At 43.2% G+C, this 138048-nt stretch overlaps 5 protein-coding genes and 1 long non-coding RNA gene across 7 annotated transcripts in view; 2 read left to right on the top strand and 4 right to left on the bottom strand.

The window, feature by feature from the left end:
- CCDC177 (coiled-coil domain containing 177) overlaps window positions 1–2411 on the top strand; it is an 8987-nt gene extending 6576 nt beyond the window's left edge. Inside the window, exon 2 of the mRNA XM_039875356.1 lies at window positions 1–2411. This exon is cut by the window's left edge and continues 5415 nt beyond it. The gene's annotated coding sequence lies outside the window, so the exon portion shown is untranslated.
- A 19491-nt stretch (window positions 2412–21902) lies between these two features.
- On the bottom strand, window positions 21903–47247 carry PLEKHD1 (pleckstrin homology and coiled-coil domain containing D1). Of its 2 annotated transcripts, none has more exons than XM_039875351.1 (13): window positions 46622–47247; window positions 37793–37886; window positions 37355–37444; window positions 37045–37121; window positions 36077–36168; window positions 35046–35098; window positions 29264–29358; window positions 27729–27822; window positions 26094–26272; window positions 25394–25526; window positions 24918–25062; window positions 24392–24541; window positions 21903–24092 (listed from the first exon to the last, which is right to left on the bottom strand). In XM_039875351.1, exons 1-13 carry the CDS (start codon window positions 46768–46770, stop codon window positions 23914–23916), a joined length of 1530 nt encoding a protein of 509 aa, XP_039731285.1. In that variant the 5' UTR covers window positions 46771–47247; the 3' UTR covers window positions 21903–23913. The 2 variants fall into 2 exon arrangements, with proteins under 2 accessions (XP_039731285.1, XP_039731286.1); XM_039875352.1 differs by having other exon boundaries at window positions 21903–24083.
- An 8799-nt stretch (window positions 47248–56046) lies between these two features.
- SLC39A9 (solute carrier family 39 member 9) lies at window positions 56047–92962 on the bottom strand. The gene is made up of 7 exons (XM_039875354.1): window positions 92119–92962; window positions 76081–76189; window positions 68107–68304; window positions 63675–63743; window positions 62534–62619; window positions 61897–62031; window positions 56047–60047 (listed from the first exon to the last, which is right to left on the bottom strand). The coding sequence occupies exons 1-7, from the start codon at window positions 92227–92229 to the stop codon at window positions 59817–59819; spliced, it is 939 nt and encodes a 312-aa protein (XP_039731288.1). The 5' UTR covers window positions 92230–92962; the 3' UTR covers window positions 56047–59816.
- Window positions 69942–75773, bottom strand: LOC120612793 (uncharacterized). The gene is made up of 2 exons (XR_005655537.1): window positions 75431–75773; window positions 69942–70034 (listed from the first exon to the last, which is right to left on the bottom strand). It is a non-coding gene; the product is annotated as an uncharacterized LOC120612793 (long non-coding RNA).
- Window positions 92963–93144: 182 nt separating the features above from the next.
- Window positions 93145–105518, top strand: ERH (ERH mRNA splicing and mitosis factor). Its single transcript, XM_039875355.1, has 4 exons — window positions 93145–93383; window positions 95300–95387; window positions 100044–100164; window positions 105014–105518. Exons 1-4 carry the CDS (start codon window positions 93381–93383, stop codon window positions 105114–105116), a joined length of 315 nt encoding a protein of 104 aa, XP_039731289.1. The 5' UTR covers window positions 93145–93380; the 3' UTR covers window positions 105117–105518.
- Window positions 105519–125176: 19658 nt separating this feature from the next.
- Window positions 125177–138048, bottom strand: part of GALNT16 (polypeptide N-acetylgalactosaminyltransferase 16) — a 73086-nt gene continuing 60214 nt past the window's right edge. Inside the window, exons 11-15 of the mRNA XM_039875350.1 lie at window positions 137739–137831; window positions 136193–136276; window positions 131284–131425; window positions 130493–130615; window positions 125177–127385 (exon numbers count right to left, since the gene is read on the bottom strand). Of these exons, the coding sequence (XP_039731284.1) occupies window positions 127248–127385; window positions 130493–130615; window positions 131284–131425; window positions 136193–136276; window positions 137739–137831 (580 nt within the window). The 3' untranslated portion in view covers window positions 125177–127247. The remainder of the gene's footprint in view (window positions 127386–130492; window positions 130616–131283; window positions 131426–136192; window positions 136277–137738; window positions 137832–138048) is intronic.

Here is a 138048-nt window from a genome sequence, read left to right as displayed (position 1 = left end):
TTCCCCCTCCTTTAAAAAGTCCATTGGATGACTGACTCTACATAGGGGCTGTATCTTGTTTACCACTAATTCCTCTGTAGCCCATGGTTTAGCACCTCACATAGGTTAAGCACATAAATACTGAGTGGAGAGAGGGATAGTCCATGGATGGATGACGGACAAATGAATGGTGACTAGGAGAACTCTGCATAAAATGGATTGCATGGGCAGGCCTCCATTCATTCAACAAATTTGTATTGAGCAACTGCTATGTGCCAGGCATTACTCTTGATGCTGAAGAGACAGAGTCTCTGATCATTGACCCTGGGGACCATTTATGGTACAATATCATGAGTAGACCCCTGTATTTCCCCATTGGGCTTAAATATCTTCCCACCCTGATATCCATCTACAGGAATATGGTCCTTCAAGCACTAATTTCAAGCCCCCCTTTCCTGGGGACATGCCGTCCAGCAACCAACCATCGTCTAGTCACAGTTCTCTTTCCCTCAGAGGAGCCTTGATTAATCAGGTTAAATTCATAAGGTCATTTCCTTAATCAATTGTAAATTACAGTAAAAGAGAAATCAATGACCTTCAAGGGCATTGATCTGTGTTGCCTTTAGCAGAGGCTGCATAAATAATGATCTTGGACCAAGAGAACTGAGCCTCAGGCCATGCAGAGTCCTAGATGACTGAAACAGAACCAGCTCCTTCTTTTGACTGTTCTTGCTGAGACAAGAAACAGCATTTCAGAAGCATTTCCAGTTGTAATGTCCCAACAAAAAGAGGCTTCTGATCAATACTGAATCAATGAGAAAGTTTAATGAACCAGACTATCCCACTGCTTAAGACTTCCAGGTGATTGAGGTGACAACAGGTTGTCATGTAGACTTGTCTTTTTTCTACCAATGACGGCATCTCTACCCTGCATGTCCCAGGGGAACATTTGGCAGAAGAACATAAGGAATTTGGCACTTCTTGACCCAGGCACTTCCAGAAGATAACTCCCAGTTCTAGAAATGTTATTTAGGCCTTATATGTGACACGTGGTTTTGGGAGTCTGATGCAGCACCTGAGGTATTACGCCTGATCTATCACATGATTTGGTTATGTGACTCTTTACAGAAAAACCTGTTGTCTGCTCACATATGTGCTTTGTCCCATGGAACTCTGATATGCTCTCCATATGCACCTCCTCTAAGCCCCAGGCATCCCCCACACGCCCCCAGCCCTTCATATTGTCCCTGGTGCTGCTTGGGCTTCACATAGGTGAGTGCTGGGACAGAGGGTGGAGTTAGTAGCAGACGTGGGTTATAGAGGAGGAGAGTGGTTTCATTCTGAAGAACACTGGTAATCATTACAATATTGCTGATTCCCAATTCATCAAATACGGCCATGTCCCACATGAGCATAAAAAACTAGTCCGAAGTGATTTTTAAATTAGCTGCCATTTTGGAATGTTCATGCCCTTCTTCCTCTCCTCTAGTACAGTATTGATGGCATGTTTTTGTGTCAAACACTTGCACAATTCACAGGGCTGTCAGAAAGGTGACCTATATCTATTGTGTTTGAGTGTGCACATGCATGTGCGCACACACATGCGCATACATACACTCCTACAGATCCCAGCATCAGTGTTCTGGCAGAGGCAGGGAGCCTGTAGCCATCTTATTCTTACAGGGAAAGGTAAGTTCTGGGAAAATTTAGCTGCCCCTTGGTGGTGGTCCACTGATTCCACCTACCACCAGCTCCAAGATCACTTCAGGCTCTGGCCTGTGAGCATGGTGTCCATATTTCCCGAATCTGTCATTGAGCCACGTGGGTGACAAGGCTTTTCATGCTGCCACTACGCTTCTCCTTCCTTCTGCTTACTGTGAGAGACCGACTGGGAAATGGAAGATAGGTACCAAAATGTTGACATTCAGAATATCTCAGTGTGACAGAATGATATCTATAAAGTTCTGAAAACGTATGGTTACCATACGTTTAAGGCAAAGTATTTGGCAAAGGAGCAAGTGTCTTGACTTATTCAAACTAACTACTATTCCACAGGCCCCTCTTGTCATCTGTAAAATGGGAACAATAAATCCTACTTGGTAGGGAGTTGTTAAATGAGCGAATGCTTGGAAAGCACAGTCACTGGCAAATAGCACTCAATTTGTGGGTGCTGTTATTCTGAACTTGGGAAGGTAAAGAAGGAATAGGGTAGGTTGAACTATAGCCAGATGGTCCTGGTGAATGCCAGGCTAGGATGGCAGCCCTTTGCAGTTGTCTGTATCCTTTGCTATGTGGCAATCCCCTCCCATTCCAAAAGAAGGGGCTTGGAATAGTGGGTCCCCAGGAATGTGCAGTAGTCTACAGCTCGGGGAAGGAGAAGGGAGTACCTTGTTTACCAAATGTTTGGCAATAAAATTGATATCCGAAGATAATTTTTGAAATCTTATTTTAAGACTTCCTAAATGGTGCCAAATGACAGAATGTTTTTAAAATTTATATATCTTTCTTGGGGAAAAGAGGATGAGTTTCTATCCCGGTGAGACCCAAGTTCTCTGGTAGCATCTTTAGCAGAACCAAGTAGGAGAGGTTCAGGAGAACCACTGTTCTGGGGGGTTCTGGTACTGCAGGATGTGGCACCTGGCAAGGATTCTGGGACGTGCACCATCTCTGCTGTGGCCACATGGGAATGAGAAAGAGGTTCTGGGACAAACCCAACCTGGGAGAGAACTGTGAGGGGCTCACTCTAGGAACAGACATTGGAGCAGGGAAGAGAGACGTAGGTGTGCAGTAGCATTGCTTCATCTTCAATAAATGACTTTCTCTGGGAAGGCTCAGAAAAAGCCCCAGCCTCCTTTCCTGCCTCTCCTGGTTCTGAAGATAGCTGCATGGAGGTTAGCTGCAGGACTGAGTTTATAGAAGTTCATTCCCCACTCTGGACATGTATTAATGTACAGAGGTGCTGAACAGGCCACCTGGCTTTTGCTATCTCTCACCATGCATCTGGAAGTGAGGACAAAGAGTGGATGGAGCAAGCTGCCGGGAGCTCTCCTGCTTTGTCACCTTTCAACTGCCCTTGGGTACCCTACAGGGAGGCCCCAGCAGACCTTGGAGGCCTCCTGAGCCCTCAGCAAAAGAGTAGGCAGACTGTGCCTTCCAGGAACACCTACCTGCTTATTTGAAGAGAACCAGCAGGGTGAGTAAAAGATATAGCCAAAGGGAACAATTTACTAAGGCTGGGATTGCAGGGCTAATGGTAGCTAATGCGTGCTAAGCCCTTACCCTGTGCAGCTGTCTTAAGCATTGAATCCTCACAAGATCTCTATGAGACAGGTACATTATTATTCCTGTTTTACAGATGAGAAGATTGAGGCGCCAAGTTTAAGTAACTTGCCCAAGGTCACACAGCTAGTGTTGGGCGGAAGTGAGCTTAGAATCACATTAGTCTGGCTGAACGGCAAATCCTTACAACCAGTATGTTTGGCCCAGCCAAAAGCTTCGGTCTGACGTTTTATAGTCTGCTTCTGTTGCCATAGGTAGATTGAGAATTCTGCCTAGGCTCCCACTTCCTGCAGCTACTAAAAGAAGTGAAAACAAATGACAGGGAGGGAGGGTAGTGAATTTCCCTGGGAAAGGAAAGGACTGATTTATGGAGGCTTATTAAAATAAGTAAAAGCATCGTTATGTTCAAAAAAGGAGAAAATGCAGTGAGCGCATAGAAATAAAAGAAGATTATAAAAAGAGAGAGGCTGGGGAATACTAGAGTGAAACTATAGACAGAAAAATTCAGGCAGGATATATATCTTGTGAGTCCATTTGAGCATGGCTAAATAAATCAATGCCTCAGCAGAGAAGTGAGAGGCCCCTCACTGCAGCCATCTAAGGCAGCTGAAGCAAGATCCAGGGAGGACAAAGGAGAGAGCAGGTGCCTTAGAAACTGATAGCTGCTATTTAGGTCCCTACTCAAAATATGTTCACAGTCTGTAGGTGTCAGATCTATATACATAAGGGTTGGCAAAGCAACTCTAAGGGGCTTTCCAAAAGTCACCAAAACTTCTAGCAAAAAGAAGGCACAAGTAACAAAAACGTAGTTTCTTGTGCTTATGGTTAAACCAGTTCATGAATTCTTGAAATTCATTAGAAGGTACTTTTGAGATATCTCTTCTTTCCGTGGGCACTAGAACAGATCTAGTTGCTACCTCAAATAGCAGAAGTGTACAAAGCTCAGGGAAAGGCTGTTCTGTAACTTTGAGGGCAATTGGTAAGCAGGTATGTCATTTAGAAGGTTAAAGTCAAAATGTACACAGAGTGGTTTAGAATGATTTAGATTGTATTTATCGGGAAAGAGAAAATCTGTTACTGATTTTTTTTTTTTAATGTTCTTATCATCTAATCCTGAAGTAAGATGCCAGATTGCCCTGAAGCTTCCAATTAGGATGAACGATATGAAATCGTTGATGTTCAACTGTTTTTTGACCTAGAAAGCAGCAGACGATGGGGTAATTGGTGCCCTAAATGAGCTATCTGAAGCCCTTGCAGGAACTGAGGGTAGAGGTAAGAAGGAGATGCCCAGATGGCTGGGGCATCCAAGTCTCATGTGGAAAGAGATGTCCCTTAAGGAGCTGGCACAGACAGGTCAAGGGCAGCCTGATGGAGTGCACAGACAAAGGGCAGCTTTTCTGCCTGCATGAAGCATAAATTTATGTCAGTGCATCTAAGTGGGAGCTCACTCGGTCTACCCTCACAGAGTGGGCTACATGGCAGTTCATTTTCTTAGAATCTGCTAACTTTCTGCAAAGGCTGTGGCCTTCTGTCTGATGCACGCTTCGAGGAGTCCTGCAGGAAGCAAGCTGATCAGCATACTGCTGCCTGCCTGTCCAGAATACCAAACAGCAGTGCAGGCTCCTGTCTCTCTGCCCCAGCCTGCTACCCCGACGCCAGACTCCGCCCTTCAAGAGCCCTTTCTCTCCCTCCATTGTGGCTTCTCTACAAACCCACTTGTTTTGTAGGTAGAAATATGCCCACGATCTAACAATATGTTTCTAAAACCTTCTCCATGACAACGCAGGGCCATAAGCAAGCTGCCAGCTCAGAGCCCGTTAGAGAATGGCCCTGGGGGCAGACAGCATAGAGACAGCACAGGCAGCTGGGTATGTCAAAATTCTGCCTTAGCAGTAAGGCAGTCCTGGGGTTAACACACTCCAAATTCTGGGGAAGCAGTGAGCACATGTCTACAGATGCCCAACAATGATCATTCATATACTTTGACTTTAGCATGGAAGCCAAAGAGTCCAGGGCAGCTTGGACTTTCTTTCTTCCTGAAAGATCCTTTGCATCTGAACATGAGGAGAGAAAGCATGAGAATCCAGCAAATAAAGACCTGGTTTGTTTTTTTTTTAATGGTCTGCTCATGCTTTGTGATGGATAATTTCTTTGTAAATCTCAAGTGTCATCCCGTTAATGTGTCTCACAGATGTCGTCTCCCCGCATTGGCCTGTGTCACTCCCAGCTCCAGCTGGTCTCACGGTGGCCAGTGCCTAAGAACAGGATCTCTGCTCCACCCCACCCCACTCCCATCCCTTGCTAATATTTAATGACAACATTAACCTTGGGTCAGAATGTTGGGCACAACAGAGATGGCTGCTCGAGACCCAGCATCCACGGAGAAGATTCCTAGGAGACAGCTTGTTGTTGAGATAGGGGCGTGGGGGGGGGTCAGATTGGGGCAGGGAGGGGCGTTCATCAAGAAAAATTATAAACAAGTGAGAAAACCGAAGGAGTAAGGTAGGGACATGTCTGTGAGTTGGAAACAGGAGTGAAGACAGGAGCCAAACCAGATGGCGCCAAGTCTCCTTCCCAACTCTGCCCCTCGGTTTAATTTATTTATGACTAAACCAGAAGCAGGGCTTCCAGACCTGCGGGCAGCCTTTATTGGGTGCTTCCCCTGCCTTGGTTATATTGCAGCCCTCCACGGCCTTCAACCCCACCTGTTTAAGCAGAGCCCTGTTCAACGGTGTGGTGGTTCAATGGTTCAGTTTCAAAACAGGGGGTAATGAAGGCTCTAAACTCCAACCTGGGATCAGAAGGACATACTCATGTCAGAGGTATGGAGGTCAGACCATTTGCCACCAGTCAGGATATCAAGCAAACCCAGACTCAGGGAACCAGAGCCACCTATCCTTATTCTCCTGGAAGTTTTGAGTAGGACCAGGGCTCCTTCCATCTGTGTTCCCCTCCTCCTTTCTGATGGAGTACATGCTGAGCTCCTGCTCTGACCTCGACACCAGCTTTTGTGGCAGGGTCGGGGAGTGGACATCTCCTTTGGATTGCTCCTCCTGGCCACTTACTCTCCACACAAATAAGTAAGTTGACACGGGGGTGCCATAGGCATGTCAGCTTTGGCTCGGGGGTGGTTCATGGCTGTGTGTTATGTCATAGAGTGTTATTTTTATCTCTTAAATTGCAGGACCAGGTACATAACTTGCAGCCCCAGTGCAAAATGAAAATGCATGGCCTCTCATTAAAAAATTATTAACAATTTCAAGACAGCTACAGCAGAGCATCAAACCGAGCATGAGACCCTTCTAAGTGCAGGGCCGGTGTGCCCATACGAATCGCTCACACGAAAAGCCTGCTCTGACAAATCGTTGTACCTGGTAGAAAAGGCTATAGCCAAAAACCAGGAGATAAAGTTTATGGGATTTTCAACTTTGAGAATATTTAGGGCTTTCATGGTTGCAAAATCAGACTTGTATTAGACAAAAGAAAGAAATTTAGACACTCTATTCTGTTTTTCTTTATCTAATTCCCCTTCAGATCCTTTCCTACACATGAGTATAAGGGTTGGGGACTGTTTTTCTAGGACCATCAGACATGGGTGATAGGACACAGCCTTTCCTAAAGTGGGAGAACCTGGTTTCTATCCATTTCATTGAGAATCAGCCCTCTTGCAAAAATTATGTTGTGGTTAAAACTGTAGAGTCAGACACACCTGGCTTTTGGGTCACCTTGGGCAACTTATATAATTTCTCTGAGCTTCAGTTTCCTCATTAGTAAAGTGGGGACAATAACAGTACGTCCTTCACAGGTTGCTGTGAAGACTAAATGAAAGAAAGCAAAGGGAGGGAATAGCACAGTGCCTGGCCCCTAATATGTGCTCAATAAATAGCTTTTATTATTAATCTCACTGTTATTTTTTCCCCTCTTTAATTTCCCCCACTCCCACCCCTGACCTATGGAAGTTGCCGTTTCCCCTTAAGAACTGGATCTCTGAAGGCGGGGCGTCTCCTCCCACACGCTTTGCGGCATGCACTCGGGGCCTGGCACACCGGGGGCCTGGCACACTGTGTGTAAAGCAGACGTGCTAACCACTATGCTATGGACCCACTCCCTCTGTTATTTTTTTTAAGTAGGTTGTTTCAAAAGTGGAGCTCCATTGAAACAGAGGTAGCCATGAACTGAATGATTTCTCTTAATTTCACTCTCATAGAGAAAGTGCTAGAAGGAATTCAGAGGGCCTGGCTGGAGGTCTCCATGTTCAACCCAAATCACGGACTCTAACAGTACATTAGGGTGGGATCACTGACCTTCAACTAACCTCCTGACGTGCCCCCCCAACCAAAGCTGAATAAAGGCAGTTCTCATGCCAATTCTTGGACAAAATTAAGTTAAAGCATAAAACTGTCTTAATTTTAGATTTCCCCCAGTGCTGTTTATCTTAAGACTTTGGTACATGCTTCTGGATATCTATCCTAGAATGTATAAAACAGCAACCACTTAATACCAGTAAATACTGAGTATGGTAAAGTTTATGGCCACAAAGGTTCATGACTTCCACATCCCTTGTCACCTGAACACATGTAAGTCGGGTGAATGTGAATGTTGAAACAGTGATCTTGCATCACCATTAACTAATGTGAAACCATGAGGGGTGAGCAGAGGGTATTAGTGGCCACAGAAGATGCCTTGCTTGATGGTATATTTGAGGGTGGTCTCCCCTCCCACCCATCTCCCACCATGCTCCACTAGGGAGGAAATCTGAGCACGGCCCATCAGAATCTGTGCCTGAGGAAGCTCAGCCCTTTATATCCCTCCACAAATGTGTGGGATTCTGATTTGAGCACCAGGGACAGTTAAACCACCATAATCTCCTTGTCACAGTAGAGGACATGCCTGAGACAACTGTGGGGCTGAATGCCCTTCTCTGATGTGGTAAGCTTCTTCTCTAAAGCTTCAGTCTCATTTTTCTTAGACTAAAGGATATAGCCCCCTGCTCTGGGGCAAACTCAACTCCTGCAGACCTACTTACACCCCAAGCTAAGGGTCACTGGACCCACCAAGCCCTCAGGAGAGCTGACAGGGTTCCTGAGCCTCCTGGGCAGATGCATCACAACTGTGTGTGTTTAGAGGTCGATTTGGAAGTGTGGATGATGCTGTGCATCTGGTCCCCAAAGCCAAGGCTGACGGGTAGGGAGGCAGGCCAATTGCACGCTTCTCGACCTTCGGGCCTCAATGAGAGCCGCCGTCCACACAAAGAGCCCCAAAGAAGGGTCTGGCAAAAGAGAAGGACACACTAATGAAAAGCAGCAGCATCAAACTGCTGCCAAGGCCAATGATCTTGGGAAGTGTTTTCAAGGAAATGCTGGCCAGGGGCCAGAGCCCTAGCTTTCAGAGTTGGCTGCCAAGGCCTTGGTCCATTGGATGGCGCAGAGTTCCCTCTACACAGTGACCAGAGAAATCTATCAGGCTGCCCCATCTCAGATTTATAAACAGACCTCCATGGCTGTATACAAATGAAAAACTAATTATTAAGAGATTTGCACACTTTTCCAATTAAATTTGATGTATGGATTCCCCCTCTCCCTTTACCAAGAAACACTTCTATTTTTGCCCAGGTTTTCAAGGCAAAAATAATCTAGTGAGGATAATTCCTGCTACACTTCACAGAACTAAACAAAACACTACCAGGTCTCATATTAGAGTGGAGCTCTCTTGACAGCAGGGTCATATGGGAATATAATCCCACAGACTAGAGTCTGGCATGGGGCTGTGCTTTGGCCATAGTCAACAAGCTCCCTTGGAGAGCACTTCTTTGGTGGCCTGGCCTGGCAAACTAGACGTGAACGAAAGCCTGGGAATGGGAACTGTTCGGTTTTTGCTTGGTTTTAAGCAGGTAGAGTGCTTAAGATCCCTTTAGGCAAGAACCATGGTGACTGGTAAGTGAGTGTTACCACTACCGATTTATTCAACATTTACTAAGTGCCTACAGTATTCCAGATCCTGAGAAAAGAAAGCAGGTGAGATTGTGGTCCCTGCCTCAGGCTCTCCCAGTCTGGTGAGGGCTGCAGACGAGCCGGCAATTTTGTAAAACCCTGTGACATGTGCTCCAGTGAGGCTGTGGGTGAAAGCTCACAGGCAGTGCTGGTCCTGGGAGGGTCAGAGACAGCTTCGTAGGGAAAGTGACATCTAAAATGAGGGCTGATGGATGAGCAAAAGGCTAAGAAGATGCTTATTTTTCTCTTGCATACTAGTCCATAGGCAGCCAGGTGGTCCAGGTTGGGTAGGTGGCCCCAGGGCACAAGGCTGTCCAGGGCCTAGCTTCCTTTTATCTAACCTTGCCTTCTTCTAGAATGTCTTCCTCATTTGCATGATCAAAGCTAACCCACTAGCACCACTTCCCATTCCAGGAAAAAAGAAGACATGGAAGGTCAGCAATTTCCTCTTGTAGAAGTTGCCTACATTACTTTTGCTTCCATCTCACCAGCCAGACCTTAGTCAGATGGCTATTCTTGGCTGCCAGGGAGGTAGGAGAAAATAGGTTCTGGCTAAGTAGCCATGTATCAAGCTAAAACCAAGAGGTGACAATGGCTACTGGTAGACAACTAGAAGTCTCTGTCACAGCAGGGAGAGAATAATCTATGAAATAGCATATACCATAGTCAAGGGCAAGAGGCAAAAGAAAATACAATAGACTTAGGGTGGAATGTGCTATGCACTATACCAAATACCTTATCTACATTATTTCATTTAAACCTCATAATCCTGTAAATAAGGGATGTTACCATTTTTATTTTACAGAGAAAGAATGTGAAGTTCAGAGAGGTTATCTGATTTTTCCAAGGTCACACAGCTGTTATGGTGAGGCCAAGATATTAATCTAAGTCCATTCAGCTACAGATCTGGTCTCTCCATGAGGCTACACTTCCTCTCTATAAAGCCACCTAGAAGGTAGGAGAGGCTATGGGACTTTCCAGGAGTCACTGGCAGAATGGTGCCAACAGTGGGGTACTGCAGGGAGTAAATTAATACTACGAGGCAGGAATGGGATTGGCAACAGTTGGCAGGTGAATCCAAGAAGCAATATCTGATAAAGCCAACTATTTTTGAGTCTAAGAGAATCAAAGTTCAAATTTTACTTTGAGACTAAATTATCCCTAGTAGCTGAATTCTAGAATCTCGAGACACTCAGATGTGAGGATAATCTTGACCTCCAAACTGATCAACACGATGGTTTTGAATGACCATTCACAGATATCTAGTCTAACCCCACCCAAAGAACAAGGCCCTCCCACAGCAGGCCTGATGGTTGCTCATCATTGCCAACTTGAATACTTTCAAGGCTGGGGGGTTCATTACCTCTAGCCAATGTCTCTGTCAGAAGTCTCTGGGTACCCTGGTCTCCTTCTGAATGGTCTGGCTGAAGGAGAGATGAATTCCACATAGGTGTAAAGGTTGGGTGAAGTTCAGCTATCTGCCGGTGTGTTTAACCCAACAATCCACAGATTGACGAGTTCAGGGAGACCAGGGTATCATCCACCCAAAGCAAAGGCTGTGTGAATTGCTGCACAGAGAATTTTTCTTCATTGTTCTTGGCCTAGGGCCCCATGAAATGGAGACCTCGAACTGTCTAATTTCTGATAGCATTTCCAACCTCTACGAACGTTAGGTATGTTCATTAATCCTTTCACCCGTAGCCTCACAACCACAACCTTGAAGAAAAAATCACTCTGAAGTTTGCAATGGATTTGGTCTATGAATAATTCAGCAGGGCTAACAACCCAGGGGAAGTATTAAGTTTCTGATGCTCCTTATCCTACAGAAGACAGTAGATAGCATGCCGCAGGGATGCATCTTCTTAGATTTGAGTGAATAGATGGGAGGATAGAGGGAGGGAAAGATAAAAGGAATGAGGACAGGGAAGGAGGGAGAGAAGGGGGAAGGAAAGTTAGATATAGAACAATTTCCTCCTCCAAGCAGTCTTAGAAACACCTAAGGACTTTAGGTCACGCTGGGTAACAGGTTCTGGGGGAAAAACTATGGTCAGATTCTGGGAGCTGCCTTGGGCGATAGGCCACCTTTCCTCCCAGGGCAGCTGCAGGAGAGTGACAATTGAGTGTGGAGCTTGTCTGCTATGGAACCGTGAACCAAAGTAGGAACTGTGAAGCCAAGTAAGAACCCAGAATCTGTGTGCAAAGCTCCTCCCAGAATGCCCAAGCCGGCGGAACCATCCCTTTATCTTGGCTTGGCATTGTCTCAAGACTAGAAGAGGCAGAAGAAAAAGAGATGGGGACTTGGGTCCAAAGGATGAGTTCCAGCCCCAGGTCTACCTTTCTTGGCAGTAAGACCTCGGGGCAGGTCACTAGTGTGTGTTGCGAGCAGGGTAAGGACAGGATAATGGCATCTTGCCAGAGAACCTGTATCTTCCAACCCTATCCTATCACAGAGCACACAAATGCAAACTCTTTGTTACTGAAGCTTCTTTGCCCTGGCGAACTAGGCTGTTCTGGTAAGGGACTCCTTAATGTAGGCTGAGGGTTCACTTTAATGAGCCTATTTTTCTCTTCTCCTGAATCTAAACACAACTTAACACTCCTATGATAAGGAAAGGTGAGTCCCAGGAAAAACATACCAAGGTAAAGTGAGCAAGTATTTCTGTTCAAGATCTAGGCAGAGCAGGTCCAATCCACACACCTCACGCTCACTCCAGGAGAGAAGTCACGGGCCTGGAGAAGAACCCAAGAAAGCCCACTTCCCCATTATGGAGACCTAGAGCATTACCTCCTTCCCTAGGTACTCATCACTCCTGGCATCATCCTATTCTTTAAGGATGAGAGAGGAGGGTGAGAAGAACCAGGCAGAGTGGAATTTCAAGCTTCTGTTGAAGCCAGCACTTTCTGACCTCTGTTTCTTCATCTTTAAAATGAAAACTGTAAAAGCTGTTCCTTCATGGGATGTTTGGGGGAGTGCGTGTGAGCTGAAGCAATAGAGGTAAACACATGCTATTAACAGCAAGGTGCCTCACGATATTGGTTATCATTGTTGGAACCAGCAGTCCCTGATTCAGTAACCCCTCACTGGACTGGAGATGGATAGTTGAGCATATGCTGGCTGCAGTAGGCTCCCTGGAAGGGCGCACAGTGGATGAAAGACGGTCCTGGCCTCAAGCTGCCTAAATTCTTGTTGGGAACAAAATATATGTCTGCAGCATGCTGAGGAACAAACCACAGTGGTAGAAATCTCGAACAGTCTCACCACTGTAGATGGGTGGTTGTCGAGGTTAGCATGCTTACTTTAGAAGAGTCCCATGGCCTCTACCAATCAGGTGTCTAGCATCTTCCATACTCTGGTAGAGTCACCATGACTCCTAGCCCAGTCCTTGTCTCTGCAGTTCCAATAACTCAGAAATTTATCCCCTCTGGGAAAGAGGTTCACGTCAGCCAGTCCCTAGTCCAAATGCCAATGCTTTCTTTACAACGGAAAAGCACCCCTTCGTTTGCACAGAGCACGCATCCTTCTGAGATGGCCTAAATCCACTTGAGAGACACTGTGAGAGACCAGAAGGCTTCTCTGTAAAAAGAATGAAACCAGAGGGTACTGGTCAGCCTCCCGGAGCATCACCTATTGCTCCATCACAATTGCATGGTGATTGCCTCCAGTGCCTGTCTCATTCAGTCTCTTTCTCTCTGGGTGTCTTGGGAACCCTGAGTCCTCATTTAGATGGGAACAGTCGCTCTCCTGATAGTCCTTTGCCTCTCCTTATTCTGTCCTCCATGAACCATTCTTCCAAGAAAAACACACAGCAGGTTAGATCACAGTTTATCTGGTGTTGTTCACACATTGGACATCAGCCTCTTTAATAAGACTTATCTCAAGAGAAATCTCCAAGAACCACCCGTCTCACCCCAGGCTTCCAAGGAGCAGCAGTTCCTTTTGTGACTGGCTGATGTGTGGTCACTGTCCCAAAGGACCAACTCCATCCTTCAGAGGAGACTCCATGCCCCCAAACCGAGGAAGTTACCAGCAAACGATCTCTTAGGCTCTGAGTCTCAACATTTTAAAACTCAGCCCATCCACAAAGATTCAGTCAAGCTTTAACACTCTCTGTGGTTTGAATGACAGAAATGCTAGATGATGATGATTATCATTTTAAATCATATTTGAGTATTAAACATATTTCCAAACTCTGCTCCACCTAGTCCAGACGCTGACACCACCTACTTCCCCTCCAGAAGAACCTGCCCTTCCACTCTCACTTTGTCACGAATCACCATTTGAGGGTCACCTCTTCAAATGGACCTTCTTGCTTGTAAGAGTGTCATGCTCTTTGTTAATACTGCCAACCTTTTTGTAGGTGTAGAGGGGTGGAGAGAGGGAGAGTTTCTAAAAAAATAATTACCACAAAATTTAATAGTGAAAGAGTCATTCTTTTTTTCTTATTCTGTTTTCAAATTCTGAGTGTGGAGCTGGGGTGAGGGGTTGCACCTCGCTAAATATAGGAAGATCTATTCAGCTATAGAACGAAAGATAAGGACCCTCTGCAGGGAGCTGAGGGGTTACTGGGGAAGGGCATCTGGTGTCCCCTGGTTGGACCACGGGGTCCATTGAAGAGAGAGATGAAGGATGCAAGGACATGGTGGCCTCTCCTGGGCTCCATGCAGTCTACACAAAGAGCCCAGATTCCTCCAGGGGATCCTTTGCTGCATTTTTCCTCACAAGGCAGATGAGAGCCTGGAATCTCAAACTAGTGGTGTCCCTTTCCTGCAGCACTGGAGGACCAATGGAGCATTTCTGGGAGTTTTCTCATTATTAATTATCCTTTGAAATTCCCAAGGCTTTGTCTCTGCTCAAGCTTCCTGCGATGGCAGAGCTAGCACCAGCCCTTCCTTGCAACCTCAGGGAGGGAAACTCAAACTCAGCCCCACACCCCTCTACTCAGAGTGAGACAGACCCAAAGAGCTGGGCTTTGTCTTTCTTTGGCTTTTAGCAAGAGAGGACTCATCTACAGGCAAATATCATTCAGAATATTCTAGCCTCACTCCTTTCCTTAGGACCCTCCCATCAGGCTGTTGCCATGACAACAGTTGCTGACTCAGCCTTTGGGAAGCTGCTGGAGCCCAGGGAGGATGTCCTGCTGCTCCTCAATATTGCTCACCTCACGATGCAAACAGTCCGTGCGCACGCCCACATGCGCGCACACATACACTCCTCCGCATTCTTACTCTGCATGTATGCTTCCCACCGCCCTCGTACTGGTGGATTGCCTGGGCAATTATTATCCACACTCTCCCCACCCACAACAGTGGTTCAGCTGAGTAGTGGGCATATAACCTGAGCTGCAGGACTGATTCCTTCCTTGGGATGAATACAGGGAACCTCAAGAAGGGGCTCTCTCTTTGCTCCGGGGTGTCAAGCTAGGGTTGCCAGTGGCCATGTCCTCTCTAGATGTTTGCAGTGGGAGAGAGCAAGGTTGACACACAAAGAGAAGCAAAGATAAGCAGAGAGAAAGCCAACATCCCAGTGGCAGGGTCCTGGTTCCTGTGGCTAATACTTTGACTCAGAGTTCCTACTGGCCTGGTAAGCCGATGTGTTCTGCCATCACAACCAGAAGTGTCCTGATGGGCCCCACCCTCTTTCCAAGTGCATTCATCTCAGTTACTACTCGTTAGCCTCTTTGGCTGAAGAAATTTCTTCTCTTCTCTGTGCCATAATTTGTATAGCTCTAAATGGGGAGAATTCATCTTATTCTCAGCCTCTCTTCACTCTAGGAGCGAGAGGAGATGGGAAGGTTTAAAAAGCCCAGAACTCAGGAACATGTCACAGGATTCAGGGAATGACAGAAATAGTTCATGTGAAGAGAAGTGGAGAGACAGAAAAAAACCAGCCCACGAAGCTGGCCTGAGGAGGGGAGACGAAGCTGTGTGCAGTGGCACCTGGCAGATGGGCTCCTCCTGGCACTCTCAGCCACTGCCAGGCTGCCGCTAACGAAAAATGTATTCAGTTGCTACCTGGGGCGAGAGGGCAGCCACAGCCCCTGCAAGCCCAGCAGTCTCCCTTTCCTGAGGATTTCCCATTGATAGGCCTCAGCCCTGACTTACAGAGTACCACACAGAACCAGCTCCACTGTGTGAGTGAGTGTGTGTGCACACGTGCGTGCGTGCGTGCGTGCGTGTGTGTGTGTGTGTGTGTGTGTCTGGAAAGGAGAGGAAAAGGCTTTCAAACAAGTGGCTTAGAAATATCAAATCAGATGTAGTGAGTGTGGCAAGACCACCTGATTCACTCAAGGAGAGTTCACGTGGTCCATCCTAAGTGCAGATGCTGTGTTCTCAGCATCAACATGAAGTGTTTCTATAAAGCTTTATAATTCACAGAGGTCTCCCCTAACTTCAGCTCTCTGGATCCTCTCAACAACCTGTGAGGTAGTAAGGGCCAGTATTACAGCTGCATTTACATTTGAGGAATGTACATTTATGACTGAGGAATTGTGGCAAATGATGAGATGCCCAGAAATGTTCAATAATTTGCCCAGGTCACACAACTTATAATTGGTGAAACCCGAACTCCTCTGTGAGACTTCTGATTGCCTCTCCATGGCTGCTCTGGTCTGTATCCTGTAGGCTGAAACCCTGCATTCTCTGTCTTGCTCATACTCTACTGAGCAAGTAAACTAGCCCTTTCTAGCCCCCTAGCAGGCAGAGTGGCAGAATCGACAGCGCTCAGTGATGGGCTTTATATACCCTGCTGAAAAATCCCGTCTGCCCAAAACCATCTCAAATAGAGACTTGTGGTTTAGGATAAGCACCACAGATTTCATTAACTATTTAAACTGGTTACCTATGGTGCTAATGTGAGTCACGAACATCCTCCTATTCAATGATATTCAGGACAACATCCCCAGAGAGACAGTGGCAGGACGGGCAGGTTGGTGTGTTTGTTTTCTTTTCTTTGAGGAGGTTCTGGGCAGCTGGGACTCTCCCTCAACTCCACACTGCTGCTTATGGTGTGCATCACAGACCCATGGCAGCCCAACGGCATCAATATTTACCTTTATCCCTGGGCACTCAGCCAGACTACGTTTCCTAGACTCCCCTGCAGGGGACCGTGGCCATGTGACTGAGTTTCAGCCAATCAAATAAGAACAGAGGTGCTCCGGGCCACTTTCAGTCACAGTGAAAGGAGGACATTCGTATGGATGGCTGGAGACTACAACCCCAGGGCAACCTTGGAAGCCGCGGTGGATAATGGAAAAGTGGCTGTCATATAGGTCCCTGAATGGCATCTAAAGGACCCTCTCCACAGTCAACCTGCACAAATAACCGGGGTTTTGACTCTCGTTCACTGTTGTATTCCCAGCACCAGAACAGTGCTTGGCACAGAGTACATATCATCCAATTTAAGACATCACTGAGTATGAGGCACACCATTATTTTATGTACCACTAAGAAGTTTAAAATGCTGCCAATTAAACTATGACACTATGTTCTTGCTCAGAATTTTTATTTTACACTTATCGAAGGAGCTCTTTTAGACTTGGTTAGTCACAGATTTTCATCATAAAGCACTCTTCTCCATAATAAAATGAAAAATAGAAGTGAAATAACTGGGCTAAGATATTTTTCGAACTTCTCATTCCAAATCTGACTCCTCTCTCCTTGACTGAGAGTGACAATGACCATCTTTTTTCACATGCTGCCATCCTCTGAGACATCAAGAGTGCTGATGATGCAGCTTTTCTCAAAAGAATCCATAAAAGAACTAAGCGGCATATGCGCTGGGCTCTTAAGCCAGCTTTACAATTCCATGAATCTAGCTATATCACAAGTGCTGCCAAACATATCTGATTTACCACCTTCCTCATAACCATTTTATTCTTATTTATAAAAAGCATGTTCCATGAGTATTTTGAGATTTTTGTCCCCAAACTATTGACATGCATTCTGCACATTTTGATGCTGGAATTTTTGATGTCTTCAAAGACAGTGACAACCTCATTAAGACAGCTGCACAGCCAGCAGCAATCACAAGATGCCATCAATTTAAAATACATCTCAATTTCAGAGTTGGTGGGGGATGTGTTATAGAATTTTTAAAAATATGATTGTAGATTCTCAATAAATATTTGTTGAATGAGTGAGTCTAGTTCTCAATCTGTTTTGACTTTCTTAAGAAAAGGACTTCAGACTTCGGAGATCATCCAACAACTCTGAAAAGCTAAGGCAACTATTGATTAGTCAGCTCTTGTTTGAAAACGACAAAAAAAAAAAATCAAAGTGGTATAAATAATAAGGAAAGATAAATTAGCTCCCATAGCAAGAAGTCCTGAAATAGGGCAGATCTAGTGTTGGTTAACTCAGTGACAACTCAGTAAGGCTTTTTGTCATCTTTCTGCTCATTTACCCTTGGCACACTGGCTTGGTCCTCAGGCCAGCTGCCTTCATAGTCACAAATTGGCTGCCTTAGTTCTAAGTGTCATATCCAGACGTGAAATGTCCAATGGAGGTAAAGGAATTGTATCTTCTCTATGACTCTTTAAAAGTGAGAAAACCTGTCCCAGGAAGCCCCCAGAAGACTTCTCATTTCATTGGCTAGCCTGGGTCATATGCCCACCCCTAAAGCAATCTCCAGCAGAAACAAGCAATTGCCAGAATTAAAGAAGAGTTCTGAGAACATCTCCTTCCACACCCTTATTTTACGAAGGGGAGGTTAGATAGCATGTCCCTCTCTCAGGATTAATAACTGGTTCTACAGGACCACCCAGGCCTCTAGATTGCCAGTGTGGGGCCTTCCCATTGGCTGCCTTTTCCCTGAGAGGATACTAAACTGGGAATATAGGGAAAGCAGAGCAATAGGAAGGTCAAGAGACTGCCAGCCTAGAAGTGGTTGAAGGCAGCAAGAAAAGGCTTGGTTGTCTTGCAAAGCCCTTAGGATAAGAAGCTCCGATCCTCAGGCCCTGTTATGTTGGACTAGCCAGACTTCCAGAAAGGAAGCATTCTTGGGAAAGTGTCAGTTACCAAACTGCTGAGGCAATCTCTTAAGAGCCCATAATAGAAAAGATCTGAGTGGAGATTCTTGGGGCTTGCAACATGGAGGAGCTAAATATATTTGTTAGGAAAGAAGGAGAGAAGGAAGGAAGGAAGGAAGGAAGGAAGGAAGGAAGGAAGGAAGGAAGGAAGGAAGGAAGGAAGGAAGGAAGGAAGGAAGGAAGAGAAACTTTAAAATAATTTACATGGTTCATAAAGTAATTTACATATTAATGTGTAAGCATTTGCATACTTACATATACTAGAAAGGACATTGACCTTGAACTCAAATACTTGAACCTCTGCTTAGAAGATGTGTGATCTGAGGCAAGTCCCTTAACCTCTGTAGGTTTCATTTATCTGTAAATCCAGGAGAGGGATGTTGTGAGAACAAAAGAAAAAGAAATCAGTGTGAAAGCACTGATATGTAATAGACTCTTAATAAATGATGGTTGAAGTGGAGGCTTTTATTTCATATCTTAAAGGGGAGAACGACTGGAAGATTCAACACCAATAATGCAGAACCTTAGCAGTGTCACAAAGCTCTCGCCCTTCTCTGGGAGCTTCAGCTCACTTTCCTATTGGAATTTGTCGGCGCAGCTCAGAGCATGCTGCCATCTGCTGGCAAGAAGGAAGAAGTAAGACCAAGGCGTTCCTTAACAGCATAATGTCAGGAAGAGCAATCTGGAAAAAGGGAAGCCTAGCACACAGCTTTCCCTCAGCTAGGACTCTCTTATCCTTTAAGGCAGGTAGGGCCTTCATCATTTGCCAACCATTTGTCTGAAAAATAAGATTTCAATCAGTTTTTCTTTTTATAGTAAGTGATGGGATATTATTTAGCCTTAAAAGGAAGGAAATTCCAACACATGCTATACAATATGGATGAACCTTGAAAACCCTGTACTTGGTGAAATAAGCCAGTCACACAAAAAGACAAGTACTATACAATTCCATTTTTATGAGGTATCTAAAGTAGTCAAATTCATAGAAACGAAAAGTAGAATGAATGGTGGTTGCAGGTGCTGGGGCACGGGGAAATGGGAAGGTGTTTAATGGGTGCAGAGTTTCAGTTTTGCGAGATGAAAAGTTCTGAAGATTGGTTGCACAACAATGTGAACATGCCTTATATTACTCAACTACACACTTAAAAATGGCTAAAGAGGTCATTTTACATTATGTATATTTTATTGCAGTGAAAAAAAGTTAATAAGTGATAGAGATAAGCCTGTGGTAGGTGCTTGACTTCATACAATAAAATCACTATAAATATTTGTTGAATAAAGGCAGAAAGCAGTGACGCTGACAAATGGCCTCAGACACCAAGGTGAACACGAGAATGGACATCTTTCTCTTCCCAGGAAACCTTCTGAGAGACTGTAACAGTCACAATTACCTTGTGGTGATAAACTGGGTGTCTTTCCTGTTCTCATCTCAAAAAACTTTCTCTTTCCATCCCACCTGACAAAGGCACGGCGCTGAGTTCAGCCTGGGCCAGAACATTCTCCCAGAGAACTGTATCTTTTTCATCAGCACTAGCAGCACCAGCCACGTTTCTGTTTTTCCTGGGCTGCATGCTCCCAGGTCGGAGAACTTCAGAACCACAAGGGCTCTGAACAGCCTCATGAGATTTAACAGATTTATCTCCTACCTTATCTGAAATACATAAATATATAAAGTATTTGAAATAGTGACTTTTCAAAAGCGGAAGTCTGATCTTTCACCATCGGAGCCACCCATCCTACCCATTCCCCCACCCGCTTCCCCCTCTCCACCCCCCACCTCCCACCCCACAGCTTGTCAACAAGGTCACTGCTTTGCCAGAGGAAAGGTTCTCCTTGTGGTCAGTGACCCTGGAGGCCCATCGGCCATAGGATAACAGAGCAGTAGAGTCTGTTCACAGCAATACTTCAACCCCAAGGCAAGTGTCAGATCCTCCTGGGAAAGCAAGGCAGAGTGCAAAGGGTGCATGCGCTCCAAAGGCACCATCAGCTGGCTCTGCAACTGCCAGGAAATCTCCCTGAGGCTGAATAGCCCTGACTCTTCCCAACTTCCCTGCCTGGTCGTCCAGTCTCACTCAGGGGCAAAGCCAGATGGACACAGAATGCCAAACCATACAGAAGCATCTGGTGACAGTTGCAGGTAGAATTTACCACATGAGGACTTAGTTTATTGACCCCAACCCCCAGGGTTCCTGGGCTTGGAGTGCTTCCCAAACTTCCCCTGAACACCTCTAACCCAGCAGGATGGAGAGAGGAGCTCATTTCTGGGTCTCAGGAGTTGGTGGCCATGAGTGGAAGTCCAAGTAAAGATAAGGAAAGGGGAGATGGGATGTGCCAAGAGTGAGGGCTGAACCCGGAACGTTTACACTGCACCCATCCAAACCCACTTGGCAGTTTGAATAACCAGTTTCTCCCAGTTGCTTTGGATGTCTGAGAGTGGATCTCTGGTTCCAAATGTCAAGAACAACCACTGCATTGTCTCCCAAAGCCTTACAAAGGGCAGCCTTTTGCCCTCACTCAGCAGGAGTGGGGCGAGATAAGAAGTCAGCCTCCCCCCCCTGCCCCCCACACACTGTCAAAGGCACAAATTTCTGACTGCAGAGCCCTTACAAAGACCTTGCAGTGGCCTAGGGGTCTGAGCAGCTTCATCCTGGCTCATCACAGAAGCGCAAGTTTCCTCAGAGGCTGCTGGCCTTTATCTGAAGGCTCCAGAACAGCTCCCTTGTTTGGTGGGTTTAATAACTACCTTCTGGTTAGACCAAATCTGACACACCCTGGGACTTGAGCGAGTTTCCATTCCACCGTCATGATTTATTGTGGGCTCTGAATTTCACTTGGATGGCACCTGAGCACCCATCAGCTGCCCAGGTCATGTGAAGCTAGGTGGGATAGAGTGGGTGGGGGGCAAGAATTACATCCTCCAGGGACAAGTACAGGCAGTGGATCATTCCCAGGGGCTGGGAGCTGCGGGGGTGAGTCAGAACCCAAAAGTGTTACAGATCTCATGCTTCATCCATTAGCATATCATTGGGGAAAACGTTAGAACCAGGATGACCCTGGCAATATCATCCAAACTAGAGCACAATAGCAAAAGCGGGAGCCATTCATAATTTTGCTGGGAAACAGCACAAACCAGGGCAGTCCCAGCATGATGATAGATCATCCATCCCAAGAGGAAACAAACCAAATAGGAGAATCCAGTCTTTATCATTTCTTGCTCTTCCTTATATGATTGCAAAACCAAAGCATAAACCTGTCCTCATCAGAGCAGGTAAAATCGTCATTTTCTGGTGGGGATACTGAAACTAGCAATCCATAAAACTACGTTTAAAACTTAGTCTCCCCGAGGCTATTCCCACAGGTGCCGTCTGCTCTGTCCTTCTGGTGCATGCCCAAATCAGAAGAGAATCCAGCTGGTAGTCCCTGTTCCATGGGACAGCCAGGACCTTAGGGTGGGAACATAGATTTTTTCAGTTAATTGTTAAGAAGCTACTACCAAGAGGTGCAATAGTGGGGAGTACTTTCTTCTATAGAAACCTGTGTGTGTTAAGAGTACAAGCAGGCAATCCTGTGATTCCACATTTGGCCTGCAGGGGACAATATCTCTCTAGCAATGACCACACCACAAGCATACTGCAGGAAAAATATTTAATTGGCCAAGAAATAAGGGTTTTGTTTTGTTTTGTTTTAAAAAATCAGTAAGCAATTTCCACCTTTACATATTTTCACATAGGGATTTTGCTCTTTTATCTATTTACAGGGCTGGGTACATAATGAGTTTTTAACAAATAAATACTTATGAATTGACCAGTTGGTTGAAGATAACCCAGACTTGCCTGAGGCATGGTAAGTACATGGTGAAACAGGAGAAAATGAACTAGGGTTTGGTGAATGTGCATGGAAAAGCACTTTTCTTTCTAGTTAATAGCTTGCCCAGAAAAAAAAGAAATGCATTTGAAAATTTCCAAAAGATCTTTCTCCAAGAGCGAACCATTATTAATCTAATTCTTTAAAAACAAAGAAACAAAAAAATAAAACGGTAATCTTGGTTTTATAAATCTTTCCCCTCATGTGAAAGTCCACCCTACGTACATGTTAGGTAAGTGAGTTCCAGGTTGATGCAGGGTTCTACATGCGTAACAATTTTACATTTAGACTCGCCCCTTTCAGATGCATTGATTCTGAAGCACCTCCACCCCTGTCCCTACCTAGACTCCAGGAAGACTGGCGAAAGCCATCAAGGTCCACCCACCAATGAGGAGAGACCCTGGCAATTAGTTTCACCAGGCAGGTTTGAGCACAGAGCAGTGAAGCCTACCTACATGAATTTTGAGGCAGTAGTACTCCTCTTCCCACCGTATAGTCTCACGCAAGTCCCCAGACACCTGCGCCTCTGCCACAACTTACCCTGCAGCCATCTGTCCATCTCTCAGAATGGGCTTTTCACTCAGTTTTCCAAGCAGCAGAGAATCAGCACCTTTAATACCACCAGTGTCCCTGAGCACCCTGATCCCCAGGTAGACCCCCTTTCTGGAGAGAACAACAGACTCAGGCAGCCTCGGAAGGTGGGCCTAGAGGGAGAAGAGCTGAGCAGACTGTCCGTGGGTGAAGGACACACTCCACAGCCCTCAGCCCCATGGAGGGCGGTGATCTTTCACGAAAGCTGAAGATAGGTGTTTCGGCTTCACCCCTGATAAAATGGGGCCAACCAAGGGCTATTGGCCATTTTACAGGCCCAGGCCCTCATCTTCCAGGGTTCATGGTCACATTACTTCACTGAGTAAAGCTTCTGCAGGGAGAGGAGGCAGCCAGGGGGCTGAAGCAGGGGCAGCTGGGAGAAAGATGTCTATGATCCCACGACCAGCAAGGCCACAGCAGCCAGAGGGAGCTGCCTCCCTGTCTATCCGGAGAAGATAATGCAGTAGCCGGGGCCACCTTCTTCCACTCCCTGACTTGCTATTCATTTTCTGGGAGACCTCTCAGCACCACTGCTGACCCAGCTCCCAGCCCTAGGTACATACATATGCAGGAAGGATGCAGGGGTGTGGGGGTATATGTTGTATCACCTTCATAGGGTACTGAGACTGCAAGCGGGTAAGCTCACCTGAGGAGGGGAGTGAGCTGGTGGTCCCACAGCCAGGGACAAGAAAGGTGGCACTGTGGCGGTGTAGTGTGCTGAGGACCCAGAGCTGCTGTGCTAGGGCCCTTGACTGGGGGATGTCTATGGTTCTCTGGAGCAAAGAGAGGGTTAGGGAGCTCTTGGAAGAAGCAAGAGTCAAGGTGGGGAGGACCAGAAGGGTGGTGGGGTCTCAGAGAGGTAGAGTGGGCAAGGGAGAAGGCTGTGGGCCTTGCCCACCTCATTCCCCAACCAAAAGAAAAGTCTCCACATGCAACCAGGTCCCTTCCTGGCCTCACCATGACAACCAGGCAGCACCTAGCTAGGGCCTGCACAGGCCTGGTGTAGACCCAAGGGTAGGGTCTGGGATGGGGGTGAGGGAGGTAGCATCCCTGTCCTTTGTGGGCCCCAGGTGGAGCTCTGGCCCACAAGAGAGCTGATAGAAGCCAGGTAGAGTGAGCCTCGCCCTGCCATCTCTTCCCAGCCCCCACTCAGGGAAGACTTGGGAGACAGAAAGGAAAGCCCATCACTTTCCACCTCGGGGGAGCGCTGAGGATGGTCCAGGCTGAGTCACCATGATGTGGTAGATGGATTCCCGGAAGCGCTGGTCTCGGCTCAGCCGCTTGGCCACCTCCTTCAGCTCCTCCATGTTGTTGGCTTCCAGCTGGGAGGTCATGAAGGACTGGGACGGCTTCACTGGGGAGACAGTGGCCCCAACGGCCATGAACAGCCCTCCCTCCATAAAGGCTGGCCCTGTCCCCGACCCCAGCCCACCTTTCTCACTCACCATCCTGTGTTGCTGAGCTTCCCCCAGCCCCTTCCCATCCATGGGCTCCCCTAATCCTGGGAGAAGCCCAAGGCTGGCAGAACAGGTTCAAGGGCACATTGACCAGCCTCGGAGCTGGGCCAGCCCTTCCTACTCCCCATTCTGCCCTCTTTCTGCCTTGTCACCGATAGCCTGTGACCATCCCCACCCCGTGAGGCACACAGACGGCCACACTCACTGTCATTCCAGGAGGTGCTGGACCGGCGCCGGTGGAAGCGGCAGCTCTTGATGCGGCGAGTGGCCGCCTTGTGGATGTACACGGAGTTCTTCATGATGACCGGCATCTTGGCCTCCAGCTCCGCGTTCCGGATGCATTCCTCGAAGAACCCTGCGGTGGCGGCAGACCCACTGCGTCCTTCCCCACCACGCCCCACCCCTCCCAAGGGTCTTGGTGGGCTTGAGTGAGAAACATGTCGACCCCATCCCTTGGGAGACCAGAGCCACCTGCTGGTGGGGGCAGAACTGCAGGCTTTCCCCTCAAGGCCCCCTCCCCAAATCAAACAGCCAAAACGATGCACCTGGGAGATGCCTGTAGGCAGGAGTCTAGAGAAGAAACTCCATCAATATCTAGGAACGTTTAATACATACTTGACCCTGTGTGGGGCTCTAGGCCGGGTTCCGAGCCCCACGGGGCCTGGACTCTGGAGAGGGCTAAGCTCCAGGGCTAGGAGCCCCGGCACCGGGCACCACAGGGCAGGGCTTACTTTTCAGATGGCTCACGTCAGCCCGCATCCTCTCCTCCTTCTCCTTGTTCCGAATCTTGGAGTTGAGCCCTTGTTCCAGGCTCCGCAAGGCCCCTTCTGCTTCCCGCAGACGCCTTTCCAGGTCCATGCGGACCTTCACCTCAGCCTGCGGGAGGAGGAAAGGAGAGAGAAATGGGGTCCTGGGAAGCAGTTGCCACCTACTCTGGAAGCCTTCCCTGATTGCCCGGGGCTCAAGTGGGCTTTCTCGCCTCTGGACATGGAGTTACCACCTTCGCCTCGTCTTATGCCCTCTACCAGATGGCCTGCACTTGGCCCCGCACCCAGCAATGATGCCCCATAGAAGTGGCAGATCCACTGCTTCCTCTCAGGGTGGCTCTATTGCCTTCACCTGGCTGGTCAGATAGGCAGAGGTAATTCAGGTAGCTGCCTAATAAAGTGTAAGCAAGTGAGGGAAGTTTCCAGGTGAGGGGAAGCACCTTGAGCTCCTGCTCAGCCTGCTGCTTCTGTGCCGTCAGCTCCTGCAGCGAGTTCTGCAGCGCCTGGGACTGACTTGAGTAAAACTCACGCTCCTCCTCCAGGGCCCGCGAGCGTTCCTCGTTCTCCTTCATCCTGCCCAGGCGGAAGAGGCACTCAGTCAGAGCTCACTCTCCTAAGGGGGTTTCCAGTGGGAGAACAGTCCCTCGTAGAGACCTGGCTGGAAAAACCCAGGCTTTGGGAGCCCCAGAACTTTCTGGGTCTTGTCATCCAGGTGATGAGAGGGGTGGTGTGGTCAGTGGCAGGAGCCCTAGCCTTAGAATCACAAGACCTGAGTCCTGGGTCCAGGTCTTGCTGGTTCTGTGACCTCAGAAAGCACCATAGCTCCTTCAAGGCTGTTTCCTCATCAGTAAAAAGGGGTTAAGAGGACCTGCCCAGCTGGCCACAAAGCATACGTGGACCTAACGACTGTCTGTACTATTCACACCATTGCAAGAGATGATCCAGTCAGCTCTGGGTAGTAAAGGATCTCTTCTCATTTGCCTTCCCATTTTGTGGGGAAAATGAGTCCTAGGCAAAAAAAAAAACTGAGTGACCTATCTGGTCAATGCCAACTAGAACCCAAGAGTCCAGGTATTCATTTCAAGGTAAGTTACCAATCCCCAAAGCCAATCATGGACTCAGGCATCCCAGGCTCCTCACCGCTTCTCTGCCAGCAGCTTTTCCTCCAAGAGCTGCTGCATCTTCTCTTCAATCTGCCTTAGGTTGCTATGGAGACCCCCGCTGGGAGGGGGCTGCTCACTCTGATTGGCCAGTGTCTGTAGTTGGTTCTCATTCTCCTCCAGCATTTCCAAGGTTTTCTTCTTCTCTATGGAGAGTTCCTGGCATGGAGGGAGGGAAAGAAGAGAGAGAAGAGAAAAAGCCAAATTTAGGTTCTCCACCACGACTGCCCTCACCGGCCCTCCAATTCCAGGGAGTGATGCCCTCCTCCCTCAGTCTTCTATGAGGGACACCTGAAATGTCTTCATTCCGCCCTTGAGGTAAAAGGCCAACCAAAATCTCCTTCATCGCAACAAGTCAAGGTTATCCTTCCATCAAGGGTGTCAAGGAGGAGCCCAATGTGGCTTCCAGTGGAGATGGTACCTACTACAACTGAAGCCCAAGACCCAAGGGCACCATGACCTTCTCTGGTCCTTGTTCCTCCAGGGGCAAGTGAGAAACTGTTTGGCTCACATGAAAAACACCCAACAAGACCAGCCCAAGAGCAGATTCACATTCTCCCCATTTATAAGATCAGGATCTCGCACTACCCAGAAATTCCAGAATTGAAACTATCCATGGGAACCACCTCCCATGATGGGAAATGGAGAAATATAAACAAATAATGGCACCACAACAAACCTCAGTCAAGGGAGAATAGAAACCCTCACAATGTGCCAAACAGTTCATGAATTCAGTAAACATTACGATCCCCAAAATATTTCAGGCTCACTTTAGGTGCTGGGATTGGAGATGCTTTAAGACATAGTCTAGTGAAGTTCACAGTTTGGAAAACACAACCTAGTGTCATAACAGACGTACAAAGTGCCATGGGAACCCAGAGCTCAGAGCAAATTCCTGCCTCAAATAGTCAGGGAAGCTTGGCTGAGGTGATGTCTGAGCTGACTCTTAGAAAGATAAAAGAGTTCTCAAGGCAGAGAAGAGGCGAAAGGGCATTATGTGTAGAAGGAACAGTATGGGACAAGGTATAGAGAACGAAAACACTTGGCTTTCTCAGGATACACGAGCTCAGTCATTTGGAGTAGGGGCTGAGGTGTCTTTGTGCAGGTGGGGTGCAGAGAAGAGACAGAGGGAGAGTGGGCAGCAGGGGAGGAGAGGCTGGGGCCAGAGTTTGCATTTGCATGCCATCCTGAAGAGTTGGCACTTTGTCCGTGACACATGCCACCTCCTCCTCCCCCTCATAGTTTCTGTGGTATCAAATAGAGGTGACCTGGCAGTTGATTTTCCTTCGTGCTCAATTTCACCCTGTAGCAACTAAGTGAATGAGCCACAATCCTCCATCTGGTATAAAAATATAAGCACTAAAGAAGGTAGATTTCCTGAGGCCATGATCATAGCTAGGGCAAACTTGAATTTGCCCTTCTAGATCTTGTTTTGGGCCTCAAGTGTCAGCTGAGTTCCCAATGGTCCAGAGAAGAGACCCTTAAATCAGTGCTTCTTAGTGCCCATTGCTCTTGCAGATGACCCTCTGTGGAAATACCATTGGAAAAAACAGTATCATGTGGCCAAACTAACCAGCCTGCCTCTTGGTCAACCTGCCCACCAGTGTCCCCTCACCTCCAGCGTCTGCTGCAAGGACTCTGTGAGATGTCTCAGCTCCTTTTTCTCTTGCTCCACGCCTTTGAGGCATCTTGCAGTCAGTTCTAGCTCCCTGCAGAGACAGAGGTATGGATGGGTATTGCAGTGCCCGCCTCTCCCAGTTCCCTTTGTACACAGACTCGCTCCTGCTTTACTTCCTGATAAGGCTCAGAGAGGTCCTTGGAAAGCCAGCTCCTCTGCATGGCTGGGTCTTCATGGCAGCCACAGGGGCCCAGGGCTAAAAGGAGATCCCAGCCAGGTAGGGTTGAAGTCACTTACTCCAGGTACTCATGCATCTGTCAGTCTGGATAAACCCAGAACCATTCCACAGGCAGAGAAACACTGGGAGTACAAAGGGGTTCTGGCCTCACCCCATCTTCCCTGGATGGCCCCTGTTAGAATCCACTCATTGTGACATGGGAAATGGCTGAGGCCCTTCTCAGATGACAAACTCCTTGCTGTTTTTTTTAACAAGCCTGGGCCACCTCAGATTTTTACATCTGGCTTCACCTCTTCCTGCTTGGAATGCCTGTCCTTTCTCCTGCCCCAAATTTCCAAATCCTACCTATTCTTCAAGGCCCAGTGCATCTAACCTCTGTTCAAGCCCATAGGAACCAAGCATATATCTTAATTCTTATAGCACAGGGAGTGTGCCCCATGCCTCCTAGCACCTGGTTACATATTCTTGTGTTGATGTTTCCTAGGTGCGAGTGTGGTTTTTTTACCCAGATCCTCAAGGGAGAGGACTTATTTTCCATTCCAGTGTCTGGCATAATTTTGGAGATGAGCAGGTGCTTGGCTATTTACTTGGTAAGATCCTCTGAACTACTCCCTTCCCAAAATACATGTCTATTGACTTTCTTTATAAGGTTGTTTCAAGAAAAATCACTGATGATCAATAGTGATGATGATAACGATGATAATGATAATGACAATGACCATACCACCAACAGTACCCAGAGTAGGAGTCTCTGAATTTTTGTATAAGCTACATCAGAATGACCTGAGGAGTTTTTTTAAAATATAGATCGCTGGGCTCTATCTTCAAGAGGTTCTAATTCTGCTAAATGATTATAATGTGCAACTGGTTTGCAAACAATACACCGGACTAAAGATCACAAGGAACATCATTAGCCAGAATGTGAAGAGGCTGTGTAGGAAAGACAGGGAATGTTAGGAATCTTAGTTAATGGCACCTCCAGACCAGCTTCGTCCTATCTGCCCTGGGTAAGGAATGATTGACGGAGATTGTTGATGGGAGTGAGGAGGTGCTTGTCAGTACCTGCCCATGCTTCATGCCCCAGTGAGCAGAAGTGGTCCATGTAAATGGGGTCTATAGCTTTTACTGGGCCACCCCAAGGCCTGGAGCATTGGAAAGATAGACCAAACCAAGTCACCAAGTAGTGACAATCTCCTGGGCAAAGGCCTGTCCAGGCCTGATCGGGAATGTGGGTTCCAGGTGCCCTAACCCAGGTGTGCCTTCCTCCCACTCCCCTCCCGGGCACCACCACCACCTCTTGATCTGCTCCTGCTCCATTCTCAGTTCCTGCACCACCTCCTCAAACTGTTGCTTCTCGGCCTCCAGCACCTGGTTAAGGCGCTCAAGCTCCTGAAGAGAATCAAAGAGAAAGAAGAGTTATGGGCATCAAAGAGAATCCTCACTCTAACCCAGGGAACCCTCTGGGATTCAGCACAGTGTGGGGAATATTCTGAACCAGACTTGAAATTAAGTCCTGAGTAACCTTGACCCTCTCAATGCCACACAGTCTCAACAAAACCAAAACCTATGATGAGCTGGGCTCACTGAAAACACATTTTGTAAGCTGAAGGCAGAGTTTACAAATCATCCCAACATTATTTCCTGTGATTGGATGTGATGATAATTCTAGATGTCACTCACACCCTAAGTGACATCTAGAATTATCACTTAGGTGTTGGCTTGCCCTCAAGCCCTGGAAGGTAATGTGGTGAGTGTGTATTTTCATTAAAGAACCCTGAAGTGATATCTTTTAGAAGTGGCAGAGAAAAGCCATTACCAACTTCAAAGTCAGAGAATAAGGACTCTTTTCTCAAGGCATCTGGGAAGCAATGAGCACAGGTGGCTTCAGCTTCCCGTATACTCAGTCCCAAGGGACCAGGAAAGCTAGAAAGCCTAGGACAGGCTGGCCCAGGGAGCCAGACCAGTCCCTTTAAAAATTCTGGCAAGCATAAGTATTTTCCCAGCAAGTATGTGCCCTCTAGGGCTTCTGTTTTCCTGGAGTTCAGTAGCAGGTGGTATAGGGGGAAGTATACTTCAAGTGAAGCTTAGCCAGAAGCATTTTTGTGATGACTGCTTTGTTCCTCCACATTTTATACTATAGGAGGATATTATTTCTAGATCCACCTTCTCATCTTCTAGCTCCAAATTCCATCCTCATTTTCACCCAGGGGCTTTGTTCTCAAGAATCATGAAAACTCTGCCAGGGAGCAGCACTGCCTGGAGGAAGAAGTCGCCATTGGCTTTGAGGAGCTACAGAGAAGAAATAAAACCCAGAGGAAAAGGGAAGAGTCTGATTCCAAACCCAGGCCCACCCTCCCTAAACTTCTTACCCAGAAGCTGCTCTTTCTTTCCCTTCTGATCATTTTTGGCACTTCTGACATGGCTCATTAATGGTCATCAAGAGGATTGCTCACTGGCGCCCTGACGGCCTTCCTGGCATGCTGCATGGCCATGGTTTACCTGCATGAGCTGGGCTGGCTCATGGGATGGACTAAGGCCAGTGGAATGTGAGCAGAAGTGTGTCACTTCCAGGAAGATGCCTTAAAGAGATGGCATGACGAGCTATGTTCCCTTTCCCTTGCTATAGCAGCCAGTGTTTCTGCAAATGATGGAGGCTCCATTAACCTGGATCCCTGAAAGGAGATGTTGAGCAGAGCCTACAGCTGACCCATGTAGCTGAGTGAGAAATAGATGTTTGCTGTTAAAAGCCACTAATATTTGGGAGTTGTGTGGTATTGCAGTAGACATAGCCATATATATATATATGTAATATAAATAGAATTGAAATTTTATTCTTATAGACTTCCCCCTTTTCGATGAAAGGAATTTCATTGTTTTAAAAAGTTTTAAAGCCTCTATTTTAATACATTCTCTGTAGCTGACATATAATTGCTAGTGATGATAAACTTCTCTGTGGCCTCAGATTTTAAAAACCTGACTTATTGCCTCTCTCTGGTGGCCTCTTCTTGCTGTTCAGGGGACTGGGACAATTCCAGGCTGCAAGCATCCCTGTAAAATCACAAGGGCACCTGGCTCTTAGGGGCACCTGGCTTCTGCTGCTTCAGAACAGATCACCCAGGACCCTGCTGGGGGATGCCAACCCACACACAACCTTGGCTTCTCCTCCCTGGAGAGCCCCCTTCTCTAGCACTCCAACTTACAAATATTTCCCTGTATTTACTATTACACTGGGACATCTTTTTTGCAACTGAAAATGAGAGAAAGTAAATTATTAGAATGCTATGGAAATGTCTATACACCGCTGGTGGAAGTGTAAAAAGGTACAAATTTTCTGTTAAGCAATCTGGCAATATGCATCGGAAGTCTTAAAAGTTCTCATCCTTTGACTCAGTGTGATTCCACCTATACGAATCTACTCTAAAGAAATAATTGGAAAGTAGACCAGGATTAATGTATAAGGATGTTCACTGTGGTGTAATTTATAATAGTGAAAACAGCCTAGATTATCCAAAAATAAAAGATTAGTTAAATGAAACATTACATAGGATAAATCAGTACATGGTCACTAAAACTGATGTTTTCAAAGAACATCGAATGACATGAAAAATTGCTAAAGGTATAATGTTAATGAAGGTACAACAAACAGTATAATGAAAATGCAGTCCATAAAACTGAATATCTGACATGTTCCTGTTATGTTTAAAATATATATAAGAATAATGTATTTTTAAAAAAAAAAAAAGACAAAAGAAAAACACCAAAAAATTGACAGTAGCTCTCCGTCTATTGTGAGATTAAGTCTGTTTTCTAAGTTTTCTACAAGGAGCGTGATTCCTACCCTTAGGAAAAGCTTGTGTAGTAAAGAGGAAAAAGAAAGACAATCTCCTACCTGGCTGCTCACTTCTCGTCCACCTTTCACTTCACCTGTATGGCTCTTAAATAAAGCTAATGTCCAGGTGTAGCCTGAGAATGCTGTTTTGAGAGGAACCTACAACCTATAAGCTCAGAGCAACCAGAACCTTCTGTTCCTGCAGCCCAGGAGTAGCAACTGCCATAGACTGAGGTCAGCCATGACCTGCTTCAGCGAAAGCCTTTCTTCACTGTAGTTCTTCTGACTCTTGGACCAGACTTAAGTGGTGGGAGCATAATGTTGGAAAGAAGTCACTAGGAGGCAAATTCCAGCTCAATGAAGGAAGAGTTTTCAAATAACAAAGAAATAATGCAGAGTTTACCTCTAGCAGTAGTGAGTTGCCCACCACAAAATCAGGATCAACATCCATCGGGAAGGTCGATAAAGAGCCTCACCTTGAAATGGAAGGTTCTTTCCAGCTCCAAGAGCGTGTGCTCGGGGAGCACCCCGGTGGCAAGAACCTTGCCTGGCTGGCCCTGGCATTTCTGATTTCTCATGTGCTCACACACATGCAAGGCTGAGCTCTCACAGTTCAGCCAGAAAAGGAAAGGTAGGCAAGGCTGCCCTCCTCCAGGGTATGAGAAAGACGAGTCCACAAGGAGGTGGGGACATTTGAGGGACCTGTGCCCAAGGAAGGGCACAGTCTTCTGGCCCCAGGCAGATGAGCTTCCTCTGCACTCTGCCTGTGGCCCAGAATCCCAGGCCCTTTCTGCCACACGGAGGATGGCAGGGCTCCACCATCACATGGAGCATGTCTGCATGGGTCTGGCCAGTCCACAAAGCGCTCCCCTGCATTCAATTTCATTGAGCCTCACAGCCACCCAGGAGCTAGGTGGGCATAGCCACTACTCTTATCAGAGCATCACAGATGGGGAAACTGAAGCTCAGAGAGGTTAAGTTGTCCAAGGCCACACAGTCAGTGACAGAGCAGAGACTCTAATCTGGGTTTCCTGGTTCCAGACCCTGAGTCTTCCTTCAGGTCAAGCTGTCTCTTAGACACCAGAAAATCTTCATCTCATCACTGGGTCATTGTCCCAAGTCTCTTTCCTAAGTGGCCTTTGGCACACCCAGGCAATCTCTATGACCTGGATTGGAGATGGGAAAGGTACAGGGGACAGGCTGACCCATTATATGGATGAGCAAGTTAAGGAAGAAAAACCTCAATGGAATGACTCTGTTTTATTCTTGATCTGGAGCAAGCAGCTGACACAGGAATGTTAGCCTGGGCCAGTCCTCTCCCTCCAGTCTGCTCAGAGCAGCCTTCACCTCAGGAACCAGCTGGGCCTGAGTGAATCTCACTCACATTTTGTAAAAGCCAGGGAGTCCACAGCTGACAGGCCTCCCTCCTTCAACATGCTACGGCTTTAAGCGAGGCCTGTGTGCAGTGGGTCTCTGCTGTCCTCATTTCCTGGCTTAAGACCTAGATAGAACGTCTAAATTTTCCTCCAGCTGACTGCTGCCCCAGATTTAGCCTCTCTGATGGATCAGTCTGTCTTACTCCCTGCCAGTGGCTGTGTCTGTCACTCCATCCTACCCCCTGGCTTCCTGGGTTACCTGTCTTGAAGTTGCTCACAACCTACTAGAAGTCTCACTTCTCAAAATGTACAGAACTGTATGAACATAACACCAAAACTCCAATGTAGGACCTAGAATGAGAGCCTGGAGACACAGAGGCCCGAATGCCGCTGGGTGAGAGAGGGCTTGGTGCTGTCGCCATGCCAGTTCTTAAATCCATGCAATGCTAACGCAAATCCTCAACAGGTTTGGGGATTTTGTTTGGGTTCAGGTTTTGTTGTTGTTGTGAACGGACAAAATGATTCTGAAATCCAGCTGGAATAATAAATGGGCAGGATTATCTGGTAAATTTTTGGAAGAAAAATGTGGGTAGATTGTCCTACTGGATTAAAGTCAATATGTAATATAAAATTAGAAGAATGAAAAACGTTCATTCACGGAGTCGTTCCACAAACATTCATGAAGCGCTCAACCCGGGCGAGGTGCTGAGCCAGGCTCTGGAATGTCTGGGGTGCTTTGGAAAGATGACTGTAGGGCGTGTTTCAGAGCCCAGTGAGGAGTGGCTGGGAAGCATAAAGAGTTAGCAAGAGTCAGGTCGAGCGGCAGGCACTGAGCCGAGGCTGATGGCCCCAGACCTATCCCTTGCCTGGGAGAGGACAAGGAAAAGCAACTGGCAAAGAGAAGTATCCTCCCTCTGTGGGCCCCTTTAGGGAAGCCACTCTGCCGCGTTGGGCTTCAGGCAATTCACATGCCAAATGGGCCCATAATTAAATAACATGATTGTAATACTAACAAACATAGATACACATTAACATGCACTATGTGCCAAACACTTTATATGTAATGTCTCATTTAATCTTCACAACATTCTTAATAAGATGGGTTCAATTATTATCCCCACTGTTCATGTGAGAATATTGATGTTCAGTTCAGAGAGGTTAGGTAACTTGCCTAAGGTCACACAGCTAGAAGTGGTGAAGGTCCAATACAAACAGAGGCAGCCCGGCTCCAGAGTCCACACTGCTAACCACTACCCTACCCTGTCCATCAGGGGAGGTAATGAACAAGCAAAGCCCAAGGCTACATGGAGATTCCAAATGAAGTTAGACTTCAGAGGCTCCCTACCCTCCAATGAGGCAAGTGTTTCCTTTACCCCACAGGCTGCCTCAGGCCAACGCTGGTCCCCTTGAGACTTGTGTTATTGACATGTAGAGAATGAAGGAACTCCTGAGATCATCTAACCTGATCACGCTTACGGCGCCAGAAGCCCCTCGATGAATGAGAGGCCATCACAGCCTCCTGTGACTGTCACCAGTGGCGACCAGCTCATTACCTACCAAGCTTATAAAATTTTTGGAGGGCTCTTTCCCTAAGAGGTGGTTGCCCACCTTTTTTATTTTCCTCCCCAGAATTGGCAAGGAGAAATAGAGGTCTTGCCAAGACACTATAGCAAGTCCCAAACACTGTCCTCTCACTGGCCTCCCTGTTCTGCCCATCTGATTTTCAATCCAGTTCTCTGAGCGCCCGGCTCCCCCACATCATTCCCTAATGCCAGAAGCACAAGCCAGTACACCTTGGTTGTTCAGGGGCCCACAGAGAGGGAGGTTGTGGGGAGGGGCAGTAATTCTGAGCAGCCTCAGTGTGCACCTACCTCTCTCTGCTCCCTCTGCAGGCAGAGTTCTTCCGTCTCCTCCATCAGTTTGTCTGCCAAAGCGAGCACACAAACACTGTCACAAAAAGCCCACTCTAGATCTGGTCCTGAGGGTACTGGTGCCACAGTCACCTCTGTGACCCCCAACTTCTCCCAAGGACGAGGTCAGCACTGCCATGCCCAGGCTAGCTAAAGAGCGGGGCCAGCTCCTGGCAGTGGAAGCTCCCTTGCTGGCCTGAGCAGCTACCCTCCTTTCCTGTCACTGTCCCTGCTTTGTGCATTTACAAGGCGAGCACAGCCTCATCCTTAGGAGCTCAAGTATGTTCCTGCACCCCCAGGGGTGCTGTTAACCTCTGCGGGAGAGAGCAGGTCCTATGGAGAGAGGTGTCTGGAGCAGGCAGAGGGGAACCAGTGCTGGGGCTCCATGTGTCTAAGAAGGTTGCAGGGGAGAGGGTCCCAGGCAAAAGACCAAATCTTGGACTCATATTCTTCTTCCCCAAACAGCATGTTAACAGGCCAGTCAGGGCCACAGGGTCCTGGAACCCTGTGGTCAGGTTTAAAGTGGGCAGGGGGTAGTGTTGGGGGCAAGCCCAGGACCTGGCGGCCCAGGGCAGGATAACATCGACTCCATTTACAGAGTCCTTACTGCGTGCCTGACACAAGTGTTTACAGGCGTTCTCATTTAACCCAATCCCCATACCGCTTCCAAAAACTAGGGACCATTTTTGTCTCCATTTTAAGGACAAGGAAATTGAGGCTTAGAGAGGCTGTGCTGCCTAAAATAACACATGGCTGATGGATAAGTGACAAAGCCGGGTCCAGAGCCCAGGCTCTCCTGCCTCCTCATGCTGGCCAGAAGGACATTTATTACATCATAAAGCCCTCCAGGCTCCACGGTGGTGTCTGGCTCCTCAAAGCCTGCTAAGCCTCTCCCAAGACAGCCCGCCCTCCGGTCCTTCAACAAGCCCCTGGCCCTGAAATGCTACCATCAGGGAGTCTTACTCAGCCTCCAGCCCATCCCTCCAGCCAACCTAAATACTCCTGCTTCTCCTTAGCCAATTGCAGACCCTGGGCCTCCAGGCTTTTGATCATGGCTTCTCCCAGTTGGGCATTCTTCCAAGTCCTGGGGAGGGAAGGCAGATGGGACCGAAGAGAGAAGAGGAAGAAACACAAAATTCATGAAAACAGAAGGGTAGAAGAGAAAGAGAATGTGCATGTTTTGTACTTGCCCATTCCTTCTCTCCAGAATCCTAGCCTGCTTTCACGCTGACACCCTTGGCTCTGGGCATGCCACCAGCATCTATCAGTCACAGTCCCTGGAGGCTGGCCCAGGCTGCAAAGTGGGACACAGTGGGCTGGGCCAACAGCCCTTTTGGAGGAAAGAAGAGATTGCTTCTTGGCTGCTTCTACAACGCTGAATGCCCACCACCAGGCACAAGACCTGGCACAGGGCACACATTCAGTGTTATTTGTTGGACAAAAAGCATGACCCGGCTTGAATAGGCAGGTACCAGGATAAAGGCTTGCGTGCAAATGGACTGTGTTGGGCTGGAGGTTTCTATGATCTGGCCCCTGACTTACAAAGCACTAGCTCTGGTCTTTGCTAGGATTAATGATGGGCCTGGGGAGGTGAGATGGGGGTCAGGAGGCACCCAAATCCTAATAGTTGCTGGATTCACTCCCAAGAGTTGGAGACAAATGGTGCCCATGTCTGTCACCTGTGACTCTATACAAAGAAAGTTCACTTTGCTCAAAGCTCACTTAAGAGACCCCTCATGGATGCTCTGAATCTGGCCTGTCTCCTCTCGCCCACCCTAACTTGTTCCCACAGCCCTAACCTCAAAAAGGCCCAGACATTTTCCTCCCCACCCTGCCCTCTCCTGGGGTCTTCAGTGTCCACCAGGATCCCAGCAGGGAGAAAGGAAGATCAGAGTCGGTCTAGCCCACACCCCTTCCCCTTCTGGACCTCAGGCTGCCTCCTCCTGCTGGGAACACTTACACCTTCCCTGACTCCTGCAGCATCTCCAGCCACTGTGTCTGCTCAAACTCGGACTCTGCCGCCAGCAAGATGTTCCCCTGCCAGGAAGAGGGGCCACAGTGTACCTGAGAGGCACTCTGAGGACACAGAGGTCACCCACAGGCCTCTGAGGCTCTGCTCTCTCACCCCACATCCCCATGGCACTGACAGCCCTCCCAGGCCAGGCCACTGGAGGAGTTACCCCCAGGGACCTGGGGGGGGGGGCGGGGGGAATCCCAGAAAAGCTGCTCTCCCCTTGCTGAGCCCAGGCTGAGGGGACAGCTTTACTCACATGGAAGTCCTGGTGGGAGATTTTCATGGCGTAGGGCATGCTGGGCTCTTCCTTGGCCTCCACCAGGCAGCCCCCCAGAGGGATGACGCCCTGAGAAAGAATAGGAACAGGCAGTCCCCACCACACCCCGCCCAGGTCACTCAAGGCTCCTGGGAGCCCTCAGCCAAAGCCAGGTCCTGCTGAGGGTCCCAGGCTGGGAGTCAGACCAGAACTCTGCCAATGAGGAGAGGTAGGGCTGGGCAGGCTCCGGGTCACAGGAGGGTGGTGACTCAGCCCAAGAGGGGCAGGGAGTCTTGTGCCCCAGGAAGGATTTGTTCTCTAGGCTCTCTCTAGACCAGAGCAAGGAAAGAGATAGTCCCTTACCCTCACAGGATACCCTCCCCTGTGGTCCCTACAGAGTCCTCCCCCTGCTATGGCCCCGGGGACAGGCCCCCTCACCTTAGGATGTATATTGAAGTATTTATTGGTTTCAAAGCTCTTTTTTTCACTCTCAGAGTAGTAAAGAAGAAAGCTCTCTTTGATGATGAAAAACCTAAAGCAGGTGGCGGGGAAGGAGGGGCAACAAGGAGAGAAGGGTGAGGTTCCTCGGGACGAGAGCCTTGGGATCCTGCACTCACATGGGGAGCCCCTGGGGACGCCAGCTCAGACTGATCCTCAGAACTTACATTCAAAATTTGGGCAAAGGCCTCAGCGGGCCAGCTGCCCGCCACCACCGGCAGCCAATACTTGTACCAGTGGGCAGCTGAACTGGGAGGCTCACAAGAGGCCTCCAGATGTGGCTCCTCCATCTCCCCTGAGCTATCACCCTCAGCCCAAGAGGTCACCTGTGGTCCTTCCCCTGCAGTACCTTCAGCCCACTGAGCCATTATCTCCAGTCCCTTAGGGTCTCCCCAGGAAAGGCCGGAAGGAAAGGAAGAAGATACAGATTCCAAGGTGGGTCTTTGGACAAGTGATGATGAAGGTTGGCGATCGCATGGAATGTGCTTACCAGGCTGGTGCAGCCAGGCCGGCAGCCCGCATGTGACACTTGCACTCCTTAATGTCTCGGACTGCTCTACAGCCTCCTTCTGAGACTCAGGTCCAAGGATCTCTGGGCTCCTGGTGCTTTCTGACTGCTGGGGATCTAATAGCCTTGATGCCTTTAGGTGGAGCACTTGGACCCAGCTGGTGACCCTCACAGGACTAATGACTGCAGCTGACTAGGATAAGATGATCCTATTGGGCCTCAAAGCCCCAAGGCTCCAGGACACCCAGCGTGGCTGGCTCCTTCCTCCCAGGGCCCCTGCTGTTGTAGCGATGGGACTGGGGGAGCTGGAAGCAGTGGTGTGCTGGCTGGAGCTGGCTCAGATGGGCTCACGACAGCCGACAGTGTGATTCTCTTCCCGGCTCTGCCTTCAGCGACATGTGTCAGTAGCTTGATGTCAGTCATAGTGGGAGTATTTATACCATGAAAATCATCAGATCTACAGAACACTGTTCCATCTCATGGCACCCCAAGAGAGCCCATAACCATTTGCCAGCGCACCTCTTGTGAGTGGGTTGAAAAGTTGCTAGCGGGCATCATGAAGCCAGTGAATTTCTGAAGGTTCCGCCAGCCACGTGATCTTTCCTGAGGCCATACCTGCTGTGGGGAGGGTCCCCGGGACTGCTGCCGCTGCCATCGCACCTCCACCCGCCCCCCCAGAAAGTGAAGTGTGCTTTGTCTTTTGGTGTGTGTCTCACTCCCACTCCTGTTCGCCATTTGCACGGATCCTCTCGGCCCAGCCAGATACAGAAAAGGAGCTGTGGACCCCAGAGGTGACATCCTGCTAATATCAATTCTTCCCCAGGGCTTTCTGCCCCCAGCAGAGAAGAGGCGCATGAACACCACCCTGTATAGCACGGCAGGGCCATTGCTGGCCCTCTCGCACCTGACCCTGCCCACCTTCTCTGCTTTCCCACCACTGAGCTCACTGCCTCCCACCTGAATCCGAAAGGAGACCATGTAACTCCCTGGAATGCCCTCCCTCTGGCTCTTCACCTGGCCGAATCCTTCTCACCCCTAGTGACCAGCCCAGCCCGCACTGCCATCTAAGCTCCTCCCGTACCTGCTGATTGGGCTGCACGCTTGGCGCTTAGCACCACTGCCACATCCCACGTGCCCATCTTGTTCTGAGGTTGACTCTGGGCTCCTGGATGGCGGGCCATGCCCACTCAGTCCTGTGGACTGAGGGACGATGTGCCCTGCCTGTTCCAAGGGAACTTCACAGAGTCAGTAAAAATGCAGGCTTTTGCATCAGACACACCTGCCACTTCCCAGCCAGGGGGCAAGTAAGCTTACCTTTCTGAGATTCAGTCTATTTATCTGAGAATGGGGATAATGAGACTTATCTGATCATTGTAAGGATCAAATGAGATTGTGCTTATCACTCTGCTAACTTGCAGAGGATCCAGGACAGGGCTGAGAGATGCACTCACGTGGTCTAAATATACGTCACCCACAGGAGAGTATAAGACAGTCAGCACAGGGTGGCCTCCTGGGGCCCTTTCTCCTCCCCTTTCCATGGCTTCTGAAATATTGTTATGGACTGCACTGTGTTCCCCCAAAATTCATGTTGAAGCCCTAACTCCCAATGTGCCTGTATTTGCAGATAGGGTCTTTAGAAGGTACAGTAAGTCCTCACCATCATCAGTTGGTCCTGTGACTATGCAACATGACATATAACAAAAGCAATTTTATCATAGGCTAATTGCCTTAACTAAGACAAATACCTTCTTACCTTCCTGACACTTCTGGAGGCCCCTATCCACCCAGGGCAAAGCACTGTGCCAGGAACTTGGGGGTGCAGAGTGACAGGCAGATGATCATTAGACACATGGGCAGGGAGCAAACAGGGACTCTGGAGTCCACTGACCTCCATCTCTCCAGCCACAGTCTCAGGCAAGCTCCCGGCCTGGCTGAGCCGTCCTTTCCAAGCTCCTCTACACAATGGGGTGCAAATATCCATCTTTTGGGGCTGCTGTGAAGATTCATTCATTGATTCAACAAATAATTGCCACCTCCTCTGGGCCCAGCAGAGTTAGGCAGGCTGTGTGAGGGCTGAGATAGTTACAGTTAATGTAGGTGTTCTCACGTGCTGGTTCCTGTGCTAAGTGTTCTGCAAGTATCAGAGGATTTGATCTACGTAACTCTCTTGGAAGGTAGGGCTCTTTGTTCCCGTTTTACAGATGAGAAAACTGAGGCCTAGAGGTAAAGTAATGTGTGCAAGGTCACAGCTAAGGCAGAGGTGGTGCTGGGATTGGAATCCACGGACAACAGTTCCTGCTCCTACTCTCCACACTACTCGGCCCAAGGAGCATTTCCACCCTCCCTTGTGCCAGCACCTGGGCAGGAAACGGATGGGCCAGAAGCAGCAGGTATCAAGGCTGGGGTAGTTAAGGGTCAGAGCTCTGCCGCTTGCCTATGGTGTGACCAGGGCAAGTCACCTGATCTCTGTAGGCCTCAGGTCCTTCAGTGTAACTTGAGAATAATAGCACCTATCTCTTAGAGTTGTCAGGATTAAATGAATTTGTTCATATAAAGACTTAGAATAATGTGTGACACATGGTAAATATTCAATAAATGTTTACTTTTACCATCACCACTTTTGATTAAAAAAATAAATAAAATAAATGTTTACTTTTATTAGTACTACTACTGGTATTAGGTTCAGTACCTGCTGCAGCCTTCCCAGACCTTCCTTCCCATTTGCATTCCCAGGGCTCCTACTGGCGTGAGCTCTTGGCTTCAGCCCAGCTGGCAGTTCCCTGTTCCCCAAACACATGGCACTATCCTGCATCTACCCCTCCCTCCTGTGGGAAGCCCACCCTTTTATCCAGGCCCAACTCTAGTCCTGGGGGAAGCCCTTGTCTTCAGACCCTCCTTGTCTACCCCATGGGGTAGCGAAGACTAGAGAGTGTGCGTGAGGTAAGGGGTCCGTGTCAACACTGGCTGCCTCCTTTCTCTGGTCTTAAAAAATAGTATATTCATTTCTAGATTAAGGAATATTTATAAGGTGCCAAGACACACACTTTACTGTGTGTTATTGACATCATCTTATTTAAATCTCTCACAATAACACTGAGATGGAGATATTTGTTTTTCTCTTTCACTGGTGAGGAAACTGAGGCGCACAGAGATTAAGCAACTAGTAAGAGGCAAATTTGAACCTCAACTCTGTCTGTTGACAAAGCCACACGTTCAAATGCTGTGCTCTCTGAGGCCTGGTTCTCATCACCTGGAATTGTTGTAACTGCAAAGTCCTGGTCAGCCCTGGTCAGAGAGCATTAATCAATCACCTGATAGAGTCAGGTGCTGGGCCCTGGAGCTTGATTTCTGGCCCTCAAGGAGCTTAGAGTCAAATGCAGGAGAGAGTGTGTAGAAATCAATAATTTAAAAAGTATCTAATGTTTTTCGAGCTCTTCCTTTGTTCCAGGCCCTTAGTAACTTAATGATGTTCTTAGTAACATCATTAAGTATGTTAACTCATTCACTCATCACATGAGCTAGGTGAGGTAATGAACAAAGAGAAGTTAAGTAGCATGCTCCAGATCACACAGCTGGTAAGTGGAGAGTTGGGATAATTATGTTTACTGCAACACTGTAAAGCACAAGAGGACCCTGTGACACTGTAAAGCACCAGGGTACACTGTAACATTTTAAGTTTGTATGAGATACAGGAAGAGTGCAGACCAGGGAGGAGTGAATGGTTTAGGTGTCTGGCCAAGGGAGTTCTCTAAGAAGAGGTGATGTCTGAGCAGGGTTTTGAAGAATGAATAGGAGTATCTTAGGAATCTGGGGGGAAGCAGAAGAGGGAGATAGATCCCAGACAGAAGAAACAGCATATGCAAAGAACAGTGTGTTCAAGGTTATCAAAATATGTCTGGTATTACTGGCAGATAAGTGCAAAAGGGGTGGGCAGTAGTGGGGGTGGGGAAGAGGAGTAGAGACCAGAGCAGGGAAGGGCGTGTAGTCTGTGAGAAGGCTGGGCTTCCTCTTAAAGATGAAGAGAGCTGCAAACAGGGTACTTGTGAGGTCAAATTGTAGTTTTAGATATGGGGAGGGTGCTTTGAGGGCTCCACAGCAGGCAAATTAGTTATTAGTGTTAATAGAGTTATTACTTATTGCTGATAAGAATCAGCAGGGCTGGTTGAATAATTAGACAAGGCAGGAAGAACAGAATCTGGGATAACACAAGGACCAGGACTCCGCTTAAGTGACAGGATGGACACAGGTGCCAACCAACATAAACTGGGAACCCAGTAGGGATTATCCTAAGCTTTACCCCTACCTTTACTCCCCTCCTCAATGCTCTGAATTCAACAAGGCCTCAAACAGCTTGGAGGCCAACACTGGCCTCACAACTGATCCAGCTGGAAGTCAGGGGAAATGTTACTCAGACCCACAGGTACCTTCTAAGTTGGGCGGGTTCAACAAAGATCCATCCCCTCTGCCGAGCTCCTTAATGTTTAGAGATGTAAAAGCCACATTTAGGAGCAGGGGCTGGAAAGGGTCTTGCATCACAGAGTGAGAGAAATTTGGAGTTGGGAGAATTCCTGGGGGGCAGTGGGGAGGAGAGGGATGGGAAAGTACAGAGGAGAGGGAATCCAAGGAAGATGACAGAGTCTGGAGTCCTACAGTGTCAAGGCTGTGGTGAGATGGGTGCCGGGAAGGCACGAGAAACCTGGAACTCACACTCAGGAGGTGTTTGTACTTCTGTGATTTAAACGCCTCCTCCGCCTCTCTTTGCCAAGTCTTCCCTTCAGCGTAGACCACTACTCACAAACACCAGTGCAAGAGACTGTGCGTCTATGTGGCAATGAGGAACGGTAGGGGGAGACCAAGAAATGAGCTGAATTCCACATCTGGTGGCACAAGCGCTGCCTGCAGGGGACAGTGAATTGATCCATAAACAAGGAAGCAAGTTTAGAGCCTCTCGGGGATTAGAAAGACACGCTGGTGCAGGTTTTAGACTCCCTCAGGATGTGAGATTAGACTTTGGGCCAAACTTATCTCTCAAGAGGGCAGCAAGAGCCCAGGGGCTATGGGAGCTACCTGTGGGCTACATGTCACAGGAAGGAGGAGGAACAGGCAGCCTGGCTGCCCCTCCTTCTCTAGGCACAAACCTCTAGAATAGAACCAGAGCTCACCTCCTTTATCCCTGAGGCCCTTGGACACTGAGATGGGTATATGTGGGTTGGAGCCACCAGCTCCTGGTTCCCTTGGCACTTAGGGGACACTGTGAATCAGCTCCCTGAGGCAGGGCCCTACCAATGTTCCACAAGAGTGAACTGCGGCTGGGCTGGGCGCAGGGCCCACTGGCCACCTTACATCTGGAAGAAGGAGGGACAAGAGGGCGTGTGGATGCTTCTGCTGCAGGAAGGACTTGACCGGGCCCTCCTCATCAGGGGCTCTAGCCTTGGGACTTGTTCAGAAGGGATTTGGGAGAGAGACTAGAATACTGGGGACAGTATTCTAAAACTAGGTTAGAGTTCACCTGCCGACTGGACCAGCCCCACCATGGGCTGACACCGCCTGAGGCCGAAACACTCCACTCCTTTGCTTCCTGTCCGTGAGCTGCCCAGGTCTTTGCAAACGGCACCAGGGCCTCCATTGCTCACAAACTAAGCGGGGACAGTCATCAACCATACCCTCTAGACACCTCTCCCAGATTCTCTTACCTCTGTGAAGAAATGTTTTTGATTCCTTTCTCCTTTCGTTGCCCATGGGAAAAAAGCTGACCCTTTAGCTCAAGGTCATCTTCCTAGCACAGGAAGGGCAGGGCTGCTGGGGTGGTAGGGGTTGGAGGCACATGCCCTCAGACAGACCCTGAGTGGAAGAGGTTTTATGGAACCCAGCTGGCCACAGCCGGTTTCATCCTGCCTGTTTGTTATTTATGCAGTGCAGGAACCTTTCCAGGCCCCCTCCCCTCAGCTGCGCAGCTAGGGCATCGATCGCCCTAATGGCACGGCGCTGTGGTGGCAGGCCTGAGCTGCCCCCTCCCCAAGCCTTCCCGCTGCTGCCAATTAGCTGAGGTCCAGAGACTCCATTTCACAAATGGGGAACTGGGGCTCAAAAGGCTCTGCTGGGAAGTGAGAGGAGACTAACTTTAGCATCATGCCTCTCCCACCCCCAGACCCACTCTGGCTGGCTCTATCGCTGACACAAGGGTAAATTGTGTGTGTGGTGTATTTCTACAACTGTGAACATGGACAGAGGCCAGAGTGGGTAGATGTGATGTTAGTCTTTTCTGAGCCCCAGAGCAGGGGGAGTCTTTGCATAGTGACACCTTCAGAATTCTTGAGTGGATGGTTTTTTGAGTGGATGGTTTTTTGAGTGGCTACTCAGGGAGATTCTTGGGGTGGGGGAGGTGCTACAGCTCTCCAAGCCCTCCCTGACTCCACTATTGAGCTTTTAGCTGGGAGTCTTTCTCTCTGACACTTGCCAGTCCTAGAATCAATTCTGGGTGCAGGGGCCAGGTCCCCACAACTGTGAGGGAACTCAGGGACATACCCTTGGCGGGGTGTGGTCACAGGCTCCTGGCATTTACTAGGGACACAGGGGAAAATGCCTGGCAGAAATCTTGGATGACAAGACCCAGAGGCAATAGCAAGGACAGCAGCCGGACACAATGGAGGGGTATTAGCTGCCTGGAGCCACTGAGGCAGAAGAGAGAAGGGTAGGGGGCATCCTACTAATGGCACTTGAACCTACTAGCAGCTTTCCCACCCCCACTAGAGTGCTCTGCTAGAGACAAGGCTGCTCCTGACCCTCAGGAGCTCCAGCTCAGACAACTAAAAGCCCTTTACAAGATGCTCTCCATGCTGCCCCAGGCCTCCATTTAGGGGGTCAGAGATAAGCTTAACTTTGGAGGAATTCAAGGAGCCTATATCCCATTAAATCCCAGAGACAAACCTGGCAGGACTAACAAAAGTACATATGTGAAACCAGCTTTGTAAAATGTGAAACACCATCCACAGCTCCATTTGCTCTGTGGTCTTGTAGAAATAATAAATAATTCATCCAAATAGAACATCAGAACCAACCACAACCCCATCCTCATGATCTGTGGTCCTGGGAACATTCGATGCCCCCTTCTCAAGGGCAGACTCATGGTATGGGATGGGAAGGGGCATCTGGACACACTCCTGTTTCTTTGGCAGGATCACACCCCTAGGGAGGGCCAGATCAGGGTCCGAATTCTGCAGGCCATTCCAGTAGCAAATCTCAGAACTGAGATTGGCTTGAAAGTGGAAACTGTCCAGAAGATGGCCCATTGCTCTTGAAACCAGCATTGGGAGCTTCCTGCAAGTTCAGGACTGTGAGCTCCCCCTTCCTCCAATAACTTCAGCCCACTTATAAGTGGAAAGTGGCTGATACCTGGAGAGTCACCTCTGAGTTGGGGACCTGGAAGCTGGTCCTGAAAGACTGGGCTTGGGGCTGCTCTGCACCTCCCCGCCACCTCTTCCAACAGATCAATTCGTCAGACAGGACCAATCTATCCCTCTCCCCACTCAGCCTCTGCTTGTCTCCACCCTAGCTGAGAGCTGAGCCCCTCCTTTCTGTTCCAGCTTCTCAGCTGGGAGCACTAGAGTATCTTTTCCTTCTGCCCAGATTTAAATTAAAAATATATATATTTCAAGGGCCAGTTGGAAGGGTTGCCAGACATTAGCTCCACCGGGGGCTGGGTGAAGACCCTTCCTCACTCTGCTGTCCTGAGCCTTTCAGAAGCTCCCTCAGTGTGCACCAGATGGGGGTAGGCAGAAAGGTTGGGGATAGGACACCAGTGCCCCTCCTCTAAGCCTACTCCTTGCTCCTTGAGGCCTGGGTGAGGTTGTAAAGATGACATAATTGGCAGTGGGGTCCCAGGAGAATATCGTTGGTTGAAGATGGAGTGTCTTCCTCCACAGCAGAGTCTGGCCCAGCCTGACCCAGCTGGGCTCCTGCCATGGCCACGTTCTCTTCAGCCCACACCCCACCTCCCCACCCAGATTTTGATCCATTCCACAAAGAATTCACCACCATCCCCAGGCCAGTGGTCCCACCCAGCTCTACTAGCCCTGGGGCAGAGATCCACATCTGGGATCCACATCCTCCAGTGGGAGCCATGGTAGAGTGAAATGGGGCGAGGCCAAGGTCACAAAGGAAGGCAGAGGCAGGGCCGTAACGAAGGAGATGGAGGGGGTCCTTAGGCCTTGGGCTCCCCCCGCCCCCTGGCGGTCCTCACGGGGCGCGGGAGGCCCACTCACCGCCGGGACCACTTGGCGGATGGCCGCCCAAAGGGTCGTTTCCACAGCACACCGTAGAGCTGCACTTTGGTGCTGATATCCAGCGCGTCCGAATCAGCCTGCTCCAGGGACGGCGAGGGCGACACCGAGTTGGACTTGGACGTGAACATCCTGCCACAGTGGGGCTGCTTCTGGCCGGGCCCACCCACTCCGCCCGCAGGCAAGGACGCGAGGCTCCGGGCGAGGGCGGGAGAGCGGCAGACGGCTGCGGGCGCCGTCGGGGCGAGTCCCAGCTAGTGGAGACGCGGAGCAGCGGTGTCTGGAGCTGCTGCATTAAAGCGCGCGGGCCCAGAGCGCAGCGCCGAGGGGGTGCGGGGCGCGCAGCCTGCGGCTGGGGCTCGGGATTGGAGCCGGCCCGGCGGGAACTTGGCGGGGAGGGCGGCTCAGCCTTCAGCCAGCAGCATTTGCCCTCCCCGCTACCGCCCCAATTCTATTGTCCCGGATTGGCTGGGCGGGGCAGGTGAGCGAGCTGGAGGCCCGCCGCGAGCGCCAATCAGTGCGGGCGCCGGCCGGAGGGCCGGATTCAGTGCGTCTGGAAGGTCCCCGCGGGTCGCTCGGCCCAGGATGCGGCCACAGCATCTCCCCTCTTCCCCGGTTCCCTCTTGCGTGCAGCGCCTACATTGGAACTGGGTACACGTCTGCTTTGTGATGGGCTTGGAGTCACCCCTGCTCGCCTCTGGGTGGGGGAGAGCAAGCGTTTGGGGTCATACAACTGGGCTTAGAATCCCAACTCGGTCCTTACGTAGCTCCACGAAACTGCAGTGAACCTTGGTTTTCTCACCTGTAAAGCGGAGATGCTTGTACCTCCTAAGGTAGGGCTATGGGCAGTTAAGACTAAGTGCCGGAAGCACCTGCCCGAGAGGAGGATTCATTCCGGCCCGCAGCCGCTCCCAGCCCTCCCCGCCCCCTCAGGTAGGTTTCATTTTGCACCGCCGCTTTCTCACCGGGATCAGATTTCTTTTCCCCGAACTTGGCTGTCTGCGTCGGCATTTGGCAATCAGTGCCTAGCTCGAACTGTCAGGGCACTTGCTGTCTGTGATTTATCTGCGCGCCTGGCCCTGGGGCCCAGCGCTCCATCCACTTCCGCTCCTGTGGGCGGCTCCAGGTGACCGTCTCACTTTCTGGCCGGGGCAGACGTCTGTCCTGTCCCTGGGGACCGCCCGCGGGAAGGCGGTATTCGTACTGCCGCCTGCTGACACCGCTCCAAAGGCAAGGAAGTGAGTTTGCGCAGGAAGAAGCTGCGGGTCAGACCACGCCGCAGTCATCCTTTCCAAGCTGAGGAGCCGCAGACCATCTCCGGGCAGTCAAGAGTCACCGGCGCCCTTGGGAAAATCACTCCCCCTCTCAGGGTCTCTGATTCCTCGAATGTTAAAGAAGTCCTAATGAAACAGAAGTTTGCAAATGGGTAGCCTGAGAGCCAAATCTGATTATAGATAAACTTTATTAACTTGTCTAAGTAAAAAAAAAAAGAAGTATAATTAATATATGATAAAATGCACAGAACTTAAGTATTCATTTAATGAAGTTTATCTGATGAATGTATACAGAGTAACCGCCACCCAGAAGCAAGATGCAGAACATTTTCATCACCCCAGAAAGTTCTCTCATGTTCCTGTCTAGTCAACTCCTCATCCCTTACTCCTTCCCAGGCAACCACTTTGATTCTTAACATTTGCGTGACTTTTTCAAAATTTAAAATCTTAATGCCTAAAATGTCATTCTCTGTAGAGCCACCGTCCTTTGCTCAGCCGGCTTCCTTCACTTATTGCCTGACTGGCTCCTCCTTGTAGGCATCTGAGTTTGTATCCTCACTAGATGCTTCCTCAGGCCTTCCCAGGACTAACATTTTATGAGTCTAGTTAAGAAAGACCTCCTAAAGGGCTCCATGCACCCTGACCCCCTAACCAACTTTGTGATTTCCAAGCCCAAGGCAGCATCCCCTTGTTGATTTCTACCCAAAGAGACCCATCTGAACTCCCTTGTGCCCCTCATGTCACATGTGCCCCTGAAGAACATCTGAGGCTCAGCATTAACGCAAGGCTTAGGGTCTGGGTCCATAGTGGGAGGAGACTGAACTAGGAAGATGATGAGAGCTGGTGGATAGAGTATAAAGTGGACATTTCACACGCGTTTGGCTATTTTTGACACATGTTCTAATGCTGGGGAAATTTCCCACTTTGGGAGCCCTGCTTTCCCCAGTTAAAAGCTTGAAAATTTGTGTTAGAAGCCTGTGGTATGAAGTTCACCAGTCAGGGAACCAGGACAGGACTTTGAGTTGCAGATGACATGAGGAAAAAGCGTGTCTACACATCAGTTTTCTCAAGGGAAATCAGTACCAAAGGCATCTAACTTGGTTTGTGGTAAGCTGTGGCTACAAGATTGCATTCCCAGTGCAGCAAGCAGCATTTGCACTGGCTGCAGTGACGGTCACGAGTAGGTAGGCTCCTGGCTGCACACAGATGGCAGCATCAAGTGCTCTGTGGCAGAAGTAGCTTCCACAGCATGGTTTTAGGTAGCATTCCAGGAAGATTCACCTCTGGTCAGGCCTGGTTCTCTAGCTCTGCCAATATCTTTTTAATTATTTTCTGCTTAATCAGGTCAGTACCAGCTTTGGCTGTGTGTGATGAAAGACTAGTCATGAGCTCGTGAGCCATAGGTGGGAGAAAGGCAGGATACCTGGAAAAATAATTCTTCAGGAAGTCCTTCCCAAGAAGAAGGGCTGGGTGAGCACAGATGTTTCCTGGGATTCGGTGTCTTCAATGGAAGAAATAGAATACAAGTTTCTTCAGTGGCAAAGACAAATCAATCTTTGCCCATCCCCTCTGTGAACATACTATAACTAATGGCAAATGGAAAGACTGCCCTGAGGCAAACAGCATGTGTTTGATGAACCACTAGATACTTAAGGGGCTTCTGCTTCATTCAACTAAGCAGCTCAATTCATGCTAAGTCAGCCTTGGGAGAAGAGGTTTCTGCTTTCATTGTGCTCTCCGTCCCAGCTGGTGGGAGTGCCGAATGCCTGATAGTTCTGCAGAAGACAAAACAAGCTAGGTGCCAATCCAGTACCCCAGACCAAGTGTGGGCCAGGGCTGCCCAACCTTATCAGGAACTAAGACCAGTCAGGGACAGAAACTCAGGGTCCTGAGAGCCCCACACGCTGAAACACAGAGCTGATGTTCTAAATATATTATTTACATCTTATCTATTTTCACTTAATTTTTGAAACGGTCCCAATGAAGTACGTATTACTTTTAGTTTTCCACACGAGAAAAATGAAGTTAAAAAATGGTGTCTACCTAAGGTCACTCAGCTAGTCACTTCTTGGAACATGACAGACCCTCAAATATGTGTTAAGTGAAGGAAAGTAGCAGGATCAAGATAGAGTTACTTGATTTGGTCTGAATCCTAAGCCTACACCCGTCACACTGCAGCACAGTACCATGTGAATTTCAGTCTGGGAAAATGCTAGCCATCTCTTTCAGTTTTTCTCTTTTTGTCTAGGAATTTCTCTCAATTGCCAACTCACCTAAGGTTCTAAGTTCTTGCAGAATTGAAGACTCAATTCTACTTGGACTGTAATATCCCAGCTGTGTGTAGGGACAGACTCCTAATAATAATGAGCACACATTTTATTTTTCTTGTAGTTTTTATTTTCTCCCCAGCTTTATTGAGATATGGTTGAAAATAAAAATTGTATATATTTAGGTTGTACAACGTGATTTTTTAAGTGTGCAACGTGATGAGTTAATACACGTATACATTGGAAAATGCTTACCATAATCAGATTAGTTAACACATCCATCAACTCGGCTATTTATTTATTTGTTTGTTTGTTTGTTTGTTTTTGGTGTCTGTGTGAACATTCAAGTTCTACTTTCTTAGCAAATTTCAAGTATACAATATAGTATTATTAACTGTATGTTATATCCCCAGAACTTATAACCGAAAGCTAGTAGCCTTTGACCAACATCTCTCCATTGTGGTTTTGATTTGCATTTCCCTGATGATTAGTAATGTTGAGCACCTTTTCGTGCACCTGTTGGCCACCTGTATGTCTTTGGAAATATGCCTATTCAGGTACTTTGCCCATTTTCCAATCAGGTTATTTATTTTTTTGCTACTGAGTTGTATGAGTTTCTTATATATTTTAGATATAAACCCCTTATCAGATAAATGGTTTGCAAATATTTTCTCCCATTCTGTAGGTTTTTTCACTTTGTTTCCTTTACTGTACAAAAGAACATATATTTTCATAATGTTACTTTTGTCCATAATCTGCAGACTCCTGTGACAGTATATCATTCTTCCATGAAACAGGTATTAGCCATTTAATAAAACAGGTATTATTAGCTATAATGGCCAATCTATATGACTAACCTGGAGCAGTTAAATGTGTGAGTACTTACTGGGATCCAGCTCTCTGATCTTACACTTCGAATAGTCTTTCTTAACCCACTCCAGCCAGGAATGGGCAGGAAGACATTCTCAGACAGGAAACAGTGACAAGAGTCTCCCTGGAGTCACATCTTGATTGGGCTTCAAAAGCTCCCAACAACCTGGACAAAAGTGTCTCTTCCCACAGTACAACCTCCTCAGTTCCCAGCCGTCTTCTGTCCCTGACCCCACTCTCACGTGGGTAGACCACACTGGGGTCAAGTGAGAGACCCAGGAATGCTCCTATTCTAGGTTCCCTGAGCTTTCCTTGCACACGTGACAGTCTGATGGTTGGGCTCAGCACAAGTATTCCTATCTGGCCAGGAAGCAGAAGAGGTATAAAGGTCTGGGCTTTAAGCCAGGCCCCGTCGCAGCACCAAATCTCTTCCATGGAAACTCTTTCCCTCCTCTGACTTTAATTCCATCAGGCAGGCTCCTCTCCTGGATACCACAGGGGAGTTCAGCTGAAACTATACCCTCTTCGTGGTTCCCGTGGACCTCTGCCCATCCTTCCATTCTAGTACCTTGTTTAGAGTTTTTCTCTATGTGTTTACGTCTCTTCCAGACTGAGCTCCTTGAGGATAGAGTGCAGGGCATGTAATATGTGCTAAACAAATACTGAATTGATTTTTCTTCACTTGGCCTCTGTTCGGGTGCTGCATATTCTTGTTTCAGTTTGCCAGCCAAATGGAGACTGCCCTCTCAGGCCCTCAGCTTTCCCTCGTCTATAAAACAGTCTGTGGGGTGACTGAAAATCTTTAGATGGTAGACTTGTCACCTACTTTTCATGTTGATAGGTTTAAGTCCAGCTCTGCCATTAGCTGTGTGAACAAAGGACAATCACCAGACCTCTCTGGGCCTCCCAACTTGCCTCATATAGACCTTCCCTTCCACTTGGACTATGCAATAGTCTTTTCAAATGACTCTCCCATCCACAGCAGGACTCCCCAAGGAATCCCCACTCACCACCATCATCCATGTGATCTTTTCAAGGCCCGAAGCTGATCATGTGTGTCTCCATCTTAAAGCCATTGGTGAGGTCTCCCTTCCTTTGACTCCAGCTCTCAACTCCTGAGCTTTGACTATAATACCCTCCACGATCTGGTCCTGACCTATTGTCCAGGCTCACCCCCCGTCACTCCCCGTCCCTAATATTCTGAGAAGCCACCATGCTCTTTCACATCTTTTCACTTGTTGTTCCCTCAGCCTAGAATGCTTTTCTTCTTATCTTCTCAAAATCTTACTTCAAGATTCAGCTCAAATGACTCTTGGGTGAAGGCTTTCCTGCTGCCACTATTTCTTCTGAGGATTAAAACACATCTCTTTTTGAACTGTAATGGACCTGAGAGGGAGGGCGGTGGGGTAGAGGGCACCATGTGCAGGTTCAAAGCCAGTAGGCCAAAGGAGTAAGGGGGAGAAAAGGAGAGCATGTGTGCGCACAGACTGACTGCCCTATCTCGGGCAGTCCTCCCTTGGAGATGTCCTGAGACTAGAGTCCCTTGCACTAGTTTTCTTCTTATCGGCAGGGGCAGCCTCTTGCTAGGCTTCTGACCTCTCTGCCCAACAACCACTCACACCCGAGGTTGCCAAGAAATGTTTCTGAAGGTGGCCCAAGGACCTTGCTGCCCTGCCTGCCATTCCACAGCATTCCCACGGCCTCTCAGCATCCAACACCTATCATCATTAAGGTATTCAGTGCTCCCCCTCGTGGGTGATGTGCAGATTAAAATGTATACATTCATTTGGCTTTTAACAGCAAGTATATTTCTTTTCTGTGGGGGAGAGGGGATGTGTTCAGTCTGGCCAATAAGCCGAAAGCCATTTGTTGTTACCGTGTCACACACTCTCCCAGAATGTCTGAGGAAAGGCCAGGGTGCTGGTTTCACATCTAGAACAGAATTAGCAAATCATTGGACCAGATGCCAGGGATTTGGCACCAGTGTTAGCTCCATCTTTGCCCAAGGTCTAAATTACTTTGAAACCCTCATGGCTTCATATATTAAAAAGGGGCCCTTTCAACTCTCAGCATGCACTATCCTTGCGATATTTTTTCCAGGTTAAATAGCATGTTCTTTTCTGGTTTCTCAAAGTACAGGGCAGGGCGAATGTGGGGACAAAAGAGAGCGTAATGTAAGTTCTACTCACATTCATGTGCCTCTCCCATTCCCACCCTCCGCCCTCAGCCCAGGAAAGACCCGTCACACAGGGGCTAGAGAGCTGGAAGCAAACTAGAGGTAGAGGGTGGAGGCTTTGCGGAGACTGTGATAATACAGAGGAAGATAGTAGGAGGGGAAACTTCCTCTTCCAGGGTGTGTCCCTTAAATATAGGAGAGCAGATGATACAGGAGTGTTGGGAAGGGAGAAGCAAAGGATAGCAGGAAGACTGGGCACCCCTCCCAGGCCAGGTCAGGTCCTCTGTATACAACTATGACACAGATATTCAGAAGTGGAATGAAGGGAGTCCTTGGGCCCTAGCCAGGAAGTGGGGGAGACGAGCAGGGATGAGGGAGGGGAAATGTCACCAAGCAACACCTCAAAGTACCAGAGGAGCCACTGCGGGGCAAAGATCTGGAAACTGCAGGCTACCACATCCAAGAGTCATCCGTGTGCAGGCAGGAACCCAGAGGCCAGCCAAGATGGCACCAGGAATTGCTAGGCCTAATTATCTGTACAATTTTAAATCTGGAAGCTTAGAAGTCATCTAGGGGACTGAGTGTCTTGCACACCTCTGGCCTCCCCTCTCCTTCAGCCTTGGCCCATGCAGGTCTTCCCGCTCAGAGAACCTTTCCCACCTTCGTCACTAGCTCAGTCCGCTCAGCCTTTGAATTCAGCTCAGGTCTCATCTCCCTCTAGACCTTCTCCCTGAAACCCCCACTCTGTGTTCCTTGCCCCCACGTGTTCTCTGAGCAGCCTGTGCTTCCTTGTCTCCCAGTACTTACTGCACTATCAGCAATTGTGTTTTCTGGTTTGAATCCCTCACTGAACCGCAAACTCTTTAAGGACTGGCCTTACCCTTACTCCGTTTTGTACACTCAGCACCTAAGAGTGCCCGGTCCACAGGAAGGGCTCAATTAACTAGGAAGAGGTGAATAATAAGTGGAGAAGAGGCAGTGTTCAGCTTACTTCCCATTCTACCCTCTGGAAAATGTAGGATATATGCCCTCCTGCTCCTGACAGCCTTTGAGTATTTAATGATGGTTATCAAATTCTGTCCCCCAAGAGCCTCCAGACATAGGTAAACAGTCTAGTTCCTTCCACACCTCCTCCAACATCCTGGCTTTCCATCCCCTCTCCACTGGGCTCCCTCGTCCGGTGATGCTTGAATGTCAGGATCCTTCTGTAAATGAGGCCACCAGAGTGGGACACACACTTTCATACACATTCCTATCCAATATTTGTAAAACTGGGCAGTGGCTAACACTGCAACAGAAATCGGTAGCTGAGCCAGAAATGGGATCCGAATGTTCAGATCCCCAAATCAGTCACACAGTACTTTACTAAAGTTAGTACTGGATTAGTAACCTAAACCCAGTTAATTTTCCACCTGTATACTCAGTCCCATGTCTTTTTTGACTCCCAACCTTGTTGCTAATTCCCAAGCAGCCCTCACCCCAATGTGAGACGAAGGCGGAGCTACACGTAAGGCCAGCAGCTGGTTCTGCCAGGAATCAGGGCAGCAGCTGGTGGAGGGGGTGGGGGGAGCACGGATTAGGAAAAGAGTGCCCCCTCAGGGCAGATCAATTAATTTAACACATATATACTATTGAGAGCCTAGCTTCCTGGAGTTGATATTTTAGTGGGGAAGAGAGACAAAGTAAAGACATATTGCGAAGCAGATTAAAACGGTAATCAGTGCTATAGAAAAAGAAATAGAACAGCGTGGGGGTGGGGTGGGGTGGGAGGGCAGAATACAATTCTAAATAGGGCAGAACAGGAGGCCTAATGGAAGGAGACTGTGGATCAAGACCTGAAGGAGGAGACGGAGCTGAGGGAAGGGCTTTCTAGACATAGGCACAAGACACGAGGTTGCTTATTTCTTACATTATAGAAACCGGATTGTGGGATGCAGCTCTAGCTTAGAATTAGAAACAAAATAAGGATTGCCAGCCATTTGGGCTAAACCTACATACTATATATACATTTTGATCTCAAGGCAGTAGGAAGCCTTATTAATGCCAGCTTCCTAAGATTTCGATGGCCACTGCTCAAGGCAAAGGAGGGATGTAGGCACTTCACCTGAAGGCTTCTGGCAGGAAATGTGAATACACGTCCTTTTTGCCTATTTTCTTCATGATGAGGAGAGGTTTTCAGAAAACATGTAATACTCTAGGCACAACCTTTGTAACTTGCTGTAGCACATGTGAAACCTAAAGAAAAAGCAGCACAAAGTGGACTAGTAATAAATGAAATCTAATGACTAAACATACAAACTCTATATTTAAGTGATATATTACTGTGTATAATGCTTATCTAAATATGTTTAAAAATGAGCTCCAGTACTAAAGTCCACAAAGGGAGAAAACATTGATCAAATTTACAAACTGCATTTTTATATAAATCTCTATTCCCAGGGTCAGTTGTCAACAGCCTTTATGTACTCCTATAGCAACTCTGCCCTTGCGATGAATCCCGTAACTGGGATCCATTGCCTGCTTCTCTTTTCTGGAGTAGACAGCTACCTTCATAAAGAATATATGCTAACGACAATGGCAAAGCAAAAAAACCATCAACAAATTGGTATCTTTAGGGGCAGATGGCGTGTTCGGTTCTTAATCTCCTCTCCTCCTTTCCTTCCCTCCCTCTCTAAAGGATGTGCACATAGTGGTACATCTTTCCTCTGCCTTTCAGAGCTTTTCACTGTCTTTTCTGATGTTCAAGTGTGGGTCAAGTCTGGTCACCAAACAGAAAAAACAAATTGCCGAGAAAATAAGTAATGAGTCACTCACATAAGGTATGCACTAATAAAAATTTATTATCATAAAACAAATCAGAAAACAGCAAAAAAATTCTTTTAACCATTCACAATTTAAGTGGAAAGAGACAAAATTATAAGGCAGCCATCCATGGAATGATTTCATGTTTACAAAGGATCCAGAAAAAGGGACATTTAAAATCACTGTTCAGGCTACTGAACCAGGGGAACTGCAGTGTTATCCCGTGAGACTTCCAATTTGCTACAAGATGCTTTCAGAAATAAGGTCAAAACTAATCTTCTTGTATTAGGCTGAGCATATCTAGAGAATTCCTAATGGATGTCTAGTCCTTTCCTACAAGTCACAAATTTCCCTCAGGTCTCCTCAGGTGAATCTAGAGGTCTCGTGTACAAAGGGGCCACATCATTGGTTTTAATTTTATAGCATCTTCAATAGTGCTCTTTGGGTGATGTGGACCACTCTGTAGTGAGCAGAAATTTTCCAATGCAAGGAAGGTTCCCCTAAAGAACACCTTCAGAGGATTTTCACCTGACACTGTAGCAGTTTGGGGTGAATCTGGTCATTATTCTTGATCTCCCAAGGGGCCCAGGAGCCCTAAAAGCAGGAATGTTCTTTGGGGGCTTGTGCTATTAACATACAGTTTCTGTGTTCAGTACTTCACTACCACGTGTCTGAGGGGCTTAATACACTCCAATGCTGGTGTGTCCTCCCAGTTCTAATCCCTGAAAGACAGAAAAACCAGGCAGTGACACTTAGAAGTAGGCCAGTAAAAAAACATATTTTCTTCTTTCTACAAAGAACTGACCACTCAAAATGGCCACCTCTCTTTTTTTCTAATAATTCAAAACATAGAAATAGGGCTAACTCGGCTGTTTTGAACAGGGAACTAAAAGGCAATTGGGGGCGTGGGAAGAAAGAAGATATAGCCTCTGTAGGTGGTACTGTTTCCAACTCTACACACCAGTGCAGAACTTTTGCTGAAAAAAAGAAGTTTGGCAGTAGCATGCACAGGAAAACTGCCAGACCTGGAACACTGCTGCTTCAGGGAAATAGAAACTGATAAGCAATTCACTGAAGAATAAGTGAAGGGAATGGATCAGTAGTAGTTTTCAACTCAATTTGCCATTTATGAGAGTACTAGGAATCTGAAGAAAGTCTATCCCTACCAAGGAAAAGGAGCCAAATTGCAATTAAGATTAACTTTGGTTATAAGGAAGGAAGGACCATGCTTTTCATCATCAATTGCATCTCTTTGGTAGCAAATAATTCCACCTGTAATCATGGCAGCAACTTAAGTATTGCCAATGTTTTCAAATGTGTGAGAGCATTAAGGCATCCACATCTGAGGAGGCAGTTTTAAATAAGAGGAAAACAGAACTGAAATATGCCAATAAGTAACTGTTGATATGGCCTCTCCTGGGACAATGCCCACCACAAGCAAGTTCTTCCCTCAGTGTAGGAAGCCTCTGCCATGCTGCTCAGTTCCCTGCTGCCTGAAGATGCATTTGAGCCCTATAAAGTTAGTATGGCTATTTCTGCCTGCTGATCAGGAGAGAAATGAGTAGTTCCTGATGCAGCAGCTTTAAAATCTGGGAAAGCCCATAGCTTCTGAGAGCTGATGGGCCTTGGAAGGTTTGCCTGTTAATGTGAAGTCCAGAGGGGAAGGCAAATTTGGAAATTAGATGGTTCAATCCTTGCCAGAGTTCAAAGCCCTACCCAGCAAGATATTCTAGCTAAACTTGTAAGTGTGATGTCAAGGCACTGCTGTAAGAGGCTTTGGCCAGCAGAAAAATTTCTCATCATTGCACACAACAATATGATAGAAAGTGCTACTATCCAAACCAAACCAGACTGACATTAAAATGTGCTATTCATTTATCAGAGTAAATTTCCAGGGAGAATCAAAGCAACAACGTCACTTTGAAGGACCAGATGAAACCCCGTGACTCTCATAAGTCAGAGTTGTTATCAGGAAAGTCACTGATACTTTCTATACTGTACCTTCTGTTGGTTTTAATATTGTATGCAATGATTGCCAGCCACTATACAAAACCAAATCTTATTTATGCTACTTTGGTCTACAGCCAGTAGAGGGCTCTCAAGTTCTATTTCCACAGCTGCTGACTCAGTGACAAATCTAGAAAGAAAATAAAGAAATCACAGGCATGCTGGCATATGCATCATATAAAACATTTTACAAACTCCTAAATCCACTGCCCTGAAGAAGTCTTGGTTCTCTCTCTGTGTACTGTGTTTTTGAAATGGTACAGAAAATCAAAATAAATTAATAATACAATATTATACGCTTATTTAATAACACAAGGTTTACAGGGATTTTGGCAAATATAGAAAAATCATCCTAGTCTGTTAAACATTTTTACTATCTCAATTGTTTAAGTTACCAGAATATTAGTGATTGTGTCATCTCATATATGAGGAAGTGATATTTTAAGGGCTTAACAAAGCTGCACTTGACACAAAGGTAACTTCACTGAAGGGAATAAAGAACAGAGGCAATATTATTATCATCATCACAGTTCAAGAAGTGGTTGTCCTGCTGAAAACTCAACTCACAAATATTAATATCGCCACCAGCAGTAAGCAACAAATTGTAGGGAGGAGGGGCTTGAGGGAAAAGTTAGGATAAAAGCATGGAAAAGATGAAGAGACAAAAGACATGATTTCAATAAGATTTAAATGAACAGGCAAACACCCCATTTGTGTTAATCTTGACTTTCTTCACTGCTACAGGTGCTTATGTGACACTGACCTAGCACTCCCAAAGGGACGCCAAGTATTTTGCCAGAGGGACTGCTGGTCTGCTAAGATAAATACTTAAAAAGAAAAAAACCCGACAACACAGGTTTTGGTAATCTTACTTTAAAAAAGGTTATTACAAAGATGTCAGTAACTATCCAAATTCACTTAAAATTTAACCTCGCTTAATTTCCAAAGATACTTTGGGATCTGACTGTTCTTGAAGGAAAGCCTAGGCCTGAACCTACTAGAACTTGGTTCCTCTATAAGAATGTGTTGGAGGCAGGTGTTCTGCAAAGGAGAACTTGAAAAGAAATGCTACTAAATACCAGTCACCTCTTGAGAAGCTAGTCCACTTGTGTTGCCTCATTTGGTGAACGGCAGGCTCTCTTCAAAGAGGCACGTGCAGAAGGTGTTAAAATCCTCCAGATGCCCCCTTTTCAGTGGATATCTCTCTCGAATATAAAGTCAACTTTCAATGTGTCTTGCCATCATTTTCCTGACTCTAGCCCCAAATTAACTACAGTTGCCTTTAGCATCTAAGACAGCGGGCATTATGACCTTCTACCAAGGCATGTGGCATAGATGCTAAAGCACCAGTCTTACACGGTGAGAACCACGTTAAAAACCAATGGATAAAGTGGCAGAGCCTCTAAACTAAGAGATTTAATTACAGAACACTGTACTGTCATAATTACTATTTCATTTTGAGTATAAAGTTCTCCACTTTTCCTTAAAACTGAATTCCACCTTCCCTGAGAATAGGGTTAAGAGAAACATCAAAACTCAAAATGCCCAGGGCCTTTTAAAAGACAACACAACGGAATGTCTATATCCAGTCGTAATGTGTTGTTTCTACTCTAAAAGCTTTCCATTACTCCAGGTTTTAATCTCACCTCCCTCTGAACTCTAGGAATACAGGTGGAGATGGGCGAGGTGAGACGAGAGACTGAGAAAGTGAGCAGCTGTCACGTGCTGGCTGTTCTCACTGGATGGCAAGCGGCCATGGACCGAAGTTGGAACCTGAACACTTAATGCTGGTGTCCTACTGACAGGATGAGTGGGATGAGGCAGCCCAGAACCAGGGCTGCCACCTCCAGGCGGCTGAGGCCTCTCCCTCCATTGGGGTCAGGTTTGTGACTGTGCCCCATTCCGCCCACCTCAGGGAGGACATGTACTGTGGCAACATAAAGAAATGTCCCGGCAGAGAAAAGCATGGCCACTCCTGTGGCATTGACCTCTGAAAGGGCTTCTTTACTGCTCTGTGAATTCAGAGAGAGAGAAAAGAAAAATTACGTCAAGTAAACTTCAGGATCAGGAAGAAGTCTCAATAAAAAAAAATCACTCAATAGTCACAACCGGTGTTATCTGGGACACTGGGGACATCTTGAGATCAGAGTAAATTTATGTTATTTATGGAAAGCTTCCAAATAAGGGTTTAAGACTATTGGTAATGAACACAACTGCTTTTCAAACAAACTTCAAATCTGGTTGAACAGGTTTGGCCTATATTATTCTTAAGATGGAATTCACAGCATTATTAATGCAGATATTAAAATTCATACATTTATTTGTTTAGGCTACTAATCTTAGTATTAATATTTAATACTAAGAAGGACCTATAGCCTGGTGCTTGCGATACAGTGGTAATCAAGGTGCAGTACCTACCCTCACAGAGCCGAGACACATCTCAAAAGCTAATCTTCACACAATTAATTTCAACTTTTTCTATTAAAAAAGTGGATTTATGGATTAAGACAATTAACATTTTAAGGAAAGAACATGCCATAAACCTAACTCCCACCTCCAGAATTATTCCTTCCTTTCAAAAGTTCTAAAAACTTATACTGGTTAATGAAGTGATAAATAGGATACTGTTTGAAACTATATATTGCTCATTGACTGAAAGACGATAAGGCTCTTCAGGTGAACAGAAAGGGGTTCGTAGCTCCTCATTTGTTAGCAATCCAGATCAATAAACTCTTGATTAACCATTCTTTAACCATCACATTTCTCATATATTCCTTTTAATACAAGTTTTACTATATCAAATATGAATCAAAAGACACTGAGAAGAATCAGTGCCCTTCAGAGAGAGAGTGGGGGAAAGCAGTTCCCATGAACCAGTCCTGAGTCAGTTTGGTTCTAAAATTTTCTTCCTGTTGCCTGCCAGGTGACATTTAAGTAAAATGGGGAGGGCTGCTGTGAAAAACTGCAGCCCCAGTAGACAGAATTATAAGGCATAGAAAGGTCCTTCTTGAATAGCAGGGTCTGAGCTGACAAATTCATGCCACTTCAGGTCTGAAGCTATGTTCAGTACAATGATAAAGAACTGGAGATAAATATATATTAAGTTTAGTTGGTATACAATATTATATTAATTTCAGGTATACAATACAGTGATTTGACATTCATATACCATACAATGTGATCACCTCACTAAGTGTAGTAACCATCCGCCACCATGCAAACTTATCACAGTATTATTGACTATATTCCTCCTCAACTTTTTCACCCATCCCCCTCACTTCCCTCGCCTCTGGCCACCACCAGTTTGTTCTCTGTGAGTCTGTTTTTGTTTTGTTTGTTCATTTGTTTTGTTTTGTTTTTAGATTCTAAGAGATTGGATATTTAATATTCGGTGATATGAGAGCTGGGAGTAGAAGAATCTGCGTCTTAAATGAACATATACATCTCAGCTCATTCCCTACTCTTCTCAAGGCTGCTGCATGCTTGTCACTTATACTTCAAGTTTCTACTTAAATATTAAATAGGTATTGCAACTTAATACATATCTGTCAAATAAAATTAGCATGTTGGTTAGGTTTAAGTTATATTATTTTAAATATCATGTATTTGTGCAAACATTTTTGAAAACTAATGGGAAAGAAGTTTTCAAATTAAATGAATAAGGAAATACTCAAAATTTATGAGGAAGATTGACTCGAAATTAAGACATTTATCTTTTACAAGTTTTTACTCCTAATTTTATCTTTCTTTAGTTTGAGGGAATAATTGAATTGAAAATTCAACATAAGAGACCATAAGTTCTAGTAGATCACAAAAGAATTAAACACTTGTCCAGATAAGCTAGGAATGAGTCAGATTTACCTTACTCAGTCCTAAGAATGTCACCAAAGACATGACTGGTGCTGCCAGTGCAAAGACCAGTAAGTGCTTTCTGATTCGATTCCGCTCTAGGCCAGCATGCATTAAGAAGGAAACCAGCCCAAAAGCAGCTGGTGCCTGAAAAAGAAAAATTATCCCTTATTATTACTCCAGAAGTGTGACTTGCTTCTACATTATGAAGTACATGTAATTTGACTAAATTTTCATACAAAAACACCCAAGCACAGTACTAAGACTGATTATGCCTTTTAGGAATTAAATGTTCTAATCTAAGAAAATATCATATTTGTATATGTGTGTGTTTCTTAGATAGTAGGAAAAGAGAAACAGTCAAGAAAAGAGCATAAGAAAAACATTTATAAACAAAAATTACTATAAAATATAAAAATCTGTAGAGAATACAAGTTTATGTATGTAATCATAAAAAATAAAACCCCTTCTAGTAAAAATTTAAGAAAATGATAGACAAAAACAATGACTTATTAAATTATTTAAAATAAACAGCAATTATGAAAATAACTAAAAGATTTTTCTCATTCCAGAAATATATTAATGACCAAAGAGAAATTTTAATGATGAATACATTCAATATTAAATCTTACACCAAAATTTTGCATACCTTATGTAGCATTATTGCCACAAACACAATTAACTGTACACTAGTCTGTGAAGTAGAAGCTGCTGCTCCCAGAGCGACTCCGTCAGCTAAATTTGAAAAAGGCAAAACATAAAACACTATAAACAACAACTATAATAGTGTAGTGGCTGAATGTGTGAGCTTCAAAGTCAAGTAGAGCTGGACTTGACTCTGGGAAGGTTACTTAAACTTTCTGAACTTTTGCCCTCTCATTTCTAAAATGGGTTCAATAAAGTATATATTCTTAGGGTTTTCATGAGGGTTAAATGATAACATATATAAAAAGTTTAGCACCTGGGGCAGAATATTTAATATGTCAGCTATTACTGTTGTTGTTATTAGAAAGAGTATGAAGCTCAAAAATTCACTGATTAATCAAATTTTAATAACAGAAATATTGAAGAATTTCAAAGGACGCATCTCTGCATCTTGCAGATGAAAAAACAAAGACACTAGAACTCTATAGATGATTTATATATAATGAGTAAATGCTGGTTGAATGGATGAATTCTGTTAGAAAAGCATGTGATACTAGAAAGGTCCAGATGATAGTGTGCCACCTTTCACAGTCTTTGTCAATGACAGAATCCTTCTACTCAGACTGGCTGCAGTCTACAGCCCACCTCTGCCTAAACTGACACTTCGGGTATATACTGGGCAGCAGGGCTGTTCAGTACAAAAGTGCTGAGGCCCTTTTCCAGATGGGATTCTTGGGCAGAGGTCAGAAAAATTTTCTTAAAGGGACAGATAGGAAATATTTTAGGCTTTGCCAGCCATTTGGTCTCTTGCAACTACTCAACTCGGCCATTATTGTGTGGAAGCAGGCACAGATAATATGTAAGCAAGTAGGCACGGCTATGTTCCGGTAAAACTTTATGTATGAACACTAAAATTTGAATTTTATGTAATTTTTACGTGCCATGAAATATTTTCAACCAGTAAAAAAACCATTGTTAGCTATAAACCCCTGACGCTGAATACACCAGGGCTTGAGCTTGTATTGGAGGACTTCATTAAGCAACCCTTTTCCTGAAGGCCAGCCCAAGAGCATTTCATGAGGATGGTCCCTGTGAAGTAAACACTGTCTTCTCACTGCGCAGCACAAAAGAAAGGGGTTCCCTACCTGCAGCATGGACGACCAGACCCAGTGTGGTGGTGATTTTGGAATTGCTAGGCCTTGCTGTTTCTGGATCTGAAGTAAAAATAAGCAAGGCAGCCATTAAGCAATGTGAAACAAGAGCTGTTAGAACACTGACCTGGAAGTGGAAGAATTCTTTGAAAGCTCTTAAAATAGTGGATTATTTTTCTTGCTTTTTTTCTTCTGCTTCTATCACTTAGAAGTTTCCCCCTGTCTTAAAGAGGTGGGCAGGAGGGAACTCTTCATTTGACTCAGCCTTTCCTGAACAGACAATGTATAAACCCCAGCTGCCTCATACCCCTCAACCTTCTACCTCTCCATGGAAAGTACTCTGTCTGTGGGCTCTGATCACTTCTCTCCAGACCATTCAAATTGTCATTGCCTACCTCATCTTCCTCAGCCTCCTCCTGAAACTTCATCTTTATTCTAACATTTGCCTTCCTCCATTTAAATTTGCCACCATCCTAACCTAAATTTTCATAAACTAAAACCTAAATTACAATAGGCTTCCAACTGGTTTCCCCTTCTTCTCATATCTTTGTAATCTAAACTCATCTTCTATGTCCTTGTCGGATTCACCTTTCTGAAACACTGCTCTTCTGATGTGTCTGTTAACCAGTTAAGAATATGATGCTTTTCATAGTCAGTCCAAACTGATCTATTCGGTAGGTTCTTAAGCCCTTTACCAACTGATATCTTTTTTTCCCACTATCCAGTCCAGTTAAAACCAGTTTCCTTTAACACTCTCTAACAAAATATTCTCATTCTCCTTTCCCCAAATCTCCTCACCCCTACTACTTGGCACATACTGAACTTTTCAGCTTGTCAATTCAAAACCTAGACATTATTCAAAGTCTGATTCTAGGACCACTTCCCTCAAGAAAAAAAGAAAGATTAATTCCAGTTCAAAACAACTCTCCCCTTGCTTAGAAACCTAGAGCTCTATGCACACAGTCTCTGCGTGAGGCTCCAGAGTTTCTACTGTATCACTACCTTAGATTTAGAAAACTATTTTCATTTAAATATGTCTTATATCCCCAGATTGACTGTAAACTACACAGAATTAAAATTTCTATCTCTCTATTTCTTTTTTATATTACTTATAGAATGTTAGCAGAGCACTGGCACCTAACAGTTGCTTAATAAATCCTTGTTGAAGAATGAAAAGTATTTATCTGTATCACATGAATACTACTGCTATTATAAGAAATATACAAGTAAAAATATCCAAACAATGTAAAGTTAAAAGAAGAGGACATCAAAATGCCAGGTGAAATGACAGATGGAAATTAGTCAAATAAATTCCAAGGAATTTAATCTTCTTGAGGAGCCCAGCGCAGAGAAGGAATGGTTTACAATGGAAAAAGCATATACAATAAAGTAACATTATCATTTTACCAATAAAATTTATCTTCTAATTAAAACCCTGCAAGGAAGGGAAGCTAAGGCCTCTAATCACTCTGAGACAACAAATATTTCAATATCACCCCACAATGGGAAGAACCATCGTATTACACTGTATAAAAAACTTGTTTTGGCTTTTCTTTATACACAGTTTTGTTATAATTAACATCTTAAAATTAAAGGCTTTAAAATTAGAACACAGTGTTTATAAATCTATCGGAAGACTGTAGAGTTGTCTCTCCATATTTATGGGGGATTGGTTCCAGATCTCCTCCCACCCTGCCGCAGATGCCCTAGTCCCTTACATGAAATGGTGTAGTATTTGCATAAAACCTAGGCATATCCTACTGTATACTTTAAATCATCTCTAGATTACTTCTAATACCTAATACAATGTAAATTTTATGTAAATACTTATTATACTGTTTTGTTTAGGGAATAATGACAAGAAAAAAAAGCCTCTACATATCTAGCACAGTCTTAACTACATAGTACATGTCAGCACAACGTAACATTTTCTTCAAATATTTTCTGCAGTTGGTTAAAATCATGGATGCTGAACCTACAGATACAGAGGGCCAACTGCACTTTAGCAAAAATTTAATAAATTAATTAACTTTTACTGATATTTAATAATATATAATACCCTGCACATAACACGTAAAACCAGGTCATCAGATACATGAAAGCCATCAAAAACAATGACTTCAGAGATGAAATAGAAGGAATAAAGTAACACAAAATGCATTTTAAATTGAAACTGTCAAGAATCGTGAGAAAAATATCACAGGTGACTATGGGTAACTATATAATGCAGTTGGAGTTGGATACCATCCAACAGAGGGTTCTTCTCATTTGCCATTTGGAATAAAGAACATGAATAGAAACCATGTACGCCTAATTCAATTTTTCAAGATAAGCCTTTGTTATTCAAAAAAAAAAACTATAGAGAAAAATAGTATTCAAGGAGATAAAAAAGACTTTCTAGATCAAGAGTATTTTTAATTTAAGTTTAACCTTATAATTTTTTAAAAGCTTTTATTTGGAAATAATTTTAAATCTTCAGAAAAATTATAATAGTTCAAAAACATTTATATACCCTTTTTTCAGAATGCCAATAACCTAACATTTTGTCCCATTTGCTTTATCATCTGTGCTCATGCTCCTTCTTTCTCTATGCATACCACACAAGCATACATACATATATACACTTTTTTCCATTTAAGAGTAAGTCACATATGTCATAAACTCTTTATTCCTAAATACTTCAGTGTGTATTTCCTAAGAGAAATGATATTTTATTCCGTAATCATGGTACAGTTACCAACTTCAGTAATTTTAACATTGATACTTTTTCTAATCTCTCTTGCAAATTCTAATATTTTCAATTGCCCAAGAGCGTCTTTCATGGCATTTTTCCTATCAAGAAAGGATCCAGTCTAGCAACATATATTGCACTTATACATGTAATATATGATGTAGCTCTTTAGTCTCCTTTAATCTTGAACATTTTCTCTGTTTTGGACTTTTGTGATGTTGATATCTTTGAAGAATACATTCCCTTCCCTGTACCTTTCTTGTTTTTTAATAGAATGATCCTTCCTTTTGAGTTTGTCTGATGTGTTCTTAGATTATGCATTCTCGAATGGAATACTATATAGGTGATACCTCTCAGGACAGGCATAAGATGTATATTGCTGTTCACCGGTGTGAATTTCGAATCATATCCTGGACATTGTGAATGTTATCTTGTGGATACTCTAGATTCTATTATATTCCTCCAGAGAGTGTTGATTTTTTTGTTTTAAATAATTTGGTTTGACTCAAACTGCAAAATGTCTTTTGGGCAGCTGCTCAAATCCCAGTTTATTTTTCATTTTTAGCTGAGCTGTCTGGAGTCCAACCATGAAAGTGCGTTCAGGGCTCAGTCACAGATTTGGGCAGATTTTACACAAGAATTTGGGGCTGCATTTCTCTGTCTCTCTTTTGTCTTAAGATTCTTCCCTTGCTTTCCAGTGGCTTCAGTTAACCTGAATTCTGTTCTCTGGTTACTTAGGCCAGAAAGACTGAGTTTTCTATCAGGATTTGAGCTACCCCACAGGGTACTGACTGCTAAAAGCAGTAAAAACAGGAATCAACCTGTTTCAAGTGTTGACTCCCCTCTAGAATTTGCCTGCTTTAGGTAACTTTCCTGTATCTTTAGGTAGTTGTTTTTTAAATTTTGTCCAGATCTTAAGACAAAAAAGTGACTATGACTTAAGTTAAATTTAAAAAATCTTAGCGAATTCTAGTTGTCCTTGAGAGAAGCTTATATTTCCTTGATAAGCAACCTACAAATGTGTTTAAGTATATTTGTAAGAAAATATCTTTGTGAATCAGAATTTTCTATACTAATAACCATAAAAACAAAAACCCAAATGAACTGGATGTTCAACCTGACACTCATGGTGTCTTGTTAAAGCCCATCTCAAAATTGAACGTTCTTAGTCAAGCTAAGCAATAGTAGCTGTCATACTGATGTCTAAAAAATGAAGCTTAACCTTGCTTATGATTTAAATGTATTATCTCATTATTTAATGTATTGATAAAAAAGACATATATTACTATACCACAAATTTGTTTTAATGTTTTGTTAACTATATTTCAATATAATTGATTTTCTCTGTAATCCTATGCACTATACTTTCCATATTTAAAAACCGTATTCCAAAAAAGGTCCATAGGCTTTAGACAACCTAAAGGCTCCATGGCACAAAAAGGGTTAAGAACTACTACCCTAGACTCTTAATGTGATAGCTTTAGGATAACCAGGATAATACCCAATAAACACTCTCTTGTGCCACATGTCACAGCTCACTGGCTCCCCCAACTGAATAAAATGTTCACAGGATGCTGAAGGCTATGAATTTTAGCTCTAAATCAGGCCAGTGACACACACTGAATTATTTAATCATTTGTGATTTTCTAAACTGCAAATTAATTGCACTGCCCAGAAAGCCCTGGAGTCACTTACCATCAGTAGAATGCACATGGGAGCTGCCAATCTGATCCACCAGCAACATGAAAACAAAGCCCAAGACGAGAGAAACACCGATGTAGGCATGCAGCTGTGTGTGGTCATGGCTACGCTCATATTCATGGGCAACTGGTATTTCTGCTGCTTTGTCTGATGCAATCACATTCTGTGTTTCAGTCACTTGGTGGTGTTTTCCTAGAGCAGAACCATAAAGAGAAAATATGTTTTCCCACATTTTCACTTAGAAGCTTCCATTCTTTTGTATTTCAAGCTCTACTTACTTTACTGAAAAATCATCCATTTCCTATTTTGTATTCCAGCCAATCATAAACTCCTTAAAGTTCAAGATGAAAAAGTTCCCAAGTGTCTTTTGCTTTTGGCATTCAGACCTTTTAACTGCCTATTATTCTCAAAACCTAGGAAATGGAAGCAAATCACCAAGCAAGAAAGCAGTCATATTCCAAATTCTCCTTTCTGGCTCTGAAATTCATACCAATCTCATCAGAAACCACAATAAGTTGTATTCTGATGAAAACAGGTGACTCAAGAACAGTAACAATGAAAATAATTACAATCAAAGTCATCTAGTTTTATACCTATGTTGATATAAAAATTGCAAATAAAGTGCAAACTGAATATAAATTTAATTAATTAATTTTTTAATGGTGGCATTGGTTAATGAAACCATTAAGTTTCAGCTGTACACTTTAACAGTAAGGCATATATATATTTACACTGTGTTTACCTCCCCTAGTTAAGATTTCTTTCTGTCACCACATATTTGACCTCTTTTACCCTGTCTAACTCCCCGCTCCCCCCTGAATATAAAACTTTTAACTTTAAAAAATATCAAGGAGCAATCACTAACTAGAAACCAAAAGGGAGTGAGCAGTTTAGTTTAATAGAGGCATATCCTGCAGTCTAAATTCAGTTCTAGAACTATCATGATTGTTGGAAGATTCTGAATTACAGAAAATGACCTCTAGCCTAGTAATACTACTAGTACATATCTGACACTCAAAACAAATGCTTCAAGGCCAGAATCCTTTGCGGTGTTTCACGAATAGAGGCTAACATACTAGACATGTAATTGAACAAGCATTTTTTAGCTTTGATCAAAGAAACTGAACAAGTCTGTTGTAATATTTTAGACCCTGCCTTGATTCTTTAACATCCATTTTTGAGGGGCACAAAGAACATCATCTGAAGATAATAAAAACCTATATATTTTTCTAATTCCTTATATTTTTCTAATTCCTGATATTTTTGATGTGTTTTCATAACTTTTTTAAAAGCCTTTTTTTAATGTGGTAAATATACATGACATAAAATTTACCATTTTAACCATTTTAAATGTACAATTCTCTGGCATTAGTACATTCATATTGTTTTGTAACCGTCACCTTCATCTCTAGTCAGTATGGTATATAATAAGTGGTAAGGGCTCACAAGCTGTTCCCGAACATAGTTATATATTAAATAGAATTAATTTGGGAGATTCAATTTTAAACATTTATGTTAAATATTTGACCTGAGTATCTGGTTAGATACAATACTGAGCAATAAAATAATGTTGGAGGAAAAGAAAAGGGGTATGTAGGGGAAAAGCAGACGTCAGACATTTTGGCAGACAAAATAAGAGGTAGAGGAGCTAGATCTTATTAGTCCATTATCACCCATGTTTCAGCAAAGTATAACAAGAGTCTTAAAGAGCTCCATTTTTATTAATGAATGACAGGATAAGAGTTAATTAAATATAATAGCAGCTATAACCCTCTTTTACTTAAACGTAGAGCAAAATGACAGAGGAAAGCCATAAGATAGTAATTGTACCTCTCTGTAGAATCTGATACGTGGCATTCTTGCAGAAGTTAGTGGGAAATCCATATTGAACAATTCTTGATGTCAACAGTTTCAATGAATGTCTAGTTATGAATATATCACATTTATATTTAGGTCTTTGACCCCATAACCTGCTTTCCTAAGCATATTAATTCTAATGTTCCAAAGAATTATGGTGGTTTCGAATTGTAGCTCCACAGTAAACAAGCACTTGCAATACTCAATAAACTATGTTCTTAAAACTTCTATTTCTATAGAAAGACAGTTTTCTCACGTGAACGCTGATGATCATCTAATTCCAGTGATTTTAGAGCTATAATTATGGAAGAATATGTGAGAGGTTTCTTTTTAAATTAACTAGTATTTAATAGTGCTTATTAAAGTGTCAGGACACGTAGTTAATACTGTACACTGAGCCCTGAAAAAGTATCTGTTAATTATCTTAATTGCAAGGTCCTCAGAAAAACTAAACCACAGGCTGTATTAACATGTAAACAAACTCCTTTCTTGAAGTTTGGAGAAAAGCTAGTTTTGATCTACAGATAAAAAAGTGGGGAAGAAAAGATAAAGCTGCAGAAACTAAAGTGATTGTGACTAAACTCATCAGTATATGAGAAATGTAGAAAATTTGGAAAGGCTAATATTATAGGTGAGCTATCTCAAAAATTTTAATAAACTACAGTATTAATATTTACTCTATATAAAGAATGATGGGGACTTCTGGTGCTGGCCTAGGTGGATAAATCCACTATAGTCTCAATTATGCACTGATTCAGACAAAAACTCTGTTAAGATCACACAAAAAACATCTAACTACCTGAGGACTACAAAAAGTAAACAATAGCAAGAGGAGAGAGGGCGGCAAAAACATCAAAAGAAACCCTGTCCTATGGCTAGAGGACCAGGAAAAGGGGGCACTGAAACATGTTGGTGGAGGGAAGCCCCCCACCCTTTTTCGTTTCCTCCTCTTTCTTTCTTTCCTAGCCCTTACTTGAAGGCACATCCACTTGCAGAACTCCATGGAAATAATGCAGGCAGTTAAAACCCCAAGAGAACTTCACCTTTCTGGCCACAGTAACTGGGGAAAAGGTCCCAGTGGTCTGAAAAGTATGGAGGGAAATCCAGTTATTCTGTTCTCTCTCTTTTCTCCTGTTACTTTGCCCTGAAGGCAGCCCAAGTTACATGGAACTATGCAGTGACAACACAGACAGCTAAAACTCCTAGAGAAACTTATTCTGGCCAGAGGACCAAGTAAAGGGTCCCCTGGGAGCCAGAGGGTGTGAGAGGAATACTTTAAAGAGCTATGGGGTCCCCTAATACTGTGTATAAATGGCACAAGTCCCAGACTCACCCCTGAACTCTGTGGGACAAGACATACCCAAAGCAACATTGCAAAGGCTTTGAAAACTGAACTAAAATTGGAACTATTCCCCAAAAAGGCAACACAGAACTGACAGTCTGAACCCAATCAGGGTAACTGTCAGCTAAACAAAAGAAATAAACATTCTCCAGAGGACTGAGAGGACCCAGAGTCTCAAATTATAATATTCAAAATTTCCAGGCTATAATCCATAATTACTTGACATACAAAGAAAAAGGAAAATATGACCAATTACATCAAGGGAAAAGACAATCAACCCAACCCCAAATAACTGAGATACTGGAATACTCAAAAGGCTTTAAAGCAGCTATAACTACGCCCTCTGAGGTAAAGGTAAACACACTTCAAATGAATGGATGTCCCCAGGAGAGAAATAGAAACTATAAAAAGGAACCAAGTGAACTTTTAGAATTGAAAAATATCTGAAACACTAAGTTCACTGGATAGGCTCAATAGCAGAATGGAGATGACAGAGGAAAGAATCAGTGAACCTGGCTACAAGGGCAGAGGTGAATAGTACTGACAGAGATCACATGGCTCAAAAAGTCTAAAATATTTACTATCTGACGCTTTACAGAAAAAGTTTGCTCACCCCTGGTCTAAACACACTAATTAGAAGACAGAGATTTAAAAAAACATGATCCTACTATATGCTGTTTACAAGAAGACCACTTTACATATAATGAATGACATAGATAAGTTAAAAGTGAAAGGATAGAAAAAGATATAGCATTTAAACACTGATCAAAAGAAAACTGGAATGGCTATATTAATAAAGATAAAGTAGACATGAGAACAAGAAATATTACCAGGAATAAAGACATTGCATAATGATGGAAAGGTCAATTCATCAATAAGACATAGCACCTAACCAAAGAGCTTCAATATGCATAAAACAAAAATTAATAAAACTAAAAGGAGAAATGGACAAATCCACAAACGTACCTGAAGATTTCAATATTTCTATCTCAGTAATCAGTAGAACAAGTAGCAAGGTATATAGAAGATCAAACAACTTGATCTAACTGACATATACAGAACACTCTACCAAATAACAACAAAATATACAGTCTTATCAAGTGCACATGGAACATTCAGCAAAATGAATCATATTCTGGACCATTATAAAAAGCATTTACAAATTTGTAAGTATTCAAAAATTAAACTAAGTATGTTCTCTGACCATAATAAAATTAAACTAGAAATTGGTAATAGAAAGAATCTGGGGAAAAACTGGAAATTAAATAACACACTCCAAATAACACATAGGTCAAAGAAGAATTTGAAAAGAAAATTAGAAAATATTTTGAACTAAATGAAGATAAAAATATATCAAAATTCCTGGGATGCAACTAAAGCAGTGCTTAAAGGAAAATTGATAGCATTAACTGCTTATACTAGAAAAGAAGATCTCAAATCAATAAGCTTCCGCATAAAGAATCTTGTAAAATAGCAAATAAAGCCTAAAGAAAGCAAAAAGAAGAAAATAATAAAGAGCAGAAATCAATAAATAGAAAGCAGAAAAATCAATAGGAAAAAAAATCAATGAAATCAAACACAGTTCTTTGAAAAAAAATAACAAAATTGACAACCCTCTAGCCAGAATGACCAAGTTAAAAAGAGAAGACAAATTATCAATATCAGGATGAAAGATAAGAAATTACTACAGACACTAAAAGAATAATAAAAGATTACTATAAACTTTATGCCCATAAATTCTTCACCTTAGAACTGAATCAATTCCTTGAAAGACGCAAACTTCCAAAGTACATTCAAGAAGTAGGTAACCTGAATGGAATTCAGAGCTAAAAACCTTCCAATATAGAAAATTCCACTGGTAAATCTTAACAAACATTTAAGGAAGAAGTATTTTGATTCTATACAGTCTCTTCCAGAATACATAAGAGCATACACTTTCCAACCCTAAGAGGCCAGCATTACTCTGATGACAAAAACCACACAAAGTACACTGTAAGAAAGGAAAACCACAGGCTAATATTCCCCATGAAGATATACAAAAATCCTCAACAACGTATTAGCAAACTGTGTTTGGCAATATACAAAAATGAAAATCCACAACAGCCAGGGGGTGGGTTGGAGAGGGTGGTATATGCAAGTCTAGTTCAACCATTTGAAAATCACTGTAATTCACCACATTACTAGAGTAAAAAAAGCATTTGACAACATTCATTCAAGATAAAAAAAAAAAACCAAAAAACTCTCAGCAAACTAGGAACAGAAGAAAACTTCCTCAACTTGAAAAGAGAATCTATAAAAACGTGCATCTGACATCACTGTAGGCATTAGACTTAATGGTAAAAGATTGAATGAGAACAACACAAGACTGTCCACTTTCATTTCTAATCAAACTCATACTGGATGGTGCAGTCAGTGCAATAGGAAAGAAAAAGCATATTGGAAAGGAAAACATTAAACTGTCTCTCTTCACAGATGACATGATTATTTATGTAGCAAATCTCAAAGAATATACAAAAACGCTATACCTAATAAGTTTAGCAAATTTATGAATACTAGAATACTGAAAATTTAAATTAAAAAAAAATGTCATTTACAATTGCACTGAAAACATGAAATACTTAGGTAAACTCTAACAAAATATCTGTATCCTAAAAACTACAACACTGATGAAAGAAATCAAAGAAGAGCTAAAGGATCCATTGTGTTCACGGATTAGAAAACCACAATATTCTTAAGGTGTCAATTCTCCCCAAATTAATCTACAGATTCATCTCAATCTCAATCAGAATCTCAGCATTTTTTTGTAGATATTAACGAGGTCATACCAAAATTTTTATAAAAAGAAAAAAGGAACTAGTTTAAACAAAACAATTGTGAAAAAAATCATCAAGTTAGAAGGGTTCCACTATCTGATTCCAAGGTTTGCTATAAAATACAGACTTCAAGACAATGTAATATTGGCAAAGGAGAGACATACAGATCAATGGAATAAAATAGAGTCCAGAAATAGACTAACACAAATATGGTCAATGCATTTGTCAACACTCATAGAGCCGTACACCAAAAAAAGTGAATGTAACATACATAAATAATAAAATAAATTTTAAATGATGGCTTAGGGCTGGAGATTAATCTATCACAAAAAGTTAAAGAGAATGGAATGCTTATTTTTGGAGAAGCAGGTTTATAAAGCACATTGTATCTATTTTCAAATGACTCTACGATAGTATTTTGTGCCAAAATCCAGAAGAACTGAAAATAAAGGAATACAATCTAACACACAGCAGCTAAATTTAACTTTAAAACTATAACTAAAATATGGTATAAGAATTATATCTCAATAAAAATGTTATAAACAAACAAAAAAAGTACACCATAAGTACTTCTTTTCTCTATCTCGGTGATTCCCAAACTTGTCTAATACGAATTACCTGGCAATGTGTTAAAAATAGATATTCTCAGAACTTCTCTCTAGAAACTCTGCTTCTGTAATCTAGGTTAGGGATCAGGAAATGAAATTTTTAAAATGCAGCCCTCCCTCAAGTAACTTATTATTAGACAAGTTTAGGAAACAACTTCCACCCATAATTCTTTCTTAGTTACAAAGCCAAGAAACAAAATTTAATTGTCTATTTAGTCATGGTCTGAATGTTTCCTAGTATACTAGGATAGTGATCTCTATAGTAGAAAAATCATACCCAGAAAAATTCAAGATGATCCACTGAGATAAGAAAGAAAATACTGATTGATACACATTTACTTTAAATCACGTATTTCAAATTTTTCCATTGTAGGCATGCGTTTTATAATGTACATAGTAAATCAGTAAAATAGTACATGTATATCTTTTTTCCTAATATGATCAAAAAAGAATAGAAACCACTACTCTATGGCTCCTGATTTATTATTTTTATCCCCTAAAGCTGACCAATCCTCAGCCTCTGTCCTATTTTGCATTAAGATCCCCTCAATCCTCACTCTTTACCATTATGCCCATATTTATACACCAGACATAAGAGCATCATCATTCTGGATAAAGGACATAGGTTTCTTCCTCAACTGATTGCTGAAAAACTATTTATTCTATTGGATTTAATAAAAAATTTGGAAGGCTCATACCTCTTTACTATTCTTAAAGTCCAGTAGACTCTTGGCACTTGAAGATTCAGCCACCAATTTAACAGCTGTAGTTTCAAGCCTTCACAAGTATCTGTGAAGTTTCATGACAAGTAGTAATCTGATTTTACTGAGTCACAAATCTGAATCAAGTATGCTTTCAAGCTGGTGTGAAGGACCAAATTATTTAGCAGGTAAGTGAACCAAGCTGACCACCCAGCATTTACTCTTATACAGCGATACTGTTCTCTTTGTTGTTATTAAGATCAGGAGAGGCCTCTTTAGTTTTTCAGTTAATCTTTACTGCAGGGGTCCTTACCAATTATCTACAAAGTTTATTATAAAAAAAAAACAAAAAACAAAAAACAAAACCCTGAAATCCAAATTGTATATCTACATTTTTTCAATTAAAAAACACTAAAAATATAATCACCATCATATAGGATTTGGGAAGTTTGACTGGGCATAAAAAAAGGACTGTCATACTTTAAAAGATTGGAATCTATGTACTATTGCAAATAAATCTTAAGTGGTATTCATGAATTGGAGCATTCAAATCACAAAATGAACTGTTATAAAAAATACCATTAAGCTTAACTTTTCAACTTTCTATGTCAATAACATAACTCAAAGAAGGCCCTTCTCTTTCTCACCCTCAAGAATATCTTCATAAAGTGCATGTACTCCTTCAGGCACGATGACTGCCAATGCAGTTCCACAGAGAAGGCCAGCACCCAAAACAGTCACCAGCTTTAGTCGCTCCTGGAAAGAAAACATAAAAAAATGTTTAAAAGATTGATGAATGAATGGGAGAAAGTTTCAGAAGTTATCTGTAATGCAGACTGTGAGCCACTCATTTGTGAGACCAATATCTATAATGGCCAGTAAATATGAAAAAGGGTGAGCTTCATGAATAAGTAATGCAAATTAAAACAAGCAGACGCCATTTTTATATTTACCAGATTGGCAATGATGCGGGAAAACTTATCCATGATAGGGAGAAATAAGCATACTTGTTTAACACCAGAAAGAATGTGAATTGCTGCAACCTATCTGGACTACAATTTGGAAATTTAAAGTCTCAAAAATGTAAATCCTTTGATCCAACAATTTCACTTCTAGAAATTCACTCTGAGAAAGAAAGAACTATGCAAAAATGACCTCTGCACTTATTAAGAGTGCGAACCCGAAAATAAACTAAATGTCCAAGAAAGACTGACTGAATAAACTATGATACTTCATCACAGTACCACAATACTCAGCTATTAAAAATTACGATATAGAAAGTCATAATATACTGCTATGAGGAAAAAGTTGGTGGCAGACAACATGGTTTTTGTTTTTTGATAATCATACTTTAATAAAAAATATACATATAAATACAGGTATAAATTAAACATTAACAAATTTCTTACTTTATAATTTATAAACATAATGTATAATATATAATTTATAAATGTAATTTATAAAGCATCAAAATTTATCTAAAATGAACATATATTATTCATACAATTAAAAAAATGTGTTTAGTTCAATACTAAAATGTTCCATGGGTTTTTTTAAAACAGCTTTACTGAGGTATGACTGACATACAAAAAGCTGCAGATATTTAATGTATACAACTTGAGTATTGAGTTACATCTGTAAAACCATTCTCGTAATCAATGCCATAAATGATCTACGGTTTTAATTCAACTTAATTATATTTTTTTTCTTTTTACCCAGATTTATCTGAGGGACTGTCTCCTGACATACAAGATATAAAGGATTACATTTCAAAATTTCTTAAAGCAGTGGTGTACCCTATATGGCTTCTAAGACTCTTAACAGTATGAAAAAAAAAAAAAATCTTAAAAACCACAAGGGGTAATTACGTACACTGCTTATAAAAAAGTTTCAGTAATTTAATGGTATATCATATACTTCATTTTTATGTTTTAGTTTCTGTCATGAGATTAGCAAAAATAATAGTGGCTGTATTACCTCTGATATACTAATGAACTTGTACCTATGAGGCTGGGGAAATATATACACATGCACACACACACACACAGTCTCTATGGGAAAATGGTTTCTTAGCCAAAAGCCTGGTGGAAATATTAACCCCTCCTGGTTTGGGAAGAAGGAAGAGATCTATAGCTTATTGTGTCTCTACTGAAAACAAGGGAACTACAGCTGTAATATCAGCACCAACTAATACTTGCCATACAGCAAATGGGAAATTCCCACAATCTGAGCACACAGGCCAGGTTAGCCCTTCATACATTTAAGATGAGCATTATTAGCTACTTACAAACCAAGAGTATTCTGAATACACCCAGTGGTTGGGGCACTGGCTTGAGAGATAGAACTGACTCCATGTCCAAACTGGTTAACAACTCAGTACCTCAACTTTTCTATAAAATAAGACTATTTCTATATCTTGTGAGTATATATGAGGAAACAGGAGAAAGTGATTGAAGCATTTCAGAAAAATGACACCAAACAGCTGGTGTTACTATTTTAATAATTAATACTGAACTATTCTAAGAGTCTTTGTCTTTTCTAAGTTATTAAACTCACCAAAGTGCTGCTAATCACAGCATTCATTTGAGACAGATTGTGAGAGCATGGCGAACACAAGATGGAGAAACAGCTCTGTTCTGTGTAGGTGATAGGATAATGACTTAATCTTTTCGTCATTTTCTCTAATCAAGTCATAAATGTCACCTTTTTTTTTTTTTAAAATTCATGAATGTAAAGTTTTACACCTAAGTAAGGACAAAAATAATGGTAAAATGGAACTGGACTGAGGATACGATTTCATTTTAAAGATTTGGTTTCAGAACTCCACAATTCAAACTAATGGGCAAATTGCTAGAAAATTGTCCCATCCGCATTTTGACAATGCCCTACTCTAGGAAATGGATATGGAAGATGCCCCTGCTTTGCAAATTAAGGGAAGATGAGAAGTGAGGATGTATTTAAAAAAGAAGGAGCTGATGGCCCTCAAAAATTACTTGGGTGGTAGCTCATACCATATGCAAAAATTAACTTGATGGATTACACACCTAAAGATAAAACCTAAAACTCAAAAGCTTCTAGAAAATGTAAAATATCTTTGCAATCTTGAGTTGGCAAAATTTCTTAGCAAGGACACAAAAACACAAACCATAAGAGAAAAAATTGAACAACTGAATTTAAATTGCTTGCTGATCCATTAAGAAAATGAACAGACAAGCTACATCCAGGAAGAAAACATCCACAATACATTTATCTGTGATAACAATTCAGCCCCCATCAGGTCAGAGACATCTCTTTCCCCAGCTGCTAGTAGTGTAGCCCACTGAGGGCTCACAGCTAAATCCCTCTGAAGAAGTGACCTTGGGCCAAAGGGAAGGAACTAACCTAACGTTATATCTCCTCTCTCAGAACAATCCACATCCACTGACTAGTCCACTGGGTTGTGTGGAGGGAGGTACAAAGCCCTGTGCCCTTGCCTCAATAGGATATCTCTGAAAGGTCATCCAGCTTCAGAGCCTGCTGTGTAGTGAGCTGAGGCCTCTACTGCAACTGAATTAGTTCACCTCCAACTGCTTAATCCTTCTCATTCATTCATACTTGTTCTTCCCAAGAGCACTCCCCAATAAACTTCCTGCATGCAAATCTTCTCAGCGTCTGTTTCCTGGGAAACTGAACCTAAGACACTGTCAAAGGGCTTGTATTTGAAATATAAAAAACGTGTATGACTTAGTAAGAGACAAAAAAAATTTTAAATGGGTAAAATGTAGAACAGATACTTCACAAAAGATTTCTGAATGGCCAATAAGCCCATGAAAAGGTGCTCAACATCATTTAGTCATCAGGAAAATGCAAATGTAAACTACAATGAGATACCTCTTCATACACACCAGAATGGCTAAAATTAAAAAGACTGACAACACTAAATGATGACAAGGATACAGAGCAACTGGAACTCTCATGCATTGCTGGTGGGAGCATAAAATGGTACTACTTTGGAAAACTGACAGTCTCTTATAAAGTTAAACCAGCAATTCCACTTTTGGCTGTTTACCATGAGAAATGAAAATATATGTCCACAAAAAAACTTGCTTTATTAATAATAGTCACAATCTGGATCACATGTCCATCAATAGGAGAGTGGATAAACAAAGTGTGGTGTACTGATACAATGGAATACTACTTAGTAACAAAAAGAAATGTTACTGAGACGTACAGAAACATGAATGACTTTCAAAAACATTATCCACGTTTGAATGAAAGAAACCTTACACAAAAAGAGTACAGACTGCGTGAATCCATTTATATGAAGTTTAAAGGCTGGCCAAACTAATCTACGTCAACAGAAATCAGAACAGTGGCAGGAGGGGTGAGTGGGAGAATGCAGTGGCAGAGGAAATTACTTGAAAAGAGGCACCACGTTATTTTATTGGGATGATAGAAATCTTCTAAATCTTGATTGGGATGTGAGTTACATCTCTATACCTTTGTCAAAATTCATCAAACTGTCTTAAGATCTATACCTTTTACTCTACAAAATGACATATTTATTTTAAAAATTACCTGGGTAGAAATTTTCTCAGCTAGAACCTCTGAAAGATTCATTTTAGAACTATTCAATTTTAACAAAGCTTCTTCATAGCAGCTCCTTGAAACCAGAGTCAGAGCAAAGTACTAAAAGGCACTCCAACTTTTTAAATCTATAATTTCATTCATTATTTACATGGACCAAATTGCTGAATATTATCTATTACAACAGATTTTATAAGAATTTCCCAAAGGCCCTAGCTAGCTAGAAAATAGTTGAATCTCTATGTGCAGCTAATGTCATTACAAAAAAATTGAAGTAAGTCTTTAAAGCACATAGTCATGAAATTACACTCTTTGTTAATCATATGTGAACAATAAAATGCTCTCAGCTGAAAGAATATGAATAGGAGCTTGGTCCAAATTTTTAGACAGTAAAAATTTTTATTAATCTTTAGACACATACTTTTAAAAAAGGGATATTAGCAACCAAAGTTATCAACATAGAATCCAAATTTAAGAAGTGGAAGAAAAGGTAAGAAATGATCCTTTCTCAATATATAGATGGAGACTCAAAAGACCAAAGATGAGAAATGATGTACCCATGATCACACAGCTAGGCTACTTAGTGGCAGAGGCATGATTAGATTTGACATTGCACTCTGCTGCCCTGTATATCCCACAACAATGTCCATCACATGGCACAACACATACATTGCATCATATAAAAGTGATCTCTGAAAAAAGATATATTCAATCATACAAACTCTTTAAATAGTGCGACTTAGCAGAATCCCTTAGAAATATCAAGAGGAAAACCAAAATTATAATTAGTTATAGCTGTTCTCTAGTGATAGTTTCTAAAGGTTCATGGCAAAATAAGAGAAATAAGGACTATGTAATGTGCTTTACATAAGGTTTTATTTCTTTAAGGTCGGGACTATCCTTTAGTCCGAGATTATGTCTTGCCCCCTTTTGGTCTTAAAAAATCCTTTCTTTTTAAAAAATGATGGTGACAATAGTATTTGTTAGTGTCCTTAAATGGCAAAACTAAAAGCAAGCAATCCTCTATCAATTCTCCCTAATTTCAAAAATATTACTGGCCTGTAAAACCCAAAAGCATGGAAAACTCTGATCTACAGTGTAAGCATGCGCTCTGTGTTAGAATACCATAAAAAATTTCAGAAACAAAGAATTTGAGAATTGTAGGAAGATATTAGAAAGGTAAACCTGAGTGGCTGATCTAGCTTTGTAATATTTCCTTGGAGGAAAGACAACGTGAGCTAAAATTACTTATTATGTTTTCATAAATTAATTATGTTTTCAGTTCATCTCGAAATTAAGTAAAGCACTTTTATTTACTAAATGAAGTTAAACATCCACTGAACACTGTATTTGTATGTCTCTGTAACCCCTTCTGTGTAGGCAGATTTATGTTTTTCATTTATTGCTGAACCTGCAGTTTATAGGACAGTAGCTGGCACAGAAAAGATTCATCCTAAATATATACTGAAAGAATAAATAAATGCCCAGCACTATGCAAGGAACTAGGGACTTGGTACCCACCACTTCACAGGCCCTAATATCAACAACAAGTGTACGAATGTAGTGGAACCTCTTTAGAATACTTGTGCTGGGAAATAAGCATAACATATTCTTTATAAGTGTAATTATATCAGAATTTTCAGTAGTTAATTGATTTAGAATTAATAGGATTTCATTATAGTAAATGTGAGGCAATACTGTCATTTGTCTCATTAATGCAAATATCTTAAATGATATCTATTTTTTCCCCAAGGAGCTCAAAACCTTGTTCAGTCACCATTTCAAACTTCGGCAAAGCAACATAGAAGATTTTTATCCTATATAGCTTTGATCAGCTTGGAAAATGTCTACTAACCTCACAGAGGTAACCTACAGAGACAACACTTTTGACGAAAAAAAGAATTAGTCAAAAAAATAAGCATCATTGTCATGGGCTGTTGCTTTAATTTTTATTTTTTAAAAATTTCTTAACCATCTAAATGATGTGAGCTGCAACCCAATTTATTTTAAACCTTAGAGAGGTGGCTCCATGTTACCTGTATAGCTGTATTCTTTGACACAACTTAATAACTTGGAGTTCGATCTCTTATGTATATGTCAAAGTTAAAATGCTGACAGGTTCTCTCCTTTGCTTATGGTAAATCATTAAAAGGGTATATTTGAAGGAAGAACTACAAATTCCAAGTGTAGTTCAAGATGAAAAGTGAGTTTCCGAAGGGATTATTTCTGCCAGAGAAGTGAAATATTTGCCCAAGAGAGACATGAACTATGGAATGCTATTGGTTTTATGTTATCTCATTTTACAGTTTCACAGCTGTACCCTGACTGAGCCAAAGGATTGACCAGACATATTAATTAGAACAACAGCTTGTACTCAATGCCATTAACTATCAGTGCAAAGTGTTGAAGTCAATTTAATTTTCCTGGCATAGACCAAAGTAGTTAAATGGTTTTTCTTTTCTTGCTCATAGAATAAATTGTGTGGTTCAACTAAATATAAGCCAACAATTTTTAAAACTTTAAATACTGAAAATAGTAACCCGCATTGTACCAGGCGCATTTTAGTACTGAAGTCATCAACTACAGTTTCTTAAAAAAAAATTAAAGATGCATCTCTTCTTATAAAACTAATCCCTTCAAAGCTCTAGGCACTGAAGAGATGAAATATAGGGTACAGAGTAACTCCTGTTCAAGCAACAAAGGCTTTCTCCGTATTCATACAAACCTAATGAAAGAAACTCAACTGTGAACTCTGTTCTTTAAATCGTTATAATTGAGACAAGATGCCAGAAAGCGCCCTGCCTCACAGCAGCTGCTGTGAGACCCTGAGCAAGTTGTGTCCTCTTGTAAGGAGATGCAACAATGACAACTACTACCACTATCATGCAGGAGTGAGATATCAGCACACTTAGCACAAATTGTCATTATCGCTTATCTTTAACATCATCAGTATCCCGTGAACGATGCTATCTGCCATTTTGCCAGTGGCATACAGGCTTCCCCTTTCCTAATTCATTTGACAGAGGTAATAACAAGCAATACTTTACTAATGTCACCTCCTCCAATCTTAGAAAACAAGACTAATTTGTTTTTCTTTTTGTACAGGAGTCCTTTCTAACTATAAAAGAACTAAACAAAAATGGAAACTCCATAAGATTGTTCGATGTGACTATAAAAACAAAAACCTATTGGGAAAAAAACCTGGGGAAACATTACCAATAAATATTATTAATATATAAGAAGTTCAACTGAATGGAGAAAATTAAAATAATGAAAATACATTTTCTCTATCAAATTAGCAAAGTTTTAAAAGTTAACGATAGTACTCAGTGTTTGTGAGAATAGTGTCATTTGCATTTTTTTGGAAAAAAAGCATTAAAAAAACTGGTAATATAGACTGAGAACCTTCTTAAGAACATTTATGCCCTCTGATCCTGTCGTTCTACCCCTGTGGAAATAATATGAAATATGGGCATAACATCAGACACAAAAATATTCATTCAACACTACTGTGGCAAAAACTTGAAAACAAATACATAATAAGAATTTCTATACATAAAATAACCAAATGTAATGAAAGCATTTAAAAAATGTTTAGAACATGTTTCTAATAACAATAAAGGAAAATGCTTATATTACCAAGTAAAATGTAAAATGTAAAATTATATATATACCACATAACCAACCATATTAAAAATGCAAACAAATAGGAAAAAAAGAATAGAAAAACAAAAATGTTACTCATGATTCTCACTGGACAGTGAGATAAGAGATGATTTTATTCTTTTATACATTATCATATTTTCTAAATTTTCCACAAAGAGTATGTACTATATAGTCAGGCTTCAAAAAAAATACTCATTTAATTAGAGGCTATATAAATAATGGCTTTGAACTTAGTAAACTTTCAGGCTCAATTTCCTCATCTATAAACAGGACAAGAATTCTTCCCTTTCAAAGTTATTGTTAAAAGCAACAGAGAACTTGACACACAAGTTGACAGTGTAGCTATTATTATTAAACATTGTACTGTGGTCAAGTCAGAGAGCACAATGCCCCCAACGTGAAGAGATTTTCCCCGTTATTAAGTGGCTCTAAATAACTGCACTTTGAGGTTTTATAATAATTTGAAATGTTTTTCAGTCTCCCCCTTGTTGTCATGTTGTGATATATCTCCTCTGCTTGTTCCCCTACCACTTCTAGTCTTCTCTTTTCTAGTTTTCAAAGTGCTTAGAAACCAGATAGTCCAGCCCAGAGGTTCTAGACTGGCAAGTCACAAACATGAGTTGTTTGACCCACACGGTGATAATAATAATATCTGAATGAGTAGCCAAACGTAAAATTCATAAGATTTCATACAAGAATCTGTATTTCTAACTTCTGAAAAGCAGGAAGATTTGACATCACCAGGGCTGGTGTCATCAAATGGCACATGTTCTTCAGTTGACCACAGTTCTCATATGCCCTAAAGACTACCAGGCACTGACACTGATGGTCAGCTGCCACATATCTTGATATAAAACTTGAACTGTTTTATCTTACTCCAGGCCTGACTCATTGTTCAGCCTCAGTAGTTATTTGATTTTATGACTCATTACCTAGCTGTATTAGTCAGGGGCCATTCAAGAAAGAGAAATAGTAAAGTAATTTGAACAGGGAATAAAGTAATTTGGACAGGGAAAGTTTAATATAAAGAATAAGTATAACAGGGCTGGAGTATTGAGAAATTAGCTAGTAAGAGAGAACTCTAAGGAATATAAGAGTAGCAAATAAAAGGAGCAGTGACTACCCTAGGATCCAGGTAAGAATGCTCAAAGAAGAGGTACTACCAGGGCTGAGATACAAACCCTGCTGGGGAGGGCATGTCCAGGGTTCAATGAACAGCAGTGAAAGGTTCTAGGACCCATTCCAATGTGTATGCTAGGGGTGTGTTTCTCCACACTAAGTAATGCTGGGACACCAGCTGGTTGTCCTATGCTTCAACTCAATTCTAACACTATAAACCGAGAGACAGTGTCAGATCCCACAGGGTAAGGGCTCAATCTTATAAGACTACCCAAGTCCCCCCACTTTAGATGCCAATCAAAATCCAGGATGTCTGTCACCTGTGCTTCTAACCAACTGGCTACCCATTGGAGGTTCCAACAACCCTCTCTCCTTGGACTCGATTAATCTGCTAGAATGGCTCACAACTCAGAGAAACATTTTATTTACTAGATGACCAGTTTATTATAAGAAGATATAACTCAGGAACAGCCAGATGGAAGAGATGCATAGGGCAAGGTACTGGGAAAGGGAATGGAGCTTCCATGTCCTCTCCAGGTATGTTCTCCCAGGCTCTCCATGTGTTCATCAATCTGAAAGTTCTCAGAACACTATACTTTTGGGGTTTTTATGGAGGCTTCATTACATAGGCAAATTGATTAAATCACTGGCCATTGGCGATTGAGTCAACCTTCAGCCTGTCTCCCATCCCCCATGGGACTGAAAGTTTCAACCCTCCAATCATCTGATTGGTTTGCTTGGCAACCAGCCCCCTATCCTTAGGCTACCTAAGGGCTTTCTAAATGTCACTTCGTTAACATAACAAAAGACACCTTTCTGCCTTTGCTCATTTAAGAAATTCCAAGAGTTTTAGATGCTCCATGCCAGAACCAGGGATGAAGACCAAATATGTATTTATTATAAATCACAATATCACAGACAGAAAAGTGCTTGTGGTGCCAGGCTGGTGGAACTTGCTGGGAATCTGCACTCTAGGGTGTCGGGGAAAGCTGTTCATGGGAAAGTGTCTTCTTACTGGAAAGACTCATAAAAACCACCCAAGGGCGGTGCTAGGGGGAACTACTGACAGCTGGGTGCCAGAGAACTGTAAATTCAATCGGAGTTTGGGGCTTGAAAAGTCACCTGGGGTGCAGGAGCTCTGCACTGGAGAAGCCTAGCTGGAAGCTGGAGAAGCCACATTTGCTGCAGGAGCCTGTACTAGGGAAGCTGCCCATGCTACAAGAATTAGAGCCAGAGAAGTTGTCTAGGAGCCTGCTTAGCAAGCATGCCAGGACCAAAAAAAAGAAAACCTCTCACAAGTTCTCTCCAGTAGCCTCTATTGACAAAGCTCAACACTGTGCCAGTTGGCAAAGGAAAAATATTAAAAGGGCCCAGATCTATCTTTGCAGAGTAGTCAATGGAGAGTGAATGTGGAGCTAAGAAGCAATAATTGATGACTGGCATACTAGCCTACTAAAACTACATAAAAAGATACAGAGGAGCGAGTAAGTGCCAAGGACAGTAGAGAGCAAGTAAAACACTTGCTCTTCAGGCTGTCTGTTTAGCTAATCTGAGACTTTTCTGGCCCTTTAGATTAATGAGGTTTCTGGATGGACAAGTTTTACACGAGAGGTGCTATCAATATTCTTCTCTTTCATCCCTATTATAATAACTAATATTTATTAAGTACTTACAATGCCAAGCATGTTCTGCTATAATCACTTTACAAATATTAATTCAGTCCTATGAGGCAGGTAGTTCTGTTATCCCCACTTTACAACAGAAACACAGAAAATTCAAATAATTTCCCGAGGCTCACGCAGTCAGCAAATGGCACAGCCACGACCTGAACTTATGTAGTCTAGCTCCAGAATCTTTTATTCTTAAGCATTATGCTAAACTGTTTCTCCGTAAAACCCATTTCACTGTTTGATTTTTGCTTTTAGCACCTTTCTTTCCTCAATTTGCCTTTGTCGAACAAAGAATTATCGAAAGGAACATACAAGATGCAGAAACTATGGTAAAATTTTTTGGTTAACAGAAAATTGACCCCCAGATAAACAAAGGATTTGCAATAGTTTGATATAACTGTCTAGTAGTTAACCCCAAGACCCTGTCACTTAAAACTCCATGTAATCGGGGCAGAAGAATTTCCAGAACAACTGATACTTATTTCTATCTTATTTCAATAAAATTAGACATTGAATTTTAGTATTCAAGGAGGACTAAGATTGCGAGAATTCCATCATAGGTTTTAAGAAATACCTACACTTACACTCAGCATTACTACTTGTTATCTAGAATTCCAAAATTGGCTACATAGGGTCTTCAACCTTATTATCATTCAATAGTCTCACATCTAAATTAGAGGAAAGGTTAAGACTGTCCTGAATCCATTTCAGGCCTTCTTCCCTCAAAAAGTATGTCAATTCTTGAAAAGCACAATTTAGAACGGACTAAACTATGAACACATAAAGTGTGAAATTAATCTTGGATAGTTCAAAACAGGAACTGCTTTAGCTTCCAATTAGGAAAGTGTTCATTTAAAGGGCATGTAAGACATATTCAGTTCTTATAGGTTTCAACAATACTTGGAGATTGTTTACCTCTGTAGTTTCACTTCTGCTGCACTGACTAAGCACGGGCTTGAGATGTGGAAGGTAAAATGTTAGTGATATTAAGGATATTCCTAATTTGGGGAGCTAAAGGTGCCAATTTAGATCCATTTCATTCCTTCCTTACACAGTGCTCATTGAAAAAAAACATACATTATCTAATGATCAGGTGCTTTGAACTGATAATCAAACTGAGTTTCAAATTCCACCTCTACCAAGTGTTTGTGACCTCTCCAAGCCTGAGTGTGCTCATGTGTAAAGTGAGGTTTAACAATATCCATCTCACAGTCTCATCATGAGGGTTTAAATCAGATAATGCACATCAGTGCCTGGTACACAGGATTGAAATAAGCAATAACTATTATGAATATTATTGTGCACATAAGTTTACATGATGTTTATTCATATAATTTCCTAGAGAAAAGAAAGTTTTTCAGGAAAATAATATTGAATCATATTGTATTGAGATTTTATTTAATCAAAACTTAGTTTTATCAAGCAAAGATACTTATGAGGCAATAACCTTATAAGACAACAATGTGAGGAAAGACAGTTACTGATTGCTTTCTAGATATGGGTAAATTATGGAGAATGCAAAGTTTAAAATGTCAGAATTTAGAAATAAAATTCCAAACAAGAGTAAAATCTATTATATTACCATAAGAGAATAAAAGGTTAATACACCAGACAATGCAAAAGTTCTTAAAAATGCAACTGTGTCAAATCTATTTCAAAAAGAACTGTCAGAGAAAAAGCATACTGAACAGATGTGTTCTTTAGACAAATCTTTGATTTGGTAGAAACTCAAAGCCCCAAAGGTATTTATTATGAATGAGTCAGTTAATATAATTAGACACAAAACTAACTTTAACACATGAAAAACAAAACAAAGCTTAAACTGAGAATAAGTATTATAAGAAAAAGCAAGTTAAATACTAAGAAAAGTACTGTAAGGCAAGGAAACTAGAGGAAAAGAGCTGGCTTCTCCGAACGGAACATCCATGGTGAACAGGAATGCCAACACCCCGCTCCCCACAACAAGACCTTAAGAATTCTAAACAAATAGCTGAGAAGTTTCCATGGACTTATCCATTATTAGAAGTCCGTTCCAAAATAAAAGGTTTTAAATTTATAATTTAGAACAAAGTTATAAAAATGAAAACCTTAAAAAGTTTTCATGATCAGTACATAAACTAATCCTTAATGTTTTCTAAAGTATTTATTATGTTCTAGATACAGCGTTGGGCCCTCTGTTTGCATTACTTCATTACATCTTCACAACAATCCTATAAGGTCATTTAACAGAAAAGAGTTGAATATTATATAACTTGCTCAAGTAGTGACTGATTTTGAACTACACCATCTATATTTGACAGTTCCTTTTGAAATCAGTGCATTATTAATCATCTCACATTTTTTAATGGAGTAAGAGTAGCACTACTTTAATCTGCATACTATTTTCATCTGCATACTATTTTAACACATGAAATATGTGGTATTATAATCCAAACTGGTCTGCAACAAGAAAAGTACGAAACTGAGAGAATGGCTTCAACCAATTTTATAGCAATATGATTTTTACAATTATAGGAATAATTGTATGTCTCTTAAATCTAATAAAGCTACATTTGGGCTTGTATTTTATGTTTTTTTTTCCACTTAATTTTCTTAGTATTTCATTTTTACAAATATTTTGGTCTGCAATGAAACGGAAATTAAAAAACAAAAACTGGTCATTTGCTCCAGAGCTCTGGTGCAAACAGCTTGTTCTCTGTTACTAGCTCTGTTACAAAAAGAAGACATGTTCAAGTAAATAACCCTCAGATAATCTATATAAAATCCCACTTTGGCCATCATTTATATCTTAAATTCATTCATCGATCTGAGCACTTGCTAAGCTGGGTTTACATTAGGTAATGTTAAATTGTGGGCTCTCAATCTACGTAAGCAAGGTTTTCATTTAGAGCCAAAGAAAACTGCTCATTAACAACTCCTTTACCAGACAGGACCTCATCTGTGTAAAGCAAGCTTTGGTCTCCTTTACAAATTTAAATTTAGTTTTTCTCCTTCCCACATGCTGAAGAGGAGCGCATCTTGATTATCAGTTACTTATAAATGTACTTAAGAGTCAGATTTTTTCTTTGTTCTAGAAATCATTTAGGTATGAAGGTACAGTCACCAGGTCAAAAGGCAATGAAGAAGCTACAAAAACATCAGGGAAAGCTGCTATGGGGGCAAGGAATGTTGGACAAAATGACAGAGAAATCAATGTCACATAAACCTCCTGATGGTCAGATACGACAGGTATGTACATGTACCACTGCTACGGCAATTTCGGACTATTTGATTTTAACTCATTTCTAAATACGAATCGTACCATAATTAACAGCTTTACTGATCTTTTATTCCTGCTGAGAAATTCTGAAGAAAAAAGTATTGCATGACAAAGCAGCAGCTAGATTAAGAACATGAATAATAAGCATACCTTTTCATGTAAATAAAAGTGAACTGTAAAATAAATTAGGTTTATTGGTCTTCCTATGTATAATAACACTAGTCTCTAAAAAAAGCTAGACCTTAGTCAATGTTGGAATCTGGAGAACTATTTTCTAAAGTAGAAATTGTGCTTCCCAGGCCCTAAGAATGAAGTTTATTTTTACAAATTTATCATCTCACTAGTTTCACGATACTTTGGTTGGTAATAATAGTATAATTTGCCTACGGAAAAAATGCTTAATTTCTAGGAGATAGAAAACACAAGTTAAATTCTAAAATGTCTTTGACTAAGTTACATATAACTTTCATTTTTATTTTAATAGTTCAAAATGCATTGTTCCTTCTGCATGATAAGTAGATATTATGAATGCGGATTTCTAGCACTTTAAGAACTACAGCTGGAAATGACCACATGACCATAAATTTAGAAAGCCATAAATGACACGTCATACCAATTATCTTTACTAATGGCCTAGTTAATTACACAACTCATGTACACGTTTCCTTTCAGTGTCATAGCATATATCTGCATATTGCAAAAATCACCCAAGATAGATGGAGAAAATACTAAAATTGGAAAAGTCCTAAGCCTTTTATAGAAATAAGATTTATCGGATTCTTATTTGAATTAATTACAATTTTGATGTTACCTCAGTAAGTTTGGATATACAAACCAACTTAACCCCACAAATGTCAGCCCTATTAATGTCAATTCGATTCTAATGTAGTTACAAGAAAATATGGTTTATGTTAGAGGAAAGACAGCAGGCTCACAAAGCACTGGGCAGGCAGGTAGCCAAAATGAGTCCAGTAGGCTTCATACATAGCTAGGAGGACAGCCGACATTCTGTCACTACTCAGCTGTAGTTAAATGTTGCCTTGAGGCAATATAGTCAAAAAACAACAGTAAAATTAAACAGTCTGTGGGCTAGATTTGGTACATGGGTTCCCAGTTTGCTACCTTTGCCACAATGGACAAAGTGGCTAATAATTGCTGAGTCAGAAAAACCTAGATTTAGAAAAACAGCTTTAATTCTAACATACTTCATGAAACAGACACAATCTGAATCTCAGTTTCCTCATCTGTACCTCCTTGAGCTTTTAAAATGAAGTTAGGTGCTCAAAAATTTTAGCTCAATGTTAGCATTAGATGCTGAGGGGTACAGGTACAAAAACGAAAAGGAAAAGGAGCAGCAACAATTCAAGCCTCTCCTCCAGCTAACTGTGGGCTTTACTATTTTTCATTAAGGCTTTGTCCCACCTTCTTTCCCACCACAGGCTATTTTACCAGCAATGCCTCTTCCCTCAGGTTTCTTCAAGGCCTACCTCACACTTCATCTATACCTTTCCTTTCTACTTCAGGACATTCTACTCTCCGCTGTCCTTTAAAAGCACTTTCAGGACTGGCAGTGAAACTAGGGCCTATTTTACTACTTAACTCCAGGGCATACTCATGAAATCCTGTTCCCCTCTACCCATGTAGTAGTTTTTCTCCCAAAATCTTTGAACACTGTGATGTTGTAAATTCTTTATGACAACTTGAAGAACCTATCTGCATCTTCATGAACAATGCTTTCATCTTTCTTCCCTGTTAGTTAATGTTTGTTCAAGTAATGACAACCAAACAAATTAACCAAATGTCAAACATATTAACAAAAAATTCATTTCTAACCAGATTTGAAAATAACTTCAAATATCCAGTCTAATGCTCTCCTTTAAAAGGAAATGTGAGTTAAGAACCTAATTTAAGTTTTTTTATGAGCATTTTTCATTCTGATACAGTAATTAAAAAAACTATCTTTCTCCAAAAAACTGTTTGATCTCCTCAAAAAGAGAAGTTATATTGATTTCAACTCCGATGAACAAATAATATTCACCACTAATATTTCTTTTTAGCAGCCTGGAACCTTCATTCCTTGAAACTTTTGAGAATCAAAAGAATATTATGGTGTCTCTCCCCAGGAAAACGCACAAAGCCTCAAATTTTTATATGCAATTTCGGTAAGTTTAGATTACTCCAGGATCTGCAGTGGATCCACCCACCGCAGGTTAAGAATCCTAACACTAAATGTGAGATTTGTTTTTATTATTAAATGTTATGCATTTTTTTCTTTTTTTAAAATACAATCTTCCTTAATAAGACCTTTAGCTCTGACATTAACTGTGGAAGCAGTCTCCCTTTAAAACTGTCACTACTTCCTAGCAGCCATCCTGACAGCTGACAGAAAATTGAGAATTTCTTACCTCCGAGAAATTAACAGCCAAGGGAATGATTCCAGCCACGTAACATCCCACCAACATAGCCAGAGACAGCAGACCAATGGAGATGAAATCATCCATTCTGCCCTCCTTCATTCAACTACCACCACCAGACTACAAATTGTCAGTGGCTTCAAATGGTGCTTAGGTTCTTAAACGCGTGATTCCACGAGAACAAGTGGACTTTCCAGTTCCTTCGTCCTCCCCACCAGATGTGTTCACGAGGCACCTTGATCTTGAACGTACCTGGAAACAGCCCTTTTTTGCTGATATTAGCACCAGAGAGAACTTTCAGCAGTTTTAGGTCCCAGCCCCTGGGTTTTCAGATGCCAGTCACTGGATTCCGGTGGGTTAACAGTTAAAGAAGGGCAAAGTCCATGGGGGGAAATATGCGAATGAGCGACTTCTTCAATCGTCGGAATGAGGGTGGCACAAAGGGCCCACTCTCTCCACAGACAACGTCCCAGGTGGCAGCAGGAAAAGGAGGAAAACCCAAGCGAACTTGTTCGTTCTCCCAGCGCTCCTAGCTCCCTGGGGCACCCTGCCGGTGACTCCCTCAGGCTGGGACCAGCCCACCAGTCCCAGCAAACTCTCCTCCGAGTCTAGAATGAGGAAAGGAGTCCTGCAAGTCTCTAACGATGGGTCTTAGGGGTTCAGCAGCGAAGCCGATACAAAGCTGTCTCTGCCCTATACCCGGTGTTGCCCATATTACTCCACTCCGCTGGGCCTTGAACCGGAGCCACTGATACTATAGCTGCCATGGCCGCCAAGTGGCACCCCTTCATTACATCCACTTCCGGATTGCCCCACCGCCCCCTCTTTTAGAAAGGTACTTCCGGGTTACAACCGACCTATGGGCCGGGATTCTAATACTGCCGCCATTTTTTAGTAGGGCTAATGAAAGATGACTTGTGTCACTGTCTACATCAGTGATCGCTTTAGCCGTTATGTCTAATAACGAGAATACGGAAGACAGAGTCTTGACAATAAAAAAAAGATTCCTTTTCAAGCTCCGAAAAATTCCCTGTGTATCTCATCGCCCTTATCCAAGATGGCTGAAACAGAGTCGGGATCTGCTCTAGCTGCCGGAAATATGTGAGCCTCTATGGTCTAAAAGGCTCTTTCGCGGTGCGTTTCTGACGACTTCCGGCGGCTCTTCTCGCGGGTATTGGCTGTTGGCGGCGTTGTGGCTAAGCTCGTGTGCGGCGGCAGTGTCGGCGGCGGCTGCAGCGAAAGAGTTTGGCGCGATGGTGAGAAAGGCCTCAGCGGCTCCCCGAACCCCCAGTCTCCAAGTTATTTCAGCCCCGTACATCCTTTACCCCACCCCACCCCCATTCAGCACAAGCGTGCTACTCCCCGGCCCTCCAACTTGCGAGTGGACCCTTTCCCTTTCCCTTCCCGCCGCCGAAACGCTGGGCCTGGCACTAGGCCCCGGAGCCCGGGTCCGCCCTATGGTTGCTCTCCCGCCTACTGGCTTGGGCGATGCGTGCGGTGCTCCAGGATGCTCTTTCTCCCGATTGCTGCTCGGTAGAGGCAGGCGTGGGGATGATGCTCTTTACCTCCAAACGCTCTAGCCTACTGTAGGAACAATGGCCGAGGGATGCCTGACAAACCTGTTCCCAAAGCTGACAGTTTCAATTTATTGCACCCAGCGCGTGGGCCAGGAGGGGTCGTCTTTGCTTGTAGTGGGCTTGCTCAGCTATTTCCCTCCCCTCTTTTTTCCTGTGCTTTGGCTTTAAAAAAGAAAAAAAAATGTATTATATATATCTTTTTTTCTTTTTTCCAAGACCTCTAGATGCCTGATTTGGTGTTACTCTCAACTCTCAATCCTGTTCTTACTCTTATTTGTATTCTCTTGGGACTGTAAGCTGAAAAAATAGACTTAGTTGAGGGTCCAGGTTCTTTAGAATTTTACTGAGGTAATAGTGGAGTGGGTGCGTGGGTTTTTTTTTATTTTTATTTTTTTAATCCACAAAAAGGAGATGCTCACGGGGGTTATGAGTAATCGTGGTTACTTCCACACTTAACCTTTCGTTTCCTGGTTGCTACAGTTACTGTTAACAAGTTATGCAACTATTGTTAAGGCACTTTTTCAGGTTGTACTTTTCTGAATTCAGTTATTTCCGTGTTTGACCCAACATAGCCTCCCAAAGGGGACTTGGAATTAGAAAATTTGATTTCCAGTTCCTGTTTTGTCACAACTAGCAATGTGACCTTGATCAAGTCATTTTATCTGAGTGTCCTTTCACTGCTTTTTATGTCATTATTTGGTGTGTTAAAATGCTTAGATTAAAATCTGAGAAAGGGACAGCAGTTAATAACCCATTCTTGTTGGACAAATGTCAGTGATAATTCCTATCAATCAGAATATAATTAAAAATTAGAGTGTGTTTAAAGCAAAAAATTATTGGTTCAGCAGTCTTAAGTACTTTTGCTTTACTGGAGATACAAGCTTCAATTTCTTTCAAAGCTAATGAGTAAATTGTGTGTATGTATTATTTCTGCTTTAGCAGAATGACTGTCCTTAGGGTTCATGTTTGTGAGACTTTAAGAAAGTTGACAAAGCCAGATTAACTATTCATTAAAGTGAATCACAGCTACTTGGTAATCATTGAGAATAGAGAGATTTTATTAAGGTAATTCTGCATAACTTTTTCTGATTAGGTTTCACAATCTTATTTTCCTTTTGTAGCAAATATAAAATATATGTATTTGCCTAAATGTACTTATATTTTGTATGTATATTCATAGCTTTTAAATATATATTTTGTACTGGTCATTCCTCCAAGAAAGAAGACCATAAGGAAGGCAAGGACCAAATCTGTCCAGAAGAAGGAAAAAAAAACTGATAAGAAAAATATATTTGGGTTTTTAATAAAACCGAAGGGTTCTGAAAATAGCTTCAATAAGAAGAAAGTCACCAAAACTGATTTGAGTGGTATTATGATCTTAAACTTGCAACAGGAAAGCACTGCCACTTAAAATAACCATTTTTGACTATAGTTTTATAGTCATTTTTTGGTTCTTAGTAGTTCTTAATCCTTGTCATTGGGCAGTAAGTATTGAAAATAGTGAAATTTGCCATGAAGGATTTTATAGCATACTATGAATTTCTCAAAATGTGAGTTAGAAACTTACAGTGAAATCACATTTTTTCCCCCTGTAGTCTCACACCATTTTGCTGGTACAGCCTACCAAGAGGCCAGAAGGCAGAACTTACGCTGACTATGAATCTGTGAATGAATGCATGGAAGGTGAGTTTAAACACTGTTCTAGGGGTAGAAATCTTTCACTTATTTTTTTCCTGACACTCACTATTAGAATGTGTCTCATATAGGAACTAGGTTTGTTTTTTTCTCCAGATTTCTGGGTTTGTTAATTTGAGCAGAGGAAGTAGATATTTAGGAATGCTGTTAGGAAATAAAAATTAGTTCAGAGAATAAAGACAAATGGAACCAAATCAGTATAATTTATTGTGCTTTGATAAGTGGTCACCACACTGAAGGGGAACTGTTAGCTCTTAATGTTTCTTTATTCAGTAAACCATTAGATGAGAGCATGTAGATTGGATTGTCACAAATTGCATTCATTCATCTTTAACATTTAGTCATCATATCAGATAAGCCAATTGTGCATGCCCTACACCCTTTCTAGCAAATTGTCCATTCTTCTTATGTTACAAAGATTTTATAGTCATTCTTTTTGCCATTTGTTGCTACCCAAAGCTAACTGGATTAGACTTAAAAATCTGTTCATTCAAAGCCAACAATGGGTAGACCTGTGAAAATAGAGACAGCTGAAATAGAGACAGGTTCTAGGTAGCTGGCAGCATGCCTTCCTGGTTGCCATGAAATTATGCCCGGATTTTTAAAGAGCGAAGCGCTTGTTCTTTTTTCATGTCCCTTCCTCTGCTGTCCTCCTTGCTTGCCACTAATGTAGGCTTTGTCTATGTGCTGCCTTAGCAGAATGTTGCCTTACCTATATCATGTCTGGTCGTTGATTCTGCAATACTCTTTACTACCCTTCATTGATTTTAGTGAAGCCTAACTTTTTTTCTAATTAATACACTTTATTTCTAGAACAGTTTTAGGTTTAAAGAAAAATTAAACAAAATACAGAGTGTTTCTTTGTATTCCCTCTTCCCACCCCCTATGCAGTTCCCCTATTAATAACACCTTGCATTGTATGATGCATTCGTTTACAGTTGACAAGCCAGTATTGATACATTATTATTATTAACTAAAGTCCATAGTTAGGGTTCATTCTTTGTGTTGTACAGTTCTGTAGGTTTGACAAATGCATGACTTATATCCACCATTACAGAATCAACAGAAGAGTTAAATGCCCTAAAAATCCTCTTTGTCCCACCTATTCATCTTCGCCAGCCCACCCTCTGCCCCTGACAATTGTTAGTCTTAGTGCCTCCTTAGTTTAGCCTTTTCCAGAATGTCTTAGAGTTGGAATCATTACTATATATAGTCCTTTCAGACTGGCTTCTTTCACTTAGCAATGTACATTTAAAGTTCTTCCATATCTTTTTGTGGTTTAATAGCTTTTTTCTTTTTAAATTAGAAATGGTGATTTATTTTCCATTTAAAAAGTTAGAAATAGTTCAGATGGAATTACTAAATCAGTTCTCAAATGGTGGTTGCCAAATGGTAATTTTCTTATTTTTCTCTTACAGTAGTTAATATTCCTCTGGAAAGCAGAGCTTTCCCTCTTTGCTCCATTTCCTTTTTAATTAATAGATTTTATTTTTTTAGAGTAGTTTTAGGTTCACAAGAAAATTGGTTAGTACAGAGAATTGAATCATACCCCATCTTCTTTCCCTAACCCCCCCTTCCCCAATTACTTACATCCCATATTTTTGTGACACATTTGTTACAATTGTAGAACCAGTACTGATACGTTATTATTAACTGCAGTCCATAGTTTACATTATGTTCAGTCTTTGCTTTGAATATTCTGCAGATTTTCATGTATGTGTAATGTGTATCTACCATAATGTCTTTGGAGTTTTGCCTTTTCCAGAATGTCATGTAGTTTGGATTATATAGTATGTAGCTTTTTTACATTGACTCTTGGACCTAGAAAAATATGCTTTTTCGATTCCTTCATGTCTTTTGTGAAAGCGGATTTTTTAATATCACTGAATAATAGTCTGTTGTATGGATGTACTACAGTTTGGTTACCCATTCACCTATTGAAGGACGTCTTGCTTGCTTTCAGATTTTGGCACTTATGAATAAAGCTCCTGTAAATAATTTGTGTCCAGGTTTTTGTGTGGATGTAAATTTTCAACTCCTTGGGGTAAATAGCAAGGGGTATGATTGTTGGCTCATATGGTAAGGCTATGTTTAGCTTTGTAAGAAACTGACAAACTGTCTTCAGACATTTTGCATTCCTACTAGCAGTGAGTGAGAGTTCCTGTTGGTCTACATCCTTGGCAGCATTTGGTGTTGTCAGCGTTTTGGATTTTTGCCATTCTGATGTATAGATCTCATTGTTTTAATGTGCAGTTTCCTGATAACATGATGTTGAGCATCTTTTCATAATGTTATTTGCCGTCATTATATCTTCTTTGATGAGGCGTCTGTTCAGATCTTTTGCCCATTTTTTTAAATTGAGTTTTCTTATTGAGTTTTAGGAGTTCTTTGTGTATTTTTGATAACAGTCATTTATCAGATTGATATATGTATTTACAAAGATTTTCTTTCAGTCTTTGGCTTGTCTTTTCACTTCATTGATAGGGTCCTTGAAACGCAAAAGATTTAAATTTTGATAAACTCCAATTTATATATCTTTTCTTCTGTTACTTGTGGTTTTGGTGTCACATTGAAGAAGCCATTACCTTATCCGAAGTCATGAGAATGTGTGCCTATATTTTCTTCCAGGGTTTTAGAATTTGGGTTCTCTGAGCCATTTTGAGTGAATATTTATAAATTCATAAATATTTATAAATTTATAAATGCAGGTATGAGTCCAACTTCATTCTTTTATATGTGAATATACAGTTGTCCTAGCACCTTTTGTTGAAAAGACTATTTTTCCATTGAATTGTCTTGGTATCCTTGTCAGAAAAATTGACTATAATTGTGAGGGTTTATTTGTGAACTCTCATTTCTATTCCATTGATCCATATGCCTATCCTTAGGCATCAGCATTACCACACTGTCTTGATTACTGTCTTTTTATAGTAAGTTTTGGAATCAGGAAGTTCGAGTCTTTGAATTTTGTTCTTTTTCAAGGTTGTTTTGGCTCTCCTGGGTCCCTTGTATTTCCATTATCAAATTTAGGATTAGTTTGTCAATTTCTGCAAAAATAGCTCAGATTTTTATAGAGGATGCATTGAATCTATAGATCATTTTGGCAAATATTACCATCTTAATATTAAGTCTCCCAGTCTATGAACATGAGATATCATTACATTTATTTAAATATTTACTTTCAATGACATTTTATAGTTTTCAGTGTATGTCTTATGCTTCTTTTATTAAATTTATTTGTAAGTTTTATTCCTTTTTGATGCTATTATACATGGAAATGTTTTCTTAATTTCATCTTCAGATTGTTATTGTTAGGTTATAGAAATACAGTCGATTTTTGTATATTGACGCTATATCCTGCAGTGTTGTTGCACTCACTTAATGGTTCTAATAGTTTTTTGTGTGTGCATGGTTTCCTTAGGATGTTCTGTATACAAGGTTATGTCATCTGTGAAGAGATGGTTGTACTTCTTCCTTTCCAACCTAAATGCCTATTATTTCTTTTTCTTGCCAAATCACCCTGGCTAGCACTTCCAGTACAGTATTGAATACATGTGGCAAGAACAGATACACTAGCGTTCTTCCTAATCTGAGTAGAAAAGCATCCATCTTTCACCATTAAATATGGTAGCTGTGAATTTATTTTCCTGGTTTTTATTTCTTTTCCATTTTGACCTTTCTAATCAGTATTCTCTGATCACAATGTAGTATACTATGCCAATCAAAAACCATAACTAAGATAGCTTTTGATAGCTCTGTGGTTGAATATTTTTATTAGGAAATTTTTGAAGTCAGTTTAGAGGTAAACGAAGGACCTGTGCATACAGGATAGGACATGTTTTTCCTAACTAACATTTATTCACTCGTCCATTCATCATAGTAGTCTTAAAAGTATTTGTAGTGAGATTGGACTGAAGAGGTTATGTTTCCATTTTGTAGGAATGAGAGAGGACTGTGTCACTGTATAGAAATTAAATAATGTGCTCTTTAGATAATTATGTTAATTTGGTCTCAGTGATTGTGCTCATTTTATTGTCTTTTTATCACTTACATTTGAGTACTTATATGCTTATTGCATGTGCTGGTTCTTTGTTATTTTGTATAATCTTCACAACAGTTCTTTGAAGATACTGTTATCTCTGTTTGACAGATAAGGTTCGGGAATGGAGTCAAGTCTCTGAATCCAGAGTTAAGGATCTTACATACTCTGTTACGATAATCTCTTCCTCATTGCCAATTTTGATTTATTTTTGTTTTTGGATTTTCTTTTCTTTTTGTGTAGGATGGGAGTTGGTTTTTTGTTTGCTGCATTGTTTCAAAATTTGAAAGCAAAATAGAAAGTATCATACAAGTGTGGTATTTTTCTTTACTCTGTGGCTAATGAAAAACCTGATAAGATAGTGTCTTCATTTGTTGGAACCATCATATATGACAAGTCTTTAAAGTCCTTTTAGATACAATGGCTCATAGCACTCTTTTTATTATTAAGGCACAAAATACCAATGTTCTGGCGAATTTATAAAGTTTTTATAAAATTGCTAGCCCAACTTTATAAAAATAAGTATTATGTTATCAACATATAATCAGCATACTATTTATATCTAAAGTTTATGCAATTTTAAGATCTTGGTTTTCCTCTCTTAGGCGTTTGTAAAATGTATGAGGAACATCTGAAGAGAATGAATCCCAACAGCCCCTCTATCACGTATGATATCAGTCAGTTGTTTGATTTTATTGATGATCTGGCAGACCTCAGCTGCCTTGTGTAAGTATTAACCACCATGTCTCTTAAGTTGTATTTTCCTCTTGTTTATTGAGGCAATTTATGGTATTGGGAGCTCACTCTACCTGACACTGGTCTTTGCATTTTGACTTCTAGGTAGTAATTATTATTTCATCTACATATAGCTCTAAAATAACTTGACAACATAAAGCTAAAGGCACAGGAAAATCTTAAGAACTTTGCTAATTGGTTCAGTTAGTATGCAGAGAAGATGCCAATTAAGAATTTCAAAGTCCTGATTCTCTGTTCTTTAAACCAATCTTTTTCTTTGTTTTTCATCCTTTATAGTCTTTGTCCCTGAAGTAATTGGCTTTTAATTAAAACTAAGATTATTCTGTTTTTATGACACTATTTTTAAAATGTAAATATATGTAGGACCGAAATGGAATTTAATTTTAATCCTACCCGGTGTTAACCATGCATATTTTGGTATGTTAGAGTGAGATTTTTAGACCGACCCATATGTTTTCTATTTTCAGAAATTCGTCAGATTTAAAATTTTTTTCATGCCAGACACTGCTAGAAGTAAATGTTTTTCAGTGATGAAAAACATATCAGTCTTAATTATTTTAATATAAAAAGCTCAGAAAACTATAAGAGAACAACAAAACTGCAGGTATTATACTAATAAGAAAAAAAGAATTGTAGGCAGCCAACACAGACAACTTTTTTAAGGAATTTAGCTCAGAAGGAGAGTAGAGAACTGAGGTTATAGCTGGAGGAGGAATAAAGGAGAGTAGAGAACTGAGGTTATAGCTGGAGGAAGAAATAGATTTATTTAATGTTTTTTTAAGGTAGGGGGAATAATGGTAAATTTGCAGACTGATGGTATGATCTAGTATAGAGAGAGAAATTGATGGCTTTAGATAGACCTTGGGCAGTTCATTAATACTAAAATAGAGCAGGCAGATGTGGTGGAAGCTTAGGGAAATTATTTTCTGATCATTTTAATTATCTAAGAAATAGGGACACCATTTGGAGTTATGGGTGAGTATTGGAAGTTTGTGAAAAGAGGTAAGAAATAATCTAGGGTGAAGGGATTGGGAAATGTGTCATTCATGAGGTACCTGCTAATGAATTTAAAATGGAATTAGTCATTGTGATAGTTTTTTCCTGGTCACTCTTAACCTGATAGTTGTATGCAGAGAATTAGCAAAGATATTGCTGAAAGTTGAGGGTGTATACAAGGGAATATTGTGTAAAGGACTGAATGATCATGAAATGTAAGTGAGGCTTAGGGGATGAGACAGAGGTAGAATCAATTAATTATAGGTCCCTGTGGAGTCAGAGGATTGTTGAAGTTGAGGTATTGGGAAGTAGTAAGTGATCAAAGAATGAAATGCTTGAAATTGGGAGATTGAAGTTGCTGGTAATGAACAAGATGTAGGGATCTGGCCACGGAAGGACAAGAGACGAGTTCGTTAGAAGAAAGAAGGTTGAGGACCTGAGAGGCCCAGATATTGGCGGAACCATCTACTCAATATGAAGTCACCAATAATGTATATTTACTTTCTAGATTTTGAGAACAGAGAGCTTTGTTTTTATTCAGTGCTGTATCATCAGTGCCTAGAATAATATCTGGCAGATAGTTGATATTGAGTAAATATTGATTGTATAGATGCATGTCATCCATAGAATACAATTTGAGGTATAACTTTTTAAATTGTTAGTGATTTTCCTTTTCCCTTGCTTACAGTAAAGAGCTATATTCTGAATTGATATGATGGTTAAACAAAAGTGAAAGAATCTGACTTCTGTCATGCTAAATATTGCAATGTCTCACAGTTCACTTGCATACCTGTGCTTTATTTTTTAAATGAATTACTGATTTTATTAAAAATTAATAGCTGTTAATTCCAATTTTATAAAAACCATTGAGACATATTGAGATATCAGGTATCTAATCCTGATGCTTTGAGACATGGCACTCATTCTCGACAGATGGGAATTAAAGCCAAGAATTGTTTTATTCACAGTGTGAAAATTACACAAAGTAAAAATGGTTTTGAGACGTACTACAAGTATGTCATTAACAACAGAACATAACATTTCTAACTTTGTGCCATTAAATGTAAACTGGAAACTACATCTAGTATGCTAAAATGGTTTCTGATATTTGCTTTATCAAAAAAACTATGAATTGTAGTTTATGTTTCTGTCTCTAATGTTGAAACTTTTTTGGCCTCTGAAAACTTTCAGAATCAAATTTAGGATTTAGAACCATTTCATCCGTGTGACTTTGTTTTGCCCCTTTTGTTATTTGAATATTCTGGAGAAATAAGGCATTCTTTCCAAAGAGGCCACCTATTGCTATGGCACCTCTTTGACGGTTAGCACATCCTGCCCCTCTCCTAAATCAGGGATTATGAATTGGGCTGTTATTCCTTAGACCAAGAATTGAGTCCAGCTTTGGTTTGTAAATTGTGTACTTGTTGTTTCTATTAAATTTATATGGCGATGACATCAAATTTTTTCTCTTTTAAACTGGTATAGGAAGAAATGGATGAATAAGATTGTACTTTGTGATATATATTAAACCTAGGACAAAATTTAGGCATAGAGGATTTGTAGTTCATATATTTGAAGTCAGACTACAAATTTCTTCACTGTTCTCTGATCTGTAAAGTTTTTTAAAATAAGCTTTTTATAAGATAACGGCCTCTTGAATATGTAGGCTTTTCTTGTTTACTTAGAGACAATAGGGATATTTTTATCCTTGATTATCATAACAGGGATAATTACTGCTAATCAAGAAGACACTGGCTGATTTCACCGCTCAGTCTACAGCTTCTGTTCTCGTATAAACCTGCATTCATTGACCATAACACTGGGCTAAAAGATTTCATCTGTGCCAACAGTTTGAGATTTTATAAATGTACTTAACATTTAATTGTCTCATTTTCAGGTGCCAGTTAACAGTCACCAATATACTGCTTTCCATAAAGAAAGCATTAATACTATCTCTTGAGTTGGAAAATAGCATGCAAGTTGATGAATTTCTAAATGTTCAAAACCAAAATGTTCTTGTTGGGGGGTGTCTAAATAAGGCAGTCCCACCCAGATATTATAGTTCTAAAAAATTTTGCCTCTTTTTTAGTTCTTTTCCAGTGTTAACATAAATATTATAGTCTATTCTGCCATGCTTTAAAGTGGACTAGATTAGCAGTTCTTTAATTAGGAAACACAAGGGGTGGCTCTATAGAGTAGTGGTTAGCACATCTGCTTTACACGCAGAAGAGTCTATGTTCGACCCCCAGCAGAACCATAGCCCATACCCCGGGTGCGCCAGGCCCCAGGTGCACGCCACAAGCGCATGGGAAGAGATGCCTTGCCTTCAGAGATCCATTTCTTAAGGGGAGATGGCAACACCCATAGGTCAGGGGTGGAAAGGCGGGGGTTGGTTAAAAATAATAATTAGGAAACACGAAAAAGATATTTGAAGAAATTTGTTTTGCTTTTTAAAATATTTCTGGTAACAAAAGAACATTAGTAAAAAGCCAAATGTTTCTTTTTATTTGGTTAACCATTCTGTAAAAGTAGAAAGCTTGTACATTTTTAATAAATCAGATTCTGACCTTACCATTCAGGGAAAGAAATGATAATGGTATAAAAAATTCCTACTTTGGAGTTTGTTTCTCTTGCTAAAAATTGAAGCATAGGTCTCTAGCTCAGTGGTTAATAGTAAGGACTCTGGTCAGGAGTGTTTAAGCTTCTTCTTGCCCAAAGTCACTTAGCTAATAAGTTGCTGTACTTTGTGCTTTGGTTTCCAAAAAGAATAATTTTATCTACTCCTACAGGGTTGTAAAAAGAATTGAGTTGATTCAGATAAGTACTTAAAGCTATACCTAGCAGTTGGTAACTTCTTAATAGGTACTTATGTAATTTTTTGTTAAAATATGAAACTTCTGGTTAAAATGAAACAAAATTGATAAATCAAGATTTTGTTTTTCGAGGAGGTATCCTTAAAGTTTTTTTAAGGCAAACTGCATCTGTGCCTCTCTTGGATGCCATGCAGTGTTTCCACCAGATGGTGCACATGGCTTTGAAACACTGTGATATCCTTTGTATTTGTGCAATCTCTAGTTACCGCCTGCTTTTTTATACTATAGCTTTATTTTTTTCAATCCAAATAAGAATTTATTGTTTAACCATCTAGATTTCAGTTGTAGGTCAACTGGACTGTTTCTATTTTTTTGAGTCCTGTAAAGATGCCTTGAGCATTGGAATTTCATTGCTAATGCTAGTCCTTGCATGCCTGACCCTTCCCTACCAATAAGAGCCATTTTGGAGCTTGTTAGTTTTCTAATAACTCCATTGGCCTCTAGCATTATTTTAAAAAGCAAATCCTAAAATACAGGTTAAAAGATTTCCTCCTGTTAATACTTTTCAGGTGAGAGATCTTTGTGGCAGTAACATGCTTTTAAAGGTTTTTTTAGTTAATTCAAAATAAATTTAGCAAATTTGAAGTTGGTACTAGTGTTTGGTTTTGTTTTTTAATCACTAGAGGAACCATAAAAGTAGTAACTGTAGGAGGAAGAACATGTGTTTTCTGGTCATAACTCATTTTAAAAAGTAGATGTTCTGTGTAACATGTTGAGAATTTAAGATCTCTAGGCCTTGGTTTCTTATTCTGCTTTAAGATTGTACTAAGTGATCTAAAGTTCATATCACTTAAAATTTAACAGTTATGTAATCAGCTTTTATATTTTCATTAAGTTCATGTGTGAACATTTACATGTCTCTGCCATCATCAGGCAGTTATAATGTGGGGTTTTAAAGAATGACAGTAATTAACCATTGTAACTTTGCTCATTACTTTTCTGTTCCTCAGTTACCGAGCTGATACCCAGACATACCAGCCTTATAACAAAGACTGGATTAAAGAGAAGATCTACGTGCTCCTTCGTCGGCAGGCCCAGCAGGCCGGGAAATAGTTGTATTGGAAGGGGATGGGAGTGGGGTGGAACACAGGTGTGTACAGCGTGCTGTAGTGGAAGTTTTGTATTATAGTAATCCTGTTTCCATTTTGGTACACTCTAGCCAGGATCGAATGTATTAGATGAAATGTGAGGATCTTGTTCAATCTGAAACCCCCATCACTCCCTCTTTTTTCTTTCTTTCCTTTTTTTTACTTAAACATTTTTATGATTATTTAGATGGAAGTTGTTCTTTGTCAGATAATGTTGATTCCAATCCTTCAAAAACTCTTCATATCTGCTATATAACATTCACTGTACTAACCCTTCTTCAAGTTGAAGGGGGGGGGTGATGGCACAGGTTAGTTATGTCCTCAAGATACAGTCTAGTGAAAAACAAATAAATGTTCTTTAGTTATATTTTTCCCGAGTGATTTTGTTTGTTTGTTTCTGAGCATTGAATTTCCTTGCAAAGCATTGTGTTACAAAACTAATAGGCTGCTACTCAAAGAATTTTAATTTTGCTGTGGTTTATGTGAAGCTAACAAGCTTTTACCTCCTATTTCTAGCCTTGTAAAAATCTCATTTGTAGCTCCAAAGTTTGTACCTCCTGTTGATGGCAAATATCAAAAATTTTCTGGTGACATAGCTTGTCTGTTGTAGCAGCCAGGTTGGTTCCTTAGCTTTGGTCATGTACTCTGTGGGAAGTCCTTGTGCCTTTCTCAGGCTTCAGCAGTTGAATTCTGATTAAAAGTCTTGTACAGAAGCTATAAGTTGAGGGAAAGACCACAGAAAAAATACAAGGAATTTTGCTTTTAATGTAGAGTATGGTCACATTATGACTTGAATATACACTGTAGTGTACCTCTATTTTCTAATTCTCCTATTATCACTGATAGCCAGTAATATCTTTATGTACTATACGAGTGGCAGTTTTTATGGAGGCTTCCTGACTGGCCTTATATTCTCCTTCTCCCCTCCCCTACTTTTACATTAGGGCCTTAACTATTTTTCTTGTTTTATGCAGAACTGAATTCTGAGTTAATATATATATGTGTTCACTTCTTCTATAGACTAATTCTATTAATGAAATCTCATCACTTTATTAAAGGATTATTAATAGGTTGCCTTATAAAATTATGTATAGCTATAGTTAATGTTTCATACGAATCAGCCAAATTTTAAGGCTAAAATGTTTTCACAGAGACAGTAAGTCCAAAAGTAAGTCAGATCGTCCTACTTTTAGCTTGGCCTGTCCTATTAACATAGTTTTATTTCTCTAACAGATATGATCTTGGCTTCAGTTTCTGTGGAATACTCTAGAGCACATCTGGAGGGAATGGGATCCCTTGATTCCTAAATACAATACGCTTCTGGTATTGGGCTTGCAGAGGAAAATAGAAGTTTCTAAGAAATTAGAATACATCTGTGTCCTAAATGTTGGGTGATGAGAGCAAAAAGGAGGGGAGCAGTATTTTGAATCATACTTTATAAGGTTTAAGGAAGAAGAGGACTGGGCTAAATATGGAGACTATGCCTGTTACTACACAAAAGAGGAGCAGAAGTAGCCTTTTCGTTATTAAGGTGAAGTCTCTGATGAAACTCTTAGCGGTTTGGCCAAACTACAGCCACTCCGTGTTATTAGAGAGTTGGTGTATTGATTGTGTGGCCATTCCTCAACCACACGTAAAACAGATTTGGTTTCTGCTTATAAAGTGATACTTTATACTACTATGTAATGGTGAAACCTACCAAATTTAAAAATTCCTAATTCTCTAATCTACCTTATTTTATATACCTGAGAATTTCTAAAACATTTCTTAACAATGCTGCTTGCTTTTAGCATTTGATCTAAGAGGTCCTGGTAGTATAAACAGGGTTAAACAGGGTATTTTAACTATCTTACTTCACTTACAGTTCTCTGGCATAAACTATTTCCAGCAGTTCACTAAGTGCCTTGGGCAAAGCATAGGCAGACAATTTTTGCTGTCCTAAAAGCAGACCAGACTTTGGGCTGAAGAAAAGAGGGCAGGGCAGAGTTAGTATGACATCAACTTCATATCAGTATGGCCTGTTTATCAAATTGTTTTTACTAATTTTTTGAAGATTGGAATGAAAATGAGGATTAATATATAAACTGTTTAGGCAGTCTTGGCTAGTAATACAGTCTATCATTCTTCCTTAGGAACAGAATTAGAAAGTTAACCGAAGGTTAAATATGTCCATAGAGCAGAAGCTTTGTTAATCTTTTATCCACAGATATTTAAGAAGTGTGTGATAGCACATCTAGCTGGCTTCATGAAGGAGGAAATGTTTGATCTGGGCCTTGAAGAATGACTAAAGTTCCAAAACAGGAAAACAGGGCAGGAGTAATAAGGGGGTGGTATAGCACTTGGGGATGTTTGAGGAATAGCAAGTAAGCTGCCATGAATGGAATAAAGTGACTGTTTTAAGAGAGTAGTGGTAAAAAGCCAGGAAAGCTAGTATTGAAGTGCCTTAAACATGAAGCTACAGAGTTTATTTTATAGGCTGTGGATAGTCTTTAATGATTTTTAAGGCATAACCTGTCAAATCTTTGCTTTAGGAAGATTAAACTCATTACTCTGTAGACTAGATTGGAAAATGAGAATATAATGTCCCAGAAGCCAAGTCGAGAATTTTTCAATGAGAAAGGTAAGACAAGTTAAAAAAAGGCTTTGGGCTCGGAGTTCAGGAAGTCTTGTTCAGTAGTTTAATATGAAGACAAAAACCAAATTTGCAGATAAAGAGTAAGGGAAATGGAATTAAGTAAAGGCGAGGAAGGCAAAATTCACTGGAAACTAGGAAGTAAAGAGTGGTAATGTGCAGTGGTAAGTTAGGACAGATTTTTCTCAGTAAAGGTAATCTGTAGGTAGAGAAAGGGTCTGAGGTAAAAAAAAAAATGTATTATAATTAGGTAATTGATGGTGAAAGATTGCAGTGCTAATTGAAGAGGATAAGTGTTTAGGTGTACTGATGGAATAATGCAGCTCAAAAGAAAAGCTTAGATAGAAAGTTGAAAAGGTTTGTATTAGATGGTCTCAATCCATTAGAGGGGTAAACTCAGTTACCATCTGATATCAGGAGGCTTGAAGATGGTGAGAAACGTTTGGAACAAGTGCAGGGAATATGGGGGAGGTCAACACATTTTTAGTGGAACTAATCACTGACTTTCACCAGAAGCACGCAACCAATGAGAAAAAGTAATGAGTGCTTTTTCAGTAAAATAATAATAATAACCATTTATGGTGGCCTATTCTGTATCACATAAAACTATTTTACCTAAGTACCTTATCTCTCATCCTCTGCATATCAATTGTTACCATTTTATAACTGTAGAAATAGAGATTTAAGAGCAGTTATCTAAGGTCGAGAAGTAAAACCCAGGTCTCTCTTGCTCCAAAGATCACATTCCTTCCACCACAGTAATGGATTCCAAATACTGATCTACCAACTGGTTTTGAGATTGCTACCGCACAATCACTTGGAAAGCTTTTTAAAAATAAGGTTCCCAGATTTTCCTCTGGATTAGGGGTCAGCGAACATTTTCCGTAAAGGGTCAGTAGTAAATTTTTTAGACTTGTGGGCCACACGTAACCCCTCAAAGATGTAAAAGCCATTCTTAGCCTGCTAGCCATAGAAAAATAGACTGTAGGCTGGAATTGAACCATGGACTATAGTTTGCCAACCCCTGCTCTAAACAATTTGTCTGAAAGGCAGAATAACAAGAGAAACCCAAACATCTCAACTACCTTGCAGAATTGCAGACAGAGTTCAAGGGAGACTGAGGCAGCTGGGAGTTGCAAGGCAAAGTTCTGGAAAAAGAGGGAGCCAACAAAAATAACGCTGATATCTTTGCTGAGTACGAGGCTGGGCATAGAATGACTGGTGAGTCAGGAAAACAATTCCCAGAGCCCACAGGGTGGACAGACATACAAATTTTGACTAGCAAGAGTCTTGGGTGATCACCCAGGACATTTATTGAAGACATCAGAGGTGATACACTTTAGTAATAAGGCCAAACTGTCCCTCAAGTGAAGGTTACTCTAGACCTACCCTAGCAAAATTTTAAAAACAGATCTTGAAGAGGTGTACTGATTAAGACATAATTATGTGCCAAAATAAAGCCTAACACTCATTAAAGGAAGATTAATGATAACCAAACACTGAACAAAGTCACATTCATAGTTGTACTGCCTTCAGATTACTGGACATGAGAAGAAGCAGGAAAATACAACTATTAATCAGACTAAAATCAGTTAATAGAAACTAAGAAACGACAGATGATAGAACCATCAGACAAAGACATTAAAACAGCTATATGTAGAAATTAAAAATATGAATATTTTATGAGACAATAGAAGATATTTTTTAAGTAAATGGAATTTCTAAAGATGAAGAATATAATATCTGAAATGAAAAATTCACCAGATGGGATTAACAGCAAATTAGACACTGCAGAAGAAAAGTACAGTGAATTTGAAGGTAGAAGCAATAGAAACTATTAAAAACTAAAGCATAGACAGAAGATTGAAAAATATGGATCATTTCAGTGACCTGTAAATAGCAAGTTGTCTAACATAATTGAGAGTCTCAGGAAAAAGAATGTGGGAGAAAAGTTGAAGAAATAATACCCACATCTTTCAAATATGATGAAAACTAAACTCAGATCCACAAAGCTAAACTAACCCCAGGTTATGATAAACAAAACACACATCATAATTAAATTGATAAAAACTACTGATAAAATCTTCACAGCCAGAGGGAAAAACAGGAACAAACATAAGAATGACAGCTGACTTCTCATCTAAAAGTATGTAGGAATGGAATGGTGTTTTTTAAAAGCTGAGAGAAAAAACTACCAACCTAAAATTCTATATTCATTGAACAGATTCCGAAATTAAGGCAAAATAAAAGATCCTTTAGATAAACAGAATCTGAGATAATTGGTTACTAGCATACTTGTGCTACAAGAAATATTGGAGTTCCTCAGGCAAAAGGAAAATCAGAACAGATGGAAACTTGGATCTATACAAATATATGAGAAGCACCAGAAATGGTAAATATGTGGGCACATACAGAAGACTCCTTCTCATTTTTAAATTTTTAACAAATAACTTGCTGTTTAAAGTAAAAATGTACTGTGTAGTTTATAACATCCAGATGTAAATGTACGACAATCATACAAAGGATAATAGGAAAAAAATGGAAATACGCACTTGGAATGTTTCTAACACTGAGAGGAAATGTTATTTGAAGGTAGACTGAAAAGTTAAAGATACCTATTTGTAAACCTGAGAGCAGTCACTTAAAAATAATCCAGAAGTCAGGATAATATGGAAGCCTGGGGTAGGGGTAGGGGATTGCCATTGTAATACTAACTCCCACCTTCACCCACAGGCAGTTGTAGAATATCTCCTGTTTTGGGACTCAGAACAAAGAACAGGTGAGCAAATAGATAACAGGATGATAGATTTAGGCCCCATCAAATTGATAATTATGTTCAATGTAAGTGGTCTAAACACTCCAATTAAAAGATTGGGATCGTCAGATTGGATTAATAAAGCAAGACACAGCTATATGCTAAACCCACTTTAGATATAAAGACACAGGTTAGAAGGATAGGGGAAAATATGTCATGCAAACACTAAGCATTAATCATAAGAAGCCAAAGTGGCTATATTTAGACAAAGTAGACTTCATAAAGGAATGTTACCAGGGATAAAGAGGGAGATTTTATAATCATAAAAGGGTAAATTTACCAAGACAACCTTTCTATGCACCCAATAACAGAACTTCAAAATACATAAGTTTTCGGGAGATTCTGATGTGCATTATATTACTACTTTTCATCGTGAATGTTGCACACCTGGGTTCTTGTTAAAATGCGGATTTAGGTGTGAAGTGGACTCATGTTCTGCATTTTTAACAAATTTCCATACTTTAAGTAGAAAGATATACTACACTGCTTTCCATGAGATAACATAGGAAAGTACCCAGTATGTATTAGGTGTGCAGTCACGAGTGTTTGAATCCGCAGGGTAACATTGCAAGCTACATAACTGACTACAAGGATGAACAAAGAATGGTCTTAGGCAGTATGGATCTCACCATCTAGTAGAGGGTAGAGAAGAGCATATACAAGGAGCAATACAAGATTGTTATGGGAGGGAATGCTGGGGTGGAGGGAATGTTAGGGTGGCAAGGAATCATAGGTCACAAGCACAATATCAAAAGGCTAACCAAGTTCTAGACAAAGGCAAATGAACGATGGGCTAAGAGATAAGGAGGAGCTGAGAGACTGAAATCATGACATTTGGGAGACAGAGAAGTTGGAAGAAGCTAGATGATTGTCTTAGGGGAATTTCAGAGACAGAAACCTTAGAGGGGGATAAGTCCTTCATGGTTCAGTTTCCTATCTCCTCCACTAGACAGTTTGACTTGTAAACCTGACCTAAGAAAGATATGTCTTTGAAGAGAATAGTAGTCCCGTCAGCTACATTAAGAGATGCTGTGTCAACTTACCTAGCACACTCCTTTCTTTTTGGTAATTATGTGCTTTAACTGGATGTTCGATTTGAAACACATTGTGAAGAGCTTGGTTGAAAAGCCTCTTCTGTGCCAAGGTAATTTTCTTTATGCTTTTCAAGAGAGTGGGAAGAATGCTAATGAGGACAGATTACATCATTTAACTGAGACAGGCCCTGTATTCTTGTCAACAGATGTTTAAATTTAAGGTCTCTGGACTGTAATTTCAGAGAAATGGGATAGATCATGCTTTCTTCCCTGGAAGCCTGAGGTTGGAGGGGTTGCCATGGTGCTAACTTCTACCTTCACCTACATGCATTTGTTGTGGAGTACCTACCTGTCCCAGGAACCCCCAGGCTTGGCCAACTACATTGCCCTTCTAGTCTTTGAGAGAAAGGGTATGGTTGATTTTTTAGTACCTACTTGAGGGTAAACAGTTTGAAGAGCACCCAACATTGCTAGGCCTCTTCTCCCCAGTGGCCTTGACTTTTCAGAGATTGCTTTGTCTTTGACGCTGTCAGTGAGCCCAGATGCCTATTAGAAGCATAGTCATGCCACTTCCTTCCACCTACAAGGTAATTCCAGGAAGGATTACCATAATGCCCTCCTCAGTTATTAAGCAAATCCCAGTGGGAAGTTGCAGTTGTATTAAGGGGAGGGATGTGTGTCTCCTCCCTTCGGAGAAATGAAAGGATTTGGAGGTACAGGTACTAAAAGGTTGTTGAGGGCAAATGTACATTAGCTTAAAGTCCTGATGCTGCCCTAAGGGATTCAATGTCAAAAGCCTTGATACCCAACTTGCCTTCTCTGAGCCAGGCTTTCTGGGTCTATTCAAGTACTAGGATTGAGAAATCACATCTTTCCTTTCTGTAAAAGGCTAATGATTACTACTTAACAGTATTTGAAGCTTATGTGACCTGTATGCAAACAGTGACTATGTCTATAATACTGCCTAGTAATTCCTGCAACTGACCAGCCTAGATATTGGGATTATACAGTTTTTAGAAAAGATTCTATATCACCACTTCAGCGGACCACCCAGCAGTGACTCAGTGTTAGTTCTTATCATGGAACATGCTGTCCTGAAACCCATGGACAGGAGGATCCCTCAGAGTCCCCTACATGGACAGCCTCCTCGCCCCACCTAGGCTCTGATACCTCCTACCCAGCCACACTCCGCTTAGACAGCTTCCCCTACTTGGTCTTCTGACTCCCCACTGCAGGCCACTCCTCACAGGGATGCCCTCCCATCCTGCTCATCCATAAAGATGATTCCGCATGGTAAACATTCCTATGACTGGCTGCCCAAATAGCAGTTGTGCTGATTACATCTCATTTTCATTGTAAAACTCAATCCTTAAGACAAACATAGAGCTCGCTAAGTGATCATTATTATAAAATAAGTAAACTTTCGAGTTTTGTATACTTTTCTATATATATGTTGTACTTTAATGACATTTATTTCCCAGAAATATTTAATACTGTTATTAAAACAACATGACCAGAAAAAAGTCTAAAAAATTCATGTTACCATGAAGTTATCCTTGCACCTTAGTAGAGGCCTAGGACCCCACAGCAGTCCTGCCACCGGCTGATCAGACAAATAATCTTGTTTGCCTCCTGACACTTCTCTGTTCTCTAATGGGCTGCCTTATAGCACTGGAAAATGCCAAAAGGTTATCTAAAAGGCTAGGGTTGCTGTTTTTGTCTTTTTTTTTAACTTCTCTCTTAGCCTACTTACATATTAAAGTTGCTAAGCACATTAGTGATGATCCTAGGGTGGGCATAATCTTGCCTTGATCCTTTGCCTTTTTCATGGTTTTGCATTTGACACATTGCTCCTGTTAGAGATCAAGGGTAAAGAAGGTAGTACAGGAGCCGCCTTCACCTTCCAGTGTAAGATGCCATCAGAATTAAGGAATTGTGAAGTGTTTTAGGTTTGATAATGATATTGTGATTATTTTTTTGTTATCTTTTAGAATATGTACTGTAACATTTATAGATAAGATAACATAATATCTGTGATTTGTTCAAAATAATTAAGTGGAAGAATGTAGATGAAACAAGATTAGCCATAAATTAGTAATTGTTGAAGCTGGTGGTGAGTATTTATCTCTTTGCTTTTTTATACGCTTGAAATTTTCCATAATGGAAAGTTTTTTTAAAAAATGATTGATAACATAGTTATAATCCTGTCTTGACTGCTCCCTAGTTATAGTGCTGAAGCCAACATGATCATTTCGGAGGCTGGAGATGAGCACTCATCCCTTACCCCTCTATAGTGCCTTGCTATTTATAGCACCTCACGGTCACTACTCCATTTGACCAGGATACTCTGCCCAGCTCCCTCCACACAATCTGAGCTCAGAAGTCATTCTCAAAGCAGGACATATTTGGGTCACAAAAGAAGACTTTGCTCTGTACTATTTGGCCACTCGGGCAGGAGGAATTGAAGGACTGTGCAAGAAAGCTGAGCTAGTTGTAGTGAGGCTGACATTCTGCAAGCCTGGAAGCAGCAGGGGATGTGTGGAGCCACTGAAGCTGCATTTCTGACACATGCAAATGAGCTTCCGCCCAGGGATGTAAACACAGTCAGCACTTCAAGCTAAATTCTGGTGGAATTTAACAACCTTTGCTTAACCATCTCCCTAGACTGCTTCTGAATGGACATGGAGTGCCAAAATAAAAGGGGGCATTTCCGACTTCTGACAGCTTTACAACAGCAGTTTTTAAAAAGCTGCCATCTATGCCCAGCCTCAGAGTGGGCATCCCCAGAGGAGAAAAGCAAATGTGTTTTCTGAATACACAATTTCAAGCTTCTCAACCCCTCTCTATAATCTTTCCCAGTCTGGTTGGGAAGTAAGCTGTCATACAGGGGACCCTAGAGGACTGTGCTGGAAGTCAGGAAGACTCATTAGGCTGACACTTGATGGCTGATTTTGTCATGCTAACTTTAGACTGTTCCTAATCAAGGACCACCAGTCCCTAAGGTGGTTGTGATCATTGCCTATTTCCAAAATTAGGTCTTTCTCTAGCGAGTAAATAGGCTTTGAGTGTGCCCAGTGGAGTCACTCAGTTACATGGTCAGAGCTAAGGAGGCCAAGGACAGGGATGTTCTCATGCAGATGGGTTAGCTGTGTTCCCTAAGACCAGCTACTCATCTTGAAAACACATGCTGGTAGTTCAAAACCAAACTCATTACCCAAAGTGATGGACTCTCACCCACTGACCCTACCCAAAGCAGCTCTTCCTGTCTTGAATAGGGCTCCCAGCCAGCCAACCAGTAGGTTGTATTTCTCTCTCTCATCTTTCATTTCCTATTGGTCAGCAAATCCTGCCTGCTTTTACTTTTGTCTTCCCGCCTTCATTAATTTAATCATTCATTCTACAAATATTTATGGAGTACTTTACTCTGTGTCAGGCACAATGTTGCCCTCTGGGGATACAACGGTGAATGAGACAGACCTACATGATTCCTGCCTTCTTATATGTTCTCCTGTTTGGGCCCTAATCGCCATTTCCAGTGCTTTAGTTCAGGCTCTCATCAGTTAGTTCTCACCTTAATTACTGCACGAATTCCCTAACTGATATGCCTGCTTCAGTGTGAGACTCTGGATCATTAGCTGGTTGTCATTCTCTTGTTACAAATGACAGAAACCCACCTCGAATTAGGCAACAATAGAGGGGGTATAGTTTATTGACTTGTATAACCAGACTATAAGAATGGCCAGAACACAGGTGAATCTCAGGGTCATATGGAACCAGAAACATGGGCAGTCAAAAATACCTACCATTTCCGGTCTCTGCTTCCCTTTAAGTGTCGGCTTCATTTATCCCATGGACCAGCTTCTTTCTCTTGGTAGGGAACATGGCTGTCCACAGAGTCTTCAAGCTTCACCGTTTTAAAAAGATTCCTTCTTTCTAATGGCGTTCGTGAATCCCAAAGAAATGTTTTGGTTGGAAACGTTTCCTTGGGCCACCTGACCTAAGGAAGAGGTGGGATCTGTGTGATAGGCAATCTCTAAGGTGACCCCCAATGATCCCCACCTTCTGGTAGCTATACCCTTGTGTTTTTCTGTCCCTCTGGAATACATGCTGCATGGGGTCAGGGACCTCATATGTGCTGCTTACTGCCGTATCCCCTCTGCCTAGAACACTGCTTGGTATGTAGTTGTAGATGAATATTTATTGCATTGGTTCACTCGATTAGCCAGCAGTTTTTTCATTTCTATCATGTGCCAAATCCAATGGTAGATACCTAGACAAAACAGACATGTTTCCAGCAAGAACTCCAACTCAGGGGCGGTTTCAGGGGTGTGCAACCTATGCTTAGAAGGGCCCCACACTGCTGTTGCCATTTTCAAAATTCTTAATAGTTTATGAAGTAGGCAACCCATGTTTTCATGTTACACTAAACCCTGCAAATTATGCACCCAGCCCTATCCTGATAATAACTCCAGAAATCTCTGTAGCACATTCAGATCTGAAAACGGTTTAGTGTAGAAGTCACTAGTCAGTAGACCCTGTACACTATTGTTAATAATTTTAAGAGGACTGCCTTGTATATTTAAACTATGTAAAGAGTAAAGGATTTACAGAGATAGTATGGTTTATAATTCTGGGAGCCAGACACCCTTGGAGTTCAGGCCCTTCCATTTCCTAGCTGTGTAATCTCGAACAACTGACATAACAGCTCTTAACCTTGATTTCCTCATTATAAATGGCGATAATAATAGTGTTGACCCCACAGAGTTAGCTTGAGTTACTTATTTTGTTAGAATTAAACAAAATAACACTTAAAACACTTAGATCAGGTTCTGGGTTTCCTGAAAAGGGGGTTCGATTGCCCAGCCACTTTCTCCCTTCTTTGCTCTCCCTTCCTTTGCCTCCTTCAACTCTCTTGCAGACACTCTTGGAATTGAAAATCTGGGTTGATGGGAGTGGCTGCTATATGAGAAGAATACAGAGAAAAATCAAGGAAATATAGCCTTTGGGGAAGCAATAATATTTTACTTAAAAATTGCTTGAGCTGAAGACCTCGTAGATGTTTGCAATTTGTATGCAAATAAACTATAGGCAGATATCCTAAGCGGAGAGATGGCCCTGGGCAAAAGCTCCAAGAAGACTACAGTTTGGACCACAGAGAAGCCTTCATCAGTTTCTCTTTGCTGCCAGCTTAAACTAAAACCATAGATACTCCCAAAGCCACAGTTTTCACTATTTTAGCCTAAATTTAGCAAATCATTAGTATGCAATTTTCTCACAAGGTAGGCGCATCCCCATCTATATTAGCTGTATCAAGTCCACTTTGTAATTTTTGTTTTCACATTCATTGTCTGTTTGATCAGGCACTGATTTGGCATTAACTTGCAAATGCTGGGTCTCTTGTGCCTGATGAAAAAGAATTTTCGCTGTTTAAACTTCACCTGATTCCTTGAAAACCCGAATCAACAGCCAGATTAGAAGAGAAAGCTGAGAACAAACTGACATGTATCCCAAACAATGCATTTCAAGACCAGAGACTCTCAGAACGGAGGGAGGAGGGCAGTTTTATTGTACTGATTCATTCACTTACCACACATTTATTGAACACCTATAGGCACTGACTAGGTGCTGTGCACAAGTCCTTTTCTTTACGCAGTTTGCAATCTAGTGGGGAAAGTGTAGAAAAGTAGAGGCAATTCCAGTACAACCCTGATCCGAAGTAAAGGGGGAAGTACAGACACTCCGTGAACCTCTAGGAAGGCCCCTCACCTGTGGCTAGGGATAGAAGCGGGGAATCAGAGGGAAGCTCTGGGCATTCTTACCCACGACTTATACCCATTCGTCTATCTCTCAGACCCATGCCAGCCAGGACTCCTCTGTCTGCAAAGTTAGCAGTCTGACATGTATCTATTTTAAACACATGCCCCCTTTAGGAGTCCTGGGGACCTGGGCCAGGGCTGGGCCTGAGTTTGGAGTCAAGGCCTCCCCACAGAGGCTCATTTGCCTCCTGTAGAGCTGCACTGATTCATTCATTCATTCATTCATAAACACTTACTGGCCACGTCTTCTGTGTTGTCAAACTGGTGGTCCAGCTGCGAACAAGACAAATACCCCCTCAAAATATCTGGGCATTCCTTTGGGCACTACATCCCCTTTTCTTTATTCCAGTCCATTCACAAATGCCATCCCATTCAAATCTCACCACACCCTTAAGAAGTAGGTAGTATTATCCCTGTTTTACCAGTGAGCGGGCCGAGGTTCAGAAAGGTAAAGTAACTGACACAGGTTGCCCAGCTAGTAAGAAACAGCCAGGCTTCAGCTCCAGGTGTGGCTCCACCACCCCCGCTCTTTCTGCTTGCCAGGCAGAGTGAACCTTGGCTGGGAAGGAGCTTCCCAACTGCAGCCTTCTCTATGTCATTGATAAATATCTGCAGGATTTTCTCAACAATGTGGCTTTTTCATCCTCCCTCCTGAGAGCAGCAAAGCCATGCCTGGTGTGGCCTCTGGTCTAGGACAGTCATCATCATCCCCATCTCCTTTGCTCCATGGGGGCCCTAATCCATGTCAGGCAGGGGATGCAGATGAGAGAGGGTCAGCTCTGCTCTGAAGATATCAGAAGGAACCACTCTTCCTGCCTCATAACCTTCCTCCTGGCCCCCATCCTGGCCCTCCCCACTAGGCTGAAGATTTTCAACATTTTATTGGAATATCAAGACCCCTGCTGAATCTACTTTTCTTGCTTCTCAAAGGTAAAAACAAATGCCACTGAAAAAGATTTCAAAGCCAGATCAGCTATCTCCAGCTCAGGAGCAAAGAAGATGCCTGGATTCCCTCATTCTTGCTTGGTCAGCTTGCCATTCCCCCGGGTCCCCATGTCTGAGCTGCAAGGCCTTGCTCTGATGGCTGAAGAATGTCCTTAGCAGTTGGAAAATCGACAGCCTTGGGGTCTAGCAGCTCTGGCCTGCCCCAGTGTCCGAGGAATGCTCCCTGACATTCTTGGCCCACCACACAGGCTTTCCAGTTCACAAGGCCTGACCATAGCATTTTCTCATTTAATCTGCCCCCATATCACTCCTATTTTTCAGGTGACACTGAGGCTCAGGAAGCCTAAGTGATTTGCTGAAAGTCACCCTGCTCATAAATGACTGGGCTGAGAGCAACTGTTCTCTCACTGCAAGGCCAGAATGCTCCACCCCTGCTGTCATGCAGTAAAGCAGCCAAGAAATAACTGAGACGAACACATTTGGTTATAATAAATTTAAAATAAACCCAGCTGCTTGATGAGTATGCAAAGCCCCAGGTGCCTGGTGAAAACCGGATGAACCCACTGGGCTCCGTGAAGCACACTCTATCCTCTACCTCAGGCAGACAGAGCCACAGGGGCAGTCTACAAAAGGAGATTCCACTTGGACAAGCAAAAAACTAGCATCTGAGGAGAAACATGGACATTTAATGCTAGAAAGACATTTGGAAAACAAGATCCCTGGCCAGGTTGCGGGAGAAAGCAGACAATGCAGCGAAGCAGCCCTACTCTGGGGCCAGATCATTCAGCGGGGTCTCATCCTCCGGAGTTCCAGAGAACACACCTGGAACCAGGCAGAACCAGCAGCAATTGCCTGCCTCTCACTGTGTCATGGAACGTCGTGTTCTCGGGACTGCTGGGTCCTGATGTTCCCAATGTCCTGCTTTGTGACTTCAGGCTTATCAGCGTCTCAGCCTGTAAATGATGATCATAGAACCAACCCTGGCCCACCCTACCTCTCGGGTTTCTAAGCATCACTCATGAAAGGATGTAGTGTGTATGCGGAATAAGCATTGGACTTTGGAACAAGACCAAGAACTTTACTTAAGTGAAAGATGGGGATATAATAATACGAAAGTGTCAAGGTTGGTAAGAGGATACGAACTGATATGTGAAAAGCAATAAAGGCCAGTAAAGAGCATGGACCCTGGGTCAGACTTCATGATTTGAAACCCTGGGCAAGTGTTTTAACTTCTCTGGGCTTCAATTTCCTGTTTGTAAAGGGGATAATAATGAAAATACCTACCTGGTAGAGTTGTTGTAAAGATTAAAGGAGCTTAAAATGTGGGAACCTCAGTGACTGGTGAATAAGTGATAGTACTGGCTATGAATGTCATCAGTCGGATGATCCTTAGAAAGGATTTAAGCCATGTAACTCATGATAATGTATGCCTGTCCTGAGGGCTGTGAGATGCAGCACTGATTCCTCGATTAATGAATCTTCTGGGGTGGAAGCTCTTCTATAATGAAGTCAGCCATATGTGGCTGCTGTTAGGGAAGAAACTCATAAATCATACAAAGCAAAGTTGGCATGTGGCATCTGGCTCAGCGGCAAACCTTGGCCCAGCATTGTGCCCACCACCCTCCACCACAGAGAGATCCATCACAGCACAGAGCATGGAGGCAGCCGCTTAGCAGAGGCAAGGCCTACAGCAAGTCACAACTTCTCTGAGTCTTCTGTCTCAGGGGTGATCCTTGCCCTCCAGTCAAGGGACCAGGATCCATCTTTATCACCAAACCAGTGGACCTCATGCTTGAGTGTGCATCAGAATCCCCTGGGGGCTTTTTAAATTCAGTTAGCTGAGCCCCACCCCCAGAGTTTCTGATTCAATGGGTCTGGGTGGGGACAAGAGTTTGCATTTCTAGTTAAGTTCCCAGGTGACCCTGATGCAGCCAGTCTGTGGGGCTACACTTTATTTATTATTATTATTTTTATTCCCTCCCCGCCCCCACCCCCCACCACCTCCATCCCTGACCTACAGATCTTGCTGTCTCCCCATAAAAACTAGATCTCTGAAGGCGGGGCGTCTCTTCCCACGCATTCATGGCTCACCCCCAGGGCCTGAGCTCCACTGGGGTCTAAACCAGAACCTTCTGCATGTAAAGCAGACGTGCTAACCACTACTCTATGGAACCACCCTAGGACTACACTTTAAGAACCACCAACCTACACTTCTGTGGGATTGTGTTTAAACCTTGCTATTTGTCCCTGGGCAAATTTCTTCTTCCTGCTCCCTTAGTCATAAAGTGGGCATACCAGAACCTACCTAGTGGGGGGTGTTGGAGACTGAATGAGAGAATGCACATGGCATCAAGTTTTGGGTATCCGGGAAATGCTCAATCCAGGCCAGCCCTCGGCATCTCCAACACATGGTTGTTGAGGGCTTAGAGACAACAAATAAGTAGGAAGGGTGGAGTTGTGAAGATACCAAGCTTTTAAAGACAAGTGAGAAGAAAAATGAACAAATGTAAATTGAATGCTTTCTGAATGCAATGCACTAATTCCAAACTGCAAAAATACTTTATCACACACACAAAAAAAACCCCAGCTAGAATCTTTTATTTCATTCATTCAGCAAGCTAACAATTACTGTGAGTCTGAGGACCAGGCTCTGTGCTGTGGCTTTGGGAAATATAAAGCTGGAGCAGATATAGGTCCTGTTATCAATGAGCCACAGTCCAACAGAAAACAAAAGAAGACAAATAAGAACTAGAGAAAACAAGTCCATTTCACTATTTCACTGCATTAGGAGGAGGAAAGTGCTCACTGTGGCTGAAAAGGAGCATTCAAGACATTGAAGAAATAATGTGGAGTGATGCTTTCAGACAAATGGGAGATCAGAGAAGCTTTCCTTATTAAAGCACATTCGTCTGGAAAAATGGGTAGCATTCAACCCATGGAGATGACAAGGTAGAGGGCAGAAGGAACAGCAAAAGCACAAACAAGAGAAGGCAGAAAGCGACTTCTAGAAACAGGATGCAGGTCAAGTTTGGCTGAACTGCAGGGTGAAGAACAGAGGGTGGAAGCTGAGGCTGGCTTGAGTGTGTGGTGTCTGGCGATGAACGGCCTTGACCATTGGTGGTTGACAGCGCTTCTCTGACCCCATTCCACGTCCTCTGTGGGGTAGGTGCTCAGCACATCATCACGGGCTTGATGATGTTCATAGTGATGTGTAAGAGTCTGCATGATACATGAAGGCCATTCCCAAAGAGCTCCAGCTGCTGCTCAGAGCCTGCTCACCTTCCTGGCATCCGTCGGAAAGAGAAGGTCAGTCTCCTGCCCTCCACCTGATGGCTGCAGGATGTGAGCATCTATCCCGGAGAAATCCTCCATGCCACTCTCTGCCCCCACCGCTTACTGTGACCTAATTTAACCTTAACAACCCCTATTCTCCCCATGAAGAACAAGGCTCTGGTGAGCAGTCATCCTGGGGCAAGGGTGCTTCTTATCACCTTGTGGACAGAGGAACCTGGAGCTCTGCAGCTATCCAAGAGGGCTGTGGTGCATGCAGGCCACCACCTTCCAGGAAGCCACCTGCCAGCCCAGGGGCTGCCTCTCACCCAGAGGCCCCATCAGGGAGGCCCTAAGCAACCACCTTTGGAGATTCTTCCCTCCTGGTTCTGGACCCAGAACCATGGTTCTGCCAGCCCTAGTTTCCCATCCAACTGGAGGTTTCCTAGCTGGGGACATTTTGCCACCACTGCTCTCCTCAGGTTCCGGTTCTGACTGGGACTCTGGCTCCTAGATTTGGTCCCCACATTCATCTGGCTCCCAGGAAAAGTTCAGTGAGCACGGGAGTGGCCTTCCTTCTCCTTGGCTTCCTCTCACAGTGAGGCTGAGTGCCAGCATACTCGGCCCGCAGTGTGGGCCCATCCCAACTCTCCCTGCATGGCTTCCTCTCCCTCCTGCTTCAGAGGGTTGCAAGCTCAATGTACATCTGTGTCACCCAGGGCACTCATCACACATACAGAAAGTTGGAGTCAGCAGGTCTGGGTGGGAGCCCAGGAACATACACACTTACGAGCACCTCAAGTGATTCCAGCAGGTAATCTGGAAGCACCCTGAGAGACACTTATTTGAAAGAAATTGTTGAAAGACAGGCCTAGTGTTCAAATTAATTTGAGGGAGTCAGATATAACCTCAGCCGGGAGAAAGGAGAAAACAAGTCTTTCCAAAACAGCTCTTGGGCATTTGTTTTCATTCTTCATAGGTCATAATCACTAAGTTTTCTAGGCCAGCTAGCCCCACCTTTCTTTCGCCCTCCTCAAACAGAGAAAACTGGGCCCTGGAGGAACGGTCACTGGCTCAAGAAGCAGAAGGCATATCAGTCGGGTTTAAATGGCTCTCATAGTTTCCTTCTAGAATTCTATCATTGCAGATTGGGCTACATCACCACGAAGCTGTGTGCACTGGGTATAAAGCCCAGACTCCATAGTGGCCCGCTGAGCTGCCAGCTGGGCTAGTATGGCCAGTTGACCTCCCAGGCCTCACCCAGCCTGCCCTTTACACCAGCCTGAGACAGACATTGCCTGGAATGTCATTTCAAGCTGTCCTGGAAGGATCATGACTCCCTGGCCCCCATGCCACTGGGAGAGAAGCCTCTCCTTGCTGCTCTAATAGCTCTGGCCTTCCCTGTTACCTCCTATCATGTGGCATTATGGTTGCCTGCTCATTTGTCCATCTCCCCTGCTAGGATATTAGTTCTTAAGGACAGAGAGAATTTCTGTCTTGTTTACATTTATGTCACCACCCCTAGCGAAGTGCTTAGTATGAGCAGACACTCAGAAAATGTTTAACAGCAATGAAAATAAAGAGAACACACACACACACACACACACACACACACACTAGCAATGACACTTATTTACTAAGTATTAAGAAAAGAGAAAGGGCCATGTGCTTTGCAGTCATTAATCAGTCCTCACAAAAACGCTCTAGGGCTGCGAGTAGCCCCATCTCGTAGGTGAGGAAACCAAGGCTGAGAGATGAAATAAATTATTCAAGACCACACAGCTAGTAAGTGGTGGAGCGGGATGGACCCTGCCCATGGGGCCTCTGGTGTTTATGCTCCTATGACCCTCTCCCTGCATTCCATGGATTTGAATTCCGCAGCAGAGGGCTGTCCTCAGTCCCGCTGCCTTACTAAGCCTGGCTGCCAGGTCTCCCTGTTCTACCTCGAGGTCTTTGCTAAGTGCCTGGCAGTGAAGATCTCTTAAGAAGAGAGAAGCTGCCTGGGTCCCCCTCCCTCCTTCTGGAGGAAATCTGACTCAGAGCATCACCGGGGACACAGAAATACTGCAGACGTTGAGAACATTGTCAGAAATAAAGCTGTGGACGTCATAAACTCCAGCCTTTCTTTTTTAGGTTTCCTTTCCTACTCCCCTCGTGGGAGAGGGCCACACCCTATTCAGTGCTGGAAGAAACCCCACAGGTCTGGGGGTGCCAGACCCCTCAGAGGACAGTGCCCTTGCCAGAGTAATTTCTCCCAACTGCAAATGGGGAGGCTGAGGGGCCCGGGAAAGAGCCTTTGTGAAAACTGAAGCCAAGTTATAGAGGCCCAGGGTTGGAGGAACCCCTCTCTGCTAGACAAATGGGAGGTGGGCCCATGCAGTGTCCCTCCCGCCCTCCCCACCCCAGTGTGTTCTGGGAGACTCTGAAGCTGGGTTATGTAAGGCCAGTTGTTACTGGCCAGCCCAAGGGCGTCTGCTGAATCCTCCAGGAGCTGGCTAAAGGTTAACAGCCATAGTTTCCAGGAAAAGGGTGAGGGGAGAGAAAGTGGGCCGGGGAGAGGTAGATTTGAACCAAGAGTGACTGAGCTTCAGGAGCAGCATCACCAGAGTCCTCCAAAGTGGGGGTAAAAATAGATGGAAAGTGGCAAGTTCGCCCAGCTGGCCAGGAGGGAGGATGTGCCCCTTGAGAGGATGGACATACAGAGACTACAGCCAGAGTGACCTGCAGTAAACTGCCGCCTTCGCCCAACTTAGCTCAAGCTGGACTCTGCAGCCACACCGTGTGCTTGGAACTTTCACCACCCAGTGCCTTGCTCCAGGCCCCTTAGGCCTGTATGATCATAAATTCTGGGGAATCCAGATGAGCAGCCCTGAGACCGGGTGGAGACAAGGACAGCAATAACTATGTTCAGGAAAAGTTTAGTCTCACACTGGCCTGCCCACTACGGTTCATATGTGGACTGAAGAATTTATTTTTACCTGGGTAGGTTCACTTCTGATCCCAGAAATGGCAGGGGCTTTCCATTGGTTTCCATGGAAACATTAGGCAGAGCATCTGCTACTAGATCAAACAAGACTAGGCTGGTAGCAGTCATTCTGGCAATATTTTGCTGTTTCTACCCAGGAAGATGGTCTTACCTGCATTTTTACCACTGCCTTTTGTGTTGTAGAGGGGTCAGTTCAGAGGGGCCGGGGCTGGTGCCCAGGGAAGGAGAGAGGGTTGGCGAAAGGCAAGCATTTGAAGCCCCTAGTGTCCCTTGATGGGGTCACAGAAGCCTGGACTCCGGTTCCAGCCTGCCCCAGGATCAAAGCCAGCCAGCCTGTCATCCAGGAGCCCCTGGGGTACCATGGGACATGTAGGCAGAGGAATAAGCTATCATGTACAGGAGGGAGTTAGACTTGAGGTGTTCAGTTTAACTTTTTCAGAACAGAGGCTCCAACTTCCCTCCAAGGCAGGGGAGGGTGGTGCTGGAGGGCTTGACTCTGCAGTCAGAAAGGAAGGCGCTGGTGCATGTGTACATGTAAGAAGTGGTTTTATTCCAGGTGTGTGTTTCATAAAGACAAGGTCCTCAGGGTCAGCTAGTGGTACATGCTTTGGTCAAGAAGAGGAAAAGCAAAAAAACAGAATAGAGTTGAGTCCCACAAATGATGGCTGACAAGTGCTGAGCCTGGTCTGACCGTAGGGAAGGCGGGAGCCTCTTTAAGGCTCTCTGAACAGCAGTCCTCTTACATTCAACCTGAGAAGCCCTTGCTCCCCATCCCCAAAGGTCCATACTGCCCACCAGCGTGGACATGCACAACGGGATTGCTGTGGATGAAACATCACAACGGAGGACAGAGAAAGTGTGGCCCCCAGGCTGGTGAGCCCACAGGGTACACGCTGGGGCACAGGAGCTCTGCTGAGAGGATGCCGGTGAGCCAGGAGGTCAGAGGAAACCCATGGGAATCCTCCGGGGGGATTGCTGCAGACCAGGAACCCTTAGCTCCTGACCTCAAGGGCTGCATGGAGGGAGCAGGTGACAGCAGTTTAGGCACACCGGGGAGGGAGATAGGGCATGGCAGCTCAGGTGGATGGTAGATCCAATCCAGAGCAGAGGTTCAGATCCTTTGGGGATCAGGACCTCTATAAAAAGCTGGAGAAATCCATGGACCTTCTCCCCGGGAAAATGTATATATGCACACGTGCACTATTTAGGAGGCTATTTCAGGAGATTCCGAGGACCTCTGGAATCCATGAACTCCCTAGGGATCCCAGGCTGGTTTGCTTTGGGAGGGAGACCTCCAGGGGTCCTGGTACCACCAGTCTTTCGCTCAAGATCATACTGCCTGAGCCAGTGGGGTGGGGGAAGAGAAACGTGGGGAATAACAGAAGTGGTTCCAAGACCAGGCCATGGGGTAGGGGGAAAGAGGCCCAGTGGCTGTGAGAAGGAACTGGGAGCTCTCTACACAAACAGAAGCCATCAACCAGAGACCCGTCCACTGTAGTGACTGACCCTCGAGGGCCTCCCTCCTGTAGTGGGAAGGGGTGAGGATGGGGCTTAGCCTGGATGACTTACTCTCTAATGATTCAGGGAGTGTCAAAGCTCCAGAAAGGAGGTCCCGTTCTTACCAGCCTCCCCTACTCCACCAAGACAAAGGCTTTTGAGAAGACAAAAGCTACGAACAAGGACAGGGCTGCTCAGTGGCACATGGTGGCTGCCTGTCCTTATGGGGTACTCACGGTGGGCTCAGGCAGGAGGTACAGGGCACCAGCAGGTCAGTAAGGCCCAAGGGAGAGGTCTTGGCCTGACACATGGCCAAACAGAAGTGGGGTCTGTTTAATAAACTGTGCCCCAAGGCTGCCCCGGAAGGTCACCCTGCAGCCTCTTGCTAAGAACTTGGGGACCAGAACACAAGACCGGAGGCACAGTGCCCTGGGGTTAGTGCCACAGGGGGATTAGGTCCCAGCGAAGAGACCCACTCTTTGGGTCTTTGCTGCTCTTCTGTCCATGTCCTTCTGCAAATCAGCCATCCTTTGTCCCAAATCCCATTCCTCCCACACCCAACTCAGCACCTGCCTGGGACAGGCCACTGAGCTTCTCACCTCCTGGGTCCCCACCTGCCCTGCAGGCTGCCCCTCTCCCCCCGGCCTCAGCAACCCCGTCCACGCGGCCCACGTTCTCTTTTCATGCCTGATCTCATGGGCAGGCCCCGTGACACAGAGGGGCCCCTGTGTGGGCTTCTGTCCTTGCTCTCCCCAGCCAACAAGCGGAGGGTACCCAAACCACTGCCTGAGCCCCCAGAAAGGCGAAGGGAGGGGACAAAGGGTGTGGGCATCTGCCCAGTGTGTGCGCAGCAGCGGCCCAGCATCCTGACTTTCTCCTCTCCCGGGGTGAGGCCAGGACGGCAGCCAGGGCATCGGGCATGCCCCTCTGCGCCCTCCCTGTACAAGCTTTGGAGAATGGTGTCTCGCGGCAGGGGTGTTTGCTGATGATTCCGGCAGAAATGTAAGGAGATGGAAACAGCCCGCTTTACACTCCCCCACCCTAACCCCCTTCCAATCCCAAAGTCTCATGCAAAAGGTACAGGAGGCCCCTGGGCTACCGTCATGTGTGCGGCAACAGCTGCCATTGCTGGGCCGGGGCATCGGCCTGGCACTTGCTGGTCACCAGCTGGGCGGGCTTGGCCTCCAGGCAAAGGCCGCTGACTGAATGCTGAATGAAAGAGGCTTTTCTCCTCCATCTCTGAGGGGAGAGGCAGGGAAGGAGGGCAATGAGAAAACAGTGATTAAAAATAATAATAACGTTTGAACCTTCATTGCACATGTATGTAAATGGCCCTGCATATACCTAGGGGCCCTGTATATACCTAAGACATATCCTTGTTTCGACAGTCTGTCCCTTACACAAGAGGCTTCCCAACCCCACACAAGCTTGAAGCCCGGGCCTCCTGATGCACTCTTGTTCTGCAGTTTGGCATGAAGTTACTCTCTAGATCAGAGGCCCATGGGTTGACTCTAACCCAGAGATGTATTTTGTTTGGCCTGCACAGTGTTTATTTAAAATTTGGCTTAATTGCCACATAAAAATCTGTACTTGCAGCTTCCTTTCAGACATGGCACGATTTCTTTTGTGATTTCAGCTGGTTGGGGCTGATAAGCTGCTCTCCGTTGTAAATGGGCTGTTATCACAGTCACCTGAGTCCCGCCTGACCTTCCCCACCTGCTCCCTGTAGACACCTGAGTTTGAGTTCTGGACTAGGTGAATCTTTTATTCCTTCAAACAAGATTTCTTCTTCCTGCAGCTCTAAACTTCTGCCCTGGCCTAGAACTGTGCAGCTAGTTCGTTACCTACACTCTTTAGTGGGAACTAGCTGTCATCTCTGCAGAGAGGAAGAACGAGGCCAGCCAGACGGTGGGGACACTTGAGTCCCTTATCAGAGTTATGAAGGGGCTCCCGGTTCAGTGCCTTCACCTCCTGGTGCCTCTCCTTCCCCAGGCTTGACGAGGGTAAGAAGAGTTGTTCACGTAGAACAGTTTGGATGGAGGATGGAGGATGGTTCGGAACACTTAAAACATATGAGAGCCTAGAACCCAGGATTCAAGGCTCAGGGAAGAATAAATAGCTAGATAGGTCTATTTTAGGTTTCTTTCCTATTTCCTACCCATGCATCCATCTCCCCTCTTCTTATATTCATCTTGTCCTCCTTAAGAAGTAGGAAATGCTCATGACCACGTAGATGGAGCCCAGAGGGCTCCGACGGGGAGGAGCAGCTAAGAGAAGGGAGCTGAGCTGCAGGCAGAAGGGAGGTAAGCAGAGAAGGGAACCAACCTGAGATGTGCACACAACGTGGAAGGTGGGGGCTGTGAAGCCTGGATTCCCCTTGGGCATGCAGGGCTGTGAGGTGAGAGGCTGAGATCCAGCCTCTCTGGGCCATGTGGACCAAGCAGAGAGGGGTTCCTGGCCTGAAGGTCAGGGATAGTGGGTGAGACAGGGCCTTTGGGCCCCCTGTTCTTCTAGTCTCTGACCCTACTGGGAGGGGCTGGCCCCACTCTTCTGAGCTAAGCACTGCTGGACTCCGTCCTTCTTTCATCCCTGCGGCCAACATGAGATGCACATTCCCTGGCACAAGTGGACACCCAATACAGTTTTATGAAGAACAAATGCATGCATGAATGAATGAAGGACCCAATCATTAGGAGATGCTTCCGGAATCACAGGATCCTCACTTCCAGTGCCATCAGGCACAGTCTCAGGGCCTCCTGACTCACCCAGCCACTCAGTTCTGGGCCTGGCCAGAGAACTACTGTCCCCTCACAGTACTGTCCCATCTCCACAGTCTTGGCTTTTGCAGACTCCTTGCAAGGCAGGCAGGGGAGGGAGGCCCTAATTTTATAAGTGAGGAGACTGAGGCTCAGAGAGGTGAATGGAGTGATGAAGCTGGGACCTGCTGACTCTATCACACCTGCAGGAGAGAGCTGCTCATCCTGTCCTCGGGGACGCAGCTGCCCAGGGCGCTGCGGGGGGCCTGGCAGGACTTGTAGGAGCAGAATGAGTGGGGACACGGGAGCCCTATGAGCCCCTCAGGCTGGATGGAAATGAAGGGGAAAACGGATGCTTCGGCCCCGGAGAAGTTTTGAATGGTGGCTGCCGTGGGAGCTACCAGCTCCGGCCTCAACACGGAGGAGGAGGAGTGGGCTCAAGACTTGACCTTCAGAGAGGTCCATGCTCTGGGACCTGGAAGACTCCCTCACTGTAGGCAAGGACAGAGGGCAGGCAGCCTGGGGGAGGGCAGGACCAGCTGCCCCCTCAAAAGCAGAAAGTACTTCAGAGGTGTCCGGCGGGTCCAACAAGCAGGCCACGGCACACAAATCTCAGCTGTGTGAACAGAGTGGTAGAAGAAGCCTGCAGGCTGAATCAGAGCCAGGCGGCCCACTTGCCCCTTGCGCTGCCCTGCAGGCTGGCCAAGTCAGGCACAGGAAGGGCTACTGAGAAGGGGCGGGCAGAGGAAGAACGGCAGCAGACCTCTGGCCTTTGTATCCCAACCCCTGAGCAGAGGGGCAGCTATTGCAGTCAGGAAGGGAGTGGCACAGGAGGGAGGCGGCTGACTCTGTCACTGGCTGCTATGCACCCTAAGCGAGAGACTTCATCTCTCTGAGCATCAGTTTCTTCCTTGACAAGTGGGCCTGACCTGTCTCCCAGAATTAATGGAGTCAGGGTGGATGACAGTATTTGATAAATGGAAAAGGCAGTGCTCGTGTGAGGCTGGCATGACTTGGAAATCCCTGTGTCTGGATCTCAATTCTCCAGTCAGCCAGCAGTCAAGAAATATTTACTGAGCATCTACTATGTGCTGGGTTTCGACTGTGGGCTTAGGCGTCACACTGACCTACGTTTGAATCCCAGCTCCACCCCTTCCCAGCTATGTGACCTGACATACATTTCTTAAATGCAGCAAGCCTCGGTATCCTCAGGGATAGTATGAAGGCCCACACCATTGGGTTGCTGGCAGGATTAGCTGAGATGATCTATGTAAATCTCCTAACACAGGCTCAGCTCTCGGTAAAAGCTAGCACATTTTGCTGTGGTGGTTGTCAGGGGCGAGGTGTCAACAAATACTCCCTGCCCTCATGCAGCTCACAGGCTAGCAGAATGGACATTTAACAAATATCTACCTGAAGAAGTACTTTCTTGTAAGTAACAGACTTGACTTAGATATTGACTGAGGCCCTCGCAGGTCCTCACTCTGGAGGATTTGAATCTATATGTCTCAACCTAGGGCTCCCTTGCCAAGAGCTGCCGCCCCTGGGGCTGCTGGCCATCTTGGCCCAGGGGCCCTCAAGGAGGCTTACCTGCCTGCCTTCTCTTGGATTGCACGCCTGCAGTATGACAGGGGACCCGGGGGAGATGGAGGTGGAGGTGGCAGTCAGGCACTTCTCCTGCTGCTGGATGAGATGGTCGCTGAACGTCCATGCCTGCAAGACAGGGACCAGAAAGGCCAAGTCGAAAAGTACAGCGATGGATGGATAGATGACAAAGCAGATATACTGTGTATTTTGGTAGAATTTTATACAAATAATAGGGGTGGGTGTACGAGCATTCACTGCACAATTCTTTCAACTTTTCTGGATGTTTAAAATTTTTCATACTAAAATATTGGGGTGGGGGAGCTTAGCTGCAGCTGGCCAGAGAGCAAAGGAGGATGTGCTAAGGAATGCCAGGGATGGGGAAGAAAGACAGGACATGAGGCCAGGGCAGCCAAGGTGCCTGTCCTTGCTGGGGGTCTCTACGACCTGATGTGGGTGCACTGACTCATATTTTGCACGTGTGTGCTCACACAGGGGTCTGGATGCTCTACTGCCCGTCATACAAGCTGACCACAGCTGCATCCCCGGAGAGAACTGGGTGCTGTTTGGGCAGCATTTCTCCCTCTGCAAAGAGAAGGTGGGCGGTACACAGACGGCAACTGTGTGACAGGCTGGAAAGGGGATGGGAATGCAGCAAAGGCAGACCCAAGGAGCAGAGTGGGAGGGGACGGCTGGCAGGGTGCCTGGCAAAATGGGTTTGTGGAGGGTGTAGACAGAAAGGATGAGAATGAGCAGAAGAAAGCCCCTCACACCACTCTGCGTCCTAAGCAGCTTACCTGGGAAGCGAGGGGGTTCTTGGCAGACCCTCTGCAGATCCCCACTCCGAGCAGGAAGTTCCCAGCGGTGTCCTGGCCCTGAGACTCTAAACAATTAACCCCTTGCTTAATGATGCCAGGGAGTACTTCCTTGACCGGGACCCTGAGAGAAAAGGCAGCAGTCAGGCTTGTCCTCTGCTCACCCACACCTACCCAGAGGGCAGCCGCAGTCAGCTCCAGGGGCACCAAGGTCTCTGTGGGAAGGGGCCCTGGGGGCAGGCCTAGCTAGTTGGGGGAGGCAAGGGAGCAGGGATTCCCCTGGGAAGACGTGCCGGAAGATGTGCCTTGTCCTCACAGGGACTGCCCTGGAGGCCAGGCCTGAGAGGACCCTGGCGGTGAGAGAGCTCAGGCCAGAAACCCAGAGCTCCCCAGTCCACAAAGAGGAAAGCCCGGGGAGAGCCTGGGGCCCGAATGTGAGCTCAATAAGCAAGCTCAAAATGACAGGGAAGGGGTCCTTTGAAGAGGAAAATTTAAAGTACACAAATATGAAAATGTGTTCAATTTCACTGATGATTAAATATATATTAGAGAGCTAACACTCTTCATTTACCATATATGTATATATAAAATAATTTATATGAGTATGTGCGCGCGCGCGTGTGTGTGTGTGTGTGTGTGTATCAATAGCCAGTGTTGGCACTAGCTGTGAGATTGGATCTTTCCCTACCCTACTGGTGAGATCATAAACTGGCCTTACTTTTCTGGAAAGCAATGTGTCATTATGTATCAAAAGCCTTAAAAATGTGCACACCTTTGACCTAATCATCCCACTTCCGGAAACTTAATATCTTATGGCAATAATTATAGATATGTGCAGAGACTTAGTTTAAAAAATATTCATCTCAGAGTGATGGCTTATACTGAAAACATTGGAAATTCCTATGAAAACATTGGAAAATTCTACAATAGGGGATGGGCTAAGTAAATTCCGATTGTCTGTAGGATGGAAAACACTTTAGCCGTTAAAAATGACTCTCTGGAAGAATACCAGGTAATGTGAGGAAGTGTTTACGATATACTGTTAGGTAAAACAGGCATGTTTCAAAACACTGTATAATTAAAACATTTCATAAGCACAGGAAAATATGCTTAAACACACACACACACACACACATCACACACACCACGACATAAGACACTGTCTTACACTGTGGGTAACAAACCTAACTAAGGAGGCTGCCAGCTCCAGCCGATGCAGGCTTGTATAACCGGGTTTAGAAAGTTGTGCGCACTCTGATTATGGACCCACAGTGGGGTGATATGGAACCAAGAGGGCTTAGAGTCTGACTTATCTGCCTCCTGTTACCTGTTGGGAAGAGAACTTGGGTGGGGGGTGGGGGGTGCATGAGAACATTTCTGGCGTTCTATGATGCGGACAACCTACAGGATCTCTGTCAAACCAGATCTTCCTTCCCTAGGGCTGGATGGAAGCCCCCAGGGCTCCCAAACCCACCCATTCTCACAGAGCCTCTGGGAGACACCTTCCCTTCCTCTCCCCCACACCTGGCAGTCTGTTCCCCTCCAGTTCCCTGCTGAGAGATCATGTGGTTCGAGAGCAGAAGCTGCAAACTGTCAGCCCCCAAGCTGAGTCTGGCTCAGGACACGTTTTATCTGACCTGCTTGGTGTGGTTGTTGGCACTTTTAGTTAGTTGGTAATATTTAAAAATTTCGAGGTTACACAAAAAAATCTGAATTCAGCTTCTCTTGAAAAAATAGAAAGATCAGGCCATATGGAATTTGCACTCCTGCCTGACACTACCATTGTGAGGAGCAGCTGTCCCTCTGGGTGGAGCTTTTGAATACACTTTGCCACAGTCCCCTCAGCTCCCTATTGCTCCTCTCCACCCACTTGACTCATTTACCTGACTGATACAGGATCCGAGTTTGCAATCCTTGCTGGGTTCAAGGGTGTTGGGAGGCAATAGCTCCATCCACCCGCTCTGCGTCTTCCAGCGGCAAAAGGTTATATTCCCACCTCTACTCCCCCATCTCTGCAGAGACAAGATGCCCACTCAGGCCTCTTTGAGAACTGGGCTCCAGGGTATGCAGTCCAAGGGCTGTTCCAGACCCTTCTATTTTCTCCTCTCCCTACCCGTCGTTGCTTAGGGAGCTGTGCAAAGTGATCAGTTTTCAGAGGTGAGGTGGGCACTGTCCAAGTGTGGAATTGAAGGCTTGCCCACTGATGCCGATGGAGGAAAGCCGGGGCTTAAGCAGCAACCTCCAGACCAGATGCAGCTGCTGAGGCATCTGGGTGGTAGCAGCCCTGAGCAGCTGGGTTGGCTGCCGTCAGCACTCTTCTTCAGCTCCCTGCCAGGGCATGGCTAAGCTGTCGCATTTGTCAATAGTCCTTTTAAGTCTACATCTGCTTCCCTCTCTATTGACTCTTCTAAGCTAGGCTGTCATTACCTCTTATGATGCCTCTGTAGAAATAGCAATAGATGCCCCTTACTCAAGACACTTTATTTCCATCTGTTAGAAAATTGTCATAATATGCTGCTTCTGTTAGAAGAAGACTTTTATTGTCATTTATCAGGAATTATTGTGATAAACGTATAATATTGATGGTGTGACGAGCACCCTCACAAATGTGGTATGCTTGTGCAGTGCACGGTCTGCACAACTGTTCCTGATCATCTTAATAAAAGTAATACATTAGCAGGTGTCGAGGCCAGCAGAACTCTGGTCTGGATAAGAGGCATGGCTGTGGCGGGATTGCAGGCAGGCTAGGAAAGCAAAGGGCTCTTCCTTCAGCCTCCTTGGTCTCTCCATTGACCATCTACAAGTGTGGGCCAACTATTAGGGCACTCTGTTTGGAAGAAAGTGGGTTTCATTTGGGCCTAAAGATCTTTTTAACCAACAACCTGATCCACTCCTAGCCACTTGCTCTGAGTACTGAGGCAGAACATGAACGAGGGGACTGGGGATGGGTAATCTGGATATGAATGAGGTGTGTGGTTTCTAACTTAACAACAAAAAAGCATTTTTTTAAATTTTGGTTTTGTTTTTTAACTTTCACACAGTGAAAGAACAGAAGATGACTTATGCTCCTCATTTAACACAGCTGGTTTCATCCACTCCCGCCTTGGGATTGACTGATCCAGGTTCCTGATGGTTATAAAACGCTTCTCTTTCTTGGTCCTCAGGGGATGTGGGACACTGATGTGGGACTGGAGTGTAGAGAGGAAGGGCACATTCTCGGTCCCCCCCACACACACTACCACCACCAATATCTCCTCTGGGCTTCCCACCTCCTGCCCAAGGCCTGAAGTCTATGGCTCCAACCAAATGTTGTATGAACTCTAACAGAATGTAAAGGAATGACTTTCCCTCAGAAATGACATGCCTGAATGAAATCATCCCCCTGAAAGTAGTCACTTGAGGAAGTTGTTCATTTATTACACTTTTTATAAATTAGTGTTCTTTCCTTCACAGCTATCACCCAGGGAGCTTGGGGTTATCCAGGCTGCCGACTTGCTTCCGAGGATGCTGCTGTTGCTCCAACCGTTTTGGAATTCCTTAGAAACTGCTCCCAGCGTCAGTCTATTCTTGTCACTGGTTTCAATTCAGTCTCGTCACACTGTTTTTGGAATCCAGGGTTATATTATCTGGGTTAATCATCTAGTTTATTCACTGGTCTGGGTTACAATGTAACTATGGCTGTTTTCCAAAACTCAAATCTGCCCTGGAAAAACAAAGACTTGCCTCCTTCAAGGATATGCAGGCTCTGAGGAGTAGGATGTTCTGGAAAGCCGCAGCAGCATCCTTGTGAGAAAGCTGGCAGCAGTGAGATAACCTGTTCCCCAAGGTGACAGCTATAGAAGGGATAATTTCAAAGGTATTACTGAGGCTTATCGCCTATGTCATTTATTCAGTCGAAAGTGTTTATCGAGTGCCCATTTCGGGACAGGCACTGTTGTAGAGGCCGGAGATAAAGCAGAGTACAAGACAGTTAAACACCTCTACCCTCATGGAGTTCACTGTCAAGTACAGGAAGATGACCACAAAATTAACCGGCTAGGTGTGTGCTAAATGATGACAAGGGCACAGAGGAAAACAAAGCAGGAGTGCTGGGGATGGGGTGGTGTGCAAATTTAGAGTGCGTAGGGGAGGTTTCCCTGAGTAGGGGACATCTGAGCAAGACCTGAGGAGGTGAGGAAATGAGCCATGTGGATGCAGCCAAGACACTGAAAAGGATTTTGAGATCAGAAAAAAGAATTCTCTGAGCCCCACCGTTATATGGCCATTATAGCTGGTCACCCACAGTCCTGGTTAGCACACACACATCCCTCTGCAGTGCAGCTCTAGTGCACATGTCATTTGCAGGTTGCTTCCTTATTCGCTAGAGCAAATATTTCCCCACACTTTTTCACAGTCTTTATGATTATAATATTAATAGGTGCATAATATTTGTTTAGATCAGTGTATAGTGATTCTCAAAACCCAGCCCCTATTCTTGGTTGTTTCTCAATTTCTTCCCAGCAACAGAGAAGCCTACAGTGAACATCTACTTGTCAACAGTTTTTTTTTTGTTGTTTTAGTTGCTTCATTTCCTTAGGATAAACAAACTCCCAGAAGGGAGAGAACTGAGTCAAAGGGGATGGCGATTTCTGTGGCCTTTGCTACATAATGCAGTGTTGTTTTCCTAAGGAGACAATGTCCATTTCTAGCTTGAAGACCCAGTCTGTTAAAAATTTGGTTTCTATCACACGTCATTTTTAATTCTTGGTAATGTCTCCTGGGTTCCCTCGGAGCCTTCACCTGAAGATAAACACTGACAACTAGAAAAAACCAGACTGCCTGGGATGGGGATATCTCGGGATGGGGGGGTCCCCCAACCAGGCCAGACATACAAGCCGAGGGCTGCACTCACGTGAGCTCTGGGTAGACATTATCCAGGTACCAGCGGAAGGACTTGCAGTTCATCTTCTTCCTCTGCTCAATCCTCGTGGCCACACTGAAAGAGGAGGCCAAGCTCAGGCTTTGGCCAGCAGGAGAGGGAAAGAAGCCCCAGGGAGGCCGATAGAGGCCCCTCCCCAGGCCACAGGAGGCCGGCCCCTTCTTTCTCCCTAGCCCAGGAGGGCCAGCACCAAGAGGCTGGGTTTGAGCCTGCCCTCCAGCTTTGGCCACCTGCCTGCATTCTTTCTCTGACCCGCAAGTTCACCTCAGGTCTCCAGGCCATTCCTCATTTCTCTCCTCAAACTCCTGCTCACTTTTCAGGATCAGCCCAGCCCGCAGAGGGCCATGCTTTACTCTCCTTCTCACTCCTTGGGACTTCAGGTAGCATTCCACTGCCTGGTTTGCATTTCCACAGAGAGCAGAGCCTGAACGAACTCAAAGTTTTCCTTTCCTGCATTGCAGTTTAGCGGAAAAGGTCTAACAAGAAGAACAGGCTTTGGAGGTCTTTCAGGAATTCCAGCAAATCAGAACCATCTGATGTGTCGGTGGACACAGCAGTTTGATCTCCTCGCCTTCTTCGGCTACTCTGACCATAGTGGACACAGACACATGCGTGCCCCTCACCGCCTCTCTGAGCCTCAGTTTCTTCTCCAGTAAACTGAAGCCAAGACCACCAACCTCGGAAGATTTTGGTGAGAATCAAATAAATTAAGGAACGTAAGTGCCTGGCACAGGGTAGATCCTCAGTAAACGTTAATTCCTCGCTAAAAGAAATAGTCACTGACCTAACATTTTTTTAATGGATAGACATAAGTAAATAGAGGGGAGAAGATTCACTGATGATCGCTATGATGTTTTCAAACGTTTCTGACCACAATCTTAAGAAATAAATACAACTTACATTGTGATGGAGTTTACCCATGTTAAGACACATGTACACACTTAACTGAAATTAGAGTTTCACAAAGCAATACTACCCCGCCCTGCAATCAACTGTTACTTTCTATTCTGTTCTGTACTAATCTACAGTGTTCTAATTCTCTATCATTTTTTGAAATGGTGGTCACAATCCACTAAATTGATTTCACAACCAATGTGCATTTCAAAAATGCTTAACCAGACTGTAGTCATAACGGTCCAAGACTGGAAAATAAGCTAACATATCACAGTCAGATTTTGAACAACAGAGGGTGGAAGCAAAACCCCAAGTGTTTTCTGCAGACAGCTCATCCATAACTACTCCCACAGATGTCCCTTTTCCTGCAGGCAGCTTGTGAACGGAAACTGTCAGAATCTAGCCTTCCCTGGTTATTTCTCTCCACGGTGCTGCCTACCCCTCGAGGGCCAGGGTCCTGTCTCCCTCCGCATTGCATAACCGAGCAGCTCAAGAGCCTAGTGGAGGGGGTTCCGTTACTAAGGAGACCGTGAATGTTTCCCTGGCACACACACCATTCTGTATTCTGCTAAGGTTGTTCTAACGTGGGTGAATGGAGGCAACCAGGGCTGGTGGAGGGGCCCACCTGCCAAAAGCCTTCCCAATGGCCGAGGGCCGAGCCTCGTAGTAATATTGCTTGTATTCGTCCATCCACACCTCCGCAGTGCGCTTAGTGTTCCTAAAAGGAGAGGAAGGAGCAAAAGAAGGTCACCAGGGGGGCGAAAGAAGTAAGGTTAGGATCAAGATTAGCTTTGTTCATGGATGAGAACCTAGGGTGATGAAAATCTCAGGAGTGTAGGCAAAACAAGACTGACTGGGGTGGTATAAATGAGTACAATCTTTTTGGAGATTAGTCTGTCAACATCCATCTCCTTTGTAGGTATGTACACTCTTTG

The sequence above is a fragment of the Pteropus medius genome, unplaced genomic scaffold, assembly GCF_902729225.1.
Source record: "Pteropus medius unplaced genomic scaffold, Ma_sr-lr_union100, whole genome shotgun sequence".
NCBI lineage: Eukaryota > Metazoa > Chordata > Mammalia > Chiroptera > Pteropodidae > Pteropus > Pteropus medius.
Note: the sequence above shows the minus strand (reverse complement) of the source record. Positions and strands in the feature narration are given on the sequence as shown.

Bases quoted from the DNA above. Each gene is read 5' to 3' on its own strand.
- PLEKHD1 (XM_039875351.1), bottom strand. From the start codon at position 46,770: ATGTTCACGTCCAAGTCCAACTCGGTGTCGCCCTCGCCGTCCCTGGAG. The intron at 37,887-46,621 runs GTGAGTGGGCCT...CACCTGCTTTAG, and splicing joins TCCGCCAAGTGGTCCCGGCG to GTTTTTCATCATCAAAGAGA. The intron at 24,542-24,917 runs GTAAGCCCTGCC...CCGCCACCGCAG, and splicing joins TGACGTGAGCCATCTGAAAA to GGTTCTTCGAGGAATGCATC.
- SLC39A9 (XM_039875354.1), bottom strand. From the start codon at position 92,229: ATGAAGGAGGGCAGAATGGATGATTTCATCTCCATTGGTCTGCTGTCT. The intron at 63,744-68,106 runs GTAAGTGACTCC...TTTTTACTTCAG, and splicing joins CCATGTGCATTCTACTGATG to ATCCAGAAACAGCAAGGCCT. The intron at 62,620-63,674 runs GTAGGGAACCCC...TTTCAAATTTAG, and splicing joins TCTGGTCGTCCATGCTGCAG to CTGACGGAGTCGCTCTGGGA.
- ERH (XM_039875355.1), top strand. The intron at 95,388-100,043 runs GTGAGTTTAAAC...TTCCTCTCTTAG, and splicing joins TGTGAATGAATGCATGGAAG to GCGTTTGTAAAATGTATGAG. The intron at 100,165-105,013 runs GTAAGTATTAAC...TCTGTTCCTCAG, and splicing joins GCAGACCTCAGCTGCCTTGT to TTACCGAGCTGATACCCAGA.